This window comes from Struthio camelus, chromosome 9, assembly GCF_040807025.1.
Source record: "Struthio camelus isolate bStrCam1 chromosome 9, bStrCam1.hap1, whole genome shotgun sequence".
Lineage (NCBI taxonomy): Eukaryota > Metazoa > Chordata > Aves > Struthioniformes > Struthionidae > Struthio > Struthio camelus.
In genome coordinates this window covers 8,811,568-8,954,805 of record NC_090950.1, presented here as the reverse complement: position 1 = coordinate 8,954,805, position 143,238 = coordinate 8,811,568, and the positions used below count along the sequence as shown (strand labels likewise).

General features: G+C 47.2%; 3 protein-coding genes across 9 annotated transcripts; 1 reads left to right on the top strand and 2 right to left on the bottom strand.

The window, feature by feature from the left end:
* Positions 1 to 33,827: 33,827 nt before the first annotated feature.
* On the bottom strand, positions 33,828 to 137,769 carry ST6GAL1 (ST6 beta-galactoside alpha-2,6-sialyltransferase 1). 7 transcript variants are annotated; one of them, XM_068954910.1, is made up of 12 exons: positions 137,682 to 137,769; positions 133,462 to 136,126; positions 133,133 to 133,274; positions 95,879 to 96,064; positions 94,347 to 94,594; positions 92,360 to 92,450; positions 51,220 to 51,348; positions 48,861 to 49,542; positions 44,085 to 44,182; positions 38,849 to 38,950; positions 36,975 to 37,149; positions 33,828 to 35,091 (listed from the first exon to the last, which is right to left on the bottom strand). In XM_068954910.1, exons 8-12 carry the CDS (start codon positions 49,489 to 49,491, stop codon positions 34,850 to 34,852), a joined length of 1,248 nt encoding a protein of 415 aa, XP_068811011.1. In that variant the 5' UTR covers positions 49,492 to 49,542; positions 51,220 to 51,348; positions 92,360 to 92,450; positions 94,347 to 94,594; positions 95,879 to 96,064; positions 133,133 to 133,274; positions 133,462 to 136,126; positions 137,682 to 137,769; the 3' UTR covers positions 33,828 to 34,849. The 7 variants fall into 7 exon arrangements, with proteins under 7 accessions (XP_068811011.1, XP_068811013.1, XP_068811012.1 ...); XM_068954912.1 differs by lacking the exons at positions 51,220 to 51,348; positions 95,879 to 96,064; positions 133,133 to 133,274; positions 133,462 to 136,126; positions 137,682 to 137,769 and having other exon boundaries at positions 94,347 to 94,377; XM_068954911.1 differs by lacking the exons at positions 92,360 to 92,450; positions 94,347 to 94,594; positions 95,879 to 96,064; ... (1 more) ...; positions 133,462 to 136,126; positions 137,682 to 137,769 and adding an exon at positions 91,095 to 91,182.
* On the top strand, positions 117,361 to 124,697 carry ADIPOQ (adiponectin, C1Q and collagen domain containing). Its single transcript, XM_068954916.1, has 3 exons — positions 117,361 to 117,817; positions 120,775 to 121,021; positions 122,005 to 124,697. The coding sequence occupies exons 2-3, from the start codon at positions 120,808 to 120,810 to the stop codon at positions 122,529 to 122,531; spliced, it is 741 nt and encodes a 246-aa protein (XP_068811017.1). The 5' UTR covers positions 117,361 to 117,817; positions 120,775 to 120,807; the 3' UTR covers positions 122,532 to 124,697.
* Positions 137,770 to 138,333: 564 nt separating the features above from the next.
* Positions 138,334 to 142,252, bottom strand: OTOS (otospiralin). The gene is made up of 4 exons (XM_009674125.2): positions 142,210 to 142,252; positions 141,311 to 141,409; positions 140,944 to 140,970; positions 138,334 to 138,837 (listed from the first exon to the last, which is right to left on the bottom strand). Exons 2-4 carry the CDS (start codon positions 141,372 to 141,374, stop codon positions 138,653 to 138,655), a joined length of 276 nt encoding a protein of 91 aa, XP_009672420.2. The 5' UTR covers positions 141,375 to 141,409; positions 142,210 to 142,252; the 3' UTR covers positions 138,334 to 138,652.
* Between the last annotated feature and the right edge of the window lie 986 nt (positions 142,253 to 143,238).

The following is a 143,238-nucleotide window of genomic DNA, read 5'->3' as shown; positions in this document are numbered from 1 at the left end:
TCCCTGAATACAATGTGCTCCATCCCCTGTCTGGTATTAGTTACACTTCTCTGGATACTATGCAGAGAAAGATCAGGCTCAAATCAGTTCAGCCCACCTGATCTGGGTGCATTCAGAAGAAATTACAACCCTGAAGAACTTACTTTTACAAACTTTGCTCAAGGAATGGGCCATATCTTCCAATAATTCAACATCACTGTGTTCTCCGTTTCGCTGCTTGCTGTACAGACGCCCCCACGTTATGAGAGGACAACACTTAGCAGAAAGACCTAGACAATCTAAGCGCTTAGAAAACCATCCACCCCAGGAAGGCCAAGCCACGGTGATGGCAGACCAACAGTAGCTCACAAGACTGTGCAAAGAAGATAGGCTCTGAGAACAAATCCTGCTACATTTGCAAGCCTCTAGTCCTCCATTACAGCGGTCAAGTCTGCCAGTGACCACCCCAGTTCTTGTTAAAGCTGGACACTTCAGAATTATGTCACTTCAGAACTTTGGGATGCTCAGTGAGAGCCTCTAAAACATGTGCTGGCTTTGCAAAGGCATTGCTAACTGTGACATCACCCTCCCATAGTCACATCCTCAGTTCTCCACGGAGCAGAAAGGACTTGCCATGTCAGCGTACCAAGTAGCAGTTCTGATCTTCTGCTTTTCATCCCTGGAGGTCACTCTCCTGCCACTACCTGGGTGCCTCGTGCATTGTCCCGTCCCCAGAAGAGCAGCCAGGCCTCCCGCTGCACCGCAGCTCTGCTGTCCTGCGGAGTCTCTACCCCCACTTCTCCTACCCGTGCTGGAGGACCTCCACAGCCCGCGTGCTGTCTCACGGGCTCTGCAGCAAGCATCTACCCTTCTTGGGAGCCAAACAGAAGATTTTGGAAGCAGCAAGGACAGTAAGCTAGAATATGTGAGGGAAGGTAAGGGGAAGATATGTGAAGGGTTTTCATGGAGTGCCAAAGTTGCAACGGATCATTTCAAACAAACGAAAAAAAAAAAACCCAACAGAAAATATTCCCCAAGAGTTTTCAAGCTGCTTAGTATGTCAATGCTCAATAGCGATAGGCTGATGAAAAGCAATAATTACTTTTTATTGAAAAAATGCCTCGAATTTCTGTGAAATTTCAGTTCCCCATTTAAAAAAAAAAAGGAATTTCAGCATATGCAAAATCTGTGTGAAAAATTCTCATTTTGGTCAACAGTCACTTTCCCCAGCAAGCAGCCATGTTGACAAACAGAAGCGTGATTATTTCTCCTTGGCAGCTGTTCAACAGCAAGCTCTGTGACAGCTCTCATTACCAGCCGTATTATGCGGAGAATTATTGATAAGTCACTTTGGACTCTCTTCATGTTAGAGAGATCAGCGACTAGTATTTGACTTTGCAGTTGTAGACAGGCCAGTCAGAAAAAGTATAAGATATAAAATATATATTTCTTCTGTTAAAGGGCAACAGTTGCCTTAAATTCAATAATAGACCCAGTCTAATCTGAAATGCATATGCTGCTTTGCCGTGCAACTGAAAAAAATCCCTTGAATAACAGATGTCTAACTAACCACTAAGTACACATCTGGGAGTGCAAGCGAAACATATTGCACAGCTTTCTTTTCTTCTTTGCTCTAGTTAGATACAAGTCAGACAAACCAGCAAACACCGCTTTTATTTGCTATTCAATTAGCTTGATCCCTATTATGCTTTTAGTAATGCAATATATCAATAACCTCGCTGCAGGCTACTATGATTGATTTGTCTGAACCGTTAGCACACCTTGAAATCTCTCTAAGCCATGGCAGGATGAGTGCGTTTGGCATCGGAGCACACACTTATTATTATAAAGGCCACTGGTCGATTATTTCCTCCAAGTCATTTCCTCTAAGGAGCTCCATCCGGTTAATCATGTGTCCAGATAAAAGGGAAAAAACAAAATGGAAACTTCTTCTTAGCGATTGTTAATAATACTGGGGGGAAGTGCCACTCCTACAAACCACCTGCATGAAAACAGACTGAAAAGCACTTAGTCACTTCTGTACTGTATGTTGGTAGACAGTCGTTAATACTTGTAGTAAATAAAAAAGCAAGAAGATTGTTGCAGGTCTGTCTTTAACCTTCTCATTTCCGGCTGAACAAGGGGCAATGAAAATATAATTTGATGTACACCATGAATTAAAAACAACAAACAAAACACAAGGACAACTGCCCTAAAATAAATATAGGAATCAATTTGCAAGCAGGAAAAAGCACCTTCTAAATTTTAGCACTCTACCTGTCCCCAGTATTCCCAAAATATTTTAGCGTTGCTAAAACTGCCTTTTTTTTCCATGAACAACTATGCAGAAATTGCTGCTTTTATTTTCCTCGGCTTGGGTCTTCTCTCTTCCACGTGCCCACCTTGTGCGCTCGCATCAAGGAAAAAGAGAGGCAATTATTTCTCACAGCTGCAGCTCCCCAGGTCCCAGCCCACCTTAGCAAACAGGGGCCTTGACCTCAGTCAGACCTCCCAGGCAGCACTAGAATATGTTTTTTCTATAATTGCCAATTTCTAAGTTTCTAATATGAAATGGTATTATTCATCCTATGCATGTTTTTCCAGGACTGCTCCAGGGAATTAAATCCTGCAGGCAGGGCAGAGAATATAAAGACCATACAACGCAGCCTATCTTACAAAGAGTGAGCTAAATAAAACTCTTACTATCGCCACGTTCTTTACATGTGCGTGACAGTTTTACAGATGCTTTGGGGAGGTTCTGAAGCGCAACAAAGCGACCACAAACTCCAGCACCAAGTCCTTCTCCAAGTCCACCTGCATGGGTCACACACTGCGGAGGGCGCAAGGCAACGACGCCCACATCTGGTCATGGCACCAGGACACCACTGCCAGCTCTGGCCACCCGGGGCCACCGCCGGACCTCAGCCCGCGTGCAAAGCGGGCCGTGCTGGTGGTGCACCTCAGCGCCTAGCTGGGGCTCTTGACCGACACCAGCGGCTCGGGGGAGCGCCCAAGTGCATGACCCGTCGCTTGGTTTGGTTAGTCTCAGTCCAGACATGGGAAGGTGGTTAGATAAAGAGTTGTTTCTAATGGAGATAAATGGCCCGTCCACTTCTCCAGAGGTTCATTTCACCAATAAACTATTTTGCTCTTTCCCAAAAATCCTTCCTTGAAAATGCAAGCACTTTTATAGGAGTTTTGTTAAAAAAAAAAAAAAAGGCAGAAAAAATCCGCAAAACCCCAATCCCTGTAGAAAAGTTAAAAGAAGGATACTTGGACCATCATATCCTAAAGACTTTCTGACAAAAGAAAAAAAAAACACAGTACAAAGCTGAATAGATTATAAAGAACCGTTTTTAAGAATTAGAGCTGTACTTAAATTTAAAGCATGTACATTGGACACATTTCAAAGTGTAGAAATTGCAGCTCAGCCTGGAGAAACCATGTAGTTTAGGGATTTAGAGGTATTTTGTTTCCCTGAAGGGAGCACAGGCTAAAGACTGGTGAGAAAGACTTCATTTTTTCTCTTGGTTTAGTAAACCAAGCGGCAAAAAGGTTCATCATCTTTCCATATTCAGAGTCACCAAACATGGGAGAAACCAAGATTACATTAAAGTAGACCAGCCCTGGTGCAAGACAGGATGTTCCCAGGAGAGCGAGCACTGCATAGGGCAATCTCACTCTCCGGGGTCCTAATTTTGACAGACCGGGGCAGGCTCTGCCTCACCTCCTCTACCAAAACTGCCATCTCTACCTACTGTGGCGAGAAGGCCAGCCAGCAGCTCCTAGAGCATCTGGGGTAGATCAGCATTGTTTTGACACATTTTGGTGAAAGAATTTGGTTATTTGTGCCCACAGTCACAAACTTGCTATCGACACCTCAGTGCACAGCATCCCATTGATTTCTTCCAGACTGTTGAAGATAACCTAACTTCTGTCTTTTCCTTTTCATTTTTTTAATTAATACAGAGTTTACAAAGTTATTGCACAAAAGAGTAGTTTCTTCATAATATCCAGTAAACAAACTCTTCAGAGTGCTTAGAGTCAAGTGACCAACCAGAGAAGGACGGTGCCCAGATGTTTCGCTCCACTCGGTGAATGTTAGTACCATTTCAGCATTGAGCAACGACTCTAGCATTCTGCGCTCATGTGAAACGCCTCTGTATCTCCGGGCAAAGCCTTCACCTCTGAAAAGTATGCCAGCTTGCAAGTCTTGAGACCAAAGCAACAGCGACTCCAGCTCTTTTTAGAAGTACGGTTATTTGAGGAGTCACCGAGCCAAAAGGGCAATGTTTGTCAGTGTAGGATGTGTAGCTATATTCATTTATATCAGCTGAAAACCTGCAGCACAGAGCAGCAGGAGGTAAACTGTACTTTTACTCAAAATAGTCCCTACGACTCCCGAAGGAAAGCTGGTCAGGGACCATTTACAGAATCTTCCTCCTGGACCAGCAAACCAAGTGACAGATGGTATATTCTGCAAACAGAGAAGAGTTGAAAAGCCTCAAAATAGAGCTAGAAGAAAAATTAAAGCATACGTACACACAACAAGCAAAAAAGAAACAACCTCCTTCCTCATTGACATTGATTAAAATCCCAATATTTTGACAATACTTTTCACCCCAACTGGGAAGGAAAACATGAAATAGCAACACTACTGTTTCTGAATTTTTTGTTCTCCCTAACACAGAAGGACACAAGTATTTCACTTTTAGCAAAAGCATCCATAGACACATTCACTCAAAAATACAGGCAACGTCTGTGCTGGTTTCTGAGGAAGCAAAATTAATAAGCTTCACGCTTGGTATATTCCCTCATCTAAAAAGTTAGCTTATTTGCCCTGATCCCTAACGCCCAGAGCTTTTCTGTGCTGCTGAGGGTGCAGAAGCAGCCAGGGCTCCGCACTGCATCGAACCGCAGGGAAACGCCATCCTTCCGGCCAGCTTTATACTGCGTTCAGCCTAGCACATCTGGGGTGAGCAGACCCCCGAGGAGTGCTGCAGTCACAGCCCGCAGCTGGGAGGGCCGTGGCAGCGGCCAGCCCTGCTTGCCGGGAGAGCCCGGTCCCACAGCACCGGCGAGCCACCAATTACTCATCTCCGTACCACTGATTTTTGCCTAGTCTCCCCCACGGAAGACTTTTTTGGATGTATTTTAAAGGGTGTAACAGTTAGAGGTAGTCAGCTCTGCCTTCCTCCTCCTCGCCCCGCAAGTGACCCCTGCACTGACACAACAGCAGCAGTAGACGGTGTCATGCTCGACTTCCTCTGCCATTTGCATTCTGCGCAGCCGGAAACATCACCTGCAACAGGCGTAGAAGCTACCCATAGAGGTCAGGGGAAAAAAAACCCAACCAAACAAAAAACCAATATGCAAGATGCATAAATACCAGGAAACCCTCACATTGTCACATGGCTGGCACTGTTTTTTCTGCAGGTCACAGTTATACTGAATTACGTCCACAGCATTATGTTAATACGTACTATGCATTGTTGTGGTAAAGCCAAAGGTTTCAAGGCAGAGAAATGCCTTGTGACCCATCTTAGCGCCAGCTCAGAGAGACGGATGTTCACTGCCGGGTGTCGACCTCCAGCTCCGTCGCCACCGCGCACCTCCAGCCACGTCGCCACAACAGCCCCCGTTTCCAGCGGATGTTCTTCTCCAGAAAACTGCCTTTTCCTTACATGGATGCCGCTTTATTTTCCCTTAGCAACATTACCAAACGCCTTCTCTCACGCTCACCCGTTGCTACATAGCCTGCTGATTTCTGCTCCTAGAGTCATAATTGTAGGAACAACCCAAATAACACCTAACGTTTTAAAATACAGATGCTGGGCCCATAAAGCGAGACTTCAGCTGGGGTAGCGTTAGTGGATGAAATCAAAAGCAACAGATGCACCTTTGGGTAATGAATATCACCAACCACCGATTCTCAAGCACATGTCTTTAAAGGGTGTATTGTTATTTTCATGCATTTTGGTTCATCTTTTCCCTTCCTTGAAAGTCTCTCCAAGTGGTTTACTCAATTTCAACATGTATTTCTACACTGCTACTGACTTTACAGTTCTGTGTGACTGGTGATTTTTGTATTTCTAAGAATCTGTTCCATCTTCTTATATTTTACAAATTTGGCTTTGGTACATGTCTTTCAAACGTTAATAGTGTAAGACCTGTGACAGATATCTATTTTTTTTTCCCCAACAGAAACCATTAGTGAAGCAGGAAAGCACCAAAACTCTGTCAGCTCAATGCCAGTGAAAGCATGAAAAGGTAACAGAAGGAAATTTCAGGACCACCTGAAAAAAAAAAAAAAAATCACATGCTGAGAAGTAAACTACAACAGCAGCAACGTGCAGTGTAATTAATGATGTGGAATTAGTTTGAATCGGGTTCCAAAACTACTGCCTAGCTCCCATGGCAGTTCGTGGGAAATGGGCACTCCAACCTCTTGGAAAACCGCAGCCGACATCTCTGTTACCCCAGGACATTAACTCTGTAGTCTGCAAACTGGAGAAGGCGCTGTGGCAAATGTTATGTTTAAACCCTCTGCGGCAAGTGACTTGCAACTGGAGTAAAGCGATTTGGAAAAATATAGTACCCCGTAGCTATCAGTAAAAGTATTCTCATGCTATATATTGCTAGACTTGTTTCTCATGTCTAAACAGCACGTTTTTGCTTTTCCCGTGCTTTTGTAGGTAAGCCGTTTGAATAGAGGAAGTTGGACTGCGTTCTGCAGCAGTAATAGGAGTGGGAATAGCAACTGGAGAAATGAGATTGACGTGAGTCAACAGACTCCAGAAGGAGTATCTGTAAAGTACTGTATTCCAAAAAAAGCCTCTAAACCTGTCTAAACACTTAGGAGGCTTCAGTTTTCTTCTAGAGCAAACAGTTTTGCAAAGCTTAAGCAAAAAATAAATTCACACCATTGGTATGTGTCAACATCGGTAGTAACAACAGCAACAACAAAAATACACTTCCAGAAAAGCGTTCAGCTTTCTCTGCCTACTGTTAGCAGCAAATTAGCCTACCATAGAAAATGAAATTCAGCCTGGCAGTGGCCATTATGGAGGTAACACCGTGGAGGTTCAAGGAGGCAGCGGACACTGGTTACCATGGGCAGGGTAGCACTTCATTGCAGTAGCAAGCCCTAGAGTTTTTGTTCTTCTGAGAGCTGCAGAAAACGTTGCTATGCACCCACCGCTTCAGCAGAAAATGCACTAAGCGCACAGTCCAGTGACCATGTAAAGTCATTTTTCAGTACGTTCCGTTATATTTAAGATGATAAAACATGACACTACGTGGGCTTATACGCAACAACTACGCTGCACCTCCGGCTTGTGCAGCTGGGCCCCGCGAAGCAGGTCTCTGGACAGGAGAAGCACACCGTGCCCTTCTTCCCGATGCGCGGCCCCCAACACCTCCCCGGGCCGCGTCGGGCCCGGCACCCTCCGTCAACGCGTCTGCATCACTCTCTTCTGTCACTGGAACGGTTAGAAAGAGAGTCCAAAATCTCATCTCCTTGCATGGGAAGGGAAGGACCAGGCCCTGCGGGATCTTCAAACACTTTAGATCAGAGGGGCTTTACTGGCAGGGTGAGGCCAAACCCAGAACCTGTCCAGCTGCCACTGACACCGTAGGTTTATGCTGAAACACCGTGAGAAATCCCGCAGGAGTCCATCGCTACGCAGCAAAGTGTTCAGCCACGTAAGTTTCTACCATATCTTTCCTAAGGTTCCCGCTACATGCCACCAAAGGGATGGCTGCTGCACTTGATTTTGCTGCCCAATATTTGCATTTGGGACACTTTATCAAATATGCTAGATAATACTATCCAGGGGGTATAAAATGGATTGATTGCAGCCTATACCTTCAAAGTGAGGGATAAGAGCGTCCTGGCGAAGGAGGTACAGCTCCCATCTGTTTCAGAGAGAACAACCCTACCCTTGCTGATACGCACGAGAAGCCCATTATTTCTTTTCAGAAAGTGAATTTGCTACAGGCAATGGCTGTCATTAAATGAGCTGATTATCTCATGACAATTTGTCTGGAATTTTTTCCAAACTAAGCATCAATAGTTCAACAACTCAAACGCTGTTTCAGTGAAGGAATATCTTAAGAGCACACAAGTACAGGAGAGAACAGGCTGTAATTAGTAACTTATCTAAATGAACATGCAGCACTAGCTTCCTGTAAGCAGATTTAATTACCTCAAACACAATCTGATACTAGTTTTGCCAGCATAACAAGCGGTGTTTTGGGATGTTCAACAAGCAGACAAGTGCTCAGCCTTCTCTTATCTGCTGGTCAGCACCTTCAAAGACAGAGCGGGAACTTCCAGCACAGGGGGCTACAAGTGGGAAAAATAGCTAAATAACCGAAAAATTGCTCCTAGCCTAATTTTCTTTCCTTTTTCATGATCAGGAGGAAGCTATGTAGCTTTGAAAGTAGGTATTTCACTGCATGCAGAACCAATCCCTAGTAAACTCCTAGGATGCCCCAAAAGAGATTTTGCACAGCATTCAGACGCAAGAATGAGAATTGGATTGAGGGAGAAGCTAAACTGGTACAAGAGGAAATTAATGTCAAACAGTCCCAACCAGCTCTGTTTCCCTCAGATGTCTCTCTGCTTAGTATAAGCCAAGCATAACAAATAGCCATTAGAACAAATTATCTCCAGAATCAACAACATGTTTTCAGTAAGCATATGAACGAGTTCAGTACAACATGAATTTTAGTGATCTTACCAAAACGTCAGCTCTAGGACAGTCTCCTGCATAGGATTTGTGTAGACTGAAGTACATGCAAGGCTGGTCCCAGACTGCAGTCTGCGTAACTGTTCTTACCATTAACTAGAAGTGCTTTCCTGAAGCATGGTTTTTAAAATGAAATGAAATTTTCATAGCAAGATGGCTGAAAGCTGAACTCCAGCTCCCAGAATTTGACAGCGAGATACCACCAACAACATTAGCCTTGCACTGAACACATCAAATGTTATAGGTCAGACAGAGGCATACAACTCATTTTAGTTACTATGCAGGGAGCTTTTAAATACTCACTCCTTTAATACCTGGATTCAGCGCTGGTCTAATTTCAGGAGGAAACAGTCTCCTCCTGACTATAATAGGTCTTGCAGCAGGACCACAGTCATAAACCCGATTTTGGAGCAAATGGGTTCTCAAACACCTCAAATTAAATTAAAACATCAGCTTAGCTTTAAATGAGCTAGTTCACATCTTAGAAGCAGCCCTGATAATAGCACAGAGGACTATTTTTGCTTATCAGCAGCTAACTCTGCGCACTTGCAGCACAGACAGATGTTTTGCATGTTCTCCGAGGTAGACGTGTTCCAAGGCCTGGCTGCGTTCGAACAGGCGCACATGCCGCAGATCCCCAGGCGGGTGGCCGCGGGCAGGCCAGCCGCCTTCCAAGGCTGTAAGCCATCTCCTCTCTTCAGCCTGCAGGTAAGAGCCAGCGTAGTGGTATTTCCACTATTTCTGCAAGATGCCCATGCAGGAACAACCCAGTTCCTCAGCAGTTAAGCACGTGGATATCTTCTCCCTACTGACTGATGTTCTTTGAGTCACTTCACACAACTTTAAAAATCAAAAGGGACACATATGCATTCAAATAACGTTGTCTTGGCAAAGAAACCTTTAAGAGTCAACCTCTGCTAGCGGCAGCTTGGAGCCACAGGTCCCGTTTATTCAGCAGGTTATATGTCAAAACATACTCAGCTCAGATATACCGCTAAGTTGTGGCATATGAGAAGGGAAGGGATTCAAAAACCGCTCATTTTACAGCCCACTGCACAATGTCTCAAGCAAGGAGAGGGAAGCAGTAATCATTCAGGCATGGCAGCATCACAAGGTTCATTCAACAAAGCCCATCACACTTGCTAACTCTCTCAGTACCCCCACTGTCTGACCTTGAACGTTTCCTACTCCTCAGCACTTACCAGAGGATCTTCAAGAACAGTTTTGTTTGACAAGTCCCCTGCAAAAAGCTTTATATCTGTTCTTGGGAACAGTCATACAAAGATATGTAGACTGAGTGGAAGGAAAGCGTTCGTTCCACTGTGTAAGCACCTACATTTGAAACTTTGCAGATCCATCCAAGTTCAACTTCAAATATCAAGCCAAAAAAGGTAAAAACTAAACAGGATCCAGCTGAATCTGGTGCACCTTGTCTGTAGGTACAAAACAATTGGACTTTTTGCATCATATTGATAGAAGGAAAAGAATATGGATAAAACAGTCAGCATTAACTGATAGCTGGACCCAGAATCATGAAAGATGGAGCAGAGAGCTGGGTTCATATTTTCAGCATGATTTCACACAGTTTGGCTGCTGGTGCTGCAGTCATTTTGGGGGAACGGGTCAGAAATCTCCTGCATACTTCAAGTCTTTTTTAATCCAGTGGGTTTTACACCGCCACTTACCAAAGGCAGAACACAAACCAGAACACACGCGCAAGTGGTTTAGAACACCACAAAATTCTCGGTGAGAACGATGAAGTCCTGCAGGAGATGCACAGACAGTCCGCAAGGAAACTCTTGGTTTTATTGCTCCTGTACAAGAGGGGCCTGACACCACTGACTTTTGAGTTGCTTCTGCGGAGTTTACAGGAATGAGACAGGGGGCAATTTAGGTCACTGCAGGAATCAAACAGGATAATACCCAGAATGGCAGGGAGTGGATATTCACAAGTTATTTTTACACAGCAGAGTTCCAAGGGAGAACTATTTTTAGTGTGATTAACATTTACTTGAGTTGCTATAGTGACTGATGTTATTTCTCTTCTACACGGGATACACGGCTATTTCCTCCTACAGCCTGTAGGCCTTAGAGAACACTGTGCAAAAAAAGCAGTGCTCTTTGGCCACACATCTGGCAACGAAAGCAACTCCCTTGAAAACATAATTCTAAGTTTGTCCTTTTTTGCCTTTGCGTTCAGATAGGTACTTGATATTCTGCTTGTCCTTTTTCAACATTTCAAGCCTCTCCAGACCCAAGATATACATCACTGTGCTGTGCAAACAGCAGGCCTTCTGCTGTACAAGGAAGCCTGATGGCCAGCTGCGAGGGGGCTCGCTCGACCAGTCTTGCAGCTGGATGGGATGATCCCACTAAGCCTCCAGTGCTTTCTTCCATGCTTTTTTGGGGGAAAAAAAACCTTCCACATAGTGGTGCACTTGTTTCCAGTGTGACCAAGGGGAACCTTTTCCTTTGCGACTGTCTAATCCAGTTCTTGTTGGACTGTTTTATGCTAGCGTGGTAGTGCACTGGCAATGTCTGGAGCCTCAGGGAGACCCATGCATCCATCAGTGGGGTTTTTGCCTGTGCTTAGACACCTGCAGCACCTACGGCTTTAGTGGACGTACTGCTAACGCCCTGCAACAGGATGGCAACGCAGACGTGGGCTGCACAGAACCGCAGTACAGCTCGTGTGGGCATCACTGCAGCTCGTCGGTTTGGGTGCTCAGCGCAGCAAAGAGGACAGCAAAGGCTCGGTCAACGCAAAGCGGGCCTTAGTTACTGAAGCCATTATCCTTAGCGAAAATACCCTGGATATGCTGCAACAGCCTCTCTTCTGTACAAAGTAGACAGCTCCCCCAAAACTCTCCGAGTAATAGGTCTAGTACTAGTCTGGCTTTCTGGTTTTCTCACAGAAGGCAGCTTGCTGATACCTTAAAGCAAATTCCCTACTCCCTGCATGCTCTCTGGCTTGAATTATTACTAGTCCTCGAGATTTGCTTACCTAAGATTAGCCTTGTATTCACCCACACGAGATGTGGCCCCTGTCTCAGGGCAAGAGCTGCTCTTCTCCCAATTCCCTTTGTCTGCTTATTCGTAAAGCAATTTACAATGCCCAGCTCTTCATTTTTATTCATATTATAGAAAGCTTTGCAAATATTGAAGCTCAAGGACACTGTCAGTCCTGCCCTTTAGAGGCTTTTCACCCAACTCCAAGTACTTGAAGTTTCATTCAAGTTACCTAAAACTTCAAGAATCTGTCCATTTGGAAATTCAGAAACTCTGTGCGCCCTCCCTGTCGGGGTCGTGCAAAACAAGTAAAGTGGCTGCTGCCACCCAGCCTCCTAGTTAGAGAAAGGGAGCACTTCCAACTGCTCATTGCTAGGAGTCCTGCTCAGCCTGTCTGCTAACCATGCTAATTTTATAAATCCCTGTGAGAGAATCCGTCTTATGAAGCACCTAGCTAGGTTTTTCCAATGGCTTGCAGTTTTAATACAATGACATAAAAGGAACAAACTAGGAGCAGTAGTAAAACTGCCAGTGAAATTTCTCACCAATAAGATAGAAACCAAAAACTTCTCCAGGTCTTTTCATATGATTTTCCAATTACGAGCTGAGGCACTGCCAGAGGGAACGTGGAAAGTTTTGTGGAAAAGTCGTGTGGAAAGTTTTAATTGGCGTGGTGGGTTTGATCACTATGTACAAGGAAGCCGAAATCTTGTTTTACTCACTATGAGGGAGTAAGGCAGTTTCCAACAACTGATTTATTTCCTCTTGTTTCTAAAGGATTGCAATATTTGTAAGTTCTGTCGATCACTTATGAGTCATTTCTTCCTACATGTTGGAGAATTTGCATTGTCATTCCTCAAATGGTCATCAGTTAGTGTGATTGACTGTTTCTAACTTACTTCAAAAAAAAAAAAAGTATATAAAGCATCCTATTTTGAAAAAAAGGTACAAAACCACACCAAAACCACAGCTACGTTAGAAGTAGTCCCTGGACCTAGCAAACACTTGCACTCTCATTACCTCCAGTTGGTTAACTGCGTGCTTTGTCCCCGGTTGCAGGACTTGCTTCTTCACATTCAGCATAAACTTCCTACATGCTCCTACCTCAAATATAATATAGATTGGATGTTGCATATTTTACAGGAAAGAAATAAGCTATTTCCCAGCTGTACTCTTAAATGCAAATAACATAAGAAACACCCGTCAAAGGATTCCTTTGCACTCGCCCAAAATCGCTAGCTTCATTAATATCATCAAACCATTAGCCTCAAGGCCAAACCAAACAGGTCCTGAACCTAAAAACTTTCAAAAGCCTAAAATCAAAATTTTCATGAGGATAGAGAATTTCAACTGAAATAGAAAAGAGAAACACAAATGCTGGCAGGCAGAAGTACAGGCAGGACTGCTACACATCTGAGACAAACACACTGCTTTTGCAAAGCTCTTGGTATTGGCCATGGTTTCAGATGGACATGGTCAGGGCTTGCGTGACAGAGTCAGAGGGTGAAACTTTTGTCAGGAAAGCCTCTGTTCCTCGGACGCCAGGGGGAAATACCACCTGAAACAATAAATTCTGGACAGGCATCTGGATACAGAAGTATCAGCTTCAAAACCCGCACCGACTTAAGTGCAGGGACTGAATGTTGCTTCTCATCAAGACAGGAAAGCGCCCAACCACTGCCTGCTGAGGGATGGCTGGGGTGCCCAGCTCCAAAGGTCCACTGCAAAAAGGGGGAGAAAGAAATTTTTAAAAAGTTTCCAGAAAAATTTCATCAAGGCAAAGAAAGCTAGTTGCTGAAGCCATGGGGTAACAGCACCTTCCCCAGAAAGTCTTTGCTCAAGGAGGACTTTTACGGGGAACGTGCCATACCTATGTGGCATTTGGCAGCCGGCAGCATCCGGGCAGAGAAAGGAGACAACAACCTCTTGCAGAAAGAGGGGGGAAACTCCCCCAGCAATGGCTTGGGTCAACCAACCCCCACTGCAAGGGAAAAAAGGATGAGCAAGATCACAGTGTCCGTTCCCCCTTCCAGCTTCAGCTGGTGCTGCCGCTGGGGAAGCTATGAGACTGTGTTGATGGCAGAGAAGCTGGTGTTCATAGCAATGGCTCTGAAGGCAGAAATTCAGCTTGATTTTGTCACAGGTTTAAAAAAAAAAAGGGGGAGGGGGCAGGAATAATTTGCTGGGAAGAGTGCTAAGTTTCTGTCCAGGCAAGCCTCTGATATTTGCCGAGTTCTCCATGAAGACTAGAAAAACAAACAAACAAAAAGCTAAAATTAAAAAGGGAGGGAGAGAAGCAAGGATATGACTTTCACAGATTTGAAACCTGAATGCTCTGTTGGAAGGGTCTATACAAAAGACATGCACAGCTAATATCAGGTAGCTATGAGTCCAGACCCACCGTGTCGGCTTGGCATCCCCTCTCCCCACACGTTTCAGTAGAGCTCTCGCGACAGACGGGCTCTGCCACAAGTCCTGTCTTCCTCTGATGTTGTAGAAGAGCCATCCCTAATCGCTAATTGGTTGTGCATCTGCCATGGGACAAGGAAGTATCTTAGAAACACCAGATGCTTCGCATAGTTCTAGCTAACTCTTCTATAGCAGTGTAGGTAGAGGCGACAGCTTTCTAGATCTGCTAAGTTGTTTGTTATTCCATTTTATCTCCTCAAACAGGAACTGAAGGGCAGCCTTTAACTATACTCTGTAAAAGGCAACAGCACTGCAAGGAGGAAAACTATTTCCAGTGGGGAAAAATGGAGACTAGGCAGTTTTGGGCTGCCCAAGATTTTTGTCTAAAAGCTGCTCTTCCTTGGGAGAAAGGTTCTACATTGCAGGAGACTGGGTCTCTGGACCTGCCTATTCAGAGGCAAAGAAAAGAAAATCAGTCCAAGTTAACTAAGAGGTGTGTATTAAAGTGAAGTAGTTAATCCGCATTCAACTCCTGTAATTCTGAACAAGTGACCGTTACTCCGCTTTAGGGTATAATTAAAGTAAACTCCCGTCGAGCAAGAACATTGGAAATCTAAGTCTATGCATTGATTTAATGCAAGTTAACTCATCCACTTTTTAAAAGTTAATTCAGATCTGCTTTCCTGAGTATCCTCATGTCACCAAAAAGTCCTCCAAAGAGCAAAACTGGATAGTCAGCAGAGTTGGTTGGAAATTTTCCTACACTGTTTTTCCAAGATTTCTTTCTTCTAAAATTTCTTCTCCTCCTTCAGAGGACCTGCATACCTATTTCAAATGGAAAAGTTCACCAGCCCAAAGCAAGATTTCTAGCCAAAACCAGAGAGGAGCAAGGGCACTGCTCATGGGTTTATTCCGCTGGCAGCACATCCCATCCTTCCTGCACCTCTTGCACGACAAACGCCATCACCTTTATTTTGTTTTGTTATTCAACACCAGAAGCTGAGAAATTAGGGCAGAACAGCTTGAACGGATGCTGAATTTTAACTGCAGAGAAGAGAACAATTTTCAGCATCTAATCTGAGCTTACTACTTGCTGCACAGTCCTCCTCAGTGCAAGCAAAGCAGCGGCCCATGAATGGTTGCGCACAGCCACGCATCAGGGAGGCAGCGCCAGCTCTGGTACAGCCAGGTAAAGACCATTTGATGAGAGACACTGTGACAACCACATCCTTTCCCAAACAGGAAGCAGGAGAAAAAATGCCAACAGATACTCAGTTCACAGGTAAGGTGCTGCCGTGTCTAAAGCATCTGCAGCTCGGCATCAATAAGCTCCCTGCAAGCAGGATCACTCAGGGAACAGAAAAGGGCCGAGTTCACTGGAGGAAGCAACCACCCACGTTTTGTGATGTTTCACTGACAAACTGCCCCCTCTCAACATAGCCATGTTAAGAAAAGAGGTGTCGACTCTTGGACCCTCTCCCCCGTGAGGTCTCGCCTCCCCCAGCTAGCAGAGATGCTCCAGGTCTCAAAAACCCTCTCCTTAATGAAACGGCACAGCAAGGTTGCTGAGGGCTTCTGTAAAGGACAGCTTGACTCAGCTGCAACCCTACAACACCCTACGCTGCAGCTATAATTAAGGAAAAAAGTAAAACCAAAGATCTTAACAGTCTTGAAGGATGCCTGTTGCTATGTCCTAATGGTAGTGCATTTGCCATGTCACTTTTGATGCTGATAAAAGATGGCATTTCTCCATCTGTTTTGGTCAGACAGCTGCTGACGTTAGACAGATTACCATGTTTTCATCAAATAAATCAAAGCCTGCTACCCACACTTAATGAAGCCTTGCAAAATACTTCCTGGGTATGAGATTAAAGCCTGAAGTGCTCTTGAAGGCCAAGGCACTGAAAAGGATCAACTGATTTGGGTTCATTCAAATGTCATACTTGCGATCTAAACGTGCTAAAAACACAGCAAGTGCCAGCCATAAAGAGTTCTAGCAATAATTGCTGTGATCCAAAAAGGAAAACATACTTTCAGGGGAAGCATGGGAGGAATGAATGCAAAGGATCCAATTACACTCCCTAAATAATCAGTCGACATCGTTACATACTCTTAAGTGGATGAACAATGCAGCAAGAATTTCAGGAGCTTTTAAAAGAAAAGTATAAAATAAGACACAAAAGAGGACTAAATCAAAGTGCACAAAATGCTGTTTTATGATAAGAAAGTGAAATAGATTTATACAAGTAGTTGTCAGTAACAACGGAAAGTGTCCCAAACAAATACTTCCATGGAAGTTGCATTGAAGAATTAGGACACAATACTTTTTAAACCCCTGGCTACATTATGGCCAGTTCTGTCATCCCCATATACCGTGCTGGCTGTATAAAGATTCACATCTTAGCTTTATCAGGTGTAAGGTCCATTCACACTGCTGGAATAACTAAGAAACCAGGTGTCAAGACTAAAGCTGATGGGGACACAGGCTCTGTTCTTAATGGTCGCTGTCCCACCACAACTCCTTCTCCTCCTGATCCATCCTCACCCTTCCCTCAATCCCTCTCTTCATTTGATTTTTTTTTCTTTTTTAAACATCTGTTGGAGTCATTTCAGAAAACCTCAGGTTGGCTTAGACTCACTCACAAAGCAGTAAACAATCAGCTGGCCTTGGTTTGGGAAATTGCTTGGTTTTGGCAATTAATTTACATCAAATTGGAGGGACACATATGTACAGGAAGGTGATCCCATCTTGCACATCTACACAAGCCAAATACAATTAGTAATTAAGGTATTCCTGCACGTCTTCTGTAACAACAGGACCGCCTGTTTCTTCATGCTTGTTTTTGCCCAGCTTGATTGCACGTGACTCTCTCCATTCACCCCCAAAGGAATGCCTCTTCCATTTGCTTTGGAAGATAAAATCAGATGCAAGCTAAACATAGATAACATAATTTAGACATCCCTTTTTCTTCATACAATGACTATGTTATATTGTAAATCACATTAAATTGCCATTTATCAAGTCATTTGGTAACCCGACCTGTGAACGTAGCATAGAACCAACCATAAAATATAAAAACACTTGGGAAAGCAGGTGTTTATAAAGATGGAAGGACTACTCACGAGAGATGGAAAGATTTTTTATCACCAGAATCTAAACAAGTTGATTCCTCCTTCCTTCCTTCCAGATCATACTTACATTTTTCCCAAGTGAACGCTAGAGGAATTCTCAACAAAGAGAAACGCTCTTGACAGCAGACAGGCTTGCTACCAGTCTTATTCCTGAGGCCTTGATCCTTTATTTTTCAAGGTCTTTACCCTAAGAGTGGGCTACAGACCCTTCCTTATAGCCTTCACCTGCCTTGCCATTTTAAAAGAACCACATCGATGCTCAATGCCCTAAACCTCCATAGCAGTTTACCTCCCAGAGGGGATTCTGGGAGGGCAGCCCTAAACAGGAGGAGGCCCTTTGTGGAAGGACCGAGCAGCCTGCTCAGAGCCCCTCCTTGGCCACCATCGAGCCCCTTCCCACCGAGCACGCTGCCTGTTTCAGGTACGGTGCCCAAGCACCTCGCTCTTCCCTCGTTTGACGTGTGGGACATACCACCAAGCACACAACTCAACTCCGAGATGGCAGTGCCTAAAAGAGGGTTATTTTGGGCCAGTCCTCTCCACAGAGCCCCCCCTTTTCCTCTGCTGAAGGTGGCAGCCCATCAGGGATGCTCACAAAAGAGTGGTGAGAGAGGGCTGCAGCGGCGGCACCATCCTGCACAGGGGGACAAGGCAGCTCGAAGAGCCAGCAGCACCCCCCACCAGTCGGGAGCAGTTGGGAAGTTCGGATCCCGGGAAGGGGGAGACAGCATGGGCCTGGCAAGAGGGGAGTGAGGAGGGTCATCTGAGCATCTGAGGGGTCTACAAGGCTGCCAGGCCCCACCTGTGTGCTCCCACCCTGGTCCCTGCTCGTCGCTATCAGGAGCGCGAGAGCCCTTGTGAAAACGAGCTGCGGCAGCAGTCAGCACTGCAGAGCCTTTCGGGGTCTGGCCCCAGGAGCCTGCAGAGAGCGCCATCACACAAGATCATTTTTAAAAGTCAGTCATTTAATTACAGCCTTGCCACGTGAACTGCAATATTACTTTTTCCATCTGAAGGGTGGGAACTCCCACAGCTAAAGAGGTCATGTGAACTCATTTCCCTAAGAAACTTTTACTCATCTGGAATCCCTCTTTTCTGCACAGGAGTGTGCGTGCCACACAGTGTTCAGAAGGGAATTTCAATGAAAGCACGGGGAATTTTTCCAATGTATTAAAAAAAACAAACAAACAACCAAAACAAAACCTCACCCGCAGCTGCAAGAACTTCCTTCCCTATATCATCAAGTATACACTAAGCACTCCCTCCCTGCTCCGCATTTTATTTTTAGATGTTCTACTTGATTCTTGCTTGAGTTTTCTTGATAAGAGAGAAACATTTTTGATTCTTCCCTTGCCTTCTCTCATTAGGCTGTCCTTCCCCCTTCCCCCCCAAACAAGCTTTTCATCCACATGTCAAGCGTGCCCTTAGTCTCTCAAATTCTTTTCCTCCCTCCAAAAGAGCTTGTCGTCTTTGTCAGCGAGAGTAGCTAGAACAGCTCCTTAGGAACCTGCAAACCCTGCTCACTCCCGTTTCTGGAGCTGCTCTTGGTAAGGAAGGCTTCTCCGCAGGACCCTCTCGCGGCACGGATGCAAGGAGCCGGGCCCGAGGGCCTGCCGCAGTGATGGAGAAACTCGCTCCTCTTTCCCCACTGAAGTTTCCCCTGATCACGCAGAGGTGCAACGCTTCCAGTACGACACCACTGCGCGTGCACTACCAAGCAGAGGATGGCTTTCACTTCCATCCTCAAGCATCAAAAGCTCAAATCCAACCAGGCTGCAAGCTTTTCAGCATAACAGAAACCAAGACGGAAATAACTGTGTACAGAATAAGTCAGGCATGAAAATTAACTCCTCCAGAATAAGCTGTCCTGTTCTTGGTCTGTGAGGATGTATATATATAATTTTTTTCCTAACTTTTTAGAGCATGCCAGTTGGAGAAGAGTAGGTGGAAATCTACATTCAAGAAATAACCTAACAGGCTACTTTTCCAGAGGTACACGTTCAGGGGCACTGGCATTTCCTGATATATCCAGCCCCAATCCCCCACATGTACCTAGCTATGTTTGAAGGCTTTTGAGTGGTTCCCTTAGCATCAATATGGTCAATGCAAGCACATTTCATTAAGAAGTTATGCTAAGTCTGTCCAGGATCCAGCCTCCTTAGTTATCTGTACATTTGAGTAGAGGGGGGGGAAAAAAAAAAATTAAAGAATTGCTTTCCCAGCCAGTATCCCTGGGTGAAGTTCTCAGGCCTGCTCTGTAGAGGAGGTCATACTGGGCCTTGTAGGAGCCAAACTCTATTAGTGTATAAATAGCCCATGAGAAACATTTTTAAGTTTAAAATTAGTGTGAAAGACACTGAGATCTCAAATATCTCAGCAGAAGGTTTCACAATCTTTTTCTGTTGCACATGGTAAGATCGACCTGTAATAACCTCCCAGGACCATGCCTGACAGAGCCTTTCAGCAAGCTGAGGGTCTCCGCTTTTGGCACTGTGCTGGCATAACAGAGACCCTAAAGGCACTATGTTTGGACTAAAAGAAGATATCCAGCTCAGCTGCAGATAAAACGTGTCAAGGTCCAAATGACCCCTTCGAGGGGATAATGAGTATTTCCTAGTTAGATCAGTCTGGCATTGCAAAAAAAAAAAAAAAAAAGAAAAAGAAAAAAAGAAAAAAAAACCTAGTAGCCATTTCAAAATAAAAACTACCATCTTACAACTGAATACAAATGAGATGGAAGAAAAAAACAAAAGCAGTAAAAAGCTGCTAGCAAAACTAGCAGCAAAAGCACTGAAAGCCATAGTGCCCAACTTTACTGTTAAATTTTTTCACTGCTTACCTGGAGCTCAGGGACAGCACAGTGATGTCTGCTGAAGGTGTCCATCATTTGACCTTTGATGACAATCTCAGGACTTATTATTTAGTGCTCTACTGCTACTAGAAAAGTTCCTTGGACTTTAACAAACATTTTGATTACCAAAGTATCAGGAGCTGTCGCTTTGTTCCTTGTTCTTTTACCAAAAAGTATGAAAAAGGGTGGGTAATAATGCCCACACAAGCCTTATCATCATCACACAGGAGAGTTAGATCTGTACAAACGCATTAAAACCACTTAGATCTTTTGCTCTTAGCTGGCTGTTCTGTTTAATGTATGTAAGATACAACTCAAAAGAACATCATAAAATAAATGTGCTCTGGGGAAACCATAAGACCATTTGAGAGCATGCAGTTAGGAGAAAGATATTTCTGTGCTGTCAAAGACATCTCTTTGATAATTTGAAACTTGTTATCAAAATTATCTAAATAAGCATAATGCTCTATTTTATCATCTTCCTTTTTTGCCAAGTGAAATTATTTTATGATGCAAATATATTTAGGGAATAAAGGGATATTAATCAATGCAGCAATAGAAGTGCTACATATTGGGATTTCAATATCATTTTCCTAAATAGATTAGCCTTTTTCAAAAAAAATAATAAATCAATATGATTTATAAGACAGGCTTTTCAATGCCAAAACATCTGTATCCGTGCCTGTAACCACTAAGAAAATAATGAACTTCAGCTTATGAATCCTGAAGTTGATTTGAATGGGTAGGCATATGCTGAACATTGATAGAGTCGGCTCCTGGTTTAGTGTCGTGAACCAGCTCAGCGACACCAACATCTCGCTGCTCCTGGGCAGAGGAGCCTTGGCCTCCCTCCCAGGCCCTGGTGGAGGCCGCACACCATGGTATCGAGCTGCGCACGTCTGCTCATGCAGACATTTGCACCAGCGCTGTTCACTGCTGTACAAATTTCTGAGCCTCTCCCGGAGGGAAATGTCTCCATCTACTGAATTTTCCTTTTGATACCAAATTAGGGGAGAAGTTTATCCCCATGCTGCAGCAGAAAGTTGCTCATTAACCCAGCAGGTCATAGGAGGTGACACCAAGTCCAGCAAGGAGATGTTTGCCTTTCCAAGAAGAGAGATGGGATGTTTATTTTAGTTGTACTCCTCTGAATCCACTTCAGAAGAATTAAGTAAATAAAATGTGGAGAGGATAGATTAAATCCATCTAGCCCTGCTACAACATTTCAGAAGAGGGAAGTTGTTATAAAAAGCAATACGCTCCACCATGCCCAACTTCTCTGTAATGGGTGCAACCTGATGAAGGAGCCGTAACCCCGATTAGGGGGTTAGGTCTGATCCTTCTGGCTTTAAATCAGAACAGAGTACGCCCATCTGTCGACGCAGAGGTTTATATACAGAACAGGTGTGAGATCTGAGCAAGTAATACTGTAACTTCCCCACAGTTATCCGTTCAGGCCAGGCAACGCTTCTGTCTTTGGGCAATGTGGAATCATGCTATTCCTTTCCAGGAATAGCTGTTTTCATCAATGCAGTTCAGGTAAACCCAAAGGGATTTTTGGCTCATGTCTCTTTACTGATGAACCTGACTGGGTAGCGGGTTCACATGCTGAACCCTTTAGTTATCTACTTACTGACCTACCTGCACATGGGATTTCTTTGGATTGACAGATGATCCCAAAGCCATTATCATTTTTCTGTTTTGCAGGCCTACAATTTTCCTGCAGGTTTTTCCAGCGCAACCAATCCACATGGTTAAGACAAGTATTCATGCCAATAAGTTCAAGGTGTGGACTACAAACCCTGCAGATTTCATCTTGGTGAAAACAAGACTAAGCATGTGAACCTTCATTTTTTCCACCAATAGCTTTTAAGAATGCTTAACAGCATTTTCTATTTTGAATAACGTAAACAAATATTCACATTTTTTTCATAACCCGGAAAGAATAATCTCAAGATATCCAAGTAACAAGACACTTCCATTGCGAGATCATGATCTTCTCTAGCCCAGGACAGTGGACACCTCGAGCGACCCATACGCCCCCCTGAACAGGTTAACAAAGCGTCTGCAGAGGGAGAGCCAGGACTGATTCAAAAGCTGGGATCACGAGAGCTAGGGGAAGATGACATGTACCAGGACATTGTGGGGTTCACCTGAAACCTGGGAACTTGACACAGGGTCAGACTGCAAAGCTACTTCAGATGGATCATCCCACCTCCCTCCAATTGCTTTCCTAAACATCCAGTATTTTCAGTAAAAATACATGTCGAGTTGCTCTGTAACATCAGCAGTACCGCACAGACACATCACATTCACCTTCTCTCTTCCCTCTGGCAAGTTTCAGTCCACGTTCAGTGTGTTTCTCATTACTGCTCACAGCAGCAAAGAGCAATACTGGATGAATTAATTTGTAATTGGAAAGCTGACTCAGAGATGAGCTAAGGAATCGAGTCCTGAGAGAATAAACGTTAATAACGTCTGCTTCCAGCAGAAAGTATGCTGGAAAATTATAATTAGAAGGGGAAAAGAAAAAGTGTGAGGGGAGAGAGACACATGCACACACTTACATGACTCAGAAGAATATTAAAATGGTGATATTTTCTCCCAGTTTATTGAAAATAAACAGGAGCACAAGAGGAAGTGACTGACACTAACTTTCTGTAACACTAACACTAAAAGTGCAGAGGGGACCGAGCACAGTGACAATGACAATGCATTACAGTGATACCCCTTGGCCCATTCCAGACACATTGGGGTATTTGGGAAGGCAATAATTTCATAATTTGAACTAAAATTCATGAACTAGGTATAGACAAATTCCTCAAGAAGTAGTAGGACTAAACTAAACTTCTTCAGAGCAGAAAACTGTACTAACAGGCTTGATGTTTCTCAAGGCTCCCAGGCAATTCAAACTGAGAAGCGACTCTTCGTTGCAAATAACATATTCCTTAACTTGGTAATGAGAAAGTTACAATGATGTAATTTGTATGATAATACATACCAGCGGGTGTTTGCAATTTAAAACACTGTTTTCCTGTGCAAAGCATCTCCTTGCAGAAGGGGGAGAAAAATGTTGTCATTTCATTCCCCCAAAATATAGGCATTTGAAATATTTAAGCACTGTTTTGGGAGGTTTTTTTTTTTTTTTTAAAATCAGTCAGATATCTAGAAGCATCAAATTAACAATCTAGAGAGAAACTGGGGAACAGTTGTGGTAATAGGTGTTAGAAAGCTAGTTTTAGACTACATTCACCACTTAATTGCTTTGAATATTACACAACTAACCTGGCAAACAGTCTCTGAATCAACAGTAAAAGCATTAATCGGCATAAGAGAACCTGAAAGGGTTGGAGAGAAAAAGAAAGTACCAATCTTGGGAACTCAATTAAGGAAGGCAAATTTTGTTAAACAGTAGCTGAAAGAAAAGAAAATCATTTCCATTTACGCATGCTCTTGAGTTTGGGTGCGAATATCCCCACTGTTTATTCCTGCTTCCATTTTAAAGCAGGTACAGACATTTCCAGTATCCCAACTCCAACATGTGCTCCATGCTCCTAAAGGATATTGCTGTACCGCTAGAAATACCCAATCTACAACACACGTAGGCAATAAGCACCTGGAGACTTCCATTGCACCCTAAAAGGGAGGAAACGGAGGCTACAAGTGGAGAAAACAGGCATTCCTATGCCTTGACAACATACTGTGATAAAATACAGAGACACGCAGCCCATGGGGCCCTTCTCGTTTGTGGGTCCAAATGTAGCACATAGTCACTTTGCCGCTATCAGGAAAGATGAATGATATTTCTTAGACTTCAAAATTAAAACATTATTCCATATCAGACCGAAATGCCAGAAGTATAACATAGAGGTGCAATTCCAGTCACTACTACGGAGAAACTTGGACGGTGGGGAAGCACATCCAGCAGCAGAGCTCTTGGGACGCAGCAAGTTACCCCTGGAGCCAGGGGGGCTCCACACTGCCGCTCTCGCGTAAAACACTGCTGCTCCCCTCCACAGCTTTTTGCTTCCCTCCCTTGTGCAAGTACATATGCATCGTATGGCAATAAATGCCCACAAAGTCCCAACGGTGTGAGAACAGACTTCTTAAATCATGCCGTAAATCTGGTTTAAACCGTGAAGCAACCTGGTGCTTTGGTACGAAACTGCTTCTTGCGGTCTCCTCCTGGCGCACTGGAACCTCACGTGGACCACACCAGAGGAACGCCTCAAGTGCAGGCACCAGCCACGGGTTTATGCAGCTTTGCAAATCTTTAGGGATTTCAGCTCTCCTTAGAAGCAAAATATAAGAAGTTTCTGGGTTTTGCTGGTCTACAGAAGAACTCTGAAATGCAACTTCACCATAACCAAAAACCTCAAAGCAAGAAGACACACGCGCACTCCCAGCTACTTTTGAATTTAGTGATTAAGCTGATGATGGTTCTGCAGTTTGTGGCAAAAAACCAAAACAAAACTAACGGGATAAACAGCTCTATTCACCTCAGTCTTAATCGGTACAAGAGATGCAAGGAACTGCCCTTGCACACAGCTTCCTTATGCTGCGAGGAGTGTCTGCCTCTGCCCCGGCATGAATTTGTGCGTACTCCGGATTCCTGTTCCTCGGGAGTTCAAACCTCATTTAAAAAGGCCCCTCCCACCACCACCACCATCTTTTAAAGACCTTCCTACGTTAGGGCCTCATTATTCGCTGAGGCCCGTCAAGCCGCGGCTGACCTTACGCAGCCCCGGGGTTAGAACTTCTCTGTGTATATTTGCTGTTCTCTCTCTCAGCAGCTCCCTTGGGGTCTCCCGCTCGCCAGCACGGTGGAGCACGCCCGGGGACTAACGCCCCCTGCTAACAACCGGCAACGCCAGCAAACGACTCTTTGCAACAGCAGAGCACGCCTTCCAGTGATATTTTCAGCTCAGCTGCTGTTAATTGCTGTATGATCTTTTCCAAAAGATGGCTTTATGGCTTATTCTGGAAGATTACATGGCATCCACACTAAGGAAGAAGTTTATTACAACCCTCCTGCCCCTTTCCTCCCCACCAGGGACCAAAGGGAAGCTGACGTTTTTGCAAAGCGCTAGCAGGGACGGAGGCCGCTTGGGGAACGGCCGCGGCAGGTGTCGCCACGTTGGAGCCCAGCCGGCAGCAGCCCTCCGGCTGGGGGTTGTACAGCTAACCCAGGCACGTATCGCATCTATGCGCCATACGCCTTCGCGGCTATTTGCATGAGTCTAGTAGGACCAGGGTACTGCTGTGGCCTTTGCCAAAACGCAAATCTAGTTCTGTTACTGAGCAGCACACCCTACGTACCTGACCTCTTTGCTGTGTAGAAATACAGCACTGCATCTTCAGACATCTTCTATGACCTTTCCTGAGAGATTCCCAAGGTCCTTCTCACTTAGCTTTAGAAAATGGATAAAAGCATGCAGTATGAGAGGCCTTGAGGCATAAATGACAGCTTTCAGAAGAATAATCTATCAACTTTCAGTCTTGGCAGACTTTTCTTGTCCTTAATCCAGTCCCAAGATTTGAAGACAGTCAATTAACAAAACAAGAACTCTTTTGTAGTCCTTCTCTTCTGTTAACCACATAGCGGAGATGCTCATTTCAATAGCGCCAGGCAAGTGGCATTTTTAACTACGTAGCTTTAAATGTTGATCAGCTTTGGGTATCCAGTTTTTGCACCCTACAGAAAATAATCCCCCATCAGATAACCAGATCAGGCTTAACGGCAAGCCGACGTCAGAGCTGCGACGTGGGAATCCAACGGCGTGCTGTAAGACACCGCCTGCCGTCAGCTGCGCTTCCCACTCGAGCTCTTGGCCCGCTCGCGTTTCTCCCCCAGCTCGCCATGGAGCCAAGCCTTGAGGCCTCCTGAAAAACTTCTGCTAAAGTCAGTTAAGCGCCGTCTGAACAGGCACAAAACAAAACAACACAACAACGCCCCCAGCTACAGCCTGCATGGTGAAAGCAAGTTTCTTCTCAGACTCCCAGATCTTGGCCACCACCACAGCCAAAGGCCTGATCCAGGCTCCAACGAGTCACGGGAAATCTTTCTGCCCTTTCGCAGCGCCTACGAAGGTGTCACACGCTTAGGGTGGCAACAGTGGGTGAAGAACCAACTAAAAGGCAGGGAAACTCACCACAAGCGTGGTTTTGATACTAATAGCTATATAAGAGAACTGAAAATGAATTGATCTTAAAGCTGTTTCCTATATTGTCTCTTTTATGGCAAACAGCAATGAAAAGAGCTGATTTCCTGACGCACCACTTCCTTGTTCACACACACCAACAAGTCTACTCACTTGCAGTTTTCTCCTGCTTTAGTTAAAAAAAAAAAAAAAAAAAGTGCATTCTCTACCACATAAAACAGTACCATTGTTATATCTCATTATTAAATGAAAGTGTAAAACTAAGACACGTCAGAGTAAACAAGGATTCCTTCAGGGCTTCAGTTTGGGCGCACAGGCTTGGGAGACAATCAGGAAGCAAGCAAATCGCGCGCAGGGCTGGAGGACGCTGTCATCACGACACCCGGGGCCCGTGCCAAGGCACGCGTTCCAGCCGCAGGGGCTGTGACGTACCCCAGGCCCACCCGCGCTTGCCCGTTCCACCCTCGTTTGCTTTAAACATCTTGAGGTTCGTCAGCCCCAAAGCGCTCCTTCCTGCTGGCTCGTGGGACTCGGCTAGGGAGCGCACCGTTTGGTTGATCCAGGACAGAGGAACCGTTTGAGGCTCACGTTCACGAAAAGGGAAACACGGAGGTCGGCTCGTTCTCGCTTGGACTGCGCCAAGCCCGGCCAGCGTCCTACCCGGTGCAACACAGACGTGCCAGCATAACCTGCGTAGGGTCAACGGGAAGTCAAACAGTAAGCACAGAGGCTTTGGTTATGTTTACACACCCATTTTGAGGCTTAGCTTCCCTCACTGTGATGTCTGCTGTCATACCACTACATGCCAAGTAGCCATTCCCACTTCACTCCTGCCCATGAACTGCCACAGTTCAGCTCATGCCATGCAGAACTGCCATGGGCTGACATGGAGGTTTTGCTGTCTGTCCTACAACAGCAGGACATGGTCAGACACACTCCTGAAAAGGGAAGAAAACTGCCAGAATTGCCTTTCCTACACCTGTGTCATCTTCATTTGGTAACACCTGGGCCACCAGCACAGCACAGATCTGAACACAAGCTGCCTATGGCAGCTCAGAGAGGATGGCCAGCCTCACATCAGCCAGCACTGAAGGTGCTCCAATGGACAAGTCCCGTACTCCTTTGTCGATGCTCAAAGGCAGCAAGGGCACCTCAGTTTGGAAACTGAAAGGACAGGCCTCCCACAAGAAATGGGTATTAAACCAAACCTTATGCCAATACAACCGAAGAGCTTGTGAAGTCCATAGGAACTCGCTTCATCTCAAAAACAGAGAAGACTGTTTCAGTTTCTAAAAAGATTCCCTCTGACAGATGGAGAAACTGGCAATGAGCAGAAAGCTCTGCTGTCACTGCTCTCCTTCACAGCAGCACACAGGCGCTTATATCATCCCCAAACAAGCATGCAACGGGTGTGATGAGCAAAGCACCTTACTCACCCCCTTTCGGTGCAGTCTCAACATTTTAATAGTACTGATATGAACTTGTTCTGCACCCTCAAAGCAGGGGAATATTTCTAATTAGCACAGCTAACCTTTCCCCCTCCCATCCCTCCTTCTTTCTTGATTTACTGCCATCTGAATCAGAGTTACGAAAAAAGATTTATGGGTGACTATTGTTACCTGGAAGCCTTAGCTGAAATCAGGCCTCCCATCATAGGACAATACAGGTATTAAGGGTTAACATACCAATAAAAGCCCAGGAGAGCTCAAGCTTCAAAGCTTATTAAGGAAGACGACAGAAGTCTTTGAATCAACGGGCAGAAAAAGCACTCCACATGCCTGGCATTGCTGGAGCCATCGCAGAGCCGGAGGCCAGCTGAACGCACACATCGCACACGGGCTGCCGGGATACAGCTCTCCGTAACGGTACCGCACGCCATTCGAAAGCAAGAATGGCGAATCGCTATCACGTCGCCCGAGTCACTCACTGAGCCCTGTGCAAACAGCGCCTCGGATTTGAAGTAGGAAAAGTACAGATAAGAGAGCACTGCACTTATCTATTTTTGCAAGTTAGGACTCCTACTCAACCGTTAAAAATAAGAAAAAAAAATATTTCTTTAGAAAACAGGTCAAAATTAATCTGGACAGACTCAAACCATCTGCCCTGACAGTCCTAGTTAACAAGATTAACTTGCTTCCTATTCAGACCGCTTTGAATATCTCAGTCCTAAGTAAAGGAGTTTCTATCTGTTTCCCTTAAATTCTCCAGCTAGGAGCTTGAGTCCCAATTCACGGAGCCCAGACAAAGAGCATCAAACTGGAAGTGGTTTTTCTCGTGTCACAAAACTGAGTTTTCAAATGTATGTCCCAGTTGGTTGCTGGGAGCTTTCTAAAATATCTAGAGAACTCCTTTCCTCTAACAACAAATCGCTTCACAGTTTGTCTGCTTGCCAGACACGGGAGGCTCAGCTTTAACTGTTTACTCTGCCTTTTCCTAAATGCAAGAGTAAAACCTCCCTCACGCACGTTTTCTTAAGCAAACATGGGCCTTAAATGCATCTTTGGTGAGCAGAGAGAGACTCAGATGGGATAACAGCCATGATGGTACCTGAGGGGAAAAAACAAGCAACAGAGGGAAAACAGAAACAGATTCTCAGCTGATGAAAGTGACTTGTAGCTTCCTTGAAGTCAGGATACTTCACTGATTTATCCCAGTTAAAGATTTGGCTCGGTTTCTGAAGAGTACTTTAAATAGTAATTCATCTATTCAGCTTTTAGGAATAGGTGTAAGATGTTCACTCAAGCAGGAAAAGCTAAGTAAGTTCACTCTCTGTACACTCGTTAAGATTAAGTAACGTCTACGTAATGCTGTAGATACTGTAAGCAACACTGATTCCATAATATATAAACCAGATGTTAAGCACACAATTCACCTTTCCTAGTTTTATGCTGCTAGATGTAGCTGAAATTGGATTTTAACGAAACACTAGCCACTTTCATGCACGTTAGCGAGCTATATTTTATATCTCGGGAATTGAAATGAATGCTATAAATGCTAGTATCATTTTCACCGCCTGGGGGCCTGCGCTTCTTTTTACCCTTTTGATTTCAGAGAAGGACTTAGCTGTTCCGTATTTTAGAGTGTGACAAGTTAGGTTTATAAACTTAAAGCAGGCCAGGGCACTTCAACATCACCAGACCGGTCCAAGGTAACCACCCTATTGAGGGCTGCGCGGGAATTACCGGGGTCTGGCAAGGGTAACAACGTGCACCAGAAAACGTTTCTGGAACAGAATTAGTAACAAGCTTGGCAGTTCAATCCTGCTGTTATAACGACCACCTTGCTGAGGGGCCTATGCACCCTCACAATGCAATATGTAGAAGTATTAATATAACTACTGACCATTTTTCAATCCTTTATGTTGAAGGGGGCAGAAGCTAATCCTGTCTTTCACGCAGATGCCATACTGACCCATGTGAGCCAGAGGTTTTGCAAGCTCCCTACATACCTGCTGGCGTGTTACAGCAAACTACTTTCCACCCCAGGGTCTTTACAAAGCTCCCTGAGGTTTTAGAATGCCTTAAAAATACAAACAACAAATCCACAGGCTAAAATTGCAACTTTTTCGAATGCGAAAAAGAGCTAGCAGCATCTGCTGCAGAAGGTTTTGTCACGGGATTAAAACCGAGCTGGCTCCTGGAAGTGCCTTGCTATTGTCTTCGCAAACGACTCTGGGGCCAAGCAGGAAAAGCGCGGCAAGATTTTTAGGTGAATGGAAATAATGACATTTCAAGTTGGTTTTGTTCCCAGAAGGACAGCTTTCAACGCACGCTGACCTTTAAAACAGGCAGCATGCTCAGAGCTGGCATGTAGACAGTGCACCAGGTTCACTGCATTTGGGGAAGAACCTGCTCTTCTTCAAACAGCCCCAGTACCTGCCAGGAGTTACTTGCATCAAAATAAAACACTTTCAGTCACCTCCCTCTGCTACTTCCCTCTATTCCTCTTCCCCCATCCATTTTTATAGCACACTAAAAATAGTTTTCAGTGTCATTTTATCAGTATGGCAGGGTCTTCTTGCCAGCTCCTAGACTCCTGAACTTAAAAGCAGCTGCTATAGGTAGACACACACCTGCTTGTCCCCTTGCACTGGCTAACATACTGAAGTTCATGCAGAAAACAAATAACGACAATAGATTAATTTAGCATCACAACCCTTATAGATCACCTCTCCTTTAGCTTTCACCAAGTTATTTTGTAACAAAATTGAACCAGACGTACATTTTTTCAGGCCATTTCTGGGGTGATTTTTTCCCCCCATTCTCTCTTTTGCATTTACAAACACTTATATATCCCCTCCCCCCCCCCCCCCAAAAAAAAACCCAGAGATTTTAAACAGGACTTTTTTTTAATATATGCACTGCTTAGATTTTTTTCCCCTCTGAATTAGTTGTGTTCATCGTACGTTGAACAAAGTTTAATAGTAGAGCATTAAGTGTAGGAGAAGCTCCAAGGCGGACCAGACCGTCAAAAGATGCAATTAATATGAAAAATCTTCCCTTCTTGCTCGTGAAGTTACAAGGTAAGCATGGATGGCAAGAGAACAAATAGGTAAACAGAGCCTCATACAAAACACGCAGACGCAACGCCCTGTTGAGCCACCTCAACCTTCTGCCCATGCAGGCAGGAACATTTGCTCTCCCCCAATAACAACACACTGCCTGCTGTCTGATAAAGGCCTGTCAAGACACCTGCTTGAAAAAGCAAATAAGCGAACAAACAATAAGCTTCAAAGCTCTTCCTAAGACCAGTTGAATTGCAGCCTGAAATCCCACCTAGATGTAGAGCCGACATCCTTGAGGGAAAGTAGAAGCACCTCAAAGAGAAGAATTAAACTTATCTACAGAGGAAACACATTTCACAATACTTAGATGAAAGATGGTGTGCCAGAGTTGTCCACTGCAAGAACTCCTCCCTTCTTCAAGAGAGCTACAGTGGAGGATGTCCTATCTGCAAACCTCTAACACAATCAATCACCTGAAAGAAACCTTCCACATTCAACCTGAGAACTGCAGATGAGTTGTGGGTGACGTACACTAAACTCCAGATGATGTTGGCTTGGGCTCAGTTTTGCTATTGAAATGACCAGAGCCTTGTGCGCCAACCCTCAGATTTCTATACTTTTCACAAGGCAAGGCTGCTAAGAAAGGTCAGTGATTTTAGCTCAAAACCAGAAACAACTATTGTTTGTCTACAAGAACAGAGCAAAGAGGAACACTTACCGGTTTTCTTTCATCTGCGTTTCAAAAACAAGCTAGAAATAAGCCTGTTCTGCTCCTCCCAAGTTCTGTCTTCAAAAAGGGGTTCAGCTCTGCAGATCCTGAGAAAACAGTGGCTCTTTCTCACCTGCAGCGAGGCACAAGGCAAGCTGGGACACGGCCTTACTCCCAGCAGTTCTCAGTTAGCTCATCAGCACTGGACAACCCCATGCTGAACACAGGCCCTGCAGGCAGCTCCCTACTCAGAGCACTAATTAATATCCCCCATACACACACAGGGGCACATTTCCAGCTGTGTGGCATACTGCTGCTGGAGCATGAGCCAGGATGTAAGATACATAGGTCCTTCATGCACACATGCTATCTATTTCAAAATGAAGCTTGATTCTTCTGTGCTGAGCCTTGTCACCTGAAGCACATAAACATGTTTTCATGCCAGGCTGCCAGAATTTACAAGTGAGGACAAACAGCCAAAGTGCAGGGCAACAAAGTCAGATCGTAAGGTATGCAACAGAGAAGCATCTGGCTTGTACCTGTGTCTTTATTAGGGTGCACATAGCAAGCAAAGGGAAGATTCTGCTAAGGTGGTGTAGGGTTCTCTCACAGGAGTGCCAGCACGTGGTTTTTTTTTTTTTTTAAAACATTCATTGTTGATAAAGCAGAGTGTTGTGAGATCTAGTTCCCACTCAGCCACTATATTCTTCTAGGGGAGGAAGGCTGTGTTGATTCAGGCACATACAATTCAAATACCTGTTCTTTTTCTTTTGCAAAAGCAAAACAAAAAATACACACAATTTGGCCAGACCTGACAAAGAAAGCTCTCCTTCAAAGAAAACGAAATCCAATACTACTCTACAAATAACATACTATCATTACTTTTTTGCGTTGCCTAAATATTTTCCAGAGCAACCACAAGCCCCCAACAGCTGCACTTACCTCATTTCCTTCAGATTCTACTGTTAACAGATAAATACTGAGCACCTGTGGCCATGATTCTCTAATAGATCTAAAAGCAAAGAGGAAGAAGTGGCTTCTGGGTGGTGTCAGATCCAGAATAATCTTTGCTCTTGCATGTTAGTAGATTAAAGACTACTCTTTTTGTAGATCTTTCAAACTATCTTTTAAAATCTGCATCTGCGAGGTTTTTCAGAAGCGCAAGCAAGGACAGCTATGCGTTCCCGAGAGTGCACGCTTGGAAGTGAGACATCTTGACAATATCTCCCTACTGACCTAGTGTCCCACTAAAACATGCTTTCAGCAGATAAATAAGCAGAGCTCTGGAATAAGCAGAGCTCTGGAGTACTGGATAATGTCAAGTTTAAACCTGAAATCAGGACAATTCACTGGTGGTGTCTCAGTTCCTATCACCTTTCAGTCTTCCCTTTCATTCCTTTCCTCTCCCATTCCCTTTCAGTACTTCATAGACCACAGCTTCTGCTAGCGCTACAGACTCCACTTGTCCTCAGGGAGAAGGAAAACAAATGAAGTCATGGCGACAGAGGAGTATTTCTGCAGAATGCTTCCGCAAAACGTTCAGGAGCAGAACATCAACTGTCAAGAGGCAAGATCTTTAATAGGCTTCCAATACATCAAGAAATAACACCGTCCTTTCACTCTCCACTCCTCCAGCCTTGCTAGCCCTTCCTCATGTCCTCCTCTCAACAGCGCAAAACGTTTTTCAAAGGACTTGGCACTTCGGCTGGCTACCTGGAAATGGCAGCATTATACACGGATAGAAAACTGTTCGCATCCTGGAGCCATTCAAGAGAGACTTCAAGAGGCACAAGGCTTTTGTTACAGCCTGTTATTGCCCACTAACTTGAACTTGGCTCTTCCAAACACCAGGCTTGTCTTCACTTGCAATTTACACTAGATCTGTATCTATGCAGCCAGCAAACAAAATAAAGAAGGGCTAACACTGGTCTAGTTTAAGCTCCGTCATAACTCCTGTGCTCTAAATAGAGTTTGTACAAGTGGATCATGTACCGGATCCAGCCAGCATTCCTAGCCTCACATTGGACGTGTCGTGCCCAGTGCAGCACTACCCTGCTACGTAACTGAGATGTGAGCGTGCAGAAAGCCAGCCTTACAGCTTGCTCTCAGTTCGAAAGGTGGTTGCTGCCTGCTTGGGGAAACCAGCAGGAGAGCCGCACTCCCACCACAGAGTGGGCAAAGAGCTGCTGCCTCTTACGGAGACAGGCACACGAGCAGCTCCAGCTCCAACGCCGCTTGCTCTGGCATGAGCCTGCTACTAGTCTCCTGGGTACAAGCAGCAGCTATACTACACCAGGTTCAGCAAGGCAAGAACAGGCCAGGGATTTCACAGGATTTATTCAAAACAAGAAAAGAAAGAGCTTTTTTATTTTACAGACAACATGAAACGCAGCACTACGGAGCAAGACAGGACGGGTGTGCTCCTCACACGTGCACAGAGCCCGCAGAGGGGCCGCTTCCACCATGGCGTCACAGCTGCAATGAGGTACCAACTTCCAGCAAGTGTTAGGCTCCCATTTGTGCCTTTTGAGCAAAAACAAAGATGTTTCCCTTGGGGGATCATTTTCCCCAGAACGTATCAGAAATAAAGAACCTGCTGTACCAAGCAGAGCATTGTACTGGAAAAGGGAATGTTCACATAAATAAATTTTAAATGGTTTTAAAAAAAGTAAAAAGTTTAAAAATATCTTGCATGAATCACTAAATTGTGAATCGTCTCCCCTTTCATTTGCCAAAGCCACCAGCATGAGTTCAGAATTCTTAAAATTTGAAAGGAAGTTGCCATGGTTGTTCTGTTTATAAAATCAAGTATTTTGGACTAAGAGTTTAGCTTATCAGTACCCAGCCTTGACAGTGTTTCCATAAGTTGGCTCTGCTCCAAGGAGCTCCAGGACTATGGAATCAAGTTTTTAAACCTTTTTTTTGCTGCTTTTAAATGGATCAGGTTTTCAGCTGTTACAACTCCGTCTGCTTCAAAGGAATTACATCAACATTTGATCCAGACTTGTGTGACCTCTGCTTAGAAAGCATCTCCTGTGTTTCCTGTACACCCTCATCAGTTGAGCTGGTGACATCCACCCGCTGCATGGGCCTGGCTCCACAAGGAGTAAGCCTACAGCCGTGGCTCACACACATACCGAGTGGACATGCCGCAACGCATTACACAGCCTTAAAGTTCAAAGGCGGTATGCAACAGAAGGCCTAAGAGCAGGTGTTACAATACTGAAGAGCTGTCAAAAAACACCAGTGTTTAGACCCAACAGATTTGACAACCCTGATTCAAAAAGTGCTCTGACAGTCAAAAGTCAAGAAAAATGCCTAAACACACCCCAGACCAATTCGTTAACAATGTACATTTCGGAAGCCGGGCAAAGTCACTTTCCCGTGAGTATAGATGTCCTTGTCTGTCCCCTGGTTTATATGCTTCACCAAGTTTTTCTCGAACAACAGGGGGTGGTAAGCCCCCATGGTGCAGGCACGGTCGTGGAACTTCTGGTAATAGTGGCAAACGTCCGTCTGCCGCTTGGAGGGGAGAAACTCATACACGTGCACTTCGTCACAAAGGGTCATCATGATCACAATGCCTATGGAGGAAAGGAAGACAGACATCCCCAGTTAAAAATCACAGAACTAGTGAAACACCTAGGTGAGACAAGACCGCTAAGCAAGAAGCATCCAAGTCTGATGGGATGGGTTTCCTTTCTGAAAGTTCAGACCAAGAGGAAGAAAATAAGTCCAATGGGGCTATTTTCTGAACCCCCTCTTGCAAAGCATATGATCAACCTGACTAAAGCAGGTAGTTTAGGGTGACGGCCACACCTAAAGTCCAGCGTTTAAGACTGCTGCCATTCTCTAGGACCTTCACAGAGACCTGAGCGTCTGCCAACTGTGTGCTACAATTAGCTGATGCAAATTGCCCAGCTCAAACCTGCTTGGGCAAGCAGAGATAAGACCTTCACCTTTTCACATTTGTCTCTAGTTAAGGCAGAGGATATAAAAGTGATGTTGCTTGGAGATGGCTCTTGGTGTGAAGGCACCCAGACACTGAACAGAAAGCTGCTCTTCAAGCTCACGCAGCTTCCCTGCGACAGAGTAGTGCTGCCCTCCTGTGTCTCCTGAGAGGCACACGAACAACCCTAGGGCCCACTCACACCGCTGCTAGGCCAGAATCGCACACAAATGTGGCCAGAAAGTTGACAGAAATAAGCCATATTAAAGCCTACTTAGCCAAAGAAGTGCAAGAAATAGCAAGAACATACTAGGGAAATAGAGCCAATGTATGACATCCCGTAAAATTCATGTACTATCTCAGAGACTTCAGGAACCACGGTCAGAGGAACACTAAATTCACAAGACATTAGAAGAATCCATTTGAGAACCCACTTGTTAAACTAAGGTGCGTTTTAAAAACATTTTCATCCACTTTTTCAAGTGACAATTTTCCTCTCCTCCGAGCCGTCCAAGAAACCCAGAGTTGCAAACCGGAACTCATTTTTGCTCCTTTTTGCCTGTTGAGGTCACTTGTTAGAACGAGGGCGTAACTTGACCCAAAGTTAGGTCATGAAGGAATTCGTTGTCAGAACTGGGCAGAGCCCTGCCTTCCAGCCCCTACTTCAGTTCACAGTGACCTTGCTCCTGAAGTCAGTGACTGTACTGTTATGCTGTTGTCTTGTGCACATCCAAATAATGATGTAATAGGTGGCAGGCAAGAGCAAAGAAGAAAACCAGAAGTTTGGTTGGCAGACATAAGAAGTTTCTCTGTTTACACACACATCCACGCGTGCCTCTGCTCCCCTTCTGCGCTTTCATTTCAGATACGCGTTGGTCCTGAAAAGCTCACCCCTTTTCATTTAGCTGATGATGTGATTTGCCCTCCAATAGGAAGGAAAAGCTTGGCAACAGCAGAACGTAAAATGAGCCTCTTCCCGGAGAGGCTGGATTTAGCACACTGAGAAACAAGATTAACATGCTGAGTAAGGGGGAATATCACTGACCTTTTCAGGGTGACTCTTCAGTCTGACCATCCCAACCCGCCACTAAGTCTTTAATTATATACACAGCAGGTAAACACTTAGATTTCATCTGCAGCAGACAAGTTTATTTGTTCGACAAGATCTGAGCCCACAAGAGCCACATCCTTCACCTCAGCATCTCATGCAAACTGCTCTGGCTGTAGAAGCTAAAAATGCTAGAAAACATCTTGAGGTTGCAATCTGTTCTCCTGCTTCCACCATGGCCCTCTTTATAACTGCTGTTTCAGAGGGGTGCAGCAAACTGCTTATTTTAACACAACCGAGCTGCTACTTTTCACACAGGAAGCTTAATTTCTAGCATAGGACAAACACTGTGAAAGCAACTCTGATAAGCTGTTCGGCTTCAGCAGCATAAACCCACAGTTGTCTTTAAAAGAGGCCTGCTGAAGAGTTCCTGCAAACCGAACAAGTCGCCGAGAGGGTTATTATCTTACCAAGCATTCCTGAAGAAGGTGGATTAGGCTGAATATGCTCCAGGGAATTCTCCTGCAGGATATCCCAGAGCTGCCACTGCATTTTTGGATTCAGGATATAAAAGGGCTGCTCTGGATGTTTAATCCGATACAGCTTGTAGTTTTCAAAGAATTTGTAGTCTGGCTTTCTGTACCACTGGAAAACAGAAATAAAAAGTCAGAGCCTCTTATTTCCAGCACGCGCTTTCCCATAATCAACGTTAAACAAGATTGCTTAAGATGACTTAACCTGCTGCTGCTTAGGGGAAAAGGTCCTGCTGTGTGTTATACACATACACACACTCACGCTTCCCCTCCACCCCATACCTGCTCTTCAGATTAGCAAGGTGACTTGCCTTGGCAAAGAGAGCAAGATGAGCCAAACCTCCTCTCTTCAGCAGTGAAGGACCATTAAATGACATTAGCCTCCTGTGTAACTTCATCCTACAACCCCAGTTTTTGTTAGAAATATCAGCCACATTCCTGCTTCCCCCCCTCGCCCCCAATCGCCCCCCGCAACACCCGCGCACACCCTGTCCTGCAGCTGGTTCCTCTCCAGCTGGAGTCCCACAGTTGCATCAACACAACTGTGTGCGACTCTGCTACGAACCAGGTCAAGCGATGGATCAGTCTTAAAAATAAATCAAAAAACCCTGGACATAAAGATTGAGCCGTAACAGAGCCCTGATCAGGTTCACAGCGCAGCCACAGAGAGGGTAGCAAACCGCAGCGAGACGCTAGGACAGGCAGCAGGAAGACACCTGAAAGACTGGAAAACATACCCCCACCGCAAAAAAACAGAAGAAAAACAAACAGAACCCACCACTCACCCACACGCATGCTCACTACAGATGATCTTGAGCAGTCTGCCTTGCATATTACCAGACCCTTTCCCCCAGCGCTCTCGCACTACCGAGCGTCCTATTTGGGAGGCCGGTGTTTTCAGCACAGCCTTATAAAACAGGCTGAGCTGATTTGCATCTCAACACTTTCACTTTCAGTAAAAACACTAAAGAAGGGTTTATGCTTTCTTGAAGTCCTCTAGAGATTTTTTTTCCCCCCCTCTGCTAAAAATACCCCATCCTCATCCAACTGGCTCTTAAACATGCTGTACGCACACCCTGTGCTCTCCTGGAGACGTGGAACTAGGCACAGGGACAAACACTGGTGCGAGACGCAGAAGTGGCAGTCCAGGGAAAGGAACGGCAGAGACCTCCGGGTCACGGAAGAGCCTACAACAAAAGCAGGGATGGGGCTATTCGCTCCTAGCTGCGTGCGCCCTGCGTTAGCCTCCGCAGCGATTCACTTCCCAACTAACACCCGTTTGCACTCAGGAGGCAAAGGGAATTCTAGAGGGATTATGACACCCACTAGTGAAAATCTAGCTGACAGAGAGGAGTCCCGTTTACTAAGATCTTAAGAGGGTTTCCTAAGCCTTTCATAATGCATCAAGCGTAATCTCATGCCTGACTGGTGCCTTTAAATATCCAAGCATCTACTGTCAACAAATCTTAGAGCAACAGCCAGAAAGAGGAGCTCAGCCTTCCTCGGTGATTTGGCAACGGCCGCAGCCAGCAGCGATCCCCTTACAGCGGCGCGTCAGCCTGGGAAAGCCAAGGTGGTGCTCCCCTGTCTTTGGCCTCAGCTCCTTTCAAAGTGATCTGGAGAGGGTGTTTCAGTGAGGTACCCTCATGCACGGGCTATTTGCAGAAGTACATATGGAGATAGCCACGGTAGTGAGGAAGTAAACAAGGACGGCTGCAACATGAGTGCCTGCGCATGTCAGGAGGAAGCGAGTTAACAGATGCACTTCAAAGCATTTGAATCCAATTCTGTTAGAGCGAACGCAGCCTTACCTCATGAATATCTGCATGATACGGGGCCGGATCCCAGACAATTAAGATCCCAGTGTTATATAGCGCATCTGTCAGGAACTGCTGCTCCTCAACAGTTACCAGCTTGAACAACAACAAACACAACACATAAATATTTGGTCTGCTGCCGAATAAGCAGGCAGTCAAGCAGCAGAACAGCCATGAACGCAGCTGCAGCCCCCCCAGCGCTGGCTGTTGAGCTTGCCCCACCACGTTCATGCAAGGACACAATTCCCGGGCATGTCGTTCCAACACTTACGCCAGTCCTATCTAGGAACAACAGATTTAGCAGAGAGTCACATGAAAAATTGCCGTCACGCTTTACAAGAAGGTTTTCCTCTATCTGTCTTTACTAGAAAGCAAGGACAGGACCCACATAGTGGCTCGGCTTGTACAATTAATTCAATTTCTAGAACTAGCAGAAGTGAATAGGAATGTAACTGCTGCCAACCAGGCTTTGGGATAGTCCAGTACTAGCCTAATGCAATCATACTATGTTTCTTCTCCATTAATTTTAATGAGAATCCTGCTTATGTGGCACTACTGGCTGCTTACGGCGTGATGCCACCACCCCACGGCGTGTGCGCGCTGGGGGGAAGACGACAGAGCATGAAGAGCTACATTTAACTAAGAAAAAAAATGTATCATGGATAGGAGACATTTAAACACAGCCAGCTCTAGAGTCACGCTCAACTTCACCTCAAGCGTACATGGCGCTCATTCAAAAAAGTTTTGCCCACAGCTAACATCTCTTACTGTGCCATCCTGCGAGACCACCAGCGTGGGAGACGGGATGCCACGGCCCCCGCCGCGTGCATCGCGCACACTGAGCTCCCCAAAGCAAGTGGGATTTGAACCCTGCGAGGGTGGCGGTGGGGAAGAAGGCACCATAACAGCAAAGCACGCTGGTTAGCCAAAGCGGCAGCGGGTGGAAACCGCTCCACCAGGTCCGGAGTGCAATAAGCTTTCCCAGATAAACAGAATAAGGTATTTCCAGAAGAAGGGGGAAAAACAAAAAAAAGTCATCCTCTATGCATTAGATACCTGCTGGACACAACTGGCACGGCTCTTTACACCCCTGACTAAGTCAGGTTTGCAGCAAAAAGTAAACGCAGTCAGAATCAAATGAGACAGGGACTGATCGTCTGTCATCCCTTCCCATAAGCACACAGATGCAGCTTGTAAACATCTGCTTAAGAGAAGTACTGTCATTAAAAAAAAAAAAAAAAAAAACCAACTCCTACTTGTCCTGCTTTTCTCCTAGGATCTAATTAAGAGCTAGGCAATTTATCCCTAAGTACCCAGGGTGCCTCTGGCAACCAACTGTTTTTCTGCTTGTCCCCGTTACCCACAGCGCAAGTGCAATCTGGCCAGCCCAGATGTGCATTACTCCACAAGCACAAAGGGCTGCCTTGCATCTGCTCTTAATTCCAAAGGATTAGCCTTGACCATGGGTACCGCATGGCTTCATTTCCTTCTAGCAGTTAAAATATCTAGGTCACTTGTTAAAAGCATGCCTCCAAGCTGGAGTTTGCAGGTGTGAATCACACAGTGTGAATTTTTAACTCGGTTCTGCCAATGCTGGAAGCGTAGGCTTACGACAGAGAGAGGTGGGCCAGCTAGCTACCCCTCACCGGGGAAGAGGGGGACAGAGCGCCACGCCAGCACCAAAATAGGGCAAGCATCATCAGTATTCCCCCCACCCCCCTTCCCTTGTTTCTATTTAAAGGCTAAAAAGTCTTTCAGGAACTTTTCCTGGAAAAAAAGATGACTGATGGGAAAGGAGAATTCAAGAGAGATGAAGCATCAGAGATCAAAGAAGGGAAAGTTTATTTGGAAAGGAAAGGCGGACCAAGTACGAGCACACGAGTTAGCAGAGGTGTACGTGCCTCGGAGAAGCTATCACAGCAGAGGCACAAGAAGTGGGGTGGGAGCATCTCCGCAGCCGTAAGGCCACTGCCATTGCCTTCCCAGCACTGGTTCTTTGTCACATCAGTTAGTTGCCTATCAATCAATAGCTTAAGCAATTTACTCAAGGGATCTGGCTCGCTGGTTATCTTTAGTGCCTATTTGTTCTGCTCACTAGAGTGACTGAGTCTCACCAAGTAGTTAAATGTCATTCACATTGCTACCCCACTTACTTGTCTTTCCCAGCTGTTCTGATTAGTTAACTAATTCATTGATTTCCTGGTTAGATCCGTTATTCAGACTATTCGCTCTTTAGCGAATATCTTGCTAATACAGCACCTGCCTTCCCTATATGTTTACTGCCCATTTCAAAACGCGTTCCTTCACTCTGGCTCCTGCAGTCACCGGCCCGTAAGCCAAACGTGGGCCCCCTTTCCCATCGCTGTCTCGCTTCGTTCTGCTGGCACGTTATCTCCTTCCTCTTCCTCCCTACAGCGCCAGGAACAGCAAACGCTGCCAAAGTATAGGAGCCAACGTAAGAGCAGCCAACCCATAGTCCCATCTTTGCTTCCAGTGACCACTTCCAACGCAAGAAAAGCCAACCCCAAAACAAGAACAAGTTACACAAGTACTAAATACAGCCTGTCTTGCCGTGGTACCGGCTTCAGAACTCCCCATCGCCTTTGGCAGTGACCCCAGCTGGGAACTCCTGCTAGCCTACACCCCTCCTTCCTCAATGCAAGCTGTCCGCCAGCTCCTTTTGAAGGCTCTGCCCCATGTTCTCACCAGGGATGCCTACAGCAGCCCTCTGCAGCAAGGCTGAAGACAAAATAAAGTCAGGTCACGCCAATAACAAGGATGTGGCTGATTAAGATGTTGCTGTGAATAGAACTGCACCGAAATATGCAGTGTGCAAATAAAAGCACAGAATAAAAACAAATCCTCCATCCGGTTACCCTGGGAGACAACAGGGACTATGATGAGAGCAAGCCCCAGTTCTGTGAAACTCTGAGTTCTGCTTAGAAACTCCAGAAGAGCAACTCCTGCCTTATTCTCATAGAGCGATTTTTGCCCTGTGTGGCAGCTAGGTTCAACATTGCACTTGGACATAGCTTTAGCCTCGAAGACCGGCAACAGTTTTGCTCTCCCTCTTCTAACCGCAGTTTTCTAAGCTGGCACCTCCATTTTGAGGAGATGATGGCAGCTGAAAAATGTCACCCGTGGCTGCAGGCTGATCTGCATGGAGAACAGATGCACTGTAACTACGTGGCTATAATTACACTTGAACTCCTCAAGTTCATTCTCAATCCAAAATAAGAGCGTTCACATAGTGAGTTATTCCTGCTGTATTACGGCCGCGCAATTACAGTGTTATTCTCCCTGTGCAGATAACCCTGGCATAGCATAGGTCACATACATGTTTTCACTGGTAAATGACTTCATATCACATTGAGGTTGGCTATGGCCATATCTCCAGAGAAAGTTTTCTTAAGCATTAACACCTATCTGTCATCACGAAAAGTACACACAGAAGGAAAAGATACAGAATGGAGAGGTCAAAAAGGGCAGAGGAAGAAGGATAACAGCCAGACGCGTCTGCTAAAAAAGATTGCTTCAGAAAGGACAAACTGTCCCACTTCTGAATGCTGTTTTAGCTCAGGGGAATTGAGATGTAAAAAGCAGCAAGGCAGAGCACCATGGCAAGGGGAGAAGGCAAGATTCAGGAGGAGAAACAGGTAGCAAAACCGTTTGTACAAGAAGCAAGAACGTATTTCAAGAAAAACACAAAATGAACTAGGGGAGCTGCTTGAAAGCTAGCCAGACACTGGCTCCACATCTTTCCCTTAAAATGGATGGCCAAGATCCTGGTGCTGCTTTGAGAAACTTCAAACCTTGTTCCATGGCAGTGCCCACGGGCCCCATCAGACGGGGCGGGTGAGACAGCTCCAGGTCTAGATATCTCAGCTCTGGGATGAACAAAGCATGTTATCTTACCAGTTCTGGAGCACAAAAGCTAAGTTTTAGTCCCTCCTCTTGTCCCCGTTTGCCTCCCTCCTCCTTCATGGTCATACCACCTCCTTCCCTTTTCCTGAATGCGGAGGTGCTCTTCTCTGCAATACTGCAGCACTTCTTTGACCTCTGTGACCTGGCCCGATTTTGCATTTTACTCTCCCCTTCCATCCTCACCAGCTCACACTACTGTGGTTTCCCCTTCTCTCTGCATATCTGCATTTGAAAATTTCCCAAGAACAAAGAAAACGGACAAACATTTAAAACGTCACAGTTATATGGAAACGGGACACAAACAGTCTCCTGGGCTGTACCTACAGGAGCAACTGTGTGGTGGGTGGGTCTTGCTCAGCGCCTGAACGGGTGGTTTACTGTCCCTGCCACTGCATTGCTGAACTTGGCTCTTGAAAAATGAGGATCTGCTTCAAAGTCTACTGCAGTGGAAAGAAAGATCAGCGTTGAGAACCTCGCCTCAAGAAAGACCTCTCAATGAACCAGGAAAAATTGCGCTTCGGAAGTGACGCCCTGCATTAAAAGGCACTTTCTGCCATGCTCTACAGCAAGATCCTGGATGGCTGGAAGGAATCTCCAATTCAGACACTGAAGGGTCCATCCCCCCTGCTGGCTCTGTGCAGGCTACTGCTTTAAAACTATGTCCTGTGCCAGTTATCTGCAGCCACTGAACAACCCCGGTTAACGTGCTCTCCACAGGGTCTGCAGCATCGCTGGGCAGAGAGGAGGCATTACTCTTTTTTTAAAAAACAAATAAATGTCCTTCAGTCTTCACATCCACTCTTGGGGCTGACACAGCTCACCTCTTGAGACACTTTGCTCAGCTGCACGAGCTGTGCCCTGTTTGTGCCTTGCACGCCAAAAGTGCAGCAGCAAGCGTGCAGCTGGGCTTCACGAACTTGGAAAGAGGATGTTGGCCAAGCCAAAAATCAAATTATCTTGTGCCTGCAGTAAACTGCAATGCAGGTCAGCTAGCACATGGCAATTTAACTGCAGTAACCTCAGCATGTATTTCAGCTATGGGAAAAAGCTTTGCCCACTGTCCCCCATTACAGGGAAGGTCAGAGTCCCATCCTGTACGTGTCTGGTAGGGAGAAGAGAAATTGAATGGAAACCCTTATTTTCCCCAACTTCATTTTAAAGAAATCCTAGTGGCAGATGAACTGCAGCTTTCAGTGCACAGAAGCCCCCTATGGATGCAGTCTGCCATTCAGCGCCCAGGTAGACGAAGGAGATGTACACGACTCTGCTGCGTTCAGTCCCTTCGGCATGCGTTTGTCAGACCCACCTGGGAGTTAACAAGACGAACTGTTGTCTTTTCCCCCACATCTTCTTTAAATCCCCTGGTAGGAGCCCCATTAAATCGTAAGACCGCATCGTGGCTGTCTGAAAGCAAAAAACAGTGAAAACCAGTAAGCTAATTGTCTTCTGAAATACGAAAGAGACAAATAAGTTATCCACCTGCATTTCTAACGCAATCTGGCTAGTTATGGAAGAGTTTCCACGTAACTACTGGAAGGACCAAGCCAGATTCTGTGGAAGCAGCTGTTGGCCCAACGTCACAATCAACATGCTTTGTAAAAGCCAGCTTTTAAAGAGCACCACCTGCTCGCAGGTTGAGAGAGCAGCCGTAACACCCACAGCGCACAGAGGTGTGCAGCATCCCCCTCCCTCTCCTGCCTTCCAAACAGATTACGAGGACATACACTGATCTACAACTGATTTTCCTCAGGGCTGGCTGCAAAATAAGGAAGCAGGAAATAACAGAGAGCCAGTGTCCTCTCCTGGAGCCTGGGGGATTACCAGCCTGAAGGAACACACAGAACAACTGCAGTGGCAAACAGAGCCGGCTCCACCTGCCAGCATCTCTCCCACGCTACCGAAATAAAACCACTGCTGTGTATTTAATAGGCCTGGCTTGTTAAAAACATCGGAATTCACTGCATTCTCCTCTGATGGCATCCCTCCAGCTTCCTCTTCTGCCCCCACAGTCACCCTTCCTGCCCTGAGGTCACCGAGCCAGAGGTCTGGGCCAGACGTGCTGAAGCTCTTGCAGAAACGGTGCACGTGCCCTTCACCCTGACACCCCACGCTCCCTACCCACTGGCTAGACTCACAGGAAACTTTTCATGTGTTCAGGGGCATCAAGGCTGTTGGGTTACATGAGCGCCCCCAGCTTCCCTGCGCTCACGCTACGGACACATGACCGCAGCTTGTTCCAGCTATGGCCGATGGCAGTGGAGAAGGGACCGACCCCTCAGATCAGGGCAAAACTGCTCATGTGGTCCTGAAGCAGGTATGGAGCAGTCTCAGTCCTGATCATTTTCATGAAGAAAGGGGCGATCACAAAAGCAATTCTGGAGGATCAGTAATTGCTTGCAGAGAAGACTAGTTTCTCAGCTACTTATTCTCATAGAAAAGGGGATCTTGTTCAGAGCCCTTCCAAAACAACTCACAAAACCCCAAAAAAGTCATGTTTCTGAATAAAAACTTGTCCACATAGAAAAATTCTGTGGCTACCGTTGCAGACCCTTAATTTCGCATCCTACCTTACACCTATGTCAATGAAGTGCAGAGTTATAATTTCCCCATACAATTTGGGCCAGAAACCAAGTGTTATTGTACCCTAAATTTACATTTTAAAGTCGTGTTTAATGAATGCCATTTGATGAGTCTCACACAGAGCACAGCACAGACAGAGTGGTTGGGTCTGTGTAGCACTGTCTCCAGGCGGTTATGTTGCCACCACTTGGACAAGTTTTTATTCAGGAATATCACTTTTTGGCCTTTGAGAGTTGTTTTGGAAGGGCTCTGAACAAGATCCCCTTTTCTGTGGTTATTTCCCCATCAGATTTTTCACTGGTGATTCATAATCTCCTCTACTGCCATGCACCCATGAAGACAAGGAATTGCCTATTCACAAGCTGCTTCTTCCACTCCACAAGCCTTCTTCCATTGACTAATTCCTCATTTCACTTCTTAAAGTCATCACTGATTACCCATGGCAAATATTTCCTGGGCCTTTAATAATAATAATTCAGCAATTCATTGTGATCACCCAAGTACAAGCAAAATCTTGATTTTCAGCATGTCTGATTTAGTACCTTTTTGACACCTTCTTCCAACAAAGCTATACCTTTTCCTACATGGAAACAGGTTAGAAAAAAGTATATACAACACGCACACACGCACTTTCCTGACTCCTCCTCTATACACAGCTCCAAACTCAAGGGGTTGTAGCGAGACAAGTCTCTAGGCTTTAAGCACTTAAAACTTTGCAGAATCAGTAGCAGATATGATCTCTCAAGTAGAGAGGTTAAAGTTTGAGATTCAACCATGAGGCAACCTAGCCAGGGACACCAGCAGGGGCTAATGGAATATGCCTTTGGCACATTAGACAATGACCTTTTAAGAATCCATCCACGGCAATCTGGAACAAACTGGTGCTTCCATTTAGAAAGCTAGACTAAGAGACTAGCTGTAGGGACAATGACACTGCTTTCCATGTCTGAGGTGTGTTCAATTGCGCAGCAGACAGAGCACAGCCCGTTATCCTTTTTGGCCACTCAGGTATTGAATCCAGCACGTTCAAGAATCAAATTATAAGACGCTATAAACATCATCCACAGATCCTGAGAAGATCTCGTCATGGAGGAGCAAGCAGCTTTATCACTATCTAGGCGTCTATCAAAGATGCCTTTGCAATCAAGGCAGCTCTGTCACAGCTGTGTCACTCTGTTAAACCAAAAAGATTTGGGTCACTTCTGTAGAAACTTTTAGCTATTGAACTTCAAGAGACACCTAAACAATCCAAAACAGGCACTCAGAGAAAAAGTCACAACTGACTTGCCAAGCCTTAGCCTACCTGGCATCAAATACTCTAAGAGGCTGGAACAACTACATCAATCAACTCTCAAATGTAAGTTTTACCACAAGGTAATCCCTCTCCTGGTTAATATTGCCCCTACCTTTTTCCTAGCATCTTTCATAGCATTTTTAACACCCTTCAGAGACTGTTCAACCTCACTGTAGCACCTGCCTACCCACCTGGTGGAGCATGCAGAAGTTTAGGGGAGGAACTTTGGAGCAAGTAGCAGAACAAACCCTTACCCTCCCGAGAGCATCTTGGCACTATGACTCTGAAGGTTTTACCTAGGTTGTCCATCAATCATGTATTAAAGGGCTATCTATCTACTTCAGAGGACAAAGAGTACTTCCAGCTTAGTACAGGCCAAAGGGACCTGATCCAACAGATCACTTACAAACATGTTTAAGTCTGAGAATAGTTTCCATAGAAGGGAACATTCACAGTCTTTAAAACTATTCCTGCAGTAAAGCTTCAGTTTAACAAAGACTGCTGTTAACTGAGCCTCAAAAAAAAAAAAAAACCACCCACAAAACAAACAAACAACATCCAATTAATGAAGCAAGCTGAGTGAACTGCAGGCACAGGAGAATCTTCTGCCAAGCACAAAACCCTGAGTTGAAGGATGGAGGGCTGGTTTCCCTAGACGCTGCTTTTTTTTTTTTTTTTTTTTTTAAGAGACATGAAGTGCTTTAGTATCAAACGTGTCCTTATAATCCACAGTACAAGATTAATGCTTCAGTATTTATTAATTAAACCCATAACTTCAGATAAATACGGTCAGATATAGAAATTTACAACTATCACCAATCGTTGTGTAAGGGAGAGAGAAAACAGCCCTCTAAAGCTTTCTCCTACCTATGTTTGAGCAAGGGACACAGTCTTGTCCTACTGGTTAAAGTATCTCTTGTTCGGTGGCTGCTGGTAGATTCAGCCAGGGTAAGGATGAGGCTCTGAACCAGTGAGATAGCTTCAGTACGGACACCACGGCGTGGCCCTGCGACCGCCAGTTAAGCTTTGCTGCTGTTAGAGCAGTAAGAGCACCCACTGGAGATAAGTTTGAAGGAGCATCTCAGACAACCACCTCCACACTGCTAAAAAGTATATTTGCCAAGCAGCGACCCAGAAAACTGGCAGAGCTTCACCTGCACCTGCCACGGGCCTCACTACCGCCTAGCGTATCAACATGACAGTACAGCACAGACCTTGGCCTTCTGGGCCACCCAAACTCAGCTGCCACCTCATGGCTCAGGATGCGTACCCTGCAGTGCCACTTTTGAAACCCATGAACAAATAAACAGGATCACAGCATGGCTGAGGTTAGAAGGCACCCCCGAAGCCTGCCTAGTCCAACCTCCTTGCTCAAAGCAGGGTCAGCTACAGCAGGCTGCACAGAACTGTGTCCAATTGGGTTTTGAGTGTCTCCAAAGACCTTTCCTTTGAGTGATTTCCTTTACTTCATTCTCTGAAGAATGTTTTCCAACCATTAGCACGCCACAAATGAGAATCTGGGTATTACTCAACCCACCCCACACCCTCTCAAGAAAAACACAAGACATTTTCCTGACTTCCAGTATTTGTTGCATCTAACATGAACAAAATCACAAGAACTGAAAGAAGGTTTCACAGGTGTGAACTATTCAGGATGGAAATACCTACACATAAATCATGTTTCCTCAACTCAACCCAGCCCCTTCCACTCCCCTGGGGCCTGCCCATTTGGGTAAATATTTCTATTTCCTGCTTTCCTGCTGAAGGAGAATAGCGTTATAACATAGCCAAAGCTTCACATGTTTCCAGAGTTGAGACCGTAACTTCTTTCTATTAAAATTATTTTCATTTCTACCACTGAGACACAGTTGCTGCCACCAGGGTTGATCACGAGAGCTGTTATGGCCAAGTTTAGCCCAAGGTCTAACGTTCACAGGCGCTGTGATCTAGGACATCGCAAGGCAGCAGGCACATTGCTGGGTGCACCCCCACAGAGGAGGGGAGGATCTACTTATTACTCCCCTCTCCTCCTAGGCTGCAATGTTCACTAACTATAGGAGAGATTTGAGGATAATATTTCAACTTATTTAAACACCTCTGTGACTACAGTAATGACTTATTGGTAAGAGCGTGATCATGGATTCCTTTTGTTCAATGTAAGGTATGGAACAATGTTATTTGCCTTTATCCTAATAGGAAAATACCAACCTATCTCTGGTCCCAAGTGAGATGATTTCAGAGACCCTGCTGAGGACACAACAGCACAGCGCTCCAGGCGGCCCATTGTTTCATTGAGGCTTTTCCTTGGTAGGTACCGCTGCCACGCAGAGGTATTAAATGGACCATCTGATCCCTGTACCATTGTTGTGTTCACCCTGTCCCGCAGCTGGCACAGCAGGTTCTCTGGGCTGAGTTTAGCAGCACTCCTCTTCTCACTGTAAGTCACGTTGTACTTGTTCATGGACAAGTAGTTCTTTCTCACCTTCTGCAGCCTGGGAATGAGATTCTGGGATGAACTGTCCTTATCCCACACCTTCACAGAGTCTACCGCTTTCTTGGATTTTTCCATTGCCACAGAGGTGCTGCCTTTTACTTTATTCTGGTTACTGAGCGAAGCTTTGGGTACCTGACCCATTTCACTGGCTGCTTCATGGAAAAAGCCCTGTGATTTAAGTGTGTTCCATTTTCCCAAAGTCCCGTGAACCTGCAAATCATCACTCTCGGTCTTGAAGGGAACATAGTAGCTTTTCCTTGTCTCTCTCCACAGGCAAACTGTCAGAGCAACCAGTAGCACCACAAGAACACACATACACTTTCTCAACACATTGATGTGAACCATAGTGTATGGTGCATCCAAATGGGACAATTAACACAGGGCACGAAGCGGATCCTGGGAGAGAGGAACACATCTCAGTCAAAGGTGTGTACATATACATGCATATATAAAAATAAATAAATACAATATAAACTTACACAAGTTATAAGTAGGGGTGTGGGGGGGCAAGGGGAGGAGGCCGAGAGAAAAGAGGGGCATTTTTAAAATTCCAGGTCATTTAAAGATCTCATTTCAAAGCCCACCACCACAAATATCAAATGAGAAGACTTGACAGGACTCAGATCAAGCTCTGAACTGGCTGTTATGCCATCACCTGCTGTATAACAGTGATCTGAGGTCACTGCCAGTCAAACACCACCAGCTTAACACAGCAAGCATCACACCAGCAGGAGGGAAAGTCTCCATTCTGCTTTCCTTCACCTCTCATCCCAGCCAGTCAATACCCCACATCCCACCATTGGCATTTCCAGGAGTCAGCTTCCACTTGACCACAAGCACGAAGACTAATAAAAATGATGTTTCCAAATAACGAAGCACATAACAGTGGAAAAACCCACAAGTTCATGAACACTCAGAGTTTCACCAGCCCAGTACCAACACATCTGGTGACTTCACAGGAAACTTCTGCAAATCTGCAGTGGGCTGAGAGCACTCCCAGTGTGAAGCCTCATTAAATAGCTGCTGGGAGCCAATTAATCCACTGTAGGATTTGAGGTGTGTTGGGGCTTCATAATTGTGCTTTGATAAATATTTTTCTAGGATATATTACCTCTGAAAAAGCAAAGCAAGAAACTGTTATACAGTGCTGCTTGTCCTCATATTAGTAGACAGCTCCCGTTCCCATCACCTATGTTGCAAAGGGGGGCAATTCAACAGCAGGAGTGTGCAAAGGGCAGCTCTATCTGAGCATAACGCATTATGCTCACTGAGCAGTGAGCATAATGGGCTGGCGTAGGGAAAAAAAAAATGCTGAACTATAAATGCCTCCTGAGCAAGGCATGGGACCACAGAAGACAGGAGGGCAGCCGTTTGTTTTCCTACTTGGCTGCTGCTGGATCTGTTGTTCTGAATCTGCTTCCAGAATATGGGAATAGTTTGGAGACAGCAGGTGCTGGAGGGATTTGACCAAGACTGGCCACATACTGACTTACCACGTCACAAATTGTCTAGGAACTTTTGAGCGCTCGGGCCAGCTTGCAAACAGGTGGAGGAGGCAGAAAGGGAAGGAAAACGCACATAGCTCTTACTGTTGGCCACGATCCCCTCAGAGGGCCTCTCGTTCTGCCTTAATGCCTGTCCTTTTCTGTGTAGGACATCTGGAAATGCTTTCAAGTCTTGCTATGAGTGCGGAGTGGCAGCCACCCCCTCAGCCTGACTAAGCACGCTTGGAGCTGTGCACTCCGTATCGGTTTCAACAGATATGCAATTCGGGTCTGCTCCTCTCCACTCAGGAAAACCTTAGTTTGCCCAATATTTGTTTTTCTGGCACAGAAAAACACTGGCAACAGAAAACTCTTGAGAAATTAGCCCGTCTTCAGATCTCACATTTTCCTAGTGAGATGGTTTGAAATGAACGGCCTTACAGCGCTCAGTAGATAGATGAAAATATACAGATTGTTATAGCTCCTAGAGAGGCACTGGCAGTAACTTCCTCCTTGAGCCACCTTGTGAAAGCAAGCTGTGCTCAACTGTGGTTATTTTAGAAGCCACTGAACTGCCAATATATAATACCTGTTGGATAAAGCAGCAGCTTTCCAGCTCAAGTCATTTTTGGCTGTTAGTAGATTTTCTTCCAAGGGTTAGAGCAGGATATCCCAAAACACAACAGTTCTGAGACTTATTGAAGACTTCAAGAAACACCTGCAGAGACAGAAAGAGAGAGAGAGAGAGAGAGAGAGAAATAGCGAGCGAGCTATTACAGAAGAACGATATGGCCCTAGGGATAAACAAGTAATTTCTTAGGTAAGCACTGTATCCCCACAAAAGCTGCTATCCAGGCTTGGCAAGGCCAGCAGCAAAGATACTATTAACACATCAGTCTTTTAAAAGCCTAAATGCCCACTCAAAATAAACGGTTCAAGTTTAGCTTACGACAGCCACCTTCCTCCTTCGCCTGAAAGCTAGTCCCAGCTCACCTGGGAGCCAGCAGCTTGCCTGCTCGCTGCTCCTGCAAGGCTGGCCACCTCCTCAGTGGAGGAGGCTCCTAACAGTAGGATACATCCCTCTTACTGTGAGGTAAAACTCACAGCGCTGATGCTCTGCTCAAGCCATGAGCGTTGTACAGGGGAAGAAAAAGCTAACTTTCCCTAGAGAAATATTTCACTGCCTATTCTTCAGTTGTTTCATACAACCCCCCTCAAAAGCAACGGCAGAGAACACAACCTTCTCTTCTGGAGCAAGTAAGAGTGAGTGGTATGGAAAAGCTACTTCATTACACAGTGTTTTATCCACAGGTTCTCCCAAAATATTGTCCAGACCAATGTATTTTAAACTTCACAGCTGCTTTAAAAGGGTAGGGACAGCTTTGCGCTATCAAGGAAACGCAGTAAGAAAAGGGGAGATTCCACACAGTGATACACAATTTGAGAAGTAGTTTATACTTGCTTTTGCAGAAGCACTGAGTCAGCACAATGCCATACATGCTAAATTACCAATGCTGCAGTTCACTGGATTAAGTCCTAAATTATTAGTGCCCTAATGCTGATTACTTGCGTTTTCTCTTAACTCTGTAAAGAAACTCATCCTGACTTCTCCCAGAGAAACCCACGGCTGAAAAAGCAAGCATTCCTCCATCCCCACTTCACAAACTACAAAAAAAAGAAAAAGATTAAAGCAGCACTAATAATTCTAGTTTGCATTAAAGTAACTTCCCTTTCCTTGACAGATTATCTTGTCCTTCGTTTGCTTGAGAAGCAAGCGCTAGGAAGGCACACTGCAGCCTTTTTTCCAGCGTCCTTTTGGGCAGTGAGTTCCCGCAGGCGAGGAAGGGGTGCGCAGGGAGGGGATGAGGGCTTCACTGCAGCCTCGTCCACGAGCAGCTCATGCATGGTTGCTGTCCTGCAGTGATTATAGCAGGGAGCATCTTTCCTTCTCTCCTTTCCCCGCCACGTTGCCTGCCCTCCCCACTGGGCCACCTTCCCTGGGGTTGAATCTGGCTGTCCGCGCAAAAAAGGAAGAGCGACACGACAGCAGAAGAGCGACGCAACGGCAGAAGAGCACAAAAGCCAATTTGCTAAACAGGAAAACGCTGCTCTGTGTCAGACGCTGTCGTCAGAAACGGTGAGGGGAAACCAAACTTAGATAACAAGAGTTTTGAACAGCTACATTTATAAGTGAGAGAAATAGGAACACTGAAATAGAGTTGTCAAACATCTGTGTCAGTTTTTTAGTACAAGACACGAAGACACCTCCCTTGAACCACGCTGCGGGCAGACCCCCAACCTGACTCTATTTGCATTGTACTTATTTACACAAAATGAAGGCCTCACTTCTGGAAAACGTAACCAAAAGCATTTTCCGTTTGGAAGCGTGAAGCTGTAGCACCACGCTGCTGACTTTAGGAGTCCCTCCCCACCAGGTGAGCAGGTTACTCTCCTTCCAAGGAGAACTCCCATGGGATTTTTAGAGCTATGGTCAGCTGCCCTGTAACTACTGGAGGGGGGGGACTGGAGGGGCAAAGGGGCATTAATTCCTCAGTACGGCCAGCCAAGTCCCCTTGCATCCAAGTATCCATGCGTGGCAAACGTAAACGAGTCAACACTACCACAAAACCAGCTGGCTGAGGGCCACCTTCACCCCCTGCACTCTCGAGCTGCAGCAGCCAAGGCAGTACCGTTCAGCTTTTGTTTCCCAAGGCTGGGATAACCTCGAGGGGCAGCAGGCACATTGCAGGGGAAGAGCCTCATAGGACCTGCAAGCTCATTTCCAGACAGTGCCCGATGCCACAGAGCAGAGGTGCCAAGCAAGTCCAAACACCTCCTCTCCAACCCAATCCACGCAGAGGAACCTGCAAAGCTCACCGTGAGCGCTTGGCACAAGGCGGTCCCAGCTCTCATTAACTGCATAGGTTACTGTAACGCAAACACGTATATTGCTTCGATTTGTAAGCTGGCAAAGTAGGATCTGCAAGCAAATACATTTTAGTAGAGCCACAGCATTTCAAGGTGCCTTTTGTGCATCAGATGCTCACTGCAGTTCAGTTTAATCATTACAGCTACCTCATACAGCAGGATTTCGCTTATTTGCGCAAAGAGTGTCCTAACATAAGATTCCTCTCAAGTATTCTGCCACTCTATCTTTTCTGCCAAGTGTGAAAACAACGGCTTTTCTAGGCAAAGGATAAACTTTGCCAGGCAGGATGGTGCACGCATCAGCGGTGCTCTCTTTCCAGATCTGTACGTAAATCATTTGGGTACGCTTCTGTATCACAGCGGTTAGTATAAATACACTCTTTTAGACGTGACAAGATTATTTCCTGTCACATCCAGCCAAAGCACAAATGTCAGATATTACTACTAGGAAAGAAAGGATTGCGGGGGGGGGGGGGGGAGAACGACACCCCAAAACACATACAGAAGTCTACCTGAGCAAATAGTTGCTGCCTCCTCGAGACCCAGCATTTGACTCTCGGTGTCAGATCCTAGCGGGTGCAGCATTTGCTGGCAGGCAGGCTAACACTACAGCGTAAATCCTCTAGGGGCAAATTTTGGTCCTAAATAGAGAACGGATTGTGCAGTATTTTCAAGGCACTCGGGGAATTATATCCTATCCACACACTCTTACAGTTAACCTCTCTGCTCAAGTATCTTCTTGAGCTCAGGCCTTAATGAAAGTCCAAGAAGGTGTCAAAAGCCTGCCTCCCCTTGCGTCCCAGACTCTCACCCACCCAGGGAGCTGCATGCAGTCATGTCCTGGTATATACTGCTAGGCAATGTCATGCTATTTTTGTCTGCTGAACAGTGGAGGAGAGCAGCTGCTTCAATTAGGTAGCCGAGAACAGCTGACAATCTACATTGCCACCAGCCAGAGCAGATTTCCCCTAAAAGGGCCTACGACAGTGACTGCACTGCACAAGACCAAAAGTCAGTCAAGCCCTTACCTGTTTCCCACAGCGACCAATAGGAGATCTGCTCGGAAACCACGCAAGTATCAACAAATTTAGGAAAACGCGTCTCCCCCAGTAATCCTACACAATTTCCAACGTGGTTTAGGGATGCAGCTTTATCGTTAGTGGCAACGAGGCCCATCATTTGTTTCATTGCTTCTTGCAACCACTCGCACTTTCAAAACAGCCCGAGGCAACAAATCCTGCAATCGTGCACCGGGCAAGGAGAATCCCTGCTCCCTCCTTGGCTCACGCCACCTAACCTGACCGTACCTGGAACCATTTCTGTCTCTCCTTTTTCCATGCCGTTCAGGGTTGCACACGTCTAACACCCTCCTTCCCCCTCTCATTCCTTTTCCAAGTCGACACCTGCTCGAGTTAACCTCCCCTTGCCCAGCAGGCTTTGCATACCTCCAACGGTGCTGGTCCTCTCCTCAGCACCCCCTCCGGGCGGTCACACACCGCGGCACAGGGGCGCTGGGACGAGCCCGGCCACACACGTGCGGGCCACCTGCTCCACGTGCCGTGGTGAGGGCCCCGCTTTGTTCTCCTTCCAGAGCTCTCTCCAAGTCCGTTTCCCTTATCGACTGTTCCTAAGCATCGACCTCCCTGCTGTGCAACGACTTCAAGATACATTGTGAGCCGTTAAGACTCACTCGGTTCTCCCCAGCACCAGGAGAGAAAGATAAAGTGAGTTTTAAGTACATTATTTTGCCTTGGCCAACACGGGCTTCCTTTGCCACCGACTGCCTAGTCCCAGGCATCACCAGATCTCTGCAACTTTTTGGTTTCTCCTCTGGTTTCAGTGGCTCTCTGAAGAGAGAGCAAACCAGGCCTATAAGCTAAGCGTGCCGATCCCTCTGGGGTCCGTCACGACTGTTGAGCTGCAGAGATCCCAAACGAGCCCGGCGGCACCCGCAGCCTCACCCGCTCGCGTCCTCTCTGTCAGGCAGTTACCAAGCCAAGACAGGACTTGTCTTAGCCCAGGTTAGCTTAGCTTTTTTCCAGGGCTTTTGGTAAACGAGCTCATCAAAAACTTGGAAATGCAAGTATGCTGTTCTCCTCTCCACAGGCTTGCTAACTTCTTACAGAGAGAGAAGAAGGGAAAAAAAGCAAACAGATTTGAAGCATGGCTGTCTTCTACAAAAGGATGAAGAGACTTCTGCATTGTGTGTTAGGTATTCTACACATGCTTAATTATTAAGTTTTTATTACTATACTTACTAGTCTGAAGTGATGGATCTCAACAGAGCCCTTTTAAAATACAGCATCCTGTTTGGCACCTTCTGTTTTGCAGTTCAGAGGCCAAACTAAATCGGTCCCACCCCACGGTTCTTGAGGAGCTCCACATCCTTGAGCTCCCTTCGAAGTACTGGTGCAGACCAGTTGTCTCTAAGACAGAATCACAGAATGGTTGAGGTTGGAAGGGACCTCTGGAGATCATCTAGTCCAACCGCCCTGCTCAAGCAGGGTCCTCTAGAGCATATTTCCCAGGACCATATCCAGACGGGTTTTGAATATCTCCAGGGAAGGAGACTCCACCACCTCTCTGGGCAACCTGTTCCAGTGCTCAGTCACCCTCACAGTGAAGAAGTTTTTTCTCAGGTTCAGATGGAACTTCCTGTGGTTCAGTTTCTGCCCGTTGCCTCTTGTTCAGCAATCACGCCGAGTAAAACTTAATTTAAAAGATAACTGCCGAAATACAGCCTCTGGGGCTGGGCACAGGAGGGGAACACTTCGACCTGTTCTGCTCTGCTTCTCCTTGGTCCCTCCTCTTATACAGCAGGAACAATCACTTACAGTTTTCTTGCCTTTGACGTATTTGCAAAGACTTATTTTAGCAATGTGTTCCTCAGTCTCTTTCTTTAGGTAACGCAATAACCATTTCATATTTAAACTTGCAGTATTTATATTCCTTTCCAGGTTTCCTTCATTTATGCCTGGCTCATTTCCATCTGTACCCACACTGCTGGCAAGCTTAAACCAAAAGTGGTACAGCTCTATTCCAAGCTTTTGCTAGGGTATTTTTGAATGTTTTCATGCCACAGCAAACATTTCACACTTCAACCGCACCTTTTAGCTTGTATGGGTTATTTTGAGCTCTTAGTACTACGCTTCTTCCACCCAGCATCATCTATAACGCATTATCACGCTACTCACGCTTCTCCTCCTGAGCACTGCTAAACTCCTGCCTCCGTTCCCCGTTCTTGTCCAGGCGGACCACGTGAAGCACACCTCTGCAAGGAGCTGCTGCCCGCAAGGAGAGAGGTGGCTGGCAGAAAAGGCAGAACGAGTTCACAGGAAAGCGTGCGAGAAAAGGATACCAAAAGGGGAAAGACATGGAGGTGCAGGGCAGGCATCTCTCCATTCAAAACAAAGTGACATACTCCAGGGAACCGAAGAGGGGAAAAAGAAGGATTCAAGAGGTCACCTTAAATCCACATCTGTTCTTAAGAGTCCCTCTTCTTGTCCTGGTAAAAAATTAATAAGAGTCTATACAGTTTTAAATAAAGTATGACTGTGCCATTTTGCAAACAAAGAAAATATGCTTTTGATACACTGAAAGCATCAGATGAAAGGTGGTAACAGATTTATTAAAGCTAAAGATTTGTCCCTCTGAACCTGACAGTTTCAGAAGATCTTTCTGTTACTCTATTTAGCCTGGCCAGTTAATCCAAATGGAGAGTGTGTGTGGGGGGGACTCTTCAATTTTGCAAATGTATAAACTAAGATGACTCATTTCTAGCATTTTTTTTCCAAAACCTCTCTGTGATGTGAAAATAAAGCAATAGTTGAGCCATACACTTAAGTACTTCTAATATCACCAAACAGAACAAAAAACAGGTGGAAAAAAGAATAAGAGCGCCATTTCAAGGGAGGAGCACAGTTAAATATCAGATGACACACTGAAAAACTACAGCACAAGTCACCTGCTACGGGAATAAATCATCCCTTCCATCTTGCATGCGTTAAAAAAAATTCTACGTGTGCCGGAAAAGCTATGAGGGTGTCACAGCTGGAAAAAACCTTAAGAACAGGAAAGGTAGATTTCCGTGGGCAGGGAGCAGGGGTTAGAGTTTAAGCCCATATGGTCCGTTTTATTTGTTTGATTGTTAAGTGTCAAAAAATTGGGAGTTTAATAACCAGAGGCCTTCCTTTCTGGCTCTGTCAGCACTTTGCTCCCTCTCTTTTCCAACGTCTATTCCCTTGCTGCTTTTGGAGGGGTGAGACGTACCGAAGTGTCTTCCCTTCTGCCCAAATTTAAAAAAAGCAGCAGTTTTGCTCTCATTCATGGCAAGCGCTCCAGCATGCGCTCCATGAAGTACCTGCGAGACCGCACTGCAATAAGTGGCCGGCAAGACCGAAGGCAAGACGCAAATTGCGCCCACGCAGCTGCCCCTTTTTAGTTCCCACCAGCGCGGCAGGATGTTTGCCTAGTTCGGGGTCCAGAAAACGGAGCCTCGTCTGCACCGTACCAGGGCACGGTCTTACATGAAGTGCATGTTTGGAGCTGTCGGAGTTCAGACTCAATAAATCACTTTGTGTTAGCCAGTGATACGTAACCAAATGACAAATCTTCTCCAGGGCGTTGAATCAGCTAATGCATGCGCTTAGTGATGCCCTAAGAGTCATAACCACGCCAAGAACAAGCAGCAGTACATCCAGCAACACCCAGCAGGTTGGAGAAACAGCTCTCCAAAGAAGCCAACCTCAGGTTTCCTTACGCTCCTGTCCAAATCAATCCGAAACACCAAGAGCGGAAGGAAGGAATTCAGCAAACAGTTTTACACTACAGCTCTGCTGGTCTAATTGCTCTCTTACCGCTCCCTGGGACCAGCACTACTAGTCCCAGACCCTGATGGGTAAGTGATAAATTATATTCCAACCTGTTTAACCACAGGGCTCTGGTATCAGCACAGGAGGTGGTTTAGGCACATGTTCAGTGGTAACAGAGCCAGCCTGCCCGTCCCCATCAGCCCGGGCGGACAGGAACTACCATCACGCGGCAGCATTCCTGGTGGAGTAAGTCCTTGTCCCCTACGTTTTGGCAATGCGAAGGAGAAGGAAGCAAAACTCTGTGGTCCCCATAGGAGTGGTCTGTCCTCCCTCTCCACCCAAAGTATGCGACCCAAACATTTGATAAAACTTGAAGTGAGCAGAATTTGGACATTTAACAGAATGCACAGAATAGATGTTTAACTTGGACACTTTTTGGTGTTTTTATGGAGAGAAAACAATGTAGCAGTCAACTGATTAAACTAAGCAGCATTCCTGTCCAAGGCCAACAGTGAGAACTGCTGGCAAAAGGAGGGATTTTATATTTCACCTCTACAGGGAATAACTGAGGACGTGTAGCCCAACACTCCTCTCCTTCTCCACGTGTGAGCCAAGCTGCTACTAAAACCGCAGCAAACATCAGATATGGCATGACAGGCATCACATTTACAGGGCAATACAGTGTTTGCGGCTGGGCAAACCCAGCTCTCTGTGCCCTCTGCGGTCACCAAACTGACGGTGACAGCCACGACTACTCAACCTCTTCCAGCCCTATACATGCTCCAGTCCAGCATAGCACAGAAGGGCACTTCCACAAGGGAGAAGTCATCTCACCCCTGCTTGGGACCAACCATACGTCTTGCTTAGGAGAAGGAGGAAGGGGTGAGGAAGCCTTCAGCTTTCAGAAAGAGGAGCTCCTCCAGGTGCTGGAGTTAGCTGACTTCAGGATGGGCTGCAATTTTCCAGCTACCATGCATCCAGCATCTCCTCCCAGACTATTTCAACTCTGGTAGGTCTAGCAAGTATCTGAGGGTCAGGGAGAACACTTTGTAATGCGTCAATGGTGACTGTGGAGCGCTCTGGCAGCCATTTTGCACGTGAAGGATGAGACTGTGGATTTTACAACTACAAGCTGCAGTAGAAGTCCTCCCAAACGGTCTCTCTGAGGAACAAGAGGGTGCAGCGAGCGGGTGGTGGCTCCAACCCACCACTGAGGCACTGTGGAAGTGCAACGCGAAAGACAAAACTGCTGTCATTACCACAGCAGCACATGCTCTCTGAGGCACTGGTCTAAGACAGACTGCTATGAGAAGAGGAGTCAGGCTAAGATCTCGCTCCCTTAGAGAAGCTAATACAGTCAGTGGTACCAGCAGGAAAGCCTGGCATAAGGGTTATTGGATGGTCCTTTATGGTTGGCTTCGCACAAACATCAATGACAATCTCACTCTTCACAAAGGAAAAAAGTGACCAAGGCACATAGTGCTGTCGTCCCCCCCCCCCTTTTTTTTTTTTTTTTTTTTAAAAAGGATAATGCTCTCAGCAAGCTAGGCATTTCTTGTTTGGTGGGTTACTCACTGAGAGGGACTTTATATTTCTGAGCACAGGGCCAAATTCTTGACTGGTGGGACCAGCAATGCTCCATTACAAACACGGCCTCCTATTCTGGGCAGAGACGTGAGCAGACCTTTCCTCCTCAACAAAACTGGTCAGGAAAGGGACCCTCTGCCTCAGAGCCCAGCACGTTCGCTGGCCACCTGACGGCTCTGGTAACACCTTTCACTTGGGCGCAGTAAGGCCACAGGAGCGCGTTTCTTTGGTTCACTTTCCTGAACTGAATTATGCCACCAACCTGCCAAGGCCCAAGCACCCAAAGGGACATCTTCCTAAACACCTTCAGGCAGGAAGCGCTGGCTCACAGCTCCAGACTTCTACAAAAGGTTTTAACCTCTTCTCTCAGTTCTGCTCACTTTCCAAAACAGGAAAGATCCTGAACAGAGAACATGCCAAATGACCTCTGAGCCCTGGCAATACTCACTCCAGACTGGGAGAAACTTTCAGAGTTCGGTGTAAAACAGAAGTAATTTCTCACTGAGCATACACCCTGAGAGTCTACTGCAGGCCATGCTGGCACTTCAGATTTTTCAGAGAGAAGCCTCATTGCAGCAAGATATTTGGAGGCACGCTGTCAGTAACAATCATTTTCAACTTCTGAAATTACCAGTTTCAGGTTCAAATTGAAGAAAAAAAGAAAGAATTTCACACTATGAACGAACAGTACTCACTGCCAAAAGCATTGCTTCTCCTTTACTTCCACCCCTCCAGTGTTATGACTTTACTAGTGAGATTTTCGGTATCAGTCAGCTTTATCATAACCATTTCCACGTTGAGGTCAACAGTAAAAAATTCCCCTCAGCTTTAAAGACTGATCATTCATTTAGAACTATTTAGTTTACATAAAACATTATGCCTGCAGACCAAATAAATCATTATTCAGTTTTCCCCCTCTTCTCAAACAATATGTTTCTCCAGGATGTTTATCTTTGGAAATGAGAGGGAAGCATTTCTCTTTTAAATTAGGAGCATGTAGCAGGTCAAAGCTTATTGCCTCTGCAAGTATCATAGCACATTAAGACACATATTTGGTATTCTCTGGCTCCAGGACAACTAATATATCTTGTGCCAGCTGTTGCTATGCTACCCTTCAGGATATTTTTCTATGACTTAGTAGCCAGCCTTTAGCAGGTGGGCATGATATCTCTCTCTCTTCAAGGACAACACAACACAGCTCTTTGAACTAGCTCAGAGGAAAAAAAGCCTCATTCAATCTAAACTAAGGAAGTGAAATAAAAAAACTTGCTGAACTGTAGGTCTATCATTTCTAGATTCAGTACAGCAGCTCCACTCAGATTTGGTTCCTCTCTCCGTACATCCAGCTCATCCCGGTCAGAGGGAGCTGGACGTCCACACAGCTAGCACTCAACAGCCACGCACCACCAGACCGACTTCACTCGAGCCTAGGCTACAGAAGTAAAACGGCAGTTCTGGTCATCGACTTCAATAAGCACTAATCAAGTCCCTGCATGCTAAAGCAAAAGACTTCTTGCACTGCATTCAACATAAATCTGTTGTCACTAAGAAATCCATGGCGCTGTAATGTAAGAGTGACATACAGATGACAAGAACGCTTGTCAAGTATCAATTGCTGAAAAAAGCATTCCCGGACTACAGTAAACATAATTAGAATGAACACCCAGTAGAACAAGTAACTTTCAGATAAATTGTAAAAATTACTTAACAATAACTTCAATAACTTATTGAGGAAAAAAATTCTTTGCTACACAAAGAATTTAGAGTCATAGAAGGGAAATGGGAAGATCAAAATTACAATCAATCAACTATTTCATCTCTGATAGAAAATGAAGGGGGAGGGCACACCTTCGAATAGTCAGATGTTTTCCCAAGACATAAAAACGCGTGCTTTTCTGCTCTCTCCTACACAGAGTCTGAAGCAAGTTAAACTGATACCTCTTCTAGCCACGCACCATTAGTTTCAACTAGTTTTAAAAAAAAAAAAAAAAAGATTGAAGTCACTGCAGGAAAGTTGAGTATAACTGAACAAAAGCCATAGAGAAACCTTTGTCCGAGTTAAGTGCCAGACTGTGACAGAAAAACCAAATGTAACAGATATGCAGGAATCCATATGCCAAAACCCTGAGCACTGTTCACGGATTAGAACTATCGAAGCAGCAGCCAGGTTCTCCTAACTCCAAATATTTCCAAAAGCAGGTGTCAGACGTGCCTTTTGCCAAGCAAAGTCCGTGAATCACATCCCATGCAGTGATTTCACACCCTATCTGGACTTTATAATGAATAACAGTAGTTAATGAAGCACTGTTCTGCGTTAGTTCCGATTCCAAGCTGCTACTTCAAAGATTAATTGAAGGATATGTTTATATTATAATGGACCTACGTTTAAATTTGTATTCATGAAATTTAAGGAACAGCAAAACGTTTTCTCACGAGTTTGGAGATACTGAGCTTTCAGAAAAGCATGAACAGAAGCCAACTCCAGTTAACTCGTGCAATCTCCTACTAGCAACAGCTGATCCAGTTATAAAAACAGGAGCTCAAAGACATGCTTGTTAAACACAAGTTTGATTCATTGATCTGGTAACACTAACCCCTTGTAGCCAGATCATTTCAAATCTGGCTACCATCAATAAGCCCATAGGGAAGCTGCCAGGGAAGTGACCTTGTCGGTTCCTGGTGCGGCATGCATTTGGACAGTCTACTTCCAATATCAATGCAAGTCTTGAACAAGCATGGAATTTGACACACCTCCAAAGAGTAGGATTAAAGTAACTGAAGATTTAGCTCAGTGTGTTTGTTCTGAATGAAACTCAATTTTATACATCACATGAAGTGAGTGAAATTTACTTTTTGAGAGACATTCTGGGCTTCTAGATGCAATCAAGACATGTTTAAAGAGCTTAAGACACTCCTTCCCCTCCACCCTGAAGTTCCACATACGTATTTACAAAAGCAGAAAACATCAATGAAATTTTCCTGATCAAGTCTCTATTTAAAACCTCCTTGCTATTTCCTTTCCTCAACATCCCCCTGCCCAAAAGCTTAGGAACGGAAGACACGTCCAGTCTATCCAAAATCAGTCTTGACTATGCCACTTGCTTAAGAATCCGACAACTGAGAACACTTCGCAGGAACCAATAAATGTCTCAAAACTAAGCACAACCACGACACTTCAGTAGGCTGGAGGACCCAGCATAGGTCTTAGCACCAGGGCGAGCTGTAAGCTCCTGACCAGACCTCGCTCCAAGGGGTGCACCAGCCAGCAACAAGTCATCAAGACTCTTTCTCCCAGGAAAACACAGATTTCCCTTTTTCTGCTCCTCTCAGACACTGTAAGCGTGCCAGTGGAAGAGCAGTGCGGTTATGTGCGTGACAGAAAGAAATCTAAGTGCAGCAAAATAATTAAGGAGGGTTAACATAGTTGCTGGAGAGAAGACAACGCACAGTTCCTGAAACTGAAATACATTTAATTAAAGTTTACTGAAGTCCATAGGGAGGCCACAAGTGCAGTAAAGGCCGTTTTAGTGTCTCTCAGGTCTAATTAATAGTATTTCCTTCTGCAACAGATTTTAGCCTGCTTTTTCCTCTCTAATAAAGAAACACGTCTGAAACCTGCAAAGCACTGTCAAGCCCCCACCCCCAAACACATCACTCACTCCTCACGCTCAGCGTTTCAGAAATTTGGCCGTTCACAAGGTCGGTCAGCCAAACTTGCAGGTGGTGGGTGACCAGGTTAAAGGCTTGCCATCGCGCCTCTGACCTGCGCACCTCCCCTGCAAGCAGGCTGCTCTTCCCTCCAGGCGCTTCAGCCCGCAGCAGCCTCCTGCCCGCCGGAGCCCGTGCCTCTGCGGGAGCTCGCCGTCCGGATCCTGCAAAAGCCACGGCTCTGCCTTGCCGACACACGCAGACGTGGGCAACGCGGTCCACTGCCCGCGCCGCCGCCGGCTCCCCAAATCTGCAGCCTGCTTTCCCAGGCTGTCACTAGCGGTGGCCCACCTCCCCCCAGCCTGCATAGCACCAGCGGAGGAGCCGAGGCGGCCGCCCTCCAGCCCGCCTGTGCCAGGTGCCACCTGCGAGCGGGCCCTGCTGACACCCAAAACGATGATGGCCAGCAGAGACGGGCTGAGCGCCCCACACACGCGGCTGCCACAGGTGCACGAAACAGAGAAAGGGGTGGCTACAAAAAACAGAAAAGTGAGACAGCCCATGAATATCAGGGCAAATGAGTTTCTCATCAACACCAGACAGCAGCTTACAGGCATCAGGGAAGAGTTACAGATGATAATTTCAACAAATACATACGTTGCTCACAAAAGCACAGTAAAGGAGGCCCCAGACACTTCCATATCTCCTCCATTCAATACTGGCTCTTGCAACGTCTTTGGCGCAACACATTGCGGCAGTCTCAGAGAGGTCTCGTACGACCTAGAGCTGCCTGAGCCTCCTAGAGAAATGAGAGATGCCCACCTCCCTTCGTGGCAAGCAAGCCAGCCCTTTGCTGGAGGGAGGGCGTGAGATGGAAGATGTTACTGCTAAGAACCGAGCTCCTACACAACTACACAAGAGAGCAGCTCCCGGGAGTGAGCCCCGCAAGCATGCGGCTCTCTTCCCAGCTCGTCTGTGCCGCTTGGCCGTGAAGAAGCCAGTCAGCTCTTCCTCCCCGAAGGAAACTGCCCCAAACGTAGCAGAGATCAGGCATCTTTTATGCCTGGGATAGATAGCTTTAGAAGAGTCCATACTCAACTGCTTTTTTTTTTTTTTTTTTTTAAAATCACAAATTGTTTCTGTTTAGATACTTAAGTGCTGCCAGTGTTAGTGTTTTGCCATTTCAGTTAGTTTTCTCATTAGGCCAACTATTGCATAGAACTGCCAATCCCAATTTCATCTTCTTCCTAAATGGAAGCTCAAACAACAAAACCAAAACAACACAAAAAAGTATATGTAAAAAATTGGTGAGGGTCCCTAAGGCTAGAACGTCTTTTTGATATCCTGCTGCTATGAAATGCAACAAACCAAGTAGCTGGCCTAACCCCTAGGTGTTAGATCATTTCTGGAAAGTTTCTGTTGGTTCGGTTTCACTTGAATGAATCCTGTTTGATCAGAAACTGCTTCTCAATATAGATGGAAACATTGGGCGGGGGAGGAGGAGGAAATCAGCAGATTTGCTTCAACAGTACACTCCTGATCCAACACACATCACTAAAGTCAGCGCCCCCAACTTCAGTGTTAATCGCATCTACAACACATTGCTCTCATTCAGGAAGCCTAAATGCAAAATCCAGACAATTCTTTAAAAGTAACATGTCCTCCATGCAAACCGAGAAGGTCAGAAAGCTTCACTGAGGCTTCCCCCACCCCTAAGGATGGGAACTGAACTTCAGCATCAGATGATCAACATTCAGTTGAAACAAACCATTACAAGTCACCCAGGACAGATAGAACACCAGCAAACTTGTCTCCCTGAGATTAAGTTGCGCAGTAAATATTATTTACCGTTCTCTTCTGCCATAAGACGACAGCTAGATAGACTGCACATACAAGGACAAGTACTAAGACCAACTTCATCTCAGAAGCAGACAGACTTATGTGCAAACAAGGAACCCAGGCTCCCTATACCCAACAAGCAAAATGCCTTTGAGCTCTTATAGGTGATCCACTTTCTGTGCTAGCAACCGACGGCTGATGCACAGCAAGCCTTCAAGGTCTGACCACATGCCTAATTGTTTTAAAGTAAGAATCAGTTCTGATACCATAGTGATATCACAGACTGTGATATCACAAACAGCAATAAAGATTGCAAGGGGATCTCATGCCTTTTCTAGCATATGTGCAATTTATCTCTGACAAGGCAATTTTTTCTTGTTGTTCAACATCTGACCCACGCCCAAAATACTGTCAGACTTCAAGGTCACCAGACTTTAAATAAGACTGACTTTTGATCTGGCCCAGAGAGAGCTTTAACTTAAAGTTCCTCATTTAATTCATTTAAACAAATCTGCCTACTTTTACCCCAGCACAGTTGAAAAGCGGAACCGATTCCCCTGTTCACCTACTGAAGACAGGTAAGTCAACAGCTGTGCTGCAAGCACAGAGAAAGCCAGAATCATGAACCACATCTGTGCATCTAAATACAACTGCTCTGGCTACCAAACACCTCCCAGAGCCAGCAGTGATACTCGCTCCCAGGTTCAGAAGAGCTCCCGGGAACCAGCCCTGTCCTTCACACTGGGAACCCTTCAACACACCAGCTTGCTTTCTAGCAAGGGTCCCTTGCTAGGGGAAAAGACACCTCAAGGTTTTATTTGGGAATGCTGCCATAGTCCCTTGGGGACTGAGCCTATCTAACCTTCATTTCCACTTTCCTCAGTCTTCTTGCTGGAAGAACCCCTACAGTGGGTGCATCCCTCTTTCCTCTCCATGATCCTCTCCTTGCCAGCGTCTCTGATTGGGAGACAGACTTCTACAACGCTGTTTCAAGCTTGCAAAGGGATCTAAACATACATGGTATTGCCTATCCTGGAGTTTCTTGGCAAACGTTTTGTTGCAGGTCTGATTTTCTATACACTTAGGAAGGAGAATCAAACATTGACAGAGTGCCGCAGTTTGGGCAGGAGCACAGCCAGCCACCCAAGCGCAGAAACACACACTTGCCTCCAGTGCCATGCCCTTCACTCAAGCTCGTCCTTTTACTGCCCCATTCCTCTGCAGGCACGCTAATTTCTTCCCATCCTAAGGTAACCATATCAGCAACCCAGTGTCCCCCTCAGGTGAAACCAGCAGAAGATCCCAAACCCCTAGGTAAACCGGTTAGATTATCTCCTCTTATTTAGATGGAGCCCCATCGTTTCATTATGAAAGCTAAGAAGAACTACAGAAAAGCCTAGCAAAGTTCCCTCAAACTATTTTGGGGTTATTAATTTGCATTTCATTGCCCCCCCCCTTTTTTTTTGTCAAAAATCAGGACAATCCAGCTAAGCTTCTTCTGCTTGAACTGAGATGTGTGTGCACGTACACACACGTGTGTATATATACACATATATGCATACATACACACACATAGGATGGATATATATCCATCCCCAACTAGTCTTGAATTAGGAAATAATGCATTTGAGACACAATAAGAAAGTAATTTTTACAAAAATAAAGAAACACAAGCTTTTTCGTAAGATATTCAACACATGCCTATGGGCCAAGGTTGTATGTCATCACAGAAAATTACTCCTGCAAGTCTTTTGTGAATTTTACTTCCTCCTCCTGAAGCGTTAGATATGAAAGTTACTTGTAAGAGAAATTCACTAATTTAATGAATATTTTCTGAAAGTCTCTCAGCAACAATTGTTTCCAAAATACAGGAATCAAAATTACAGCTTGCCTCAATTTTTTGGTTCCTCTCACTTTGGGTTGCATATAAAGACTTAACTTGTCTGTATTTCCATAAGGCTTTATCTGTACTGCACCTCAAATACGACCGAGACCCATACAGCAGAAACAGGCACACTTGCAGCTTACCTTATATACCTTTTTGGAGGGCTATAAAGCTCACCAGAGTTGAACACGCTGGCACCCAGGCAAAGCTAACACGGCACCCCTCCTTCAATTTGCCTAACAACTACCATCCCTTGGAGGTCTGCTTGGAGAAAATTCAGTACTAAACCACTCACCTAGGTAATCTCAGTCAAATCAAGCCAGTTTTCTTCAATCTATAGTGGCTTCCCAATTCTCATACCTATTCTCCATGGGTTCACTCACAGGAGGCCACAGGAGCAAGAGGTGAAGAAATAAGCCTTCTTCTAGAGACCTTGGCAGATTACAGCCAATAGAGGTGAAAACGTTTGCGTGGGAACAGAGAAACTGAATGGAAGTTTCACAGGTGCTTTGCTAGAGGCACCGATTCCCCCGAACACTTTGTGACTCTGCAAGGCCACTGCTGTTATCGGGAGAGATGAAAGTACCGTGCTCAGCACGATCTGACTAAACACGCGCTATAGCAGCTAGAACCCATATCCTGATGGTTAGCGCTTAACAAAACCACTTCCCTGACTGGGGTGGCACCTAAGAGAGCTATTTTAAAGAGACCAAGGATGCGTGACACCTCCCAGAGCTACTCTCACCAAACCGAGGAGGCTCTCCCAAAGCCATCACAGCGCCTGCTGAAGGAGTTCTCACCATGCAGCTCCTTCTGGTAGCTCCCCGTGTTACCTGCAAGGGACCAGGTACCCTCCTGCCACATCCGCAACTCTAGGAGCCTCCTCTTGCTCCTAGGCAATCTCTCCTAAGGCCCTTCATGTTCCTTCCAATGTCTGCTCCATGCAAGGCAACACTAACTTCAGAGGTCTTTCCCATGGTAAAGGGGCAGGAGGCAGCCTCTTGCCGCCTTGATCAGATTATCTGGCCCCCCCCCCTTTTTTTTGGGGGGGGGGGGGGGAAGGCAACCACCTTTAAGAACCACTGCTAAATTTGAATGCAACACTCTGAACCTCCGATTTCACTCTCACCGTGCTTCTGTCTTTGACCATCCAGACCAAGCACACATCAGTGGGCCATTTTCTCAAACGGGCAGCTGCTCCAGCCTGTGGCAAGCAGGGCTTGGCTCAGCCACAAGGAGCTGAGCAGAAAGGTGGTGTGCAAGCTTTCTAAATCACTTGAGGTCAGAGACTTGCAGACAGACCATCACATAGGGCAGCGAGTATTTCGGGTGAGCCCAAGAGAGGAAAGAGAAAAGGCTCCTTTCCGTTTCACACACAGCGTGAACACTGACACAAGTTGTGCAGATAGAGAGATGCACATATTACGGACCAAATGTATCATCTTACTGGTTCTCAAATATTCAGCTCCATCAGCAGCCTTTGCATATTACAAGCCAGGGCTAACTGGGCTGCACAGTCTGAAACCATATCCAATAAAAGACATTTGGTTTGGTTCTTCAACAGAAAGACTTCCGAGCATTTCAAAAGGAGCTAGAGGCTTTCTCTCAGCACAAACGCAAGGTAACTCTTCGTTCAGTATTGCCTAAGCTTGTTAAAAGAAGGGATCTCTCTGCATTATAAGTGAAAGCTGTGTGTGTGAGATCAGCTGGTCTTAAACCTCAGCTATTCTCAAGTCTGGCACGCAAGCAAAGCCTGAATAATACTCAGTCACTGTTGCAAATTTATGCTTTGCACATGCACATACAGCTTCTCTGTGTTTTTACTTCTTCCTAAAGTGCACTAGTCCCGCTTCTACACACTACGCAGCTTTTAGCTATCCCACCTGCAGGCCTGAGATCATACCCTAAAACACTTGCTCTGTCCAGCAAGTGCAGGATTTCCCCAGAAAAGAGGGGGAATGAAACCCTTGATGTCCCCCCACAAAAACACGAAAGCTTTTCCTGAGGCAGAGCTCCACAGCTCATGTGCTTTCTTGACCCTATACCCACAACCCCGTCCAAGCAGAAACCAAGCCGTCTCCATACCGCTTTCCTTCCTTCCCCACCACACACCAACAGCTACCCAGAAAGACCAAGTCAGTCTGCCATGCCTGTTGTCTTTTCCACCCCCGCTACCTTCAGCGGTGCATTCCTCGTCCTGCCCAGGACCTACCGCCCATCACAGCGCACCAGGGCGGCAGGAAGGCACCAGCGCGAGGTTCGGCTGCTTTCGCACAAGGGAACCCACCAGCCCGCAGGTGGGCGGGCTGCTGGAGCACCACCAGCACTGCCAAAGCACTTCAGTTTGCAATGCTAAAGGTAATACAACACTGAGAAGGAGAAGTGTTCCCTGGCCAGAAGGGAAGGAAGGATGATGCATTTTCCATATTAAAGATTCAGGTTTTAAACCAGAGGAAGGAATATTAGCATACTCCAACAGACGAGGAATTGGGGAGGAGGGCAAAGAGGCCATCCCCCATCTGGTATTCCTGATGTCAGGAAGCTAAGGATTTAAACAGTAAAGTCCTCTCCAGCCTTCCTCACACGGGAAGACAGGCATAAACTCAATACTTTTATTTGCAGCCACCTCTACCCCCACCCCACCCCCACCAAATTTGCTCTCCTTTGTTTCCCCCTGTGCACGAGAACATGGTGTTAAATAAAGAACGGGATCAAGCAAAGCTCAGCGCGCTCCGAGGGCTCCTGCCACTGTCACCTTCCCCACTCGCTATCTGCGCTCAGGTTACCCAAGAGCCTTCCTTTTGCTCAAGCGATGTAGGAACATCGTACGCCAAAGGGTAGTGGCATTCGCACAATTATTGGCGTGATCAGGCCCAATGCTACAGTGCAGCACTCAAGGACTATTCAATGCGTGGCACAAATCTTTTGGATGAGCCGGGCATCCAAGGAGACAGTTACCAAATGCTTGCAGAGCTATGCTAAAGAGCAGGATGGTGGTGGGAAAGACAGTGAGAGAGGGCGGGGGGGGGGAAATAAAAGCAGTAATAGTGAGTGGCATGGCACCAGCAGCAAAAGCACTCAGGTCACCAGGCGTGCTCAGCACAGATGTTGGCTTAGAAAGCTGCCAGCTCATACTCTAACCCGCTGCCACCAGCGATATCCCTGAAGGGCTCTGGGGAAAGGCCTAGCCAGAATTAACCCCGCACATATCTTACATTAATTTCATGCAAGTCAGAATAACCACTGGATCTTAGACGTTTTTCTCTGGAGTTTAGCCAGTACATACCAACATCTCCAAAGGCTTCTACCAAATCAATGTTTTATTTTGCAGTGAAAAAGAAATATAGGATAGGTGCAAGGGGAAAGCAGAGAATCCATCCTCCTTCCTTCCTCCCCTCCCAACTCTGCATGCAATAGGAGACAGCTCCAGCGCAAACAGCAATGCTTTTGAATATGTGCAGCCACACCTGAGCTGCGCACTCAATTCATCATGCCCCCAGCTCACTTTTAATCGAGTTCTCTGGCCTAGGAAAGAAATTAAGAGGAAGATATTACACAGCCACAGTAGTCAGATAGACTAATCAGGAGCTACTGGACTTGGGACTTCCCAAGAGTCTAAAATCAGGACCCAAGGCCAGAGAAAAAAAGATGTTAATGCCCAAGACTATAGCTCAGAACAATCAAAATTAGCCTTAAAGCCTCAGAAATTCAGTTCTAAGGATGTCTCCGGGATGCAGCCTACGTAAACGACAGAGGCGAAGCACATACCATGGACCGCTGACCTTCTGAACCACTAACAGCAAAACCTACTGCATATACAGGTGCCACAGAGCAGCGATGCCCTGCACTTGCACAGTGCCCCTTGCTGGAAAGCACAGGAGAGCCTGGCAGAGCTTATTTCTAACCTCTCTCCTACTTCTGCAAGAAACACAGTCCAGCTGTAGCACATGTCCTAAAATCCTCTTAAACAAGATATTAATCACAAGACTATTTTAGCAAGCGAGTGCATACAGCCTGCTCTAAAAATGCTTCCTCCTATAACTATCCTGCCCTGGTCAAGTTTCCAGTTTACGTGCATGACCTGGCATACGTTTGACCGATGGCATCTAGCAGCTCAGCTTTCTGCCCCCCGGGGCAGGGAATCAAAGCGCTCACAAGTTAAGGTCCTAATATGATGATATCTCAAATGCTACTGCCAACTCTGGCCACGTCTGAGGACCCCACGCCATCGCAGCGAGGAAGGAAAGCAATGCTTCTTCGGACCAACAGCGGTATCCTTGGCTTGCTGCACCTTTGCGATCCACCTAAGGCATCGGAGCAAATAATTGCAGCAAGTCACCCTTGGGTGAGGCAATTCGGAGAAGCAGCCCACAGGGAGAATTTTATTGTAGCATGGGAACGTTGCATGAGTAATCGCGAGTCTGAGCCCTAACGTGTTTATATGCCATGCTAGGAAATCCCCAGCCAGCAACCTCAGCAGATCATCAGGATCGCCTTGCTACAGGCTGTATTCGCATAAGGTTGTGTGGCCACTAAGTAAAGGCACCTTTAAGCGAAAGAAATGAACTGAAGAAGAAACAGAGGGGAGGGCCACAGAAAAATGGAGTGAGACCTGCACACAGGTCAACTGACCATGCAGCGAGACAGATGCGTCCCAGCAGCACATGGCCAGGGACGTTATTTTTTAAGATGTACGATGTTCCACATCTGCTTCCTCCCCTCCCTCCCTCCCCTGCTTGTTTGAACCTTCCTTTATACGTGACTGAACAGCAAACTAGGAGAGGCCTTCAAAGACACAGGCGCACAGCTTCTGGTGTGCAACCAAACGCACACGCGTGGATCCCCGGCAGCTGCAGGCTGGAAGAGGGAAGCGCTCCGGCCGGGCCTCCAACCGGCGGAGCTGCTGAGCCACCTCCCTTCTCCACCCGGCTCACAGGGCACAGAGCTGGCAGAGGTATGTGCCACATCTCCAGGAGGTGAGAGGAACAAGTGGGCACGCGCTTAACGCAACAGAGACCCTGGGGAAGGATATCATGGGAACGGTAACGGGAAAGAAACCAATCTCATCAGTCTCGAGAGAAGATGCAGCGCCAGGACCTACAAGCCCAAGCCCTGCAGGACCCAGAGTCAGACCCGTCTCGCGGTGCACCAGTGCAACAACGCACACGCTGCGCTGCTGGATTGGCTCCTGCCTCTTCCAGTGATGTCTTCAAGCCCATTTTTGCCCAGGTAGCAAAAGAGATGCACCTGGCTCTAAAGCCACCCCCCACTGACTTCTCCACCACTTTCGCTGCTCCAGTTCGTTAGCTCTGCGCTGACGGTAAAGGCGCCACGGCTGCCCGCTCAGCTCAGGCACGCCGCTGGCAGCCTGGTCCTTCCCAGCCGCGCGCTCGCGGGCGCACGGAGGCAGGAGCGCAGCGCCTGAACCGGCTGCCAGGGGCTGCGAGCCGCAGGAGAGCTCGAATCCTCATCGCTTGTCTTGCGAGGCGCCAGCACGAGAACGACTGGGCCAATTCATCAACACAGCACTGCTGATGCAAGAGGGGACAAGCCAAAAAGCACTGACACCCCCCCCCCCCCCCCCCCGTGCTAAAGTCAGTAAAACAGTCTGGAACAAACAAACAGACAACAGTTTTGACTGTCAGGAGCTGGGGCGGGGGGGGGGGGGGGGGAGGAAGCCTAATTAACCTGGAGTCCATTAAGGGGTTCAGAAGCCTTTTCCTCTCCTTTGCCACCTCTTAGGGAAAAGGCCACAGATCTACCTGGTAAGACACAGCCCAGGCTGTTAACAAGATAGCTAACGTTAGGAAACCACCACCTACCGAGCCTCAGCAAGGAAGGGCCTCACTTCTGTGAGGCTCGCCAAAGCCTCTTCCCGCTTTTCTGAGCAGAAGGCCTTCTGCAGTCAAGCTGTTTCCTTACAGCAGCCTCTTGCGAAGCAGCTCTCCTCCTGCTCCCCCCGGCAGGGCAGGAAAACCTCGAGTCCTTCCCGTGCAAAGCGATTGCAGGCTGAAGCACAGTCGTCTCTCTCCCCGTTTCAGCCTGCAGCTGCTCGAAACAGGCAACTCATGCAGTTGCTCTTTTTATTCTGCTTTAGAGAACTTATTAAAAAACAAAACAACCACCACGGGACCAAAGCTAAAACAGGACCAAAGCTGCGGTCAAGTGCAGCACGTTCCCGGGTCGAAGCGAGGCCGGCACTCTCCAAGCCAGAGCTCAGAGGTGTGCAGAAGACTCCCAGCAGCCTGACCCGCTTCCACAAAGCGGCACATTTTCCTCCTCTAAAATAACGAGTGTCTTTCACACCACGTTCCCTGTGACTCCCTAGTCTTCAGGAACCCAAGCCTGCAAGGTCAGCAGGGTGGAGCACCACAGCACAGCACTGGTTTAACACAACACAGTATTGCTTTATGCTGGAAATACACAGCTCTTTGTAACAGGACGCATGGAGCCAAAGGGAATGCAGCTGGCACGACAGGGTTAACTCTGTTCCCCTAACAAAAACAGCACATCACCTCTGCGTGGTTTAACGCTGGACATCTCAGCCAAAGATCGCAAGACAGGACTAGCTGCGGTACAGCTCCTCAACAGGGGAACGGGACGGGAAGAAACAAGAGGGTTTAACTTGAAAGAGAAGGAAAACGAACTAGCCCGTTCTCTTTTAACATTGAGTAGGAGATTGGGGGGGGGGGGGGGAAGGACAAGCTAAAACGGTGGCCCAGACTGACGTCAGCTGCCTGACGAATTACTAGTACTTTACTAAGGCAGAAAACAAGACAAGAAATCCATCCTCCCTAAGCACTAGGAGGTCCTACAAACAGCTTGGAGGTAGGACAGCACCATTTTGTCCTGGATAATTTTAAAACCATTGCTAGGATCCACCCACCGCAGGGGAGGGGAGGGCCGGCCAGACCCAGCTCGCACAGCGCCCATCTCTGCACCGCCTGTACCGGAGCCCCCCAGCCCCACGGCAGAGCCTCCCGTGGAGGCCAAGGCTTCGCAGGGGACGAAAGGCGTCTGAGAGCACCCAACCAGAGCTAAAGCTCCCAGAAATCCACCTGGAGTTTACCCCTGCAGACCCACGGCTGGCACACTAGGAAGGTGAGCTGCATGTTCATTCAGTAGAGGCACAGGCACTATCCTGGTTTCCCTTAGGTATTGTTTAGCCAGATGCTGACATAATCCAGAAAGTTTAAGTTTAGCATTTAAGTTTAAACGCTTGCTAATTCTTCCTCCCTCCTCAGACAGAGGGTCTATATTGAAAGATGCTGGAGGATGCTGACGGTCTAGTACCTGCTCAGGTGAGTTTATCTGCTTGGAGGAAGTTAGCTAACATCCTACAAACCTTCAGGCTTCAACAGTAGTCACAGCAATTACTGATAATCGGAACAAGAGGAGGGAGAGTAAACAGCAAAAGCCTCCTCTTTCCATTGCAGCATCCCTCCTACTGGCAGCCAGCAGAAATCCAAAACAGCAGGAAGAGTTTAACTTCTTTCTACAGGTGAAAGACTGTCTTCCCCAACTTGCCCAGCTGCAACATGAACAAGTGCTCCTCTGACAGGAGCAAGCCTTCTGCTCTGCGTTCTGGAGGAGGAAATACTTGTTCATTGCTTAACTGTTAACGCTGATTCATCCAAAAATTAGAAGCCCTTGCCACCACAATTCTTCTAAAACATAATAATCAAAACCTTGCCTGTCAGGTTAATTATAGTTAAATAGAAAATCATTAAACCATTACCAGAAAAACAGCGCACCATCCAAGAACGCCTCCAGGCCAAACACACCAGCCACTCTCTCTTTCCAGCAGCTAGCACAGAGGAGGGAGATTGGCTAAGAGGATATTAATATCAACACAGTCGTTCGAGCTACATGGTCTCCTGCCAGAGAGCAGAAACCAGAAAATATTCAACCGCCAGCTGTTAGGACAGAATTTGGTCTGCTGGGATCTCAAATCCTTTACTCTCGTTTATGCTTAGACTTGAAGACTGAACTGAGACATCACAGAAAGTCATCTGCTTCACCAGGTCAGCAAGTCCATCACAGGCAACGGGAAAGAGCCTGCGGGGCTTGGAAGGGAAAGAATGAGCAACTGGTGACTAGCACTGCAAAACCTCTGGTGTAAGAAGGAGGCAGGAGACGTCACCAACCACAGTGAAGTGAGGGAGTCGGTGAAAATACACAAATTGCACCTGGAGTTAATGCTTCTGTAAGAGGGAAGATAAACCTCTAAAGCACCATGCTATGCTTCTTTTTGCATTCAACTTAGTCCTTCCTTTGCTCAGCAATTACAACTTGCACCACTAAAGAACGGCGCTCTCCTTTTTTTCCCCCAAGTGCAAAGTTCACACCTTTCCAGGTTCCTGCCCTTTCCAGGCCTGGTGAGACAGGTGCCATGAAAGGTGGCATCACCAGAGCTAAAGGGGATCCACACAGTCCCCGTTTCCAACAAAGCGATCTTTGTTTGGACCCGACATTGGCACAGCAGCTGGCAAAGTAACACATGCTGGAGTGCCCCAGGCAAACCCCAAAGGGGAGGAATTAAATAGTCTGTTTCTCGGAAGACACGCTTCTGGTTTCAAAAGACCACAGAATCTCGTAGTAATTCACAGGGCCCCAGTGAGACAGAAGAGCTGTCTCCATTTTATGGAAAAGCACGAAGAAGCTAGGTGATTTGCCTCAAGTCAGAATAAAGAACGGAGCAGAAATGTCATTCCCAGATTAGCAGGCTTGTTTTAAACTATGCGTTTTCCCCTAAAAACCCAAATACTCTCAGTAAGCGATCGTTTCTTTGGTCAATGCTTAGAATTTGCCCAGCTTCAGCTATCAATTACCCATTCAGGATGAATTCCCAACGCATCTACATCATCAATAAAAATGCAGCACCTGCATACGACAACCAAGAGAAGTTTTTCCAGGAAACAGCAAGCACAGCTATACATACTGTGCAGAGAGGAATGTCCTCAAATGGATGCGTTATCTTCACTTACTTTTAACAGCCTTGCTGCCCACACTCTCAATTCTCCTTTTTAGCAGGCATCGGGTCTGCTCAGGTCAGGGAGAATAAGCCACAGGAGTCGGACTCTTTCTAAGACTGCAAACATAATGCAATTAGCCTGGAGTCATGCTAACATTTGTGAGATGAGCACAAGGAAAACCGAGAGGACAAAGAGACGTGCTCTGAACATCTTTTAAAACTATCCTGTGGTTGCGGCTAGCGTCTCAGTAAAAGCTGTTCACACGAGGCTCAGTAGAAAGCACTTCCCAAGCTCATAATGACTCAGCTCAGCTCACGCAGCAGCTTGCATGCTGCCAGCCTACGGCTGGTACGTGGTCTGACACTTATCACAGACAGACACAAGGCCCAAGAGGCACGTGTGGACACAACCAAGAACGACACGGACAAGGGAGAGGGAAGGCCCACTTCTGCTCCATGGTTTCAGAGCACACTCCTCACTGTCCTAACTGAGTGCCCACAGGGCAGTTTGGGTACAACTGATCACAGGGATAATCCGCACTGGCATATAGCAGGAAAACGGCCTGCAAGAATCCTTGTATCACGGGGAACATACTGGTATATATGTAGGTATATTCATATTCATAGCTCCAGGAGTTGGAATCACTTCAAACCAAAGAGACTTGGTCAAATGAATATATATATATATACATACACCCCCTCATCATGAGGATTATTTTGTCATCAGCTGAAGACCCAAAACTCACATGGTGGGTTAACAAATCCATCATGGTACCTCGGACCATCCGCTGTGTAGGAAGGAACACAGAGCCGGTAACCACTGGACTGCAGCTCAAGGGCAGCTGCACCCGCTGGTCACCATTTCGTTATCCCAGAACCGAGCAAAACTGTCCCTGCAACTGCAGCACAGACTGCAAGCACCACGTGAGGATCAGAAGTTACAGAATTGTCCGCAGTCTCATTTACTTCCCTCTGTCAGCCTTTCTGATTCAAGCATAGAAGGAAAGAAGCCAAGCAGCAGGTAGGCAGGACAGCAGAGCAAAGGGAACAACAGGGAAAGAAGTGAAACCGGGACTCGAGGTTAGGGGGAGGCAAACGCAACAGGAACAGAGATTGCCAGGTCCATCAGAGGAGATGTGAGGAATGAAGATGTCTGGGTAAGATAGGACTACCTGAGCCAGAACAGTAGGACATGGAGGCCAGAAGATGGTTCTGCTAGGAACCAGAACGAGGTGCTGAGGAGCTTCAGACCAGCTTATTCTCCCCACTGACGGTCCATACAAAGGATCAGTGTTTCACTGCTACTGCCCACGGATCACTGAAGTGGCAGAAATCGCATGGTGGACTTCAGAGCCTGACAGCTGACAGAATAGCTTCCTCCTCTCCCCCAAAACTCTGATAAACATTATAATCCCGTGCCTCATTTTGCCACAGGACATTTCCTTCATGAAACAGAAGTTCTCTCTAAATGAGAACACTGAAGCAAGCTTCTTCCTGTTTTTTCACTGAAGTGTGTAGTAAATAAGGCATAAAGGCCAAATAAGGTGTCATGGCAAAGGCAAATTAAAGCTGCCAGAGAGAAGTGATTCCTGTCCCACCTCTGCTAGAACTGTTGTGATGCCAAACATCTTTAAAAAAAAAAAAAAAAACTTTTCATATCCCTTATTGTCAGACTCTTGCACAAGATCAGATCCATGAGCCAATCTGCACAAGGGCTGAGTGCTCAGCACCAAAACTGAGTTCCACGGAAGTCAGAAATTATTAAGCATTACGCATTTAGACGAGTGAGGTCCCGACAATCTCCCAGAAGACCCCAAATCATCTGGGTACTGCATGCCGCAGGTCTTCACCTGTACCAAGATGCTTTTCTGTCAATGCATTACAAATGCAGGTATGCAGACGCTCACAGGCGGCACCTCAGAGAAGCCTACTGGAGAGCTTAGGTTTGTTTCTTGGGCCAGGGTTTAAGTGCAGAGAGCGCGCAACGTCTCAGAGCGGCAAGGAAAAAAAAAAAACAAACACACAAATACCTGCTCATTTTGTGTAATGAGCAAAGGCACTGACAAGCTGGGAGAAAGCTGTAAAATCATGTAATCAGAATCCGTAGCACACATTTAAAAACAAATTTGGGCTATGTAAATTACTTAAATACTAGTCTGTCCTGCATTCCGAGTGTCTGATTTTAGAGCCCTTCTCCTGTGCTATTAAAGCCCATGTCTGAGAGCTTAACAATTCCACAAGGACACAGTACTACTCGGTAAGCCTCCCATTAATACCAGGTAAACTGCTACGCTTGTATTTAAGTTTTTGAAGGGTCTGATACTATTAGGATACCACCTCTGCTACAAAACAGATTAAAAAACAAAACAAACAAAAAAACAAACCACACAACACACGCGCACACGTTACTTTCGCGGGACGTGACTTGGCTTGGCTTTGATGCCCTCAGCTCAAGAGGCCATGACTCACCTTTACCGCAACTCCATCTCTTCATGAGCCTGCACGAGAAAGAGACTTGGGATACCAACCACTGCTGAAACTAGAGGAGCAGAAAGCAGAAGCGTCAAGGCAAATTACTAAAGCTCTTTCACTTTCATTAAAGACCCCTTTTCTTTTTATTAAAGCAACTTTTAGGACATGCCTAGGACTACCGCAGACTGCTGCGATTTGTGCCAGCTGCATTCCCTCCTCTGGGCAGCTTACACCAGGACAGAAAAACAGTCTCCACTTGAGAGAAACAGGTCTTTGCAAACACTGGACAAATTCAATAGCATTGCAGAAGATGGAGAAATTCAGATGCCACTCCCTGAATACGAATGAACGGAAGAGGAAGCATTCACCCAGCTTGCGCTGAACCAGCAGCAAGCCCGACAACACGTCACTTTTAAGGAAACCAGCCTGTGCACAGCAGGCCAACCCACACCCGAGACTCCCTAGGCTGCAAGCTGCGGATAAAACACAGAACTGGCAGGATCCTCCTTCCGGGTGGAGCAGAGAAGAGGCTTAGAGGCCAAGAAAGCAGAGAGAGGCACAGGCACTAAGGCAGTGCCGTGGGCAGGAATTTGGGGATGACGTGATCGCTGCCTCGCGCACCTGGGACTGCGAGACCTTAGCCTCCGCTAGCCGGGAACACCCCGCAAGGGCTGGGATCCCGCTGCTCACTACTGATTACTATCCTCGCCGCAAGCCAGGGGAAATGCATGCCTCAGTTGGCATAACCCAACGCTGTTGCAGCTAAGAAATCTCCCAGTATTGTCACCACCTTCCTATTAGCAGGACTAGAAACTTCTCTGTTTGGAAGGCAAGTTCAAGCGCTCCAGGAGAGGAGGCTCCCAGCGGGACGCAATAGAGCAGCAACGTGGACGCGCAGCTGGTCCACGCAACAGCTCCCACGGCACCCGTGCTTCAGGCAGGAGCTGCATCAAGGCCAGAAAGAAAGATTATCTGCACACATTGTGGCCAAGCCGATTCCTTTTACCCAGAAGGGACTCTTCTGGGGGAAGAGAGAAATACGTATGTACTGGAACACCCATCTTTTGGCACAAACGCATACCTAATAATCTTAAGGTAACCGCCTATAAAAAGTTCATTAAGATTACTTATAACAGTAATAGCTAAATTCAGTTTTGGGAAAAAGAAAGTAGTGTAACTGCAGAGAAGAGAAGCAGAATGGGCCTAGACATGCCCTTTTTTAATTCTATAATTTGTTTTCATGGAATCTAAGAGAGAAAGGCAAAAGACGAGTGTAGGCTCAGAGAGACCCAAAGGTGAGCGAGCTCTTTAGGAGACAGCTGCTTAGGAGCAGACCACATTATGTTCTGATAGGAGTCGCGGGGGCTCCAACACACCAAAATTTGGGACCCGTTTAAAAGAAAAAAAAAAAAGAACAAGAAATTTTTTAAGTATGTGGGGCAAAAGGCTAAGAGCAGCAACACTGGCAAGGGGAAAAGGTTTCTTGGAGCATATGATTAGGCTGGCGCTAGGGCAAAGAGAAAAGGTGTACAGACTTGGTGTTCTGGGCATGCCTGCAAGATGCTCTTCAGGCTGCTGATCTAAGAAACACTTAAAAATAATTGCAAGATTATGACACACAGTATTCAAACATGCAATGGCCTGTGGGGTATGCTCAGACTGGCAGAAGCAGAACACAATTACCTCCTTGCACAACCTGAATGTTTTTATTCCATTAAAACGAGCCAGCCACGGAAAAAGGCAGCGATGAAACCCCTGCCAAGAGCATCAGCCTGTCGTTAGTGAAATTCAGGCAGCGGAGTTTAGGGTAGAAACGGTGAGCGAAGCTCTCCTACAGCAACCACGTCCACGCCGAACCTTCTGAGCACCATCTGACTGGAGACACCACGCGCGGGAACGAGCACGCACGCCGCAGTCCTCGGGACGCAGGCGCTGACAACGCCACGCGCTCGTGGCCGCTGCACGCTCACGCTGCTTATTTTGAGCCACGGATAGGGTTCGTCACACCCCGGGGGGGCGGGGGGGTTTCTTCCGGGTTAGTGAGTTAAAGCAACCACAGGGGATCCACAAGTGACAGAGGTGCAGTGATCAAGAAGGGGACAGGGGAAGCGTGAGGACTTTGGACTGCAGCAGACGGTCTTCCAGCATGAATTAACCTAAATTAAATCAAGAGTGTCCGCACTGAGGCTTAACGCAGCTTTCTGACTTCAAGTTTTTAATTAAATTAGTTGCTTTTTCTGAATTTTTCCTCCTTAGATTGTAACTATAGGGATTATCCATCTAATTAAATGCCCATAAATATCTAATAAAATATTTATCTGATTACATTACCATAATAATGAGGAGAATTTTCCAACCTTAAAGCATACATTTCACTGCAAAACACCACTCACTTTCAGATAGACAACACTGGCGTCTTTCAGAGCGATTAACCTAGCGACTACAACAAAGCACAAAACTGAACTCATCTCTCTAAAACCCCAGTCAGGAGCCTTTCCCCAGGGTTCAGCCAGAATCACAGGCGAGTGACTCAAATTGCATGGTTACACATGTGAATTTTGAACTACAAACCTGCCAGAGAGAGAGTCACGAGAAGCTGTTCTTGGGATTTCTCCCTGGTTGCCAGAGATGGCAATCACAGCACGAGCAGAGTCACAGGACCCCCGTATCACCCTTACTTACCCACAGCAAAAACGGAAAGAGAAGCAGCATCCAAAATTGAGAGGGGAAAGACAGAAAGAAGCTGTGTCTCGCTTCTAAATGAACTCGACTTTTACCTCAAGTGCAGTTTTGCAGTAGTTCTGACTGTTTTTAAAAAGGCGCTCCTAACCACATTTGAAACTCCTGAGCCCCGTCCAAAATACCTGAAATGTTCCCAGGCCCCACCCATGCCAGACGGTAAAAGAACTAAATAGAAGAGAGCATGTAGGGACTGCTATGAAAATTAGCAGATAAATCTAAAGAAAATGAGATTCCTTCCTTGCATCTCTCCCATCTGCCTTCCCCCTAGGACTCATCCCACTTTTCAGGCCCCCCCTCCCCGCCCCCCTGGGTACAAAGCCCAGTCTTGCAGCGAGGCTCGGCACAGTCAACACCACAAAGGTCCATAAACAGAACACATCGGGCCATTACTCAAAGCCAAGTGCCAGCTACATTTTCAGGCTTTTCAATCCATAGGTGAACTATTCATTGTGTGTTTCAGGGAGTTATTCTTTAAACACACATTAAGTTAAATTTGAAGAGCAAGAAAGTTGCTCAACGACCTCACAGTCACCAACTTATATCATAAACAGAAAGTCTGACTAACTCATCATGCAATTCATTCTTGAGTTAAAGCGTTCTTCCAACATTGCTCTTTCTTTTCCCGGTTGCCGCTCCCACATCTCTCAAAAATCAGCCTTTGCAAGTCACAGGCATAAATAACACTTCTCTCCGTCAATCTCCTCTTTGCCTCCTTGAACTCCCCTTTCTCCCTAACACCAAAACACATCCTTGGGACTATTTGCTTTATCTCCGTTCCAATTCCTTCAACCTGAATCCCTTCTGTTTCACTTAGCTCCTTGATCCTGGACAGTCCTTTTCAATCTTAAATCTACTTTGCCACTCCTTCCTACACTGAATATCCTTGTTCCTCTTATTCCTGAGGACAGCTCCATTCTCCGTCATATTTCTTTCCGTGGTCAGGCTCTTCTCCTCAAGCAGGACTGGTGCTCCATGAAGAACTCTGTCTGATATCATCTTTATTATATGTTCCTTTCCTTCCTTCCACCATCCGTCCTTGGTGCCTTTCTAGTACACACATTGTCTTCTCCCTTACTACACTCAGGTTATCCACAGCCTCTCTTACCCAAAACAGCTCTCCCTCCCAGCATCCAAAAGCATGCCATCCTCTCCAAAATCCTAAAGAGGCTCTCTTTTGAAGCTACGTGCCTCCGTAGTTTTCAGCCTATTCCACTTTTCATTTCTGATCTCTTCAAGCACCTGCTGCCTTGACTATTTCATCCTCAGTCTTCTTCGCGCTTCGTCCTATGTTCCTTGGTCCAAAAGACTTCTCCAGATCAGCAGTGATCTTCTCTTCGCTAACACTGAAGCCCTCCTTAATGCATACATCCTCTTTCTTTGCTCCACTGTCTGCACTGGGTCATTTTTCCCTTTTCGTTTCTTTATTTCAATGAGTCAGTGCTTTTCTGGTTTTCTACCGTGACCATTCCTTCCACAACACAACTGGCCACATTTAACCCTAAAATGACTGGGAGTACGAAAATGGGAAAATTCTGTTTTCTTCCTGCGCTGCACTAAATCCCAAGCAACTCTGCCCACTTCCATTACCTTTGCCCTGGGGCAACGCACCAAATCTACTTCTCAGTTCCCTTCTTCACACAATCCTCACACATTTGCAAACATCCCCTTAGCGATACTGACAGGCTGTCAGTATTTTGTAAGAAGGTCTTTAGTTAGTGCATGAGCATACCAGCAAAACAATTACTTTGAAGCTGGAAAAGGTCCCTTTAAAACAATGGAAGCATAGTATCGTGAAAAGCTGGGTAATAAAACCCCAGAAAGCTAAATACATAAGAAGAGAAAAGGATTTCATTTGGCCTGGTATGAATTTTCTCATCCTTCCCTTTTCTCTCTAGATTCTGCCCTGTTTGGGGAATTTTGTTGGGGGGCATACCTGTCCCAGCAGTGTATTTTAAAAGTGACTTACAGCATATAACTTGCTAGTGATTCTCTTCCAGAAAGGCATAAGGCAGGGTTGCACAGATTCTATAAACTCCATCAAGTTTTGGAAGGAATTTGTTAAAGCGTAACTGGTTACTCTTTTACTGTCTCCCCAGGAAAGCTCCACTCTTTTATTGGCATAAACATTTGTAGAAAGTGAATTTCAAGACTGTAAGAACAACCATTAACAGGAAATGAACGGTAAATTCGCAGACACAGTATCTGTCCTGGAAGAAAGCAAGACCCATCAAACACCTTCCAGGCTCTCATAAAACATATGCGCTATTTCAATCAAACTTGCTGGCGAAAAGTCAATACAGAGAAGCCAGAGCACAAGGTTTACGTTTCTGCTCCGTTTCTGCCGATGGATCTCAGTTACGACGTGCCCAGCTCCCTCACAATTCTCTACACCGAATCTCTAATGGGGAAATAAAAATCAGGTTAAGTATTAATGTAAATTTATGCAACAAGATTCATATTGAAATATAAATAGTCTTATTCCGAGAACTATAATCTTGTACATCCAGATCTCTAATTTCCGTAAGATCCCTTGCAAGCACAAGGGTTGCTGGATTAGCGTCAGGTCACAAGAACCACCAAGAATGAACACACTGATTATCCATCCCTGGACCGCAGTAAAATCTTTAAGTTATGCAGAACCAAACTTTTCTTTCTTAACTGAAAAAAACAAGCCAACTACCTCAAAAAAAGATGAAAGCCTAACATCTCAATTTAGCTAACAAAGGAACATCCTCACTTTTACCCTCACTTGGGTAAAACAAGCAAAAGGAACAGCTCTGAAACACTGATTCAGTGTGCCACACCAACGGCACACATGCAGAAACAACCCAGTGAGCAGAGTGATTATTTGTCCGCTCTGAAAAACAGAGTCCAAAATTAGAAGTTCTAACTCAAATTCTCAAACACTCTCAATCGACAAGGCAACTCAAATAAAGAGAAGATATCTTTTCTGATCTATCAAAGTACGTTTGCAAGTACGCTTTGACAGCGTCAAAGATCTCAAAACCCTTGGAAGCCTTGCAATTTGCATCCATTCTTTGCAAATTAATTGTTTTAAGATGCTCTGTGCCTAATTACCGTTTAGAAGAGGCATGTGGATTTCTACGTTATCCTTCATTTAGTAGTGTTTCCCAAGGGTTATGCCTTATAAATTAATTTAGAAAAACTGAGAGAGTGTTGTTACTTTGGTATTGTGAATTAAACGCTAATTCAAGATAAAAGCATATCCTCCAGATTAGCGATCTGCAAGGGGAAAGCGATGACCATAGATCTTAGTCCCCAAGAGAGCCACTTTAGTGAAAGGGTTATCACTGCTGCAAGATTGCCGTGACAATCTCTACTGTAATTCCATCCCATTGTTATATTGTCAACACATTTTTCTGGTAGACTGTAAACTGTGTTGGTACACGCAGGGTATTTCCAGAAAATCTAGTGAACGCAGGCAGGTTGCTTTGAATCCCTCCAATTTTCCAATTGGTAAATGCTGTACTATAACGGCACAAAAGACAAGCCATAAGGCACATTAAAATGTTAATTACTGCTGTCAACAATTTATATTTTTCCATAACATTTTAAAGGTGTACAGATTGACAGGCCAGCCTCAAATTCAGCACTTCAGCCAATAAACTTTGTACAGCTTGGACTAAGAGTTTTGCTGATCTCCGCTGCCCCAGGTGAGGGACTGGGCGCAGCGGAAAACCGATACCTTCACTTGCTCCTGCTCAGCTGATGAGCCTCTCCACCAAATTACCAACTAATGTCACAAGGGATGCTGCCACTCTGTACCATCTCTCGGATCATGCTCAGCCTCTCTCCCATAAGCAGTATGTAGTAACTGTCAATACGTATCTAGAAGTTGCACCGTGGATTTGGGTAATGTTCCAAAACGCTTCCAGGTGCCGTGAGCACAGCGTTGAGCCCATACTCAGGTCCAGCCTCTAAACACTTAGAGTAAAGCGCAGAAAGGCAGGGCACTAAACGCACCTCCAGGGCGCTCTCTGCAAACAGCCCAAGAGCGTTCAGCAGCTCAGCGCAAGCCAGGCCTTCCTGCATGAGCAAATGATTAAGCTCAGCATCCAATAACTTGCTAGCAGAGCTGCAACTTCAGAGACACCCAAAGCCAAGTACACAAGATGAACTCAGCAGGCAGCTTCCAAACGCTGCCAAGGTACCTGCAAACCTGAGCTAGGCAAATGCCGCCCCACTCGGAGTCTACAGAGAAAGAAACCAGAAAGGTGGTGTTGCACTCCACCACACAGCCCTGCTACTTTTTTAGAAATGAGCTCCTGGTAACTCTTAGGAGCAGATTAGATTTAATACCCAGAGACTTGCTCACTCAGTGCTTCTCCTTACTCAGTGAGGAAGCCAGCACTGCCAGTTCCCCTCCAAGTACAAATTGCAGAGAGTCCCGTTTCTCCTGTGAAGCTGAACATAGATCGATGCCCCAAAGGTTTTCTTCGAAATTTATGCCTACAGCTGCTGTGTTCCTTGTTGTTCATTGCCTTCCCAAGCTGCGGCAGAAGGAAAGCTGACCAGAACTTTGTCAGCTTTTGCTGTCAGTGACCAATAGGAATTGTGCCAGTTTCATTTGATTGATGCTTGGGAAAACTCTGAACAGGTTGTCCTAGAGTTATGAATGGAAATAGGAAAGCGACAGAACAGCAGAAACATTTCACCCACTACAAAGTCAAGTTCAAGAGACAAGGAAAGTTAATAAACCAACAAAATCACCCTCTGGAGAAGTAAACTGCCAAACTGGCAGAGATGCACATGCTCCGATTCACCGTATCGGAGCACTTGCCGTCAGGAGATGAGGACCAAGCCCTCAGAGAGGATCCAGGATCTTCAAATTTAGCAAGGAACAGACTGCTTTGCACCCACAGTCCGCAGCGGCAGGCAGCTGAGCTAACGGACAAAAACCAACTCAGTAATTAGGCTGTCCCCATCGATCGGCTGGGAATCTCACAATCCTGCTTAGACTTCAATGGAATTGTCCGTATCTGATCAGCCTTTTGCTCCCACTGTCTTTAACAGATTGGTCATTATTCAGCATCTGCCACACACCCCAAGATAACGGCATGGGGTTTACCACAACCACGTTCTGGTCCTTGAAGGCCAAGGCTCTTCCTGACAGCACTTTTCTGTCGTCTTTCTCTTCCTTGCTGGCCATGTTCTGGTCACTTGGGTGCCAGTGCGATTCTCCCCTATGGAGCTGCTCCTCAGCGTATGTATCGGGAGCAGGGGAGAAAGAGAAGCCTTTGAGCCACTGCTTTGAGGGACACTGAGTTTCTGAAGGGATAAACTGGTACTACAGGGCACACTAGTTCATTAGAAGAGCTTCAGTAAAGAACCCAGTTTCTAAAAACATGTCTTAGCATGACAACTGAAAAGGCTTTCAGCCAACAGGAAGACAATGCTGGAAAGGACCTCCTCATTGACAAAGGGCATTCTTCTGCAGGTCAGTACACTGTACAAAACCCTTCACAAATCAGTTGCAGTCCATCTCCAAAGCCGTTTTGCTGCTGTTTACCGCTACCCCTACTGAAAGGTTGATCTGAAATGTCAGCACCCTGATAGCAAGAACCTTCTTCTCATTTCCGGACTAAGTCAATGCACAACTAGGTCATGCCCACGTGTGCTTGCACCTATAATAGAAGACGACAGTAATCTAGTGCTGTAGAGAGAAGGTGTGACACTGGGGCCAAATAATCTAGCAAGCAAAAATATTGCCAAAAGATCGAGTGAACAAAGCACAGTCTAAACGTTACAAACCTAATCAGACCTGCATTTGCATCAGTACAGTCTGTGAACCACTGGGATGGACTTTACGAAGGAAGCTACGGGTTCACATTTCACTACAGGCTGAACTGCAGTGCACCTATTAAAAAGGCAACAAACCTTAATTCTACCTATCAGCAAATGGCCTAAACATAGGACGAATTCCAAGGTTTTAATCACCTGACTAATTAGAACATATGATCCCAATGATTCCTGCTGGCCTAAACATCTAAGAGCACTTCATACCGACAGTGTCTCCTTTCATTTTCTAGTTTTGTAATCAATATAATCAGCCCATTTCTGACTAAAAGAACACTCAAAGGAATCACTTAAACCGACACTTAATAGACAAGTTGCCAGTCAAGTGGCACAAGCTTCAAGCGCATCCGTAGCAATCGAGAATTTTAGTAAATCTGTATGCAATCTCAAAGGAAATTTCTCCAAACACAAAGAGATCTCCAGGAGCTCAGCAGGAAATATACCTATACCACCTTGGATCCAGAAACAAAGCCTGTGCACAATGAAGCAGTTATAGCAAAAGTTATATGTAGGTCAGCAGTCTAAGAAAGGCTATGTTTAAGACTAAGAATCAAATTGAGTCCTAATGCTCTCTGACTGTTAATCCTTTGCAGAATTCCAATTTATGTTACTCCAGCAAATCCAAGGGCTACAGGGAAGGTCCGTGCGTTTTGTGAGACATCATCAAAACGATTTTGTCAGACCTTTTCTCATGATCCTTTTAAGTGCTGAGCTGAGCATAGGAAAAGGATATTTCTACCTAGCGCTACACTAGCTTCCAGCTTAAGACTTTCCTGTGAAAGACAACCACCCTACTGCAGCATTTCCATCCCTTCAAAAGCTGCCACGGCAACAGACCAAGGGGGTCAGGAGAAGCAGAGGAAGGTGGGAGAACTTTAGCTCAGACCTCTCCTCAGCACCAGCCAGCTACAGCAGCCGGGGAGCAAAGGGCAGGAGAACCTGATGTGGATTTTGGCCGGCATTTGTTCTGCATTTCCTCCCGCCAGGAGCGAGACTGAAGCAGGAAGAGACTTGTGCTTCACGGTTATCTAAGGCTGACACCTGTGGGGGTAGATGTCATGTATGTGCTACCTTTGGCAAAGGTCTGCCCTTCAGCAGGGCATCTGCCCTCTCACAAGAGCAGGCAGGGAAAAAAGCCTCTGAATATACAGTAATCCCGCTTTTGCGGTCAAGGACTCTTGAGCCACAGTCTTAAGGAGAGAGTTAAAGACAGGACACGTTACTGGCTGCATCCAATTTGCCATGTCATAACGGGAACTCCGATTTCCTCCCATGCATTTCCAGCTCCCACAGTACTGAACTCTGCCAGCAACTGCTGCAAACCCAGACTCAAGTACTTGCCCAATTTGTCTCCAAAAAATTAGGTCTCAAACAATGACGATATGCCTCCGTTTCCGCAATTTGGTTTTACCCAAGTTACAGAGTATTTCCAAACAAGCAGTAGTTACCAAACATGCAGTCTTGTTATCTAAGCCTCATCAACAAACATTTGTTTGCACAGGAATAAGGCAGAAGAGAGAAGATCCTGTTTTAAGGCCATTTAAACTAAGAAAATTAACCTTGTATTTGCTGTCAGCTGGAAACACATAGGCACACAGTCGATGACCGCAGCACGGCTGACATGTGGCAGTTTGCTAGGCAGGGTGTCAGTCTCCCTGCTGAGAGGAGTTTTAAGCTCGGCTACAGCTTTTGTCACAGAGACGAACGCAGAGGCAAAAGACAGCACGACACACTCAGAAAGCAGGCACTAAATAGCTACTGTTCCTTATGAATACAGCCCAAAACAGAGCTCTCTCCACAGTAACTTGAGAAGTATTTTACCTACCTGAAGGAAGGGTCTGTAAAGATGAGCACAAGAAACCGGAGCAGACGGATATACCTTGAGCTGTCAGCCGGGGAAGCTGCAGTCCCGTCAGGGCGTCCCTGGCTGGTACCCGCAGACGGCTGTGCTGGACCTCGTCCCAGCGCCTACGCCTCGGTGCCACCGAGCTACTCGTCTCTGCAGCACGATCGCCTCCAGCAGCGGTAAACAGATTTATTAGCTAAACCAGAAGAAAGCAGCTGATTCAACTAGACTCAGCACCTGCATCGTCCCCAAGCAGCAGCCTTTGCTGAGGTGAGGAGATCTGCTGCCCGGATCAGATGAGTCTCGGGGAAAGGCTGGTGCCCTTGGGGCACGGTGAGGTCCCCGGGCTGGCTGAGGCCAGCCCCCTAAGCCCTCGCCCTCCAAGAGGAAAAGCTAAAACTAACAGGAAAAAAAGGTGGCCTCATTAGACTCTTGGCTTCTGTCCCAGAGGCCTTCTAGGCCACATTTTTCCTGGGAATATTCTTCCTCCTAGGGAACATTCAGCATCACTCACGTTTATACAAACTCCGAAGTTACTCAGGACCTCACTTAAGCTTTTGCTAATACTGCAGCTGAGGCAAAAGGGGCAATGAAGTGCTAGGGAGATGTATTCATAATCCTATCTTATCCTGGACTCCAGAGGATGAGGACAACCTTTTAAGACACAGGACCAGCAACAAGAATCAGGTTACGCAGCAAAAGATGAGGTCAGGAAACAAGCAGTCTCTCTTCCCATTTCCTTCTCTTAACCCCACACAGTTGGGAACTCATCCCGATCTCCCTGCCCTTCTTGGGAGGACAGGAGGATGGTGCAGCCCTTCCACAGAGGGCTCCCAAGCATTTAAGTTAGCTCAGTTCACGCTCAGCCCAGGAAAGTTATTCCACAATCTTTTGTGTAAACAGGATTTTTAAATCCAGTTAGGTTATTTATTGACCTTTCAGGGAAGCACAGTCCAGTGCCATTAGGAAGGAAAGGAGTCGTACAATGGGAGAAGTACAACTCAGAACACGCAGTTCTGATTTTTCAGAGCCAAGCAATGCAAATGTCTCGTTACATTCAGCTGCCCTTTGATAACGCTTTTTCCCGCTCAGATATTTTGACTTTGACATTATCAGTGATTAGATCAAGTTACAACAAATAGTTATAAAAACATCAGGAACACTTCATCCAAAGGAACAGCAGTTTCCATTCCTGTATTTCTCCAGTTTCGACTCTACCGTGCCTATTCAGACAGGCTTGCAAAAAAATAAAGCAAAGAAAATTTGGCCCTCAAAGGAGGGTAGCATTGAACGGCAACAAAGAAAAGCTAAGGGGTTAAACATATTTTCTCCTTCTCCACAGCCTGACTTGTTTTTAAATTATTAGGGACGCGCCTAGCCCCTTCCTACAACCGCTGCCACTATACATCCCTTGCTGCCACGCGTAGGTCCCGCGCCCAGGGCGCACCTGCGGAGGCCAGAGAAACGCAGACGAGAAGACGGACAGAAGCACCAGCAGGAGCAGGCGGCGGCGGCGGCGCTGGGTGCGCGGGGTCCCGTTTCGGCTGCGCCCCGGGCGCGCTGCCCGCCCAGCCCGGCCCCCTCCCCTCCAGGATAACGGCGAGGGAAATTTGGGGGGGGGGGGGTAAACGTTGCGACTAAAGGACAAAGGCGCCCAGCGGCTGCGGAGGAGGAAGAGCCCAGTCCGCTACAGGAATAAGCGATTATAGGTCCGTGTAGAAGTTTAACGTTTTCTCTTTCGTATCGATAACAATTAATTTAAAAAAAAAAAAAAAGAGAAAAACAAAGCGGCGTGAAGTTATTTCACAGCCGGAGACCGCGCTGCTACACCCAGCGGCCACCCCGCCCGCTTCGCGCCGGGCATCATGCCGCCCCCCGCCCCGACCCCCGCTGCCGCCCCGCCACCCTGCGGCACCTGCGGGCCGTGGGGTCTCCGCCGCTCCGCTCCGCGCCGCGCTGCCGCCGCCGCCGCCCGCCTTTGTTGCCGCCGCGGCATTTAAGCGGCGCTCCCCCGCGCGGCGCTGCGCTGCCCTGCGCGGCCGCGCCGGCGAGCCCCCCCCGCCCCCCGGGCAGGCGCAGGGCGGCCGCGGAGCTCCGCAGCCCCGGGGGGGGGGGGTCTTTCGCACCGAGCCTGCCCCGTGGGAAAGTGGCCCCGTCCCCCTGGAGGGACGCTTCTGGGGCAGCCCCCAAAGCCGCGCTCCCCGCCCGGCTTCCTCAAGCTTATTTATCCGTATTATAAACGCACAGGACTAGTTACAGCAGCGCTATATCTTGATTAGCGCAGGCTAATTCCGAATACGCAAAGCCGACGTTATCAATATTTCATAAGCAAGATACAGCCCAACAGTTTTCCCCTGCACGGCGTTTGCCGGCTGTCTCCGGAGGGGAGAGCGGTTTGGCCGGCCGCGCTGCCTGCAGCTGCTCTGGCCAACTGTGCCGGCGCGCTCCAAAGCACCTGCATAACGCAGCAGTGCGGAGCGGGGACCCAAGGGCTACCTACAGCCCACAGCACGGCAAACACGGCTCACAACCACTGTCCGCTTTAAACTAGGCTCAGGCATAAACTGCTTTCAGACTCTTCCATCTTTCTGTCAAAGATACAAGCACAAGCAGGTACCAGCGTGTGCAAAGACACTTTGCCAAGTTGGATGCTAAGCAGGCTCCAGGCAAGCTGCTATGTGACTAGCGTTGTTATACAAGCTTGAATGCAGGAAGAGGAGAGCACCTTGCCTTCTGAGCCGAAACAACGATCCCGCTTAAACCCCTGCGCTTCCCTGGGCAGCTGCATTTTACTGGCGTAAGAGAAGGCAGAAATTAGCTAGAAGCCATATCTTCTCATTGGAAGAGTAAGAAACGAATTAGTTTTTAGGGTTACACCTATATCACAGCCTTTAGAGGTACTTTACAGCTCCCGAGGGGTGGTACCTGCCCTGGCTCCACGCAGGGGGGCTTACGCCACCGACCCCATGGAGAAAGGTGGAGCGGGTGCTGCGCAGGGCGTTGTACCCACCGCAGCGTAGGCCTGGCAGCTGCCTCCACCGCTAGACCGGATGGAAAGAGCAAGCACGCTGTTTCTGTGGTGTACCCACGTTTCTGCCTTTAAAGGAGGTGGCTTAAAGCCTGGGGTCATGCCCAGGAGCTTGTGTACAAACTTCACACCTAGCCCCGTGTTAATCACACCTGACAGCAGGAGACAGCCTCCGGCACACAGACCTCGCTCTTCCTCTTCCAGCTCCTGGGTTTGCTGCAGCGCAGTCTTCCCAAAGGCTCTCTGAAATCAGAGGAGATAAAATATCTGTAAGGACGTACAAAGTATCTTGAAATAAGCCCTCAGAAAAATAAGAAGAAGAAACCCTACAACCAGTAGTGATATTGCAGAATACAGGTTCACCTATTGCAAAAATGTGCTTTCTGCAAGTTTTTCAGTTATAGCCCCTGCTGTTCTGAGCCAGACCTGCTGGGGCAAACCGGGGGGCGGGGGGGGGGGGGAGAGACGCAGCTTTTGCCAACGGTTTGCCCGACTCCTGGTGCCTCTCCCAGGCTGCAGAGAGAGCAGGGAGCAGAAGGGCAGAGGCAGGGTAGGGTGCTCGTGCTCTTTGCAAGCCGCTCGATGTCCTGCCTGGAAGAAAGGGGAAGCAGGGACTGTTGCCAAGGCAAGCAGTGATGGCGCGCAGGACTCGAGGGCTGGCAGCCTTCCCGCGGTCCGTCTGCACGGTGCGCGCTGCTGGCGCCCCGGCTGAGAGCGCTGCTCATGGAGCTCCAGCACCCGAGCGCAGGTTTTGGGGGAGGCAGACACTTCTCTGCATAGAGATAAAACGGTTTAGGGCGCTTCCAGGCTTTTAAGAGCAGGTTAAACCTTACGCATAAGCCAAATCTGAAGCCGCTATAAGTTTGTGTTGCTCTTTTGATTTGGGGCAGAAGTGAGCCAGGCAGCTGGCCAGTCTGCGTTTACCACTAATTGTGGTAGGTTTATGCAGACGTGCGCTAGGAAAAGTCTTATCCTGGGGTGAGATCCTTCACTGCGCGTCTTCCCAGTCCTTTTGCATTTAGACTCTGAGGAGGAGGAGGAAGATACCTGCCACCGCTACAAGGATCTGGACGAAAGCCTCGTGCCTTCCCCCTCGGGTGCCTCTGCTCAGTAACACAGTGGCTCCCTCCACCTCCGCTTCCAAGGAAGTGCTCGCACTCAGAAGTCCCCCCTCACCCGTCCTCAGCTACAGCTCCCCTGCGCTGCCCTGCTTGCAGGCAGGAGCATAGCTCCGTGCGGGTCTGCCTGGGAGCGCCGTCCCCCTGTTCTTCCTTCCCCCTCGCTTCATCAAGCTTTCAAAGTAGGGCCCTGCTTGAAAAGGACCACCCAATGCGGAGGGAGGCCTTGCCCTACCTTTGGCAGCTGCTACAAAACTGCAGAGAAACAAGAGCAGCCTTTCCTGGAGCCAGGGAGCCTCCCCGGGGCCAGCCTCACCCCTCTGCCTTCCCTTGCCCCCGGGCAGCCAGCAGACAAGGCCACAGAGGGAGTCGGGGCGAGCATCCAAACTGCCAGGGGGTGTGCGAGGCTGCCCTGGCTCGTCCGCGCTCCTGACTCCTACCTGCGGGCAGGGCTTTCTGCCCAAAAAGTCCATGTTGTTTATACTTGCTGCCCCAAACCAGCACTGGCAACAGAGGTTTCTCTAACCTGCACTTAAGAACGTCCATTGATGGACATTTCCCAACCTATATTTTTTTCCCCAGGGCTTAATTATCTTACAGTTAGAAAGTTTCTCCCAAAGTCTAGCCAACACTTCTGTTGCTGTAATTCTTCTCCTCCCCCCAGTCGATATGGATACCAGTTTATTGTCTTCCTCTGCAGCAGGTCTTTTATGCATGTGAAGGCTTAGCAAGCGTCCCAGAGCCTTCCTTCCTCCAGATTAAGTAACGCCAGTTCTTTCACTCTGAACCCCGAGGTCACGTTTCCATGACCATCCTTGCTGCCCACCTCTGTTCCTCACCAGCCACGCTTCATCCTTCTTGACACGCTATGCCTAAAACTGGACACAGATCTCTCTCCTGAGGCCTAACCTACCCCAAACAGAAGGAAAGGGTTGCATCATGTTGTACGCGAGACATTTCTGCTCATATTGGCCATTTCATCTGCTCTTTCCAAAGGATGGTGGTGGTTTTACTGACTCACCTTCAGCTTGGGATGCCCTGCAATAGCCAAGTCACCTTCTGCAAAACCAGTGCCTGGCCAGACCCTCCTCAGACTTTCTTGCCCAGCAGCAGCAACCAGACCCCTCGCCAGGGAGACACCTTGGGCAGGGCAGGCAGCAGTGGCAACGGGTCTGCTTGCACTCCCGCTCACGTTCCTCCTCCCGTTCAGGATCCTGGATTCTTGCACAGGCAGGACGAGTCTTGTTATTCTGAATTCCCGTGGGTGCACTTTCCAGGCAAAAGTGAAGAAAAAGAAGAGTTAGGCTGCAGCATTTTATCCTCCGGCCAGCTCCACACAGAGTCTCCTGGGACCGAGCAAGGCTACCAGAGCCCGTGATTCATTACGACCGTACTGTATTTTTCCTCTTAGCATTATGAAGTTGGTATTCAATGAAAATATGACATATTTAACTGGTAGACAAATGGCAGACCCCAGGCAGCAACAGCAACAACAAGGAAGGATTTACGGTCCCTGCTGGCATGCAGTGTATACACACAGCAACAACTAGGAAGGTTCAGTTGCCTCAGACCGCAGCTGCGGACAACATTACACATGCAAGTCCACACGCAGCCCGAGCTAAAGACAGGCAGACCCGTTTTTCGCTGGAAAAGTCTGTCACCGAGTTGCAACACAGGGAAGAAAGCAAAGTTTCACTTAAAGCCAGGATTCTGCCTAGGAAGGATTTAGCACGAATCCCGTCAGCCTACGGGCCGAGTTCTCCGCTCCACCTCCCGTCTACACCAGCGGACGACATAGGCTGGTACAACGACCGAGGAACTTGCTTGGAGCATCTTCCTGCCGCCTGTCAGAGGTGGGAGGGGGTCAGACCCTGAGCGGAGACGCAATTCAGATTGGGAGAGCAGCTCACGGTGCCTGGGAGGAAACCTCTCTTCCTCAAGGGCTCGCCTGCTTCCCAGGGTCACCTCGGGGCTCCACCGCTCCAACGGGAAAGAGTCAAAGCAACGCGCAAAACCGCAGGGAAAGATAACAGGATATGTCAAAAGGATGTTCACTCTCCGCAGATACTGTCCATCCTGTAACTAGTTTTATCGTCCCACCCTCATCCCTGCAAATCGTTTCCCCACGCGAGGGGCATGCAGAAGTCCCAAGCCAAAACTGGAAGCATGACTTTTCCCACAGATCCGGACGTGGCAGGTCCTTCTCTAAACGGGCCTGGAACAAACTGTCCTACGTGCTCCTCTGTATCTCCTCTCAGTGGAGATCACCCACGTCCTCGCCTTGCCCTGCTCCTTCCTAAGGAGCAGGCAGGATTGGAGAAGCTTTCTCACAGCTGGGCTCGCTCCCCATGAGAGACACCTCCCCTATTTTGCAGCAGCCGGGCGGAGGGGGCACGTGCAGACACGGGCAACCCAACGTCGCTCCCCTCCAAACGCCACCCGGCTGGCCCAGGGGAAGGTGCTACACAGCCAGGCTGTGATGCACAGCAACACGCAGGGGAGGGAGGGAAAGGGAAAAAAAAAAAAAAATATATATATATATATATATCACACCACTCCCTTCTGTGTTATGTTTCAGTCAGGCTAAAAATAGCAGATTTTCCAGCGGCAGGTATTGTCGTCTTCGTTTTCTTTGGCGGGAGGGAGGTTTCAAGTCTGAACGCTTTACGCCCAGGATGACTCCCATAATCGCACTTCCAACAGGATTATGTGCTCCCTACATCTTCAGCCCCTGCAAGTCTAAAATAGAGAAAATAAGATTTATTGAGAAATATTCTTATAGAGGGAAAATGGCACGAGGTTTTTTTTTCTTTTTAAGGTAAGAGAAGAACTCAAACTGTACAACTTGACAGACCTTGATTATATGGATTCCTCCCCCCCCTTTTCCCTTATTTTGATTACAATAAAAAAGGGTAAATTAGCCTGTGTACCTAAGCAAACAAGGACATCCTTCTCTGCCGATTGGAAAACAGTCTTTGAATCTAGCAGATCACGCGGCCTCAGACAGGGGATCCCAAGGTCCTAGCTATTGCTGCAGAAGCCACTGTGGTCCAAAAACCAAGTGGTTAAGTTCAGAACGCAACTGCAATACCTTTAAAAAAATCTCTTTCGAGTGTCTAAAGCCTTATCATAAGGCTGGAAGAAGGTCCAGTCCTGCCTACAAGGCAAAACATAAACCTAGGAAAGCAACAGGAAGAGGTAACCGGGTACCTGCACGCAGCTGTTAATGGGTACAAAGGGGCGAGGGAGGTTCTGTCATTTTTCACAAACTCGTTTCCTGCAGGTCCGGCACACCACAGTCGCGTTGTACCGCCACGTTACTGTTCCAGTGGAGGAGGACATCTTCCCTGGGCAGTGGCCAACGAGTCGGAGAGGTCGAGGGCGAGCATGAGGAATTTCCTTGGACAGGAGCAGAGGTTGCCCACGCAGGCTTGTGGGCAGCAGCCCGTTCCTCGCCACGGTGCTGTGTCACTTCCCCCAGACTCTTGTTTTTCCAGGCGAACAGAGAGCGGGGAGGGGAGCGACTCGGGCAGTTGCCTGCAGCCCGGTGCACGGTCAGTATTTGTTCCTTTGGGACACCAAAGGCTGGTGGCCCCCCTGGAAAGACTTCCTGCCTGCAAGAGTCGTCCCTTTGCTGCCCGCTGCAGGCACCAGGGCACAGCTTTCTCACCGAGAAGGGACTGCCAGCAGGCCCCAGTCAGGCTTTGCTTTAAGCTAGCCTGTCTCTGATGAGCTCCCAAACTTAGTTTTCGTTAGAACAATCCAAACTTTGACAAATAGCCTTTCTCTCTGTGCAGCCACAGCCAAGAAATAAAGTTAGCGCCACCACCGACACCAGGGCAATCACCAGAGAGGAGCACCACAGCAGAGCCACCCGAGAAGCACCTACTCCTCTGCGTCCATCTCCTTGGTCTCGGCTTCACCCAGGCAGCGCTGGTCCCCAGACGGGACGACGGGGCACCTGTGTAGAGCCAGGTTCACTGAGGCAGCTCCCTTCTCCCTGGCCATGCTGGTTCCTGCACCTGTGGCCAAGGCCATGCTGGGGCAGCCGCTGCAGCAGGACCCCGCTTCCTCCCGCGCCGGTGCCCGCCGCCCCCGCGCTCAGCCAGAGGCAGCCCTGAGCTTGCTTCTGTGCAGCATCAACCCAAACGTAGACTCTCGCTGAAGGCAGCTGGAGCTCATCCTCCCGACTTGCACTGGAGTAGATGGGGAGGGTTCCCGCGCTCTGGTCTACGACTGCGTGGGCTTTCTTTGTACGTGTGCGTGAGTGTGCGTTTCCTCTTTCTCCCCCCACCCTTGTTTCTTTTTTTTTTTTTTTTTTGCAACGCCCTTCCCCAGAAGCAGCCCTGAAGCGGTAGCACACCAAAGCCTCCCCATCTTTGCCCTGATCACCCAACCACAGCTTGAGACAGGAAGTAAAGCTGCTCAGTAGCTAAAAGCAGCTCAGGCTGTGTTTTTGTTCAGAACTGAGACAGCAGCTGGCTAGCCACAACTGCTGACATCTGGGGTGGATTTCATAACCTGTTCCTATCTAACCAGACAAGCGTGGTGCCTGAAGAGCAGGTTCGAGCCCCCTGCCCATCAGGTGGGCCATGCCACAACCGCCAGCAGGTAGATGCGCACCATGGATCACAGGCTCCGTTTCATATCACAACCACCCTCTGGGGCTGGTGCCCCTTTGGTGACTGCCCACACCAGCCCTTTGCCTCTCCTCTCCATGCTGTGAACTGCCACGGTTAAAGCCAAAAGCTCTTGAGAGCGCCCCGAGCGCATCACAACTTTTGCTGGGTCTTCTTTTCCGTTCCGAGATGGAAACTGCTTTTACAGCTGAGTTAATTTTGTTCTCTTCTCTGTGAGACGCAAATTGCTCAGCTCAAAAATCAGACTGAGTCGGCATGGGGCTGGTGGCCTCATCACACGTGACGGGCAACAGTCGCTGGTCGGGTGGAGGACACTGAACCATTTCATTACAAGGCACCCCAAAGAGTCAGACCTATGAAAGAAAGGATCAGACGCTTGAACCAGTGCTAGCGGCACCTGTCACTGAGGACAGGAAAAGGATAGAGAGAGCTACTTCTACTATAGTGTCGTATAACATGACTTCACAGTAAGTTGAGGGAGTTTTGCACTAACTGGTTGCCACTGACTTACCATGAAACACGTGAATGGAAAACAGCAACAACGTAAAGATCTAACGAAATTCCAGAATCCCAACATGAAAACAGCACAACTAGAAATAGTCTTCCTGCTGGAATTCTAATGAAAAGTTTTTTCTTAAATGTTAGACCAAAAAAAAATTTTTTTTTAATACAGAAAAATAATTTCAACGAAACATTTGCAAGCAGTTCTCATTAAGACATACAGCTGTCCACCACGTCTCAGAGTCCAGGACAAATACAGACAGGGTGCATGAGCCAACTCCTGTAGAGGAGATATACCAGCCCAAACTAGAATCAAGAAACAGCAGATCCAGCATAGTTATTTCACCCTCTACCTGGTGTATATATGTACAAAGATGAAGAATGAATGCAGTAAAACGCTGATAAACTCTGAAGTTCAGCTAAGAAACCTTTAAAGAGGTATCGAAACCAATGCCCCAGCTTGACGGTGCTTCAGGACAAACGCACCTTATGGTCCCTGACAGCCTGCAGCTAACTGTGCAGGCCCCACACCCCGCTTTCAGCCCTACAGGGGCAGTTATCCTACCACAGACACAGGGCTGTCAGCATTCAGATTACACTTTGCTGGATTTGTACACTGCAGCCCAAAGCACTGTGCCAGTCCCACGCTTGCCAGGTACATTTCCATGGGCGGAAAACCAGGCTAAGTACTTCCTGGCAGGACCTGAGCTGGAAAAGACCATCTGTAGCTCCTGGTCACTCTTATAATTAGATTTAACAGCATCTGCTTTTATAAAGAGACAATGTTCTCCCACCAACCTTCTGCCAAAAGCCATGGAAGCGGCTGTCCTGCCCGGGGAAGACTTTCAGTGGTTCGCAGTTACAAGCGAGAACCTCAGTATGAAAGAAAGCGGCCCCAAGCAATAGGGTAGGCACGATCTAAGCAGATGCCCGTGTATCTACTGTCACCTACTCAACGGCTGCTCCTATACCAGTTCACCCTACAGGGAGGCAGGACTAGGCTGTGATGGAAACATGGACTTCTTGGTCAGCTGTCCACCCAGCCCAGTCATTAAGCAACCAGGCCATCTGTGATAGGGTTGCCCAGCTCACCTTCCATCACTTTGGTCAGGTCTCTGAACTGCACCAGCCAGACCCGGCTGCTCAGCCGCACACCGAACAGCTACAGAGCACACTCCGCACATGTTTCAGGTCAGCTGAAACCAGAAAGCCACTGTTTTCAAAGTCCTCTGGTCTGTAGAGTGTTTTTCATACCCAGCACGTGATCACAGAATATGGAAGGAGTCCTTTAGGTCTCAGACCTGGGATTTTGGCTCTGCCTACCAAAGCGCATCAAAGGCAGCTGCACCCAGTTCACTGTCTGTAACAGCAAGAGCACCAGGAGGCATTGCATGGCCTCGCATGCTTCTGTAGGGCGCTCCCGCACTGATTAATTGGGTTTTCTAGCTCATTACCATGGGGCTGAAATTATCTAATACATTGAAGCAAGCTTTAAGGAGGCAAATCATTACTCATCTTCCTTTAGAGTGAACATGTGACAAACTAGATGATTTTACAAGGTTCAAGTGTGTGCCATTGGGGCATGCTTGTGCAAAATACAATATTTTCCATCTTTTTGTGCTTTGCTGCACAAATATTTTCTTCTATTTACCATATTAACTGAAATCGATGGTACCGCATACTTAAGGAGAAGATCCTCCGCCACTGAGGAGCAGCCTCATCCCAGCTGAGGATGTTGCAGTACAGTTGTATGTATATACTGAAAGTACCTCCAATATAGCAGGACTTCACATTACTCTGCAACCCCTTCTTCCCTTCAGATCAAGAAAGATAGTTTGAATTTATGCAAGCATAAAATTTCTTTTTGAAGTAATCAGCTACAAGATATTGTGAAGGGCTGGGCTGGAAGGGTATGGCTCTTCCACACCATTGTAAACAGGGAAGCAGTAGGACATTTCCATTGGGTGTTGTTTGCATTAAGAGTTAGCAATTTCCCCTACGTTCTCCTAAGTATAATTCATATAAGTACCTGCTCTTTAACACTTTTTATGGCTTGAGATATTGAACTGATTTGCAAACTAATTAACTGCATTTGCAGGTAGCAAAGTGTGGAAGCCTAGGGACAGGTTTTACAACCCTTATGCACACTGATCAACCCTTATTTGTGCAAGGGGTTCTGCCACAATCACAACAGGCTCTTGCTCAACGCAGTAAAACACCATGGACTGGCTCGGAGCTTTTAGGATTTCCCGAGAAACAGTGGGAAAGTGAGGAGTCTTAAGTCTCTAGCCCGGGACTCAAATTTTGTGATGGTTCGTTTGAAATGCAAAGCTCAAACCTACTGTTCCCATTCTGGAGCCTGCTCTCCAGGGAATTTTAAGACCAACAGATAAACTCTGATTTTCAGTCCAGATCTTAGTGTTGGTTTCCTGAGGAAGCACAAGAAGAGGTTGCTGTAAACGTACTAGAAATGCTGATGACAACGTGTCCTGTGTTTTGGCCGGTACCCATAGCACACAGAAAACAAAAGGTGCTTTGAGTCGTCTGTTGAGAAAGCACAGGAGGGAAGGAACGGTATCCAACAGGGCTCGACTACCCTGCGTGCCGACTGTTTAATCTATATCCAAAATAGGATTAAAAAAAACATATAACGCCTACCTCAACGCTGCCTGGAAAAGCACTTTTACAGGAGCTTTGATGCTTGGGCAGCTGGGCTGTGCCTCGACCATAACAGCACCGTTTACTGCAGATGAGCACGGGTTTGACAAGCCCGAGACCAGACCCCGAGTCCTGCCCGCCCTGAGCCACACCACCTCGCGACTTAATAAAACACCTAGAATTTTTTCCCCCACTGGAAGCGCAGTGTAGAGGTTATCAGGCCAGGTTGCCTGTCTGTTACTGTAATTGAACGTCAAGATACAGTTCTTCGGAACCAATTTCCGAAATAACCCCCCGGGCAGGACTCTGTTGTCACCGCCGAGGCCGGCGGCTACGCGATCCCCGCGCCAGAAACACCCCGTGGCTACCGAACCGCTTCTGCAACCCCGCGCGTTGCCGATTCGGAGGGCAAGGTGGACAGCGACGGGCTCACACAAAGCAGCCGCGCGCCCGGAGCCGACGGCTGCTGCGCTCCCCTGGCGGCGGCGGCGGCAGGAGGAGGAGGAAATACGATGTTTTCCTCCGTGCCGTCTCCACATCGCAGCATCCCCAGCCGACTCGCGCGCGGCAGGGCTCTGGTCGCCCGCAGCGAGCGGCCGCTCTCCGCCTCCTCGCCAGCGCCCCTGCGCTGCCCCCAAGATGCTAAGTGTAGTTAGAAAAAAAAAAAATCATCTCTTTAAAATTCACAGCATGCACGCTTCTTGGAGCCAGAGCTGCCCTTCGCCGTGCTTGCAGCGGGCTCGCCAGCAGCGCTAGCTTTTGTGCGACTGTTGGAGTTTCTCAGGAATAAAAACAGGAACGTGACCAGAAAGCAGCGTGCCAAGCAGCAGAGATGTTCTCAACCGCCGTGCCAGAAGTGCGCCCAGCACCCACCCACCTGCTATTCAGCGCTTGGGAGACCCAAGTAACCGAGACACTTCTGTATATAGGTTACGCTGGCTGCGCGCGGTGGCCAGGAGTCAAAGAAAAAACCTTCTCCCTCCCTCCTGCCAACCGGCGGCCTGGCGCCGCGATGGGGCCGGGGATACCCGGCCGCCCCAACTCCTCCCAGAGGAGGGGGTGGCGAGGAGGGGAGACGGCCCGCAGCCCCGCAAGAGATGCCGCCTTCCCCGCTCACAAAGCGGGCGCCGGACCCACCCCAGGTACGGAGGAGAGCTGCCGGCGCCGTTGTCCTGCCCGGGCGGCCAGCTCCAGCGCAACGCTACTCCCCGGCGTCCGAAGGGAAAGGGCGCCCCGCAGGACGTCCCTGGAGGCGCTGGAACGACTCCCAGGGCCCACCGCAAGGCTCGCGGCTGGGGCGAGAGATACCAAGCCTCTATATTGTTAAGGGAAACCATGCAGGGGGTTCTCGTTTGTCCCGACTCCTTGTTTAGCTGGCTTCTCACGGCCAGAGCGTCACCGAGTGATAAAACACGCACGGGAAATTCCAGGCGCCTCCCGCGCGCTCCCTCCGCTAGCGGCCCTTAGTAGCCGCCTCGTTTTGTGAGCGATGCTCAGGAAACCCCAGGGCGGCTGTCCACTTGGTATTCAGGTGCGGGGGGACAGCGGCGGTCACTCCAACAGCGTGGCAGCCGAGGCACGCGAGCAGAGCGCGAGCACGGCCCCCTATCAGGGCAAGACGCCGTTATCATTCAGGGAGGCTTACTTTCCCAGCTTGCCTCGTTTCTGACTGCTGGGGGGCAAGGTCCTGCTGGTTGTCTCTGAACCGCTTGGATACAGAAAGGTTTCCGACGCAAAGCCTTGACAATCCTTTTAGGGGGAGGGCAGCGGTCGGAGTACAGCCCAGATGCCAGCTGCCTGACCTTAGCTGGGCAGCACGACTACCTGTTTGTAGGCAGTCAGCCCCGCAGGGCTCTTGCGCGCCTTCGACAGGGGCCTTTCACCGTGCGCCTGGCCACGGCCGATCTTAGCTGGGCTTCGGCCGACGCGCGAGGTGCACAAACATCACGAAAAAGTAACCGGCATACCCGTTCCTCTTGCTGTTGACTCAAGACTATTGCCCCTTTCCCCTGCCTGAGCACTGCAGGAGCCTCCCAGCCCGCACGTCTCTCCATGCACTCACAATTATCACATTAGGAGCACCAGGTGACCCCCGCTGCTTTCTTAGAGAGGAAGGAGATGTCTTTCTGAAGCTGAGTTAAGTGGCAAACGTCTTTCACGCCCTGCTCATTTCTTAGCCCCATTTCACTCTCCAGCTGCTGGAGCAGGAATGGCTCGGAGGAACATTAGCCTTTTCTCAAGCCAGCCTGTCTCACCCACTGCTTTCTGCAAGACTGGCCTCAGCTACTTACTTTAATTTTTCATAGTGCTAACAATAACTGTACTCCTCTATCATTATTTGGATGCGTAGGAGCTTATTTCTTCATGATTACTGTAGCTATTTGCTTTCGGTACTGCCCGTTTCTCCTATGCCTTCTTCACGTGCTTTATTTCTAGTATCACACCGATGTGTGTCTTTTAACAGAGTAGTTGTCACTATAGATATTACAGCAGCACTCTCCTCTCCAACTGTCTTGGACTTGCCCCCCCACCATTTCCTCTGGCAAGGGATGCTTCAGCCCTGCTGCAGGAGGATGAACAAGGCACCTTCCACAGCTCAAATGCCGGTACTCCTCCTCTCCTGCCAGGCCTTGCTCACCGTTAGCTTCTCAGCTGCTCCTGCTGCTGGCCTGATCACATATGCAGACAGGTTGTGTTGCATGGATATTATTTTGATGTCTGGCTTTCTCACCACCTCCTTCCGTTGTGAACACTTCTTTCCAAAACATCTCCCTACAGAGCCTCTGTTTTCTTCCCTGCTCTCTGCAGCACTTTGCCTCTCATTTACATTCTCGTCACTGTTTGCCCGCAGCCCATTTCAACCGCAGAGCGGCCCCCGCTCCGTGTAAGCGGAGGCAGAATCCCCATCTTCCCTCTACACCTTCTCACATCACTACAAGCAGGGTGGTAGCAACAGCCATTCACCCTTCCCAAAGGGCTTGCATGGGGACAGCAGCGGGGCAAGAAAGGAGATTGGACTGACCATACGACAGCCTCCACTGTCAATGCCTTCAAAGTCTACAGGGGTTCATCGCGATTTGTCATTTGAAGGAAGGTCTCCTAACAGGGAGCTGGACTGTGAGCCCAAAGGGAGGGGGGAAATGCGTATCGGAGATCCGCAAGAGCCGAGAGACAGTCCGCCCCGAGCAGAAAGGGCTGTGCGGTGCTCGCAGCCTGGGCTGGGAGCTCCCCACCACCCTCCAAGCGCATCGGCGCAGGTTCTCCAAGGGAAGAGGCTTCCCAGCAAGAGGTAGTAATGCAACTAATTTTCACATTAAAAACAGTGGCAGAAAAGTCTGCCCTTACAGCCCACCCAGCCCAGAGCACAGCAAACACAGCTCATTCTTGCCCTTCATCACCTTTGCTTGCTTAGAAATCCACCAAGCCAACAAAGCAAAAAGAAATGCCCCCAAGTACTGAGAAAGGGAAACGCTCAGACGAAGTCTGCCTCCTTCTTCAGGCCATGAAGTTATCCTTCCGCCCGCAAAGTCTGCAAACCCACTGTAGAAGCAGTCTGACTCGCACTTCTTGGTACACAGCACCCCTGCAAAGGGGACTCTCCCTTCCAGGGCCTGCCCGTATCACTTTGGGGTTTTTTGTGCTCCTCTCATAGCAGAGAGAGAGAGAGCAGCCAGCCCAGCCCAGCCCAGCCCTCGCACGCTGTCCGGTGCCACCGTCCCTACCTGTCTCGAGTGCCCCATTGGCACCAGATTTCCTAGCGCAGCACGCGAGAACGTCGTTTTAAGTCCTGGAGTGGTAGCCGATGCGCGCTCGTAGCGCTCCTTTGACTTCGACATGCTGATGCTAGCTAGCCCCAGCCCAAGGTCTGCCCCGTAACAGATTATTTGATGCAGATGAGACGTCTTTCATGGTAATTCTCTCCTCCACCTGTATTTGAACATTATTCTTCCATCTTTTGCTGGATAGACACCAACTGAAAGCCTGCGAGTTTTGCAACAGGAGTTATTCCTGAGCTACCTCAGCCCACATCTCCTGCATCTCTTTTTGAAGACATACGACTTCAACAGGATGAAACTTGAAGGTTGCTTATATAATATTGTGTGAAGGGGAAGCTGTGAATTGAAGAAAGATCCTAAGGAAATGAGATTTACAAAGGGAGATTATTTCTATGTTAACTACAATAACATAGGAAACCAAAGAGTCAGTATTAGATAAGAACAGTAGCTAACTTTTCATTTTCTTTTTCTCAGTAGTCAACTTAGCTATCAAAAAAAGTCTTTCACCACTTCCTGTTTTCAGTATTAAATGATGCATATTCTACTTTTTTTTTTTGATAACAGAGTCAATCCTTGGTTTTGGAGGACAGCAGTGGTGAAGCTGAATGTTGTCAAGTGAAAGATGCCAGGTCGCCTGCCTTTGTCACGCAGCACGGGGGAGGAATAACAGAGTCCCCTCAACATATTTGTTTGCGAGGAGAGAGCCATCCTTGGCAGCAGCTTCCTCGAAAGGAAAGTCAAGCTTTTCTCAGCTGTCCTTTGGCTGTATTGGCAAAAGGCCATCTGCAGTCATTGGCTTTTTTCCCTTATGCATGTGAATTTACTCAAAGGAATACAGTAAAATGGCTGAGGTCAGCAAAAAATGAGGCTGCTGGTCCATAGCCCCATACACGAGGGGCTTAGGAGTGCAAATACTGTAAGGCTGCGGCAGAAAGGTGGTTTGGATTTAGAGCAGCTGTTGTTATTTTAGTGGGAGCAACCTCAGAGAAGCATGCAAATTTTTCCATCCTCCCCTCATCCTTTTCAAACTCCCAGGTTCTTCCTGGTCACCACAATGCTGTGTGATACCAAAGGTCAAGGTATCTAAGCGCAGAAGGGCCTGTCTGGAGACAGATAGGGAGAAGCAGAAGTGGCAGGTGCACACCACTGAAAAGCAGCTATGAAATACAGTCTACCTCAGACTCTTCAAAACACTTTTGGCAGCTGGGAAAGTTTCAAGCAAGAGCTTCAGCTCTTTAAGGAGCTAGTTTGAGCCTGAAAGGGAAGATGTATAAAAGCTACATTTTTGATTTAATACTTTCAAATCAGAAGTGGTAGGCCTGTTCAATAGTTAAGTGGAGGACAGTAAGGAAGTTATCATACTGTGCCACATGGATTTTAGGAGTATTGCATTCATAGGTGGATTTAAAAAACCATTATTTTCCAAATCATAGGGGAAACAAGAAGGGAAAGAAACTTGTTCAGAACATTCTTTATGCAGCCCAGACACAGTTGTATGAAACATGCTCTTTTGGAAGATATGGAAATCCCTCAGGTTGTAATGAGCTCAGAAACCCAAAACCAAGGAAACAGTTGCTCAAATATTCCTCCTTGAGCATAGAGGAGCACAGCCAGACCTGAACAGTATCCGCAGAACGCGGATGAGGCAGGCTGCAGGGTTTGGGTAGGAAAACAGCAATATCACAGCAGACCAGTACGGAAACCACAGACCACAGCAACATGCCAGAACAGGGCAGAAATAGGAGCTCTGAGGAAGCGATTGCAAAATCCAAAGCAAGCAAGAAGCAGGAAACAGTGAGCAGGAACACACAGATGGTAGGATAAGCACAGACCCAACCAGCATCCTACCTTTGCAAAGACCTGCTGAACTTGGAAGAAAAAAAACTCTTTTACAGAAGTATGAAAAGAAATAAAGAGCTTTTCTGTAGAGAAATAAAGCATATATACTTTGCCCAGTGAAAAAGAGCTCAGTAGTGCTCTATACAAAGACAGCTGAATAAAGCTGTCTTAACAACAGCAAGAGAGATTTCTGTATGAGATTTGGCTTAAGGGCTAGTTGCCTCCTCCAACTAGATCTCTGCCCTGAACAATACAACAGCATGAAACTGCAACAAGAGGTGGGAGGAAATGCCAAGGTATGCTCAGTGCTGACGGGCAACCCTTAGACTACATAGTGGGGAAATAATTTGTACTGATGCCTATTCCAGAGGACGAGCTGAGCTTGAGCGAAGGGTAACTTCTGAAAAGGAAGTTTGACATCGAGGAGATGCTTTAGCCCTGCTCAAAATGCCTCCCTCGGTGTGTGTTATCCCAGGTGGAGATCAGGCAGTGCACGTTTCAAATCTAAGCTATCTTTAGTGACAGCAGCAAGTTGCGAGACCCTAACCATCCAGTCCTATAGACACACAGAAACACACCTCTGGCACTTAGAGGTGATGCGAAGAGATTGTTTGAGTACACAGCTCAAAAAAAATCAGAGGCACAACAGACCAGGTTCATTTTCTACAGAAAATAAGAGGATGGAGCCTGCTTTCTATGTCCAGGCCCAGAAGAACTAAACAAGTATGCAAAGAGGAAAAACACAAGTTTCCGCATGTCTGGAAAAAACTTATCTGTGGTGAAGGGGCTGACACCAGACCATTTCCCATGCTGGGGGCTTCAGCTGTTCTCCTCTAGTGGTAAAACAAACTTCACCCCAGTTTAGCTCTCTGCAGTCTTTGCAAGGCATTGCTTCAGGAGACAGCTGTTCAGCCTGCACCTGAAACAGGTCGCAGAAGGATACAACAGACACCAAAAGCTCTAACACTCATAGAATTGATAACCGAAGATAAATATAACCAAAACTTCAAAACTTCAAAAGACTCATGAAAAATTGTTTCTAGTTTAAAACTAAACACACAGAAGATTAACAGTCTTCCTAGAAAAAAAGCAACTAACCAATGACTACAGATAAATTCCAGTCTGTTACAAGGAATTAGTAATAATCTTCAACCTACAGAGACAAGCTTACCAGGAAGACTAAATTTTACTGTGAGAGGAAAAATACATAGTCTTTCTTCTAGAAGCACTAACTTAATGGCTTCCATGCACAATAGAAGAAACATTATGGGGAGCACCTTCAGCTTCTCCCACAAGAGGAAAGAAATGGAAATCAGGTTCTCAAACTCTGAAACAGAAGAGGCTGTAAAGGAGCCAATAGGTCAGACCTCAGGAATAGAAAGGACTAAGCTAAGCAACACGAAGATTAAAATCCACCAGAAGCATCAGTAAGGCCACGGAAACTAACTCCAAGACTAACCTAGGAAGCTTGCTGAACCATTGTGGTTTGCAGCCTTCCTCAGAGGGAGGAGACAGGAGGTTTTCTGGGCTAAGGGCTGGGCTGCCACCCAGCTCTGATTTAGATGAGATGCTCTGATGTAGATGAGCTACAGCTGAGACACAGTTTCCCACACTCTCCTTTACCACTTGTTGTCACTAGTGTTTTCTAACCCAGCTGTCAATTAAATCTTATCACACATGTGGTCTCCAACCACAGACCTATTGATAGCTGTAACAGTTAATTTGTGTTGCTCTCAAACACCAGCAGTGGAAAATATGATTCAGTTGGGATCAAGCTCTGCTTAGGACAGACTGCAAATAAGAAACTATGACTGTGCAGAAGAGGGACAAAACAACGAACATGAGACGAACAATGTAAGATACAGCAAGAAGAATGATGAATGCAATCAGAGAAGCTGTGTAAAACAGAATAGAGAAGGAAGTTTTCTTATGAGTAATGCAGCATGGTCAGTTCTCCCTTGAAAAGGATGCAAGAAATCTCCCTGAAGACAGTGGAGCCACTCCAGGAAGCAGCAGAGCTAGCCTCCATTAATCTGCCCTATAAGGGGACCGGTATGTCTTGCTTGAGATGTGAGAGGTCTACTGAAAGAAGAGAGAAGAGGAGAGCCATTTTGGTTAATGGTAATCTCAGTCTTGGAGAAATGCTTAGGCTGAGCAATACCCCTGGGGCTACTCTTTCTCCAAACTTCAGACAGTCGGAAACATTCTGTATTTTAAAGTTACCAGTAATGCAACAGGAGCGTGTCGTCCCAAAGGGCGAAAAAGACTGTTATAATATGTTGCGCTCATGAACTGCAAAATGCTGTCAAGGTAGGAAACATCTTGTGGGGATAGTGGCAGGGTCTGCTGGGGAAACATCATAACACTTTTAATTCAACCACAAAGCAACGCATCATACAAGCAGCAATCACTAAGAAACACATGCTGAGGCACACACTGCCTAAGATGCTGCTGCTTTTCTGTGTTTCAAAAACAAACATTAAAAATGATAAGAGACCTGAAGTCAATTATTTTCTGAGGTATTAAAAAAGGCACCAAGCACTAAGAGGAAGGTAGGAGATGAACAAAGCCCAGGAACAAAAGGAAGAGGAGAGTGAGATATGACAAAGCCACTAAGCACGAAAGCTTCCTGATTATCTCTGATGAACATGTGTTGACATTTGCAGGCTCATCACAGACCAAAACGGCAAAGCTGTAAGCAATTATTTATGGTTCAGCCTAATGAAAATATTTGCAGAGACAAAGCCAAATGAAAACAAACAAAAGAGCTCTAGTCTGGGGCCAGATCCTGCTCTGTGTCCCTGCTCAGACCGGTGTATGGCACGCACGGATCGTTCCCATGTCCCGTAGCTGCAGACCCCCTGGGAGCTGGCAGTTCCCGCACCGGCAGTGGCACTGCCCTTCCTTCCCCGCTTGCCCCGCTACGGGGACGCTCCATCCCCGGTGCTTTCTGCAGCTTTCCTCCAGCTAGGGTGCGGTCTCGGTGCCGAAGTGCCAGGGAGCGAGGGGCTCGGACAGCGGGGACATCACAGACCCCGGCCAGATTCACGCAGATGGAAAGCTTACTTGATGGTCTCCCTGCTGAGAGGGCCGATGGGCTGAGAAGGAGCCCAGCTGTTGGCATGCCCTCCCGAAAATAAGCTAATAACACAAATACTGATTTCTCCCTGGGATCAGCAGTCTTGGTCAGGCACGGGAACTGTTTTTGCCATGATGTGAATTAAATTACTTATTTTATCTGGACTGGTGGGGTTAGTATAGGCCATTTCTGTTCCCAGACTAAAGGCATTTGGGTGTTTTTCATGCTGAACCTACATGTCATACCTTGGTTTGATTTTTGGAATCTCCTTAATTTTTCCTCTTTGGTGGTGGAAAAAGCCCCCTCTTCTCCTCTCCTCCTTTTTTCCTATCAAAAAGATTCTCTAAACCCATCTCAATCAATGAGCCAACAGTGCGTTTTACACAGGCAGAGTCTTAAGGATGCAAACGTACAGAAAGTCAAAAAGAGAAGCATTTGGGGGAGTTTTCAGTGAAGCAGGTATGGTTAGCTATCTCAGAGAGAAACAGCTGAGAAGCTTTTTTTGTTTTTTCCTCCTCGCTACTCAGAGAACCTCTGGGTTATTTGAGAAGAGAGACAGCAGGGGGTTGGTACTGGCTTGCCAAAGCAGCAAGACAGAATGAACTCTACTGAAGACACCACCCTCGTAGGGATTATAAATGTGAAAGGAGAAGAACTTATACAGTTGAATCTAATCCATACAAAACACTGCAAAGAGGAACAGCAGGCAGGAGAGCAAGCCTGATGGCTAGCTGTAGGCAACTGGCCAGGTGGTGACCTGCGAATCACGTTCAAACCTACACAGGAGCACCGGAAAAGGCCTTTTGATATAAAAGTGCTCTTGCTCCAGGCTGTCCCGCTCCACAGCTTTCGTTGAGCACCTCCCTCATTGCCCGAGGGCAGGGAGGCCCACGGCCGCTGCCCAGCCCCGGCGTTGTCCTCCTCAGGGAGGCACAGCAAGTGCCTCTTGCAAGCGCTGCCTTCTCGACAGCGGCCGAGGGGAAAGCGAGGCAGCTCATCCCTGCAGAGTTTGCATCTCTGTGACGATGAAACTAAAGTGACGAGGCCCTAGTCCTCCTCCTCGGCATCTCTGGGACCATTCAGCGTCACAGCAGCTCACGTACATGCCTGTTCCCCTGAGCTCCGAATCCGTCTTGTCCTTTCATATTTATCCCCTCTTTGAAAAAAAAAACTGCATCCATACCTACAGGCCGGGTTAAAACCTTCTGCTTGGGAAAATCAACATACTCATCTGCCAACAGCAGCCTTCCTAACTTTTAGTTAAAAAAAGGGCCGGTGCAGTTGTTAACATTTACATCTAGCTGTTGGTGCCACCCATGTCTGCCCAGCTTACACCAGCAGACAACTGGTCTTTTGCCATGGGTTTGGGTCTCTGCAAACACAAACCACTGCATGTTTTGCATGTGCATTTGTAGAGGCCTTTTTAAAACACGAGATTTTTGTAGCAGCAGAAAGCATGGTCCCTGCTGAGGGTGGTGGGCTTGAGCCTCTGCAGCCACGCAAGAGGAAGCCCACGAGAGCTCTGCCTGTCTAACTGTGACTGCTAAGCAGAGCTCGCTCCAGCGAATGCTGGGCTTTGACATCAGCGCCCATTGTATTCAACAGAAGTTTGTCAGCGTTTCTGCAGTGACGCTGCCTGAGGACCCAAGCCCGCTCTCTCGTTTGCCAGACCATGTCCTTCATCTTGCACTTAGGCGTCTTGGCACACACTGTGCCAGATGCTGCAATGCAAGTGAGAACAAACCCCGCCACGGTGACCTGGCTGGGGGCCTGCCTCTTGGGCTGGCACACTAAAAGACGGTTTCTAAAGCTGGAAAAATATAAAATATTGCGATAGCTAAAAGTGAACGGTCATGGTCTTTCAAATGAAAGGGAGGCAAGTAATTTGATTCCAGAAAAAAACAATTTACTGCTAAAACCAGTCACAGTGCGGTTTCGGCTGTTCACATCAGAAGAACAAGCACTTATGATGTCTTTAATTATTCATTTGTATAAGTCTTGTACTAGCTCTACAACAACCTTAAACGCATTCTACTAAACATAAATAAACGCCCATTGAAAGAGTCATTGATGTATCATTCTGTGTGACTTTTAAAAAAGCGTTTTGTGCTGATTTACACCCTGACATGCCCAAAAGAAAAACATATAGTAATCACTTTTGGTCAGATTTACAGTTTCTTGACGAAATATGCATTCTCCATCCTCCACAATAATATTCCATTTTATGGAGGATGTAAGATCCATAATTAATCATGTCCTTGCTTCCAAGTGATTCGATTTTGTAAATGATGGGAGAAATATAGAAGCTGTTATCCCTGAGCACTTTACTTGTGTTTTAAAGTAAAGATTATTGGTTTGGGGCCAATTCTGTAAATTGCTGGGCCGGGGTGGAGCTGTATGTGATAAAGGAGCGAGTGGCACACGCCAGCTTTGCAGCGGTGGTCTCCTGCTGTATCCAGATGCCTGACTAGATATGCATGCTCACCACAGTGCTAAATTATCCACATTACCCACAAAACGCAGATTATCTGCAAGTCACATGGTGGCTAGTTGTCATGAAATAAAATCTTGGCCCTAGGGTCAGAATACAGAGACTCTATTTCATGGACGATATCCACCAGTTGCTCCCCAGAATGACAATCCAGGTCCTCCATGGGGGAAACGGTGCCAAAATCTGACACGCACTGTCCAGCCGAGCTGCCCTGTCACCTTACGATCGTGTCTCCAACAGCCAGCGTCTTCCCAGCTGTGGGTCAGCCCCAGGTGACAAGGTGGTGACAGGCAGCACAGCGTGTGTGTGTCTGTGTGTTGGAGAAATAGGGAAGAAGAGAAGATGAAAGGATTTATTTTCTAAATATGAATTTCACCAAAAGAGTTAAACCTTCTTCTTTTAAAAAAAAAAAAGTGGAAAAAGTTGGTGAACTCAGTGCAAGACAAGCTCAAGGCTGTGCCAGACGCACTGCAACGAAGCAGCAACTCAGTGAGCCTGGGAGCCCTTCTGGTGCCACCTCAGAGAGCTGTGGTGGGACTTGGCTCACTGCAGCGTGCAGCAGACCCGATGCCTCATGGAGCGACAAGGAGGTGACGCCCTGCTCTCCCTTGCCAAGCCCAGACTGATGCCTTTCCAAGGACGTCTCCCACTTCTGACACATTGGCCCCAAAATAGAGCCCAAAGCAAGGAAGTTCAGTGAAGATGAGTTTCTGACCCAAAAAGCTGAAGCATAAACCTGCCCTTTGCAAGGGACCTGAACCACTGGAAAGGTGATGGGAAAGGTCACCTGCAGTGCAGAGACGTTGTGGTCTGCAGGGACCGGCTGGGGAGCTTCACATGGATAGCGGCACATCCCTGGGAGAGCTGGGCGTCCGCCTCATCTCTCCTTTTAAAAGCCAGGCGTTCACATTAGCTCCTGCAAAAGCTGCTTTGCAGAGTCCTTGCCTTCAAGGAGGCTCTCAGAGCTGCCCCAGGGCCGTGCCCCGACCTGCAAACACCAGCGTTGTAAAAGCTACATCGACCGCTGCGCAAGAAGCGGGGAGTCAGCCACTTCCAGGAAGAGAACGGGTGGCTTTGGATCAATACTGGAGTGAATGGAGAAACCATTATCGCCAAAAATTATTCTTGTGAATTTACATAATGCAAAGAAAAGTATGATGGAAGGACATTATTTCACTCTCCAGCTCATCACTGCTGCCCCAGAAGCCTGCGGGAGGCTGGCTCTTGGTGCAGTCATCAGGCAGCGTTTTTAAACACAGCAGATTAAGGCTGCAGTTTAACGAGCCCAGAGAGAGTCGGCAGCCCAGGAGCACCACCAAAAGCTGAGGAGCTCCCGAGGGAGACGGACGCTTACTGGGGGCTGCCAGCTCCCAGGCACGTGCATGCTTTAGCTCTGCACCAGTTTCGCGTTGCTAGACAGGGCTGTGGTTAGGAAATAGTTTCCCTGCTGCCCAGCTGGCCCATCCGGTGGAAAGCAGACACGCAGGCCATCACACGGCGTGGCGGCTGCAGGGACCGAACGTGTCATCGCACAACCTCCCCCCATTTCGCATGAGCGAGGCTATTTGTCTGCTCCGGCCTCGCTCCAAGCAGGTGACAATATCCCGGTGTAACTTACACCAGGACAAGGGCATTTCAGCGCTCACCTAACTTAGTGCCTGCTTTAACGCTCCTGCGTACCATGAGGCATGGACGCAAAGAGATGGATCGCAGGAGGAGCAAAGTCCTGCTAGCTTTGAAGGCAGCAGCAGAAACCCCAGCATTTGCGGGGATCTGTGGACTTCTTGCTTTTGAATTTCTGTTTCCTGACACTGTACTGCCAAATATTGGCTTTGGCTTGAATTCTTTCACCTGTATTTTGCAATTTAGGAAAGATATCCACTCCCTTTTCCCGTCAGACCTGGAAGTATGCTCTTTTGGTGTATGCTGCTCTTCCCAGCAACAATTTTACCCCAAATCAAGAGCACCGGGTACAGGGCCTAGAAGCAGAGAGCCTTGTGGTGAAGGGCAGTGATGAGGCCGTGGCTACACAGTGTGAGCAGAGGAGGAGGATGCCGTTTCTGTCCCTCAGCAACTCAGTGATGAAAAACAGGTAGCTACCTCCCACTTGTCTCTGTCCCTCAGTCATGTTCTACCGATGCAGCAAAGACCCAAACCAAACCCTACCTGTTCGTTGTCCTTTTTATTTTAGGCTGGGTCAAATCTCTGATCCTCTTCACCGTACAGTCCCACAAGTAGATGGGGGAAACAGACACGGCCGGACCGAGCAGAGGGAAAACGCAGGAGCACCTTCTGCCAGTCTTGCCATCAAGAGCTGACTACGTCCTTGATGACTCCAGACACCAGCGGGGAGCCATCACACAACCACTCGCTGCTCTCATTTGAGCAGGCAGCTCTTCCAAGGGCAGGACGACTGCAGAAGAGATTCGAATCCCCTTTGCCTCAGTCATACGAAAAGAGGCTTCTGGTATCGAAACGCTCAGTAGAAAGGCAGCAAACGCGGGGCTGAATGAATCGAGGCAGGGTCACGCGCTCGGATGGGGCTTGCAGAGGCAGCCGAGGCCCCGCACAGACCAGCGGGACCTCACTCAGCCCCGAAGCGGGCTCTCCGGAAAGCCGCTGCAGCAGCATCCCACGGCTCGCCGGCTGGGCCCAGGCGGTGGCGCAGGCTGCAGCTGGGAAACACCGTTAGCACCATCTATTGTCAGAAACGCACAGCTGAAAGGGACTTGCTGATTGGAATAAGGTGGAAATTCATTTATGCAAAGAAAACAGTCGGTCTCCATATTTAAATTACTCCGATATGCTCTCTTAATAAATAATGTATGTGCTTTTGAAAATGCTTTTCAGGGCATGCAAATAGACTTCAGGTGACTGCGGCTACCATCAGCTGCTCGAGTTATTTCATCCTTCCAGTTGCCTGGATTGAGTTGTTGATTTTAACGGGCAAGCCGAAACCTCATTAAATATCTCAGCGGGGCGGTCGGCAGAGGAAGGCCGCAGGGGAGAGCCGGGGAACCGATTCTCGCAGGTTCCCCGCAGGAAAGACGTGCTCCCCGCTGGAGGCAGAGCTGGGCGACGAGCTTTTCACCGGGAACGTTTCGGGGCAGTTCTCTGCATGCCAGATATTTGAGCTTCTCTCTCTAGTCCCTGCCCAGCCCAAACCACATCCCCAAACAAGGCTGAACTGTGCTGAAAGGAGCGACTACCTGGCTCAGCTGTACGTTTGCGTGAGAGATGGCAGGAGCTGGAGGGCGTAACACGTGGCCAAGGGACCCGAAGGCTCAGCCCGCAGGCCTTCGGCTTTGACCCAACCCTTCCAATGGAGAAACGAGCCCTCTGCAACCAGCTGTAGCGTTAAGAGAAGCTGTGAGTCGTATTTACGGGTCCGTATTTCCCAAACGAACACGTGTCTGTGCCTCCTTCTGCATGAGAAACCCCGATGCGCTAAGATCCCGTACCGGGAGCCAAGCAGAAATCCCCGGAGGTGGAGGAAGTTCATTTGCGAGCGCCGGGTGGAAGCAGAAGACGCTATCGGCCCAGCCCGGCACGAGCTTTTCCGCCTCAGCTGCCAGTCGCCGAGGGAAAAAAAGAGCCCGTTTGTCCGTGGGAAATGGGCCGAGAAATTGGTAACTCCGCTCAAAAGCGGCAAAACCTATTTCTCCACCGAGGGCAGAGAGGGCGTTTTCCGACGGGCTCCGCGGCGTCGACAGCCGTCGCTGCCGTCGGCGCAGCGGGAAAGGCACGCCGTCGCCCGGAGGCAGGCCGACCCCCGGCAGCCGCCTTGCGCCTGCGGCGATTTGGGCTCCCGTCTTGGTTAAGCGGCGTGGGGCCGGCGAACCTTTCTGTTTATTTTTATTCACAGCGAAAAACCCGGATCCATCTTGGCGTTTTGCATGTTTGCAGGTTTGGATCAGGCCCAGGAGAGAAAACCAGGTCAGACTCACCAGGAGATTTCTGGCTCTTTTAGGTACTGGCCGTGTTTCCCGCGCTGCAGACCTGGTGCCTGCGGTGTAAATAGGAAAAGGTGTCTCAGGAATTAATAACCATCGTTTCGGTGGCGGCTTTCTCTCTGTGCCAAAAAGGACCCCCAGGCCCCGGGAACAGGTCTCGCAAAGCCCGGTGCTTTATTCAGGGGAGTCGTTCTACGTTAGCAGGATGGGATCCTCTCCGTACGCTGTAGCAAACGATGTTTACAAGAACACCAGAGGTCCGGGTAAATCCCCGTCACGTTTTAATAGGGTTGCAGGAAGGACGATTGTTTTAAGCCTCAAGATTGCCTGGAAAAATCATTGTCAAGAGGTTGGGGGGAGGAGGGAAAGAAGGGGGGGGGGGGAAAAAAGCAGCGAATTCTTCAAATGCTGGACTAACGGCTTGACCAAAATAAGGAAGAAAGCAGCTATCGTACAGCTCCTCCCTTTCTCATTCTTCTCCGCTAGGCTGCATGCTCTACCCTCGCTGGCTCCCTGCTGCACACAGAAGAAACGATTTATGCATTTAATTAAACATCCTTTTATCCCTCCTAGATAGCCAGTTCTTTACGACAACTCAGCAGTTTGGGATACCGTCCTGGTACCGTTCACTTGGCTGAATCTTTCGTGTTGCTGAGGACTCCACCTGCCCTGCTGGTGCTGAGCAGGGAGCTAGGGTCAGGCAGGAACTCGCTCTGGGGCAGAAGAGCCCCCACCTCCTCTCCTGCACAAAGTAAACAAAAAAAAAAAACAAAAAAACCCCCAAAACTTTCTTTGTGTTGGCCTAAAGCTGGAATCTGTGCTAGGCTGAAAACCGTCCACGGGGCTAAAATTACTCTGCGGGTTTACAATAGCGCTCGCATGTGCCAGGCGCTTGGGAGGACTAAGTTGTTTGGTTTGGTTTGTTTAAAGTGAAATTCTCTTCCCCAGCCGCGCTGCCCCTTTGGGCAGGCAATTCCCTTCTTTGGTGGCGGGGCCGGCAGCCGCTGCGCCTTCCTCCGCGCCGCGACGGCGCTCGCTGTTCAGAGGGCAGCAAAAACTTCTCGCACAATAGTCCATTTGCCGAAGCATCAAAAAAAAAAAAAAACCACTTTCAAAGATGCGTTAGCGCGAGCCCGCAGACGCACTTTCTCCATCAGCTGCTAATAAGATTTCCCAGTTTACCCCGAGCTGCGGCTCGTCCACAGGGGATCGTAAAAGTCAAGCGCTTCACGACTCAGCTTTCAAACACAGACTCTTCTAATGACTCATTTCTCTTTCAGTTCCCCTGAAATTTCCAAACCAATATTTTCCCCCTTTAAGTAACGTCTTTCAAGCTAGCACCTCCTGCCTGGATTTTACATAAGTGGCCCTAAACTAAGGGCTGGCCAGGAAAAATTAATGGGGAATCCCAACTTTTAAATCAGCATGCGCAATAGCAAATGGAAAATACAGCATCTTCGCTGACAGTTCCCCGTGCCCTTAGGGATAGTGATGCGGTAGCACGACTTCATTTCCAAAGAGACTGCAGCAAGCCAACTAGGACTCAAAACAGCTGGTAAGCATGATTTTTTTTTTCTTAAGTTCTGTGCTTTCTCTTCTTTGGGGCTGAATCATACAGACTTTTCTGTTCACAGGAAGTTTCCTTTATTAGAGTTATTCTCAGAATAGCTAGCAACTCTTTTAGACCAAGAACAGCAGATCTCGTTTAGATTTATACTCCCGCTTTTAGAAACGCTCTTCATTTAGACATCAAAACACCGAAATGAAAAGCAGTCCGGAGCAACAACGAAAAACACATGGCTTTTACAGTAGACAGGGCAGCGCTACCTTCTGATTCACTTCTTTCCTCGAAGAACGCCAGGACGACCGGTCCGGCTCCAGGTCTCACCGAACGGTGCCCGCCCCTAGCCACAAACCTGCGCTCCTCGGATTAACTTGCGAGCCCCGCGGAGCAAGTCACCACTGCAACTCCAGCAGAAAGGGTGCTATCTCTGTTACGTACAAGTAATACCAAAAAGATCGACATAATCCAAAGCAATGCTTCGTTCCCTTTGCAGGGAGGTGTTGGAGTAGGAAAATACAGCCTGATATTTTTTTTTTTCCTGTGCTTCATGCAAGGAGTTCTCCCATATATACGTATGTGTGTATATATAGTTTTGTATGACATTTTAATTCTGTATCACAGTCTGAGTCACCATGTGGCACTTATTAATGGCATTGCTCTTACGGGTGATACACTGATATCTGCCGGTAAATAAATCAGCTCTATATAACGCATAGGAGCTTTTATTCCCTTGGTAGCTTCTGCAGGAACTGCAACCCACTAGAAGTACTTAGTTTGCCTACTACTTGTCCCAAAAAGGTACAACTGACGTTCAAATACAACCACATCTGCAGATCATTTCATAGTACATTAACGAGCGTCAGATTGAAATACAAAAAGAAACGGTAAAGACTTTGTAACGGGATACGACAGCTACGGTTGCGTTCTAACTCAGCCCTAGCAGACGTAGCCTACAGCTCTTCTTACAGGACACATGCTCACACCAGAGAATTTAATTTCTCAAGTAAGCAGACTGCTTACGATTACAGTCAAATTATAGCAATTTCTCATGAAAGTCATTTTGCACTTGCATACCACTGCTTTTCGTATTAGAAGAGAGAAAACCAGATCGCGTAACATAACCACGGTGAGAAACCACGCAGGGATGCTGCAGTAAGCGCGTCCCCGGGTGCCTTTTCGGAGCGGGCTGGACAAACCTCTGCCAGGGAGGCTACCCGTCGTCCTGCCCTGGCACGGGAAGGGTGGCCGGGCCACCGCCTGCGCGAGATGGCAACTCTAGGCAACATATGAGAAAACAGACCCAGAGAAGATCACCCAAATTTTGGCACAGGTTTTTATTTAATACTATCATGCTTTCCCAGTGCAGTCACGCAGTCAGGTGGCTCCAAACCCCTTGCTGATTTTGGAGAGGGTTAGTGTCCGGCGCGCCGTCCCCTGGGGTATGGCGAAGCGGTCGCCTCGTAGCATGCCCAAATATGCACGCTGCAGCTTGCCAAACGCTCCCGGAGACGCCTCCTCCTCAACAACAGCTTTTAGGATTTATGTGCACCGTCACGTTTGTCCTCTCCGCTTCGGGAGGCTCTGCTACGTCCCTCGCTCCAAAGAAACAAGGGCTTTTTCTCTTGCCAAAGCGCAAAGACACAGTAAGTTATTAAGTCTTAAGCTGCAGTAGCCAGCCGGGTTTGCAAACGCGCGGGCATCGCACACCTCAGCCCCGACCCTGCCTGCAAACCAGGGTGACGACCCCATCACAGCGGCTCCAGAGCGACTATTAGAGCAGCAGAGCTGGGCTCGGTTTTAAGATTTCCCTGTTTTTATTTGTCTGTTATTGCCTATTGGAGTCCTACTAGGCAGAGCTTCGCGATTTTCCTTAAGGCCCCCCCCCACACACACATCCTGCAAACACTGCAGTGGCGGCAGCCTCTTTGTTATTTAACTTCCTTTGAAGTTATTATGCCAGGGCTAATAGGACGTTATTTAAAAATGTCATTTAAATAGCTTTCATAAGAAAAATCCACCCATCAAAGGAGTTATTCTGAAACACTATTTTTCTTGGAAATTACAAAGCTGAGGGACTCTAATGGCCATGCTGTTATTCACTTTTTTATTGCCCATTATGCCACTTAGGCCCCTCATAACAGGATATCTTTTTGTTCCAGGGTATGATCGCTGCCCAGGGAGCAGCAGCACACAACAATAGCCCTTTTAAAGCGTCCGCTTCCTGAAAGCCTGATCCAAAACCCGCTAAGGTCCCATTTATCTCTGTGAGCCTTGGAGCACAGCCTCTAGTTGGCCATAGCGTATTGCTGAGTAGCTCCTTTTGGGAGGCTACAGCAATTACTTTGGGTAGCAAAGACGCTACTTTGAAGGAAGAACGAGACTCCACCGTTCCTAGGTACTTGGCAAATTGTGTTGATTTAGTCCTAAAACATAACTCAGGTGGAAAAAAGGTATTAAAATGTCTCGTGCCGTGCAGAAGAGATTGGAGCGGACCGTAATTTCTGCTGACGTTGAAGAGACCAACGTTAGCAAACTCTGTACGTAGCAAGACCCCACTCGCTCAGCACAGAGGCCGTGGGGATTTTGACACGAGCGCTGCCGGCGCCGTACTTTCAGGCAGCTGTTTGCTTGGCCAGGCTCGGGTTGAAGCAGAGAAACCAGCCACGTGTATCCAGACGTCCGCCGAGCCTCACCCGAGCCCTGCGAGCGAGCGCGTACCTCTGGGTCTGCTCCTCCCCACGCCGGCTCTCCTCCGGGACCGAGGTCAGGCGCTGCTGCCAGGGCCCAATCCTGGCCGCAGGCGCTGGAGCTCGTGCCAGAGGACCGCCGAAGGCCGGGTCGTCCTGCCACGCAGAATTACTTCCCTTTGGGCTCGTCGGTTCGGGCTTCAGGCTCTTTGTTTGTTATTACGTGCCTCTCTGTTATTCTTTTTTTTTCAACCTTTAAAGGTAACCAAGCCGTTGTGCACTTTGGGATCGGCAATGCGGGGCGCAGCCCGCTTCCTCCTGTGCTGGCTGCTCTTGGTGACCCTCCATGGCAGAGGGACAGCCGCGCAGGAGGTTGTCCAGCCTGACCCCAAAGCATCGTGTGCCAACTGGATGGGGGGAGCGCCCGGCTACCCCGGCCACAACGGGCTCCCCGGCCGGGACGGGAAGGACGGCAAAGACGGACAAAAGGGAGAGAAAGGCGAGCAAGGTTGGTGAGGAGGCTTTGGGAATGTCTCCGCTGGAGTCCGCGGCAGCCCCAAGCCCCCACAAGCCCCGAGCGGGTGGGCAGGGGGTCACAGGGCGCCCCCGAGGCACCCACCCGCGGGACGCGGCACGAGACGCCAAGCACCCCGCACGCAGGGCTCAGCCCCATCCTCCCTTTTCAGGGCAGTTCCCATCTACTGCAAGCACGAAACCCAGCCTCCGATAGCCTCTCCTGAGCTGCGGGGTAGGAAGACACCTTAATAGGAACCAGATACAATATTTATGGGGGTCAACAGAAAGACTACCATTGATTTCCCTGAGTGCCCAATAAACTCCAAATCTCTCCCAGCTGTCTTCAGATAAACACCATGCCTCTTCTTACTGAACAAGGGAGAGCACAAGACAGGGGAAAAAAAGAGGCCAAACGAACCCTGTGGCTGGGAGTAACGACCCTTTCTCGAGGACAGTGCAGGGGGAGGAACTGCTTTCCTTGCTGCACTGCCTGCACTTGGGCTGCTCTCAGAAAGTCAAAGGGTTTTGTTTGGTTGTTTCCTCATTTTTCATGAATGAGGTTTTTCAGACACTTGCTCGCAGCGGCTCTGCACACACAGAACAGCAGTGTCTGAAGGAGCGCTTGCCCACGGTCTCAGAGAGGACTGCAGCATGGTGTGGAGCGGGTTTTGAACTTGCCATCTCAGGTCTTCGGGATGGTGAACTAATCTGGCCTTTCCTAAAGAGCCCTGCAACATTGCTGGGTGCAGATAACTCTGCCATTCGCCCTCCCTTCCTGCCGAGCACCAGGCACGTACTCCTGACGCATCAAAGGACATAACGTCCCTATGCCTCCCCATGCAACCGTGCCCTCCCTTAGGGGACACAACCCTCATTTCATGATGCTGAGCTGTCCCTTCTGTATTCTGGGCCACTGGGTAGCAGCCGTCAGCACAGTGCAAACATAACCTCTTCAACCCCAACTCTGTCCCCTAGGTGAACAAGGCCCCAAAGGCGACAACGGCGAAATAGGAAGCCGTGGAACTGAAGGCCCAAGAGGGTTTCCAGGAACCCCAGGGATGAAAGGGGAGAAGGGAGAAGGTGCCTACATTTACCGCTCTGCCTTCAGCGTGGGGCTCGCGGGCAGAGCCCCTCACCCCAACGTCCCCATCCGATTCAGCAAGATCTTCTACAACGAGCAGAGCCACTACGACGCGACGACAGGCAAGTTCCACTGCAGCATCCCCGGCATGTACTATTTCGCCTACCACCTCACAGTGTACCTGTCGGACGTCAAGGTCAGCCTGTACAAGAAGGACAAGGCAGTGCTCTTCACCTATGACCAGTTCCAGAAGAACAACGTCGACCAAGCAAGCGGTTCTGTGTTGCTTCACCTCAACGCCGGGGAAGAAGTCTGGCTTCAAGTGTATGGGGAAGGGGAAAACAACGGCGTCTATGCCGACAACATCAACGATTCTACTTTCATGGGATTCCTCCTTTACCCGGACTTGGATCTCCATTAAAGTAGGAGGTTGTGCACGGGAGAGGACGCGGTGGCTTAACCCCAGAATTGAGCTCTAGGGCGCTATACCTATACTATACTTCTTGGCAATTGCAGTACCCACAAAGGACAATTTTCCAAGGGTGGAGTCCTATCTCTGGGGAAATCAATGAGGTTATACAGATGACTTCAGCAGGACCAAGAGTTCACTCATACCCCAGCTCTTGTTCTCCTTGCAAAAATCTAGGCACAAAGTTAAACAACCTTCCTAGCACATCATGAAACAGTAACTCCTGAAATGGATTAGCTTTTTTTTTTAAATTTAAAACTGTTAAAGTATCTGTTACATTTAAATACAACATTTAAAATAACCACTTAAAAAATCATTCAAAATATCGGTACACAATTCAGCCAACTTTTTACAATTTGAGTAGAACAGAGAGAAAGCTGTTTCTGCTCTTGTTTTCAGCTGCCAACAGATGGCTTTGTTTTTGCTATCAATCCCCAATTTATTAGGGCCTTTGACTTCCACCCATGGTTTGTTGTTTCCCTTCTTCAGCCCAGATTCCTATGTGTATTCAGATTATTACCTCTCATTGATTTTAATCCTTTGTTTTTCCTGTTATGTTTATCACCAACACTCTCTCTAATTTAGACTGCATACTCAGGGCAGGGATCTTCTCTTTTTATTTGTCTGAAAAGCCTTAGGTAGGAACACCCACAAGGCTACGTAACAAAAGCAACCCTTTGACCACCTGGCTTTGGGCATCCTCAAGTGGTTACACACACGTTGGTCTCAGAGATGGCAATACTCGGAAACGAGAGCAGCTCCCCTGCTGCTCCCCTGACCCAGAAGGCAGAAGGCCCCTCAAGTCTCCTCGGCAGGGAGGACATCAGGGTGGAGGTGTCCCTTCCCAAATCGCTGCCCTGGCACCAATGGCATGCTCATTCAGCCCAGTGGCTGTAGGAACGGAGCAAAGATCCTGTCCCATCTCCTACCTGAATAGCTCCCAAGTGCAGTCAGAAGTTGAGGACAAGCAACCATTTTCCCACTAAGTATGCCCTTAGTAAAGGTTAGCATGTCACCTAGGCAGAGCTTCACTTGGTGCAGCTTCACACATTGAAAGGGCTACCAGGATTAACGCCTGGGATCTGCCCCAGCTCTCTGCTAGGTTAGCTCAATGTTGTGAAGAGTACTAAGGCTGAGACTAGTAACAGTCCCGCCACAAACTCCTTTCCAAGGAGGTTTGTCGACTTTCAGCTAAAAGATGATTTGATAGCTTCTCAGATATGTTCAAAGAAGAAGACTCCTGTTAAGCTTCAGAACAAGCTAACACACCATCAGAGCTAATGTATTATTACAAGCACAGAAGAGCATTAAGAGCTTCAACTGAAAATACTTCCAACAGCAGCATTTTCCACATTCCAGTGAATTACCACATTGGAAATAATAACAACAATAAAAAAAAAAATCTCTCAGTAAGAATGCCCCAGCATTTTTGTATGCGTCGTTGGGAAAGGTTTAGAGAAAGGGACATTTTTCTAGCCTTATCAGGTAGCTCAAGGGAAAAAAAAAAATTATATATATATATTTAGCAGGGAAACTGGAGAAACCATCTGGTGGTTAAAACATCAGCACAAGAACTGAAACTTTCCCCAGGCACGGGGCTCCCATGGACTCCAGACTCAGCGATGCAGGAAAGTGCAAGAACACAGTTTGGCCCGTTATGGCCAAGTCCACGATATAAGGCATTTAAGAGAGAGCTTTACTGAAATCACTGGCCAGAAGGTTTCCATACACCCAGTCTTAGGGGACACATCCTCCTTTCTGATGAGCAGTTTTCTCCTTCCTCATGAGACGTTTCCTCCAGGCGGAATTTGGGAACTTTCTGCATTTGTCCAGATCTGGACACATAGCAAAGGCAGGGGGGAGCTCTGCAGAGTCCCAGAGGCACACGTGGGAGATTGTGCTTCTAGGACCTGTGATGCTTCCTGGCTCTGCAGCACAGAGCCAGACACACACAAACGGATGTCCAGAAACCTCAGACAAACAGAGCAGCCCTACAATAGCACTTCTTTGATTTACATGAGCTAAGACAATGATTCCGTAGAGATAACTTAGTATCTAAACATGCCTTGACTACCTCCAAAGAGTCTTCCACAACTTCTCCATCACAGAATGATCCTTCCTTCAGGTGACTGAATCTCCATTAAATAAGTCAACTCAATCTGTATTTTTCAGCAAAATTGAACTAAAGGTTGGTTCCTCATTCTCTCTTTTTTTTTTTTTTTAATTTTTATTGAGTTTTGACATTTCCACCATCAGCCAGCCAGATACTAGCTAGAGCATCTTGAGGAATGCAGTTCCCCTATCCCTGGCCAGATGCAGCAATAGACAAGATTATTCAGCAATACATTTGCAGGCATTAGTTCTGCAAATGAATCTCAAAATTCACACTCATCCTCAGGCTGCATAAAGGCTAAATCCAGACTCTTTATCCAGATAAAGGCTTTTATGTCCATTTTATTGCTCCAGATTTACAACATACCTCTGCACAATGCACATGAATAACTCAGCTCCTTGCACTGAGTAATAATGTCTAATTTAAGATAAAACTTGTCCCAGAGAGCCTTGCCAGTGGCTGCCCAAGTCCCCGGGGAGCCCCAGCTCCACGGTGGAAGCTGGCAGACCAAAGTGCAGCACCCACCCGGATGACAAGGTGGTGGCACCCTGAGCTGCTACACACACAGACGGCTCCCTCCTGCTTTCCCGAGAAACTGCTTACCTTCCTAGCTTTCATCAAGACTTTACCATCTCACCACCTTACACTGTATTGCCTCCTTGAATGAGATACTTTCATTTCCAGACTGTTTACCTAAAACCTTCGAGTCTGAATACATCATGCGTGGCCAGCCAAAGAGAGAAGCTCTTGTAGCCCAGGGCACTTTGAATACTGAAATGCCAATATTAGATTTAGCAAGGACTAAACTGATGCTCAAGCTGACCATGTTTAATTCAGACAACTGGAAAAAACCCAGCTTCTATTTTGTGAATTAACACTAAAGGAACAGCGGGGGGGGGGGGGAGGGGATAAAAAAAGACTAATCCACAAACAAAAGGAGATTTAAAAATGCAGCAATTGCTGGATCAAATGGCATAAGAGGCTTAAATCTAAAGGAGCAAGTCAGAGCTTTTGTAGTGTTTTTTCAAATATATTTGGATGGATTTTTCTGAAGATAGTGAAAATGAAAGTGACTAAAGCACTAGAACACAGACACCAGAAAAACACTAGTTAAAAACTGGTTCTTAAAGAAGCAGCCAAAACGAATTCTTCCTTTCCCCGCTACCACACAGCGGGAGGAAAGATGCTTATAGTTTCATGCTATGCACTAGGACTTGAGAGACTTCGATATGGCTTTTCACACTGCCACATACATCTGATGTTGCATATTTATATGCTTAAACCTAGGGGAGAGACCAGGATTTCTCATTCACCCAGTCTAACAGCCCCATCATCCGTGTGATCTATATCGCTACAACTTCCATCCACACCAACACCTTCTCCCACCTGAAATTACCATGGCTGTAGTGCCACAAGTGCAGCGCATGGTAGAAACTCAGGGACTGGGTCTACACCATCCCTTACAGCAAAGACCTTCCAAATCCCAGAGCATCACTTGCCCTCTGCATCACCCCTCTCCAGCAGCCAGAATCTGCCCCATCTGGGACGCTCCCAGATGCCGTTGGACCTTGTAGCAGATGATCTGCCTCCTGGAAGGTGCCTGGGGTCTCTCCTGGTCGGCCTCCTTGCCACTGTGACTGCAGGAAGGCAGGGGGCTGCACGAAGGACCATAAGGCTGCTCAGCCCCGCAGGAGGGCCCCAGCCTGCATATCCTCATTTCAAAGCCTGGCTCTGGTTTGGGTCCTGGGTCTAGCGCTGTCCTGGTTCCACCGTGCCAGCTATGGGCAGGCTTGAGGGCTCTGTATGCAGAAATAACCATAAAAATGTCATAGGAATGAGGGCAATATATTTCTAAGATGCATACTCTATTTATATACACACACACATTATCATAGATACAAGATAACCAAGCCCCACAAGAATGCCAAGTATTCATACATATCATCTTTTACCTATGTCATTAAGTGTTCAGCCTCTTTATCCCTCTGTAGATGGCTTTTCCAAACTCCCCTATAAACTGCTGCCTCACGCACGGGACTGCCTCCTTGCAAGCCGCCGGGGGACGCCGAAACGAAGGTCTCGGCCCACAGAAAGCCTCTGAGCATGAAATCAGAGACTCGGGGACCGTGGGGCCAGAAGAGGGAACCGCAGGGCTGACAAACCTCCCATCAGGAAAGGTGACGGTCAGAGCTGACCTTCAGCTGTCTCCAGACGGGGAGGGTGAAGCGGCAAGGCAGCACTGTACCCACCAAAGCGCATCAGCCCGCTCAGAGGTCGTGCCGCTGCGCAGGGCCGCCGGCAGAGCTGGGCTGACCGGTGGATGCTGCCCAGCTGCGGCAGGAGCCCAGGCTAGCACCCCTCACCAGTCCAGCCCGCTCACCCCAGGCTCAACCCTGGCCGCGAGGCTTTTGCGGAGGCCTTCGTCTCCATCAGAGCACGAAGCGAGCTGCAAGGGCACGGGCAGCGCCAGCGAGAGCAAGGCACGGCTGCCGGGGCCGGCGGTGCCGCGCGCCCCTACGCCAGCTGACAAGCCGGGCTGGCCGGCGGCTAGTGCCGCTAGCATTGCTCCAGGTTTCACCCCTTCTGCTCTTGCTTCTGACTCACACAGCGCTCTCCGTAACCTGACTGGTTAAATACAAGCGGCCAGGCCAGTTGTGCTTTGCTGAAACAAATACTGAGCGGGAGGAACACAGTCCCCCCCGCGGCAATACCCCAGCTGCTCGTGAGCTGTGCTTACGCTGCTCTGCGGCACCCTTGCAGCCATGAGCAGTCCTACACCCCTGCGCCGCCCACGCTGTTGGTTCTGGCCAGACATACCCTATTTCCCCCCCTACCTCTCCCAATACACCACAAAACATACTGTTTTCAAATTGCAGTGGGTCTCTCCCGTAATTACCTTTAACAAGCAGTCTCTCCCAAGCAGTGCATAGCACTCCAAAAACAACCGTGCTGACATGCAAATACCACGTGAACTATACACGATTACAAGCACAAATACTGTTGCCTCTGCAAGCAGTGAGCATGCATTAAAAGGGGGGGGGGGGGGCAGTACTAACGGCAGAGCTGGGTTAATAACGCACAGCCTGACTTTTAAGTCTGACTGTTACTTGCCTATTCATTAACTCGGGGCACAACTGTAACAGGGCAGCAAGACAGCAAAGCAACTCTGTTGAAAGCCTCCTCCCAGCCTCCCTCTTCCTGAAGCACAGTAGGACTTCTGTCTTTACAGGACATTTTCAAAAGCATTTAACAGAGTTAAACCTCACGGTTTAAGTCACAGGCTAAAATCCTGATCAAGCAGGGACTTCCTAGTTCCGTTTACAGGGAGAATAGCACACTGGCTATGGCAACTGTATGTTTTATCAAGAAAGACACCATAAACACAGTTAAGATGAAACACTTGGAATAAGGTATAAATAAAAGCCATTAAAAGTACTAGTGTTTTTCATACTGACTTTTCCATGCTGCCAGAGCTGTAAATACACAAATGTGATTTTACCAGAATATTTACCCTTTGGCATGTTAGCAGGAGACACTTGTGCCTCCCATTTCCCCGAGACAACTGCTTGTCCTCTCTGCTGTGTGACAACGATGTGCCATGCAGACTGTGTCACCCCCTCATCACTGCAGAAGCCAGCCAACACCCAACAGCCGCTTTGCGCCTCCAGAAGCGGCAGCCTCCTCGTCCCAGCTCTCCTGCCGGGGGGGCTCATGCCGTAAGCGAAGCAAACGCAGCCACAGCCTGCGCTGGGCAGGGCAGGGGCAGAAACATCCCAGCCCTCTCACAGCAAACACCCCTGCTCCATTGCAGCGGGGGTCAAGCCCGAAAGCCATCCTTAGCACCTCTGTTACTACCTCCTGAGGCAGGCCCAAGCCCCACAGGTGTCTGCATGTGAGCCCTCCACAAGACCCTCGCACCAAAATTGCACTGGAGAGAGCTTCACAAGGAGCAGCTGAGCAGGGCTGGCTGTGACCTCAGGGGGCCCTCAGTCCCCAGCGAGACCTAGGAGCTGCCCAACTGTCCCAATCCCTGTGCATGCTACGGGTGCTGTACCTGTACCTCCCCTTGATGCCTGGGCCATTCCCCAGGCAGCGGGCACTGACCAGGCCCCTGCTGCTCAGGGGACGTGGCTGCAGAGGCAGCTCTCACGGGCACCTGGCCGGGCTGGCCACGGTAGCCCAAGGGCAGGGAGCTGCCCCCTGTCCCTGTGCTGCATTTGGGCGAGAGCTGCCCATGGCGTATGGGAGGGTGATGAGGTTACGGCCAAAGAGCTGGGGTTTTTTGGTTTTTTGTTTGTTTCTTTGTTTTGTTTTGTTTTTTTTTAAAATGAACCCAACCTTTTCCGTTAGTAAGGCACTGTGTGTTTATACTCACCCTCCACAATCCCGTGGAGTGTCAAACCTGGCCAAAACAGGTACTGTCATCCCAGTACGCCCTGGCCAGGCGTGGGCAGGCTCCCTTGGATTGCAATGCTTTGAAGAACGGATTAAAATGTAACAAAACAGCTCAGAATGACACTAGCATATAGAAAGGACCCAGAACCACCTGCTCCCCAACAAATTTAAATGCTGCTTTTTCTTTTTTAAAAACAACTCCTACAATAGATGCCCAATACAAAATTAGGTGTCACCATGTTGTGTCGTTCTAGCTTTAACAGGTTTAAGCGGTTGTTTTTTCCCTTTGAAATTAATGCATCGCTACAGGAACACAAATCAGATTGTTCTCAGTGTAAACGTTGCCAGCAGCTCCTATTTGACCACAAATAACACGACTAAGACACCAAGAACAACATCTTATTTGTCACTTGTAACGAGGGCAGGTTATAAAAAGAGCACTCAGATCCTTTGATCATAATGGTTCTGTTTGACCCTTTCCTCCCTGTCTTGCTGCTCAGACACTAAGCCACTGGAAAGCTCTGACCTAGCACCGTACTGCAACTCCTTGAAGAGCATGACCCCGCAGATCAGAGAGAAGGGGCAGGCTTAGAAAAGTCTTGCAGGATCACCCGCTGATGAAAGATTAAAGTCACCGCGCTAGCAGCTAGCGAGAAGTAACATGTTTACAGCTGGCATGAAAAAGGAGAGTTGGGCTAGGAGTCTCATTCCAGGAGAGAAACCATCTGTGAAAGCATCCATGCCCTTTTCAGACACAATTATAAGCTGATCGTAATTGTGCCTCAACCCCATGTAATCACTCGGGCCAGTAATTACTAGGAATACAAACAGGAGCTGCACTGAACTGTGAACAGCTACAAGAAACAGACATAAATGTGTTTCCTCTAAGATTGTATCACATTTACTCGCTGAATGTAAATTCGCTAGAGGCACTTCGGGACGGAAGATGACGCAGCAATTAGAATGAAGTCATACACTTACCTAATCATTGTACTTTCATGCCATCAAACTTAAGTCTACTCTTTGAATGCTTAGGAGGGAATCAATCTTGAGCATACCTAGACCAGCAGCAAGACTGCCATGTGTTTGTGCTAGATGTAGGTGTGTGATAAGAAGACTCTCAGTCTGATAACTGCTGAGACTGTAAATCAGCAACCTCAACCTCAGCTAATCCTTGGGCTTATGCCAGGATATCAGTTCTACATAATGAAGATGCTTTTCAGGATAGCTGTGCAATTTTCTTACACATGTAACATAGGACTGCAGGCTCAGTTTGTTAATCTTCCACCACTGCAACGGGGAAAACAGGTTTATCCCCAATGAAAAGGAAACATTGAACACCACCAACTCACCAGCCGATACTTCCTCTGCATGGTGTACCAGTTTCCTCCCCAAAGGAAATCTGTGGTCTCCTTCCCATAAAGCCATAAAAGGACACTGGGGAGGGTGGAAAAGGGGGAGATCCCACTTGAAGCCCATCTCTAAATCCCCTTACCGAATTAAGAAGGGGAAGAAAGAGGGGGTATGAACCAACACACATCTGTTCTTAGGCCAGCATGACTTCTTAAGAAGTCATTTTTTAGAGAAGCTATTTTAGCTGTGTACCATATTTTGTTAAGTATTGTAAGACAAAGGTGAATCTGTCATCCTGGAGGAGCTGAAAACACAGAGAGACATTCCCACACCACAGCAGCTGTACCATAGTGATGCAGAAACCACTTCAAAGCAGCAGAGACCACACAGAGCCAGCTCAGCTGTGTCACCTGTGCTACCCAGAGGGGAAAAACAAACCACTTGAAGGTGAGTGCATGGAGGGTCCTTCCAGGCTCCAATCAGGCAAGGCCAAGTGTCTGCTGCCCCTCAGCACAGAGGGGTAGGAGACAGATCCCACAGACAGAACATGCTAGCCGAAAGACCGCAGCAGCATGTTTGTCGCTCAGCAAGCTTTATTGGGATCTGTGAATGAGGATACACATTGATGAAAAAGCTCTCAGACAGGACAGCCAGACACTGATGACCGAGCCCCCTCTGCAAGCACCCTCATGGAAGCATCTTCAGCTGGGTCAAGGAGACTCCCCAGACAGTGGGTGCAGGCAACTCCTCTCAGCACCAGAGATGCTCTGTACATGACTACCAGCTTGGTCAAAGCTTTGATACATTCCCTTGTTGATATACAGTCCCTTACCTGCAGTCACCCAACCTGTATGTAACACTCTAAACTCTGTGACTGTACATTCACAGCACCATACAAAGCAGGGTCTCTTCTCTCAGAAGAACTTACACAGTTATGCAAGGTTCATACATGCGTGCCACAACTGCAAACCACCTAGCGCGACCACAGCTAAAATTACAGCTGACTGAAAATTTGCTACATGCAAATTGGAGGTTCCATAAACAAGAAAAAATATTCACAAAAAAAATAGTTCCTATTTGTCACTTTAAAAAGCTTTAGAAGGCATTGTCTTGCTGTCCCTGTGCCCCAAAGTCCCTGTAGTAACTTGAGAAAAGAGCCTAATTATGGATCATGATTCTGACTCTACTGCTTATCAAAGAGAGACCTTTGAGAGAACACAAAAGGCAGTCTGTAAGAAAGGAAAAAAGCTGGAAGTACTAACATAGAAGCACATCCTTGTCCTTAAACCCATCCCTACTGCCAAGGGCTTCAACTTGTGTTGTGCTAGCGCTTTTCTGAAGAGCCCTAACATTAGAGTCACATTCCACCTCTCTTTGCTGATAAGGGCAGGGACTTGCAGAAAACAGTGCTATACTGTCATCTAGGAGGCTTGTTTTGATGTGCAGAACAACTGCGCATTTAGAAGAGGAAGATGACTGCCAGCTTCCCAAAATCCCAGAGAAGCTCAGTTTATTAAAAGAACTCGACTTATTCATCTCAAACCAATTCCTTCTTTATGGAGAAAAATACCTACTACTGTTATTCAAGTAAAATACTAAAAAGAAAACCTTTTCTCTTCCTTCCCTAGAAGTTAACTACAAAAAGACCCAAACAAAGGAACCCAGGAAAACCCAACATCACGCTAGGTCTGAGCTTGTCTCTTCCTCTCAGAGCACGTGGAAAACGCTGGAGCTCTAGGTTCTCCTGCTAACCTGGTAGCCAGCTCAGAAAAAGCACTACACAAATATTATGTACAGAGTACAGCCAGTTTCCTTTAACACTGTAGCTCTCTAAAAACAACCCTCACAATGACTTGACTATTTTCAGTTGAAAATGGACTGCACATTCTTAAATGTATAACACTTATCAATTTCCTGCAAATGGAGAATCAGCTTTGTGAGACTATCAAAGGGAAAGGGCTGACACCAAGTGTTTCACAGCCATTTATCTCTTCATCTGTGCTACACAAGCACCTGTGCCAATTCTGAAGTATTTCATCACTTAGGACCTCATCCTGCCACAAGTCAGCCAGAGGCTCAACTTTACGCATTGCAAGCTGTCCCACAGAGGTCAATGGGACAACTCGTGACAAACTCACTACCTCCATAAACCTCTTCAGGCTAGAGCCTTTATTTAGATATTGATATGCTGAGCACCCAACAGCCTATAAAGTAATATACACCAGCCTAAACGTGCACTAAATGCTGATAAGTCAGAGTCATTCTGTCACTCAAACACCTATTATGAGTGTTGTCAGTCTCCACAAAAGGTGCACCAACCAAAGCTCAAAAAGTGAAATGGTTAAGGTAGACAAACGCCCTTTCAATCAAGTTTTATTACAGATTTTAACACCTTGCAATTATTCCCGGACAACAGGCTGATTGTAATTGCCTGCAGACTAATTAGACCGAAAGACTTGACAAATGGCAATTTAGAAGCAATTCGACACTCAAGGGCATTGTTCTTCAGACTGGCCATCCCATTTTAATACTGTCCCCAAACAAACTACAGTTCCTAATGAAAATTCTTACGTATGTACAATCTTTTTTAGAAAATGGAAATGATACACACACACTCCATTCACTCATTCTAACTGCAAAAGAGGGCACGCTTTAGTGTATAAAGACAGCTAGAAACACAAAACTCATATACTTTGAGGAAAGAGTCAGCGGTGGTGCTCGCGGCATACCCTGCACGTGCTTTCTGGTATTGCAATGACTGCCGGTGCTTCGGCCAAACCCAGCTATCATGCTGTTCCAACTTTGAAGAATGTTCACACTCGTTTTGCTTCGTGCTGACCGGGAGAAGGAAAAAAAAAAAAAAAAAACAACACAGAAAGTAAGAGACCTTACGTGTGAGCTCAGCACCTGAGAAGTAATGGGAAACAATTAACTAGAATTCACAGTATCTGCAGTGGTATCAGCACAGGCTAAGACAGCTCATCAAATCCAGCAGCATTCTTCACAAGGGATTTTACTAACCCAAAACTTTAACACATGGTGCAGAGTAAGTTCCTTCCCTACAGGCAGCATACACACCACTTCCCAAGCACCAGCAGTACTTCTTATGCTTTTAGTGCGACAGACTGAGATTCTGGAGGCAGAAGGAACAAAGAAGTAAGGAGTTAGCTGTAGATACAAAAACCTATGAGGAATGAAAACTCTTTAGTTTAGACTGCACTGGACCCACAAGGATTACTAGCACTCTACTCAGTTTCATAAAGATAGGTTCCATGTTTTGATCAAGCAAAACTAGCATTAGCACCTTCACACCAGTTCTTTGCTGAAGTTCTGAATGTCTCTAAAAAGAAGACGGAGCAGACTGAAAAATTACTCATGTATGAAGATCAACTATGCAGGATGGATTGATATAATGGAATATACTCTGGCTGCTGTGAGCAAACTTAAGGCTCAGGCTTCTAATGGCTTAATGAACATAAATGAAAAATAAAGTAGAACTATACGTTACACTGGGACAAGGAAGTGTTTCAAAACAAAAACAGTCGCTATCTTGAAGAAACAGGGCACCAACGAAAGCAAGCAGCTGAAAAAGAGGCAGCATTTGTTTCCTAGTTAAAATTTTCATCTTTGGTGCCTGCTCCAGCCTCTGTTTACCGGTAACAGCTCGTTTCTCCAAATCTAATTTCAAGGTTCAAAACTAAAACAGTCCAAGTGAAGCTGCTACCACTCAGCAACGAAAAAGTTCACATTGCTTTTGATGTGGAAAGCTTAACTCCTCCTCTTCAAGCAAGCGTGCACTAAAAAGGAAAAGGAGACTGCATCAGCAACATTATTCTGGAGGGACACGCTGTAATTTCACACACACACAGAGTCAGTGTCAGAATGCTGCTTTAATATCATCTGAATGATGAAACAAGGGATATTAAGAAATCCACAGGAACACAGTAAAAAGACTTACTGTGTAACAACGCAATTCTGCTACACAAAGCACAGCAAGACAACTACAGTTTTTTCATGTTTACATTTTTAAGTCTAGAGGTCAGTATACTTACTGTTACATTTAAGATTAAAAAAGGGGATGCAAAGCTTTAAGACAAAAGAACAAGCAAAGAAAGTTTGTGAAAAAGGTGTGGGAGGGAAGGTTTCATTTTGGATTTTTCGTACTGTTTAGTACAGTTTTGCCTAGAGTGCTGATAGGTGTCTGAAGAAGTGTGAAGCATTAAATGGTTTGAAAGGGTATAATCTAAGCAGAAGTCAAACTAAAGAGGAAACGAAGGTTAAAAGCTTCACTGTATAACCTTCCCCCTTCCTTTCTTTCCCTCATCAAATGCCATACAAAATTCAGATAAGGAGCTAAAGCTAGCACTGACAAAGTTTTTCTTATGGAAAAGGAGGATCTAAGAATTATTTAAACTTGCTGATGACTTATATTATTTAAGGATTACCTGAATTTCTGAGTAATTCATATACTGTACTCAAGTAAGGACAAACTCAGTGGGCTAAGTCTGATAAACCACGGTCAACTACATTTAGATACGCTATCTCCTTACAAAGGGCAACCTTGGACTTCAGATACAGATCCTAAGAAAGAGCAGTCATAAGGATGACTTCTCTGATGGAACGGTATGGAACATAATGCTAATTTAAGACAAGACAGGATAAAGTTCCTGAGTCTGAAACAAAATATTGAGAACTCCCCTGTTCCTTTCATTCTGAGAGTCACTTTGGTCACTGAAGGGTGCGATGTCAAGCACATTTGCTTCTCTTCTACAAATGAAGCCCCGTGTCAAAGTCGGCACAACAAAATTCATCTGATAAAAAGACTCGTATACACTGTACGTCTGAACAGTAACACCATTACATTACCTGCTGTCTGAGAAAAGAATCCTAGAATACATACTCCGTAGAATGAGGAAAAGAATTAATTTCAACAACTAAACTAGATGTTTAAATCCAAGGAGTTCCATGGTCCAGGGCGATAACATTTTTTCCTCCTTAAAACAGGATGCAAGTTACTACATTTTATTCCTGTGCTTCCTAGATTACAGCTGGAGTATCTAGAGTAGCTGAGTATCAAACTTGAGATTGGAGAAAACGCACCATCATCTTAGCGCTACTTGTAAACATATGCATCGTAGACTCTACTCAGAACAAGGAACAATCTTAATCCTACATGATCCTATATCGTGGGATGAACAAGACTTTTCTAAGCAGTAACATGCCTTGCCAGGTATCTTTGTATACTATCTAAAAGAATCAGTGAATGATTTCATAAAAATAGCAGTTCTGTATGGAAGTTCAGAACACAGCAATATCTGCTTCTTTCAAAATATATGCCAGAAGGAGATTTTGTCAAGATTTTATTAAATGAACACATCAGCAAGTAGAACTAAAAAAAAAAAAAAAACACAAAAACCCACCACACGACAAGAAATAATCCCACACCTACACGGCTTCCTAGAGACGGTAGTCCACAATTCCTTTCAGAGTTATCTTTATCTATGTGGTTTTCAGGTTCCCAAGAAGCTTACATGTTTCTTTTTCCTCTGTGGTTTTTCCATTTTTATTATTTTAGTATGTAATGGACACCACAGGTGATCCTAGAGCAGAACTCCACATCTCAGCACGGCATAGCTGGAAGACTAAGTTCACTGGATGTCATCATCATCAAAGAGATCTTCAAAATCTAGTCAGAAAAATAAAGTAAAGTAAGTTAACTTTAAAAACTTAAACTGCTTTATAAATTCACACCATATACATATCACACAGGTATAGTTTTTCATTGTTTGGATTAAAGACAGAAATAAACACGAATTAAGTATGTAACAGTTACTGCACTATCAGTTACTAGAAGCATACCATTGGGGTGGGGGAAGAGAAAGAGATAAAAGGCAGACCCAAGTACGTAATCCCTACCACAAATGAACTAAACAAGCTACTTCACCCATACTATACAAGCTTTGCAATTAAATTCATCAAAGCAAAGTAAAGCTTAAAAAATGGCTGCATTTTTTTTTGTTTCTTTCTTAATGGATGCTTCAAGTAGCTATCACATTTAGAATGATTCAACCATGAAGCCCAGACTCCAGAACTAAACAAGTGCCTATTTTAAGCCTGGAACAGGTCTCAGATGCATACACTTCCGGAGAATTTTGGCCTTAATTCAGTGTGTCCTGGCACACATGCTTATGAACTTCACAGACTGACAGCTTCTGGTTTCACATTTATGGTTTACTGTCAAAAAATCACTTCCTTAAAAAAAAAAAAAAAATCCAAGTTTTTCGCTGGGAAGAGGCTACTAACATTTCTCATCTTCCTCCTTACCCCCCGCCCCCAAATCCTAGTCTCACTCACAGTAGTGCAATATGGCTAGCTAAGGACCATTGCTCTAGTCAACTCTGGGAAGTACTCTAACTGGTTAGCTTTACATCTTCTTTGGCTGTTGAACATAGACTAGCAATGTAATTGAAGCCAAGTCTTTGTTCTCACAAAATTCAATCATTGCCATACAATAAACTGAGAGCTGATTTCTATTTAAGAGAGTCCCAAATTAGAATTGCAATAGGATAATATCTCAACTTTAGAGCAGAACTTCATGAAAATATTCGCTCCTGAATATACTGGCTTTTACAAAAGAGAGCTGCCTCTCTATTGCATAAAGTATATCAAAACTAAAGTCTTTTTTTTTCTTAGGGTTTCTTTTCCCTTCTCTAAAAATCGAGTAGTGTGAAAAAGCTACTTAATCTCAGAAGTCACACCACAGTTTATGACATCAACATCACAACAGCAAACATTTAATAGCTTATCTAAGACAGGCATTCACTCGCGCACATGAGCGGGAGCGCGTGTAGGTGACTTTCAATCGCTGAGAACCTACCGAAGCCAAAGTACCGTTTTACTTCACGTGCGTACACCCCGTGAGACAAAGGATTTACCTATAAAGTATCTACACAACACGCAAAGCTTGTCTTGCACACGAAACTCTGCGGGTTGCCGGGAGGCCGTGGGCGGCCCTTACCGTTGAAGAAGTCGGCGTGCACCGCTTTCTCGTTGGCGGCCAGGTCCATCAGCAGCCCCGTGCTTCCCCCTGCCTGAAGACGCAGCAGCTCAGGCCCCGCCGCCGCTCGGCCCAGGCCCCCCTGTCTGCCGCCGCATCCCACGGCCCCTAACCGCCCCGGCCCCGGCCCCGGCCCCGGCCCCGGCCCCCCGGCCCCCCGGCCCCCCGCCCCACAGGCCCGCACCTCGTCGAGGTCCACGTAGGGCCCCGCACCCTCCGGGAACATCTCGTCCACCGCCGGCTTCATGGCGCAGCCCTCAACCCCCGCCCTCCCGCTTCCGGCCGCCCGCCGCTCTGCTTCCGGCAGCCGCTCTGCGCGCCGGGCGGAACGGCCTCTCTATGGTTGCTGTGAGGAGGCGGCGGTTGCCGGGGCGGGGCGGTTGCCGGGGCGGGGCGGTTGCCGGGGCGGGGCGGTTGCCGGGGCGGGGCGGTTGCCGGGGCGGGGCGGTTGCCGGGGCGGGGCGGTTGCCGGGGCGGGGCGGTTGCCGGGGCGGGGCGGTTGCCGGGGCGGGGCGGTTGCCGGGGCGGGGCGGTTGCCGGGGCGGGGCGGTTGCCGGGGCGGGGCGGTTGCCGGGGCGGGGCGGTTGCCGGGGCGGGGCGGTTGCCGGGGCGGGGCGGTTGCCGGGGCGGGGCGGTTGCCGGGGCGGGGCGGTTGCCGGGGCGGGGCGGTTGCCGGGGCGGGGCGGTTGCCGGGGCGGGGCGGTTGCCGGGGCGGGGCGGTTGCCGGGGCGGGCGGCGCCATGTTGGCCGCTGCGGTGTGGCGCAGCTAGAGACGACGAGGACAGCGGGGCCAAAGCGGGGTGGGGAGGGTCTGACGGTGAAGGCAGCATCAGAGATGCTCTTCAGATCTCTTCAGCATCTCTCTTCAGCCTCTTCAGACAAGTCTGCAGCGTTTAAAAACGTGTAACGTCTGCCGCTTAAAAGCGTCAAGAACCTCACAGCAGCGTCAGGCATCAAGGGGTTTATTGCATGAAGCGTAAAAAGAAAAGACGGCTTAATTGCCTGTGGTTTTCTACAGCAAGCAGCGGTATATAGGACTGCTACAGGGTTTAAAGAGTGCTGAGATAACACAGGTGCCTGAACTGGCTGTTCCCGCCGCCGTTCGTGGCCTTAGACGTCTCTCTCGGCGGCAGCCTCAGCGAAGACGAGCCGCGGTTAGCGCTCGTGGTTTGGGACGTCGTAGCCAAGACGACTTCCGAAAGGGAACTGAGCAAAGAAGGTTCTGGCCATTTCATTGATCCTGTTGTAGGCTCCCAGGGTCCGGAAATACTCCGCATACGACCAGAAGTCGGAGGAGGAGAAAGGCCAGTATGGCATGGCTACAGGTTCTTGGTAGAGATCTAAAATAAAGAAATGGCAGAATCAGATCAATAAAACACACAGCATTTCTCTAAAAGCTTGGGCCTAGGAGCCGACGCGGTTTGGGGAATCTAAGTCTTACTGGGAGGCTAGCGACTTCCTCTGGCCTGTGCTCTCTTCTGTGGTTCAGCCCTTAGTCCTCCCCTCTCCACAGAAAAGCATTGTTCTGGTGGAGCCATTGTCCTCTGCTTGCAACAGGAACGACGGTCGGACGCAGCAGAGGGTGTGCATGGAAAGGGGCACTGCACACACATAGGGCTCCCAGCAGCTGGAGCAGTTCAACAGTTCCTGGAGGCTACCTTAATTTCTAGCAAGGCACCTGACTGTTGAAAAGTAAGAAGCAATTGCAATTTAAAGTCACTTTTTCCCGTTCCTCCTCTACTACATTTTTTGTCCTGCCACATAAAAACAAGAGGCAGGAATAAGAGGGTATCATCTACGGTCTGCCCCTGCCGGTGCCTGCAGGCAGCTCATCCCTCTGACAGCCGAGCCAGGCAGCTGCTCCCCATCTCTTTCATTGCAAAGGTAGCCTGGCAAACTGCAGCGCAAGCCGGGGCTGCAGGGTCTGCGCTGCCCTGGCATTGCTCGAGACCTCAGATTATGCCTCTTCTCAGCAGGCAGGAGAGAAAGGGCTAAGGAAATGGAAGAGAAAGGCAATGCCAGTTTGAAGAGACATCCGTGCCTATTCCAGGAATAGCTGAGGCAGACTGAGATACTCATTAAAACAAGATTTCAAATTCAGCAGGAAAAGGAAAGCACCATAAATTCTGAAAATGCCAAGAGCTGACCTCCGTTGGGCCTAAATCCAGCCAAGCATGGAAACAAAAAATGTGAACGCTGGCTAAGACCATAGTTACAAATGTCTGTGCTACAAAGCTAAACCCACTACTGATTTAATGTAAAGCTCGTTTAAATAAATGGGAGTCGTTCCATTCATTAGACTCCCCTTTGCACCAGGTCTTCAGTGGGAATTAAGACCCTTCCACAATCCTATCATCAGACCTTAATTTCATAGGAGTAAAATTTGCAGTGCACAGGCACGGGCAGTACATAACAAATCAAATGAACCTGCCAAATGCTGTCTGCAGAGCAGAATTCACTGTTTATATCAGCTAATCTTAGATTGACTTTGCAGTCTGCTGATTGGCCCAGTGTGAAAAACCGCAAATGCTGATAATAAGTAACAGGATGCTGCTTGAAGGTTTTATTTTTAGACTGACACCTGACTTAGGTTGCCACAAGAAATATTTACAGTACATAAATATAATGGTGCCCTCTATACCTTAGATTTGTAAAAACACAGATGATCTATTCAATAGATGTTTAGAGATATAAGTAAGATAATGGAGCCTAGGAAAAATGTTTTTTAATTACAAGTAATCAAATAAAGATCCTACTCTGCTGTCCTTCTGTATACATTTGTTTTTCCACATCTGTTGTGATACTCTGCGTATTTGTATCTGTGTACTCAGGATGCTACTGGCTGTCGTGCCGTTTATACTGAGATGCACACCAACAGTAGGACCAACAATTGTTACTGCAGATACATCTGTGCAACTCTGAGGGAACTGTTCCAATATTCCCTTTTTTGGTGGATTTGTGACAATTTGCATGTTTTAATATTTTTGTTGTAGAACTTACTTCTGGGCAATAAGTAAACACATCTAGTGTTAAGGTTCCGGGCAGCAAAACTATTCAGTCGAGTGTGGTTAGAAGTCTGGTGTTTTTGAAGTTACGTTTGCATACAGCAGATAATGACTTGACCATAACCCCCTTGAGGATTTGCCTTTAAGGAATCATATTTGCTGCAGGTTTTTTCATTTTAAGCTTGCAAATATATTAGCTCTATCATTATGCTTACTAATATGTCAGCCTTTAGCTGATTTGCTTAGGAAATTTCTTAAATTTCACACTCCTCTTTCTCTACCGGAACTAGACGAAAACACTTCTGAGAGTCTGAATCACAGCTCAGCGAGGTTAGTAAGTATTCCTGCTGAAATCGCTGCTAGGGATCAGGCCTGGGAGTTACAAATGACTCTTCTGATTGTTAGTGATACAAAGGAAAGAAAAAAACCAATAAGAATTACCATCTCCATCCTGGATTGACCGGGCATCTGTAAACAAACAGAAAACTCATTAGTACCAGGTCTCATCCAGAAGGGTTTTCTGTTTACAAAAGGTTTGCTGCAAAGCTAGAAGCTGGTGAGTTCTTTAACGCACTAATAGGTCCCTCTTTGCAGGGAAACTTTTTGTTTCTTGAAACAGCTGAATAAAGAATTCCTTGTTTGCAGTTATTCAGCAGTATAAAGCAAATACTGCTCATTAACAGCCAGAGCAATTACAACTAGTGCACGAGCAACATTTGATCCTAATTCATTTTCTTCTATTTAGTAACAAAGTATTGCTGGCTTCTTGAAAAAAATAAAAAAAAAATAAATATAGCAGTAATCTTACCTGTTACCATGTTCGTTAGCATGTTCATCAGCATGCAGAAGAAAAATAAGGCAATAAACTTCATCTTCTGCTAGTTACTATTTGTTCCTGAAGAATAAGCTGTATAACAGATTTATTATAGGAGATTAGTACTTATTCAAAGCCTATTATTTCTTTATTAGAAGAATCTATTCCAAGACAGATTCTAATTAACAGCTTTCGTATAACGAGATCCAATTACATTTCCTTACAGTTTAATTGCAACATAAAATATTAACTACAGTAATGAACTGTGTACTGTTATTTTATTTTTAGGTGGCATAAATCCAGAAAGTCCTCTGACAAGAAATTAAGCGTCTTGGAAATACTTTATTCTGTGGCTAAATTAATTTCATTTTAGAAGTTACCTCTCCCCTTTTCTTCTTCTTAGAGTAATAAAGGTCTGCAGCTCTGAATCAGCTGCAAAACTCCAGAAGGATTTCTATTACCATAAAATAGCAGCACCATTTAGGGAAGGGTGGGGAAGAAAGAAAGAAACGTCACCAAGTTACTACCCTAATCTGATTTTGTCACCTTCATCTGAAAGCATTTTAACTGCTCGCATCTGCGTTATATCATAACCCCATCCATATCAAGAGAGTGCAGAATCAACTTGGGCAATAACATTTCTGTATTTTAGACAGAGGAAGAAAGTCCGTTAGCAATTATTACTTTTATCTCCCTGATTCTTTCTCTTCAGATTTTTTGAAATGTTATTTTGAGCAAAGCGCTAACAGCATAGATTTCCCTCCGTAGTTCAGCTAGGGACACAAGACCTTAAACATTTTACAATGATTTTGTATTCTTAGCTGGAATTCCTAAAAATCTAGATCTTAAAATGTGCGTAGGCATCACGTTCCCACAGAAATCAATTAGCTTACATTACACAAGAGATTAGGTCCTACGACCTCAGTTACGATGACAGTGAGCGCACTGCAACCTCCAAAGAGCATTGAGAAGGCATTCCTGTATTATGTTGATTTCCCCAAAAGACAAAACAGGTGCTTTGGGCTCCACCCTTTGCAGGCTGCTACATGGATCCAGCACTTGGAAAAGCCCAGAGTCTGGAAGCAGTCTGGAAGATATTCCAGTTACGTGTACCTCTTGGTTTTCTTTTGTCATAAAGCTCCTGATGGCAGCAGGGCTACGTAGGGAGCAAGGTGTAGCCAGAAGAGCTCTCAGATCCATGCCGATGTGGCCACTTCAGGTCACGTTGCTGAACTTTGAGGCTGTTTCAGGTAGCTCCATTCTGGCAAGGAGAGGCTAAACACCAGCGCAGAACTCGCTGACAGTCACCCTGCGATGAGCTGATCATACAATCAATACCCTCTTCACTTTCACTGTGGTTGTTAAGCTCACGTGTTCCCTGTGTGCTGGAAGTTTCCAGTTGCCTTTCCTCCCAGTCCACAAAAATCACTCCCGTGTTGATCTCAGAGACTTCTTATTACTTCTTTTTCCTACTGTGTTTGCGGGGTGGGACATTGCCCCTGTGCTCCACTTCACATCCACTTGTCTGTCACAGGAATATCATGCAGTAAAAGTCTGCATACCCATACAGAGGCCAGGAGCAGACAGACCCAAGCAAGTGGCCTTGCAGGAGGCCCCAGCTTTGCTGGAGTTTATTCCTATCTACGTTTAGAGTTAAGCCAGTCCTGCCAAGACTTAAAAGATGTTCTGAGCAAAGCGGGGCGGGGGGGTGGGGAGTGCTTTGTAGCACACCAGGCTGTGCCAACTCCTGTGGAGGCTGAGAAGAAAAACATCATGAAAGCAGAACCTATTCCATCTCTAAAAGGCTTGACTCCTCCCGTTCAGTATTCCTAAGGCTGACAGGAGTGGTTCCTATGTCACCTACATACAGCCAGCACCCCTGCCCCAATTGCCTGGGTTATGGCAGCTGCCAGGGGAACAAG

Bases quoted from the DNA above. Each gene is read 5' to 3' on its own strand.
- ST6GAL1 (XM_068954910.1), bottom strand. From the start codon at position 49,491: ATGGTTCACATCAATGTGTTGAGAAAGTGTATGTGTGTTCTTGTGGTG. The intron at 44,183-48,860 runs GTTGGTATTTTC...TTTTGCTTTCAG, and splicing joins TCACTTGGGACCAGAGATAG to ACAGCCACGATGCGGTCTTA. The intron at 38,951-44,084 runs GTGGGTCTGACA...TTGTTGTTCAAG, and splicing joins TTCGTCTTGTTAACTCCCAG to CTGGTAACTGTTGAGGAGCA.
- ADIPOQ (XM_068954916.1), top strand. From the start codon at position 120,808: ATGCGGGGCGCAGCCCGCTTCCTCCTGTGCTGGCTGCTCTTGGTGACC. The intron at 121,022-122,004 runs GTTGGTGAGGAG...TCTGTCCCCTAG, and splicing joins GGGAGAGAAAGGCGAGCAAG to GTGAACAAGGCCCCAAAGGC.
- OTOS (XM_009674125.2), bottom strand. From the start codon at position 141,374: ATGAAGTTTATTGCCTTATTTTTCTTCTGCATGCTGATGAACATGCTA. The intron at 140,971-141,310 runs GTAAGATTACTG...GTTTGTTTACAG, and splicing joins GCTAACGAACATGGTAACAG to ATGCCCGGTCAATCCAGGAT. The intron at 138,838-140,943 runs GTAATTCTTATT...TCTTTATTTTAG, and splicing joins GTCAATCCAGGATGGAGATG to ATCTCTACCAAGAACCTGTA.